Source organism: Trichoplusia ni, chromosome 17, assembly GCF_003590095.1.
Source record: "Trichoplusia ni isolate ovarian cell line Hi5 chromosome 17, tn1, whole genome shotgun sequence".
Taxonomy (NCBI): Eukaryota; Metazoa; Arthropoda; class Insecta; order Lepidoptera; family Noctuidae; genus Trichoplusia; species Trichoplusia ni.
Window position 1 is genome coordinate 3,062,255 of NC_039494.1, and position 144,179 is coordinate 3,206,433.

The 144,179-nt window shown below is 35.2% G+C and overlaps 10 protein-coding genes across 17 annotated transcripts in view; 3 read left to right on the forward strand and 7 right to left on the reverse strand.

Annotated features, from left to right (window-relative positions):
- The first annotated feature begins 3,358 nt into the window (after window positions 1–3,358).
- LOC113502343 (protein FAM13A) lies at window positions 3,359–10,846 on the forward strand. Of its 2 annotated transcripts, none has more exons than XM_026883881.1 (10): window positions 3,359–3,449; window positions 3,614–3,701; window positions 4,253–4,516; window positions 4,729–4,909; window positions 5,206–5,405; window positions 5,688–5,969; window positions 6,329–6,556; window positions 6,863–6,979; window positions 7,322–7,510; window positions 7,867–10,846. In XM_026883881.1, the coding sequence occupies exons 2-10, from the start codon at window positions 3,678–3,680 to the stop codon at window positions 8,044–8,046; spliced, it is 1,665 nt and encodes a 554-aa protein (XP_026739682.1). In that variant the 5' UTR covers window positions 3,359–3,449; window positions 3,614–3,677; the 3' UTR covers window positions 8,047–10,846. The 2 variants fall into 2 exon arrangements, with proteins under 2 accessions (XP_026739682.1, XP_026739683.1); XM_026883882.1 differs by having other exon boundaries at window positions 4,325–4,516.
- Window positions 10,847–17,801: 6,955 nt separating this feature from the next.
- Window positions 17,802–24,743, forward strand: LOC113502735 (27 kDa hemolymph protein-like). The gene is made up of 7 exons (XM_026884395.1): window positions 17,802–17,910; window positions 22,034–22,131; window positions 22,479–22,591; window positions 23,038–23,201; window positions 23,588–23,709; window positions 24,027–24,178; window positions 24,624–24,743. Exons 1-6 carry the CDS (start codon window positions 17,871–17,873, stop codon window positions 24,171–24,173), a joined length of 684 nt encoding a protein of 227 aa, XP_026740196.1. The 5' UTR covers window positions 17,802–17,870; the 3' UTR covers window positions 24,174–24,178; window positions 24,624–24,743.
- A 636-nt stretch (window positions 24,744–25,379) lies between these two features.
- Window positions 25,380–45,792, reverse strand: LOC113502732 (27 kDa glycoprotein-like). 2 transcript variants are annotated; one of them, XM_026884392.1, is made up of 8 exons: window positions 45,624–45,791; window positions 44,641–44,819; window positions 30,837–30,949; window positions 29,800–29,963; window positions 29,032–29,177; window positions 28,651–28,794; window positions 28,102–28,134; window positions 25,380–27,404 (listed from the first exon to the last, which is right to left on the reverse strand). In XM_026884392.1, the coding sequence occupies exons 1-8, from the start codon at window positions 45,658–45,660 to the stop codon at window positions 27,312–27,314; spliced, it is 909 nt and encodes a 302-aa protein (XP_026740193.1). In that variant the 5' UTR covers window positions 45,661–45,791; the 3' UTR covers window positions 25,380–27,311. The 2 variants fall into 2 exon arrangements, with proteins under 2 accessions (XP_026740193.1, XP_026740194.1); XM_026884393.1 differs by lacking the exon at window positions 28,102–28,134 and having other exon boundaries at window positions 45,624–45,792.
- Window positions 45,793–46,082: 290 nt separating this feature from the next.
- Window positions 46,083–52,312, reverse strand: LOC113502734. The gene is made up of 7 exons (XM_026884394.1): window positions 52,133–52,312; window positions 50,028–50,131; window positions 49,400–49,473; window positions 48,747–48,892; window positions 47,869–48,017; window positions 47,271–47,405; window positions 46,083–46,679 (listed from the first exon to the last, which is right to left on the reverse strand). Exons 1-7 carry the CDS (start codon window positions 52,179–52,181, stop codon window positions 46,551–46,553), a joined length of 786 nt encoding a protein of 261 aa, XP_026740195.1. The 5' UTR covers window positions 52,182–52,312; the 3' UTR covers window positions 46,083–46,550.
- A 5,558-nt stretch (window positions 52,313–57,870) lies between these two features.
- On the reverse strand, window positions 57,871–64,495 carry LOC113502693. Its single transcript, XM_026884345.1, has 3 exons — window positions 64,294–64,495; window positions 58,997–64,068; window positions 57,871–57,963 (listed from the first exon to the last, which is right to left on the reverse strand). Exons 2-3 carry the CDS (start codon window positions 63,851–63,853, stop codon window positions 57,871–57,873), a joined length of 4,950 nt encoding a protein of 1,649 aa, XP_026740146.1. The 5' UTR covers window positions 63,854–64,068; window positions 64,294–64,495.
- Window positions 64,496–65,329: 834 nt separating this feature from the next.
- On the reverse strand, window positions 65,330–103,792 carry LOC113502397. The gene is made up of 93 exons (XM_026883953.1): window positions 103,212–103,792; window positions 103,011–103,133; window positions 101,573–102,907; window positions 101,302–101,496; window positions 101,014–101,223; window positions 100,727–100,936; window positions 100,446–100,643; window positions 100,001–100,363; window positions 99,729–99,914; window positions 99,430–99,543; window positions 98,973–99,167; window positions 98,723–98,896; window positions 98,447–98,632; window positions 97,998–98,216; window positions 97,763–97,930; window positions 97,545–97,691; window positions 97,279–97,446; window positions 96,845–97,030; window positions 96,567–96,656; window positions 96,256–96,414; window positions 95,469–95,636; window positions 95,118–95,288; window positions 94,272–94,397; window positions 93,897–94,031; window positions 93,653–93,796; window positions 93,388–93,531; window positions 92,963–93,106; window positions 92,450–92,641; window positions 92,049–92,195; window positions 91,661–91,813; window positions 91,211–91,351; window positions 90,885–90,980; window positions 90,196–90,297; window positions 89,847–89,948; window positions 89,236–89,340; window positions 88,811–88,903; window positions 88,618–88,719; window positions 88,216–88,314; window positions 87,549–87,650; window positions 87,255–87,356; window positions 86,872–86,973; window positions 86,561–86,659; window positions 86,190–86,291; window positions 85,952–86,053; window positions 85,752–85,853; window positions 85,515–85,667; window positions 85,340–85,441; window positions 84,996–85,097; window positions 84,823–84,924; window positions 84,399–84,500; window positions 84,047–84,148; window positions 83,605–83,706; window positions 83,282–83,383; window positions 82,977–83,081; window positions 82,729–82,830; window positions 82,547–82,648; window positions 81,236–81,337; window positions 80,749–80,853; window positions 80,239–80,340; window positions 79,692–79,793; window positions 79,372–79,473; window positions 79,196–79,297; window positions 79,019–79,120; window positions 78,830–78,931; window positions 78,041–78,499; window positions 77,612–77,713; window positions 76,983–77,084; window positions 76,650–76,751; window positions 76,163–76,264; window positions 75,570–75,671; window positions 75,089–75,190; window positions 74,685–74,786; window positions 74,176–74,277; window positions 73,993–74,094; window positions 73,576–73,677; window positions 73,332–73,421; window positions 73,149–73,250; window positions 72,870–72,971; window positions 72,436–72,537; window positions 72,153–72,254; window positions 71,970–72,071; window positions 71,748–71,849; window positions 71,221–71,322; window positions 70,964–71,065; window positions 70,667–70,768; window positions 70,401–70,502; window positions 70,197–70,298; window positions 69,608–69,706; window positions 69,195–69,296; window positions 68,344–68,490; window positions 67,582–67,683; window positions 67,180–67,299; window positions 65,330–67,025 (listed from the first exon to the last, which is right to left on the reverse strand). The coding sequence occupies exons 3-93, from the start codon at window positions 102,696–102,698 to the stop codon at window positions 65,359–65,361; spliced, it is 14,292 nt and encodes a 4,763-aa protein (XP_026739754.1). The 5' UTR covers window positions 102,699–102,907; window positions 103,011–103,133; window positions 103,212–103,792; the 3' UTR covers window positions 65,330–65,358.
- A 411-nt stretch (window positions 103,793–104,203) lies between these two features.
- LOC113502398 lies at window positions 104,204–115,106 on the reverse strand. Its single transcript, XM_026883955.1, has 4 exons — window positions 114,924–115,106; window positions 108,333–114,533; window positions 105,875–108,253; window positions 104,204–105,577 (listed from the first exon to the last, which is right to left on the reverse strand). The coding sequence occupies exons 2-4, from the start codon at window positions 114,382–114,384 to the stop codon at window positions 104,316–104,318; spliced, it is 9,693 nt and encodes a 3,230-aa protein (XP_026739756.1). The 5' UTR covers window positions 114,385–114,533; window positions 114,924–115,106; the 3' UTR covers window positions 104,204–104,315.
- A 4,115-nt stretch (window positions 115,107–119,221) lies between these two features.
- On the reverse strand, window positions 119,222–120,852 carry LOC113502477. 2 transcript variants are annotated; one of them, XM_026884060.1, is made up of 3 exons: window positions 120,408–120,851; window positions 119,802–120,195; window positions 119,222–119,416 (listed from the first exon to the last, which is right to left on the reverse strand). In XM_026884060.1, the coding sequence occupies exons 2-3, from the start codon at window positions 120,179–120,181 to the stop codon at window positions 119,404–119,406; spliced, it is 393 nt and encodes a 130-aa protein (XP_026739861.1). In that variant the 5' UTR covers window positions 120,182–120,195; window positions 120,408–120,851; the 3' UTR covers window positions 119,222–119,403. The 2 variants fall into 2 exon arrangements, with proteins under 2 accessions (XP_026739861.1, XP_026739860.1); XM_026884059.1 differs by lacking the exon at window positions 119,222–119,416 and having other exon boundaries at window positions 119,565–120,195; window positions 120,408–120,852.
- A 2,413-nt stretch (window positions 120,853–123,265) lies between these two features.
- The window catches only part of LOC113502330 (calcyphosin-like protein), a 59,017-nt gene continuing 38,103 nt past the window's right edge, over window positions 123,266–144,179 (reverse strand). The window contains exons 1-8 of one of the 5 annotated variants that reach the window (XM_026883864.1): window positions 143,140–143,259; window positions 137,057–137,119; window positions 126,701–126,854; window positions 126,081–126,177; window positions 125,742–125,822; window positions 124,839–124,963; window positions 124,472–124,556; window positions 123,266–124,056 (exon numbers count right to left, since the gene is read on the reverse strand). In XM_026883864.1, the coding sequence (XP_026739665.1) occupies window positions 123,955–124,056; window positions 124,472–124,556; window positions 124,839–124,963; window positions 125,742–125,822; window positions 126,081–126,177; window positions 126,701–126,854; window positions 137,057–137,119; window positions 143,140–143,161 (729 nt within the window). In that variant the 5' untranslated portion in view covers window positions 143,162–143,259 and the 3' untranslated portion in view covers window positions 123,266–123,954. Of the gene's footprint in view, window positions 124,057–124,471; window positions 124,557–124,838; window positions 124,964–125,741; window positions 125,823–126,080; window positions 126,178–126,700; window positions 126,855–130,555; window positions 130,756–137,056; window positions 137,120–137,605; window positions 137,766–140,214; window positions 140,299–143,139; window positions 143,260–144,179 lie in introns of those variants that run through there. The other 4 variants (XM_026883867.1, XM_026883866.1, XM_026883863.1 and 1 more) reach the window with 4 other exon arrangements.
- Window positions 143,687–144,179, forward strand: part of LOC113502331 (ribosome biogenesis protein TSR3 homolog) — a 1,030-nt gene continuing 537 nt past the window's right edge. Inside the window, exons 1-2 of the mRNA XM_026883868.1 lie at window positions 143,687–143,757; window positions 143,878–144,179. The exon at window positions 143,878–144,179 is cut by the window's right edge and continues 537 nt beyond it. Coding sequence (XP_026739669.1) covers window positions 143,885–144,179 — 295 coding nt within the window. The 5' untranslated portion in view covers window positions 143,687–143,757; window positions 143,878–143,884. The remainder of the gene's footprint in view (window positions 143,758–143,877) is intronic.

The window sequence follows — 144,179 nt, forward strand, 5'->3', positions numbered from 1 at the left end:
GCTCTATGTTATGTCATAACATTCAATTCTGTCAAAATACCCATTGAACCAAAATCAAGTTGCAAGATTGGGTTACCGATAGACAACGGAACAGAAGAAACTAAATAAAAGCTTGTTAGATACAATTTCTAGTAAAATCCAAGTAACCTAAGACGAAGAAGTCTTTTCTAATATTTAAGTAGACTATCGTATATTTAGACTAAATCAATACAGTTATTGGCTACGCAAAACATCCCGCTCAGGGTCGCAAACACTACGAAATGGGTCAACGATGCGAACAAATACTTCGTCGAAAACAAAAGATTTTTTATCCATCGCGTGTTTACAAAGGACTCTTTTTAAATACCGCTGCTGTTAGCCCAGTAATGTACGTGTAATAGGTCAAAGCGTTGTTGACATTATCTGCTATTGTCTTCGGGATTCCAAGCTTGCCTTTTGTAGTGAAGTATGCAGATATTCAATTGTTTTTTTTTTGTAAGTATATCCATTGTTTTGAAGTCAAAGGTACTTTTTATATGCAAAGTATAAAAAATACTGTTTGGTACGAGTAGATGCCATGTTATATGGGATTTTTTTATATCGAAAGTAATATTACAACAAAAAAAACACAGTTAGATAGCCTTGCTTTAGAAATCGATTCTTTTAAATCATTATGATCGCAATCTATGAAAATGATAAGGGATCTATACGTTTAACATTTTATCAGTAACATAAGTAAAGACTTCCCAATAATAAACTTGAACAACGTAATGTTGCAGCCCAAATCCAATATTATTCGGTACCAAAAATACACTAAATTTGTGGCCACTCAAGCCTTCATAAATTGTCTCTTGGTCCCTCATCGTAACCACTACGCAGTGGTACTACGCTACGGCGTAGTTCCCAACCCCTACGGGCTACGGCGTAGCTCCCAACCCTACGGCGTTACGCAACCTTTGTTATACCTACGTAGCATTTATCTTAAAATGGTTTTCATTCGTGCAATTCTTTCGTGACTGAATATTAATGTCGGAGACAGTACTTGTATCTTATTTGAATTCTGTGCAATAGTAATTTTATATTCAAGTTTAGTATTTTCAGGTTTAGGCAATTGTTATTATTGCATATAACTTTATGTCTTATAAATGCCAAAACCTCATATTATTATATATGTATAAAACTGGAAAAAAATTATACCGTAGTGATTACCAAGTTTTAGAAAGTAAAATACAGTTTTGCTTAGACGTAGTCAAAGCGACATACCGAAAGAAACATTCCATTTTATATAAAAACAAATGACGCATTTTAACAGAATATTCATAAGTCAACGCGATGACCAACGAATGAACTTCAATATTTATGTAAAAAAAAACACCTATTCTATTGAAAACATCTAATAATACTTCTTTAACAAAAGGCTGGTGTAGACAGTAATCTAGGCTAATTAGATTAAACAGAACAACTGAATTATGAATGCGAATGGTTCGACGAGTCTGGAATTAGTTAGTACTTCGTTAAAGTCTGTTTAAGCATTCACACATTCATTTGTATGGCTTGCTTTAAAATAAGATTACTTTATTTTTGTTTAGTGTGTGTAGTTTGGTTTTATTCCATAAGTAAAAGTGAATAAATTGTATATCTGTACCGTAATGATGATGAATTTCGTCAATGGCTAATTTTTGACCTTGAATTGTTCAAGGACAGCTCAAGGCTTCTTCTGCATCATTCAGTCTGATATTATACACTTTATTGATATCTAGGAGGTTTACACTCTCATTTTTATTTATAAAAATCGTCTACCATATAAGGAAATTAATCCTTGTCTCGCGTGGGGTTACACAATCATTCAAGTCACATGCACAAAAACACTTCTTCTTTTGGTTTGAGTGAGGAACGTAAATAGCTTGAGACAATCCAAAACGTGCATTCTTAATTAAGATTCAAAACATATAATGTGAATTACATAGGTAATGTTGTATTTCTACTTCTCTCCCTATCTCTATCTACTGTTAATAGAAGAAGAAAGAGACTAGACAGAGTGGAAAGTTTAAAGTAAGCCTTTGCTCTACAGCGGGACAACAACGGCTAAACAAAAGAAAACTGTTCCTACATCAAAAATAAAGCTTAGTCAAGCCGTAATGGTGTTCAACTTTCGAACACAAATACCAAACCAACGCGTCGTGTAAATAAAGTGTAAAAGTCAATTAATTTGTAATTACCGCTGGGATCACGCGCGACTAACAATATTGTGTTAGCTCCGACTGAATGCCAACACACCACAGTAAATAGCAATTAGCTGATGGCATTCTGAATAACTTTACTTTCATTGAAAGCCTCTGCATTCAAAGGCTCTTAAACTAGATATACTCTTAAATGTAATATTTTACTTTTGTCTATAATCTTTTAGAATTTCAACAGTTTCAATATATGAGTAAATGAACAATTTGTATTTAAAATGGGCGAAAATAATGATAAGAAATAGAAAATGAATCATATATTTACCCACATATTCATCTAGTCTTAGTACTTTAATAAATTAAACATGAAGCTCCATTTTAATTTATTAGACCGCCATTATTTCAAGTGTAGGTAATTACGTGAATAATTAAATAGGTTTAAGCAATTACACTGTATTTAACAAATGCCAACGTTATTAGCATGTGAGAATACGCCTTACAATTAAATTGTTTAGAATTTATTCGTGTGCCTATTCCAAACATAATTACATTTTCACCACAACTTTTGTAGTTGTACTTGTTCAGCTGTTTCCCAATTCCCTGGCACATTTCCAGCTCATTTAACATTTGTATTTCCCGTTTCAGATACGAACTGCATTGAGCTGACTCGCCGAATACATCCCAACTCTAAAATTAATCAAGTGAAGTGTTCGAAAATGGACTTCAAGATGATAGAAGATAATTGACGTCACACCGTCAGGTCACAGTGAAAGTTCACACAATCTCGATCACGTCAATCAAATCGATTACGATGAAGACGTGTCATTAACAGCGACTCGAGCTAAACAGCTCTCCGAACCTCATTCGGACCTTCAATGCTAAATTACAGACTGGTCTCAACGCATTTCTTGAAGCAACCGTAAATTGTTGAAAGCCCTCCTCCTGCTGATCGCTTGTGCCGTATCAGTATGTGCCGGGAATGGGACATGTCGGTGCAGAGGAATGACATAATTAAATAAAGTATAAACGCACGAAAAGACAATTGTGTCTCTAGTCTAGTGTCTAGCATCCCGTCAAAACGGCGCGCGCCTCCGCTCCGCCGTTTCGTTTTGTTTCTTTCAATTTGTTTTACATCAAAGGATAAGCAATAGCCCGGTTGTTAAGTGTTTGGTTGTGGTTTACTGGAGGGGGTTGTGCCCAAGAGCGGGCCCCAGTGCGACCCTGGCCAGCCGCACCCGAGAAAATATATCCAGGATATTGGATTCCATAGTTGGTGCTGCTCGATATTGCATTGTAAGTATTAACATTATTACCTAAATAATTACTCTAATCTAAAGATAAAAGAACAGGGACCTGGTAGGCCGCATCTATAAAGGTTTTATTTGAGCCATAGACAATGAAGCTTTTTATTTTAGATGCGTTCAGTTGCATTAGTCCAAAACATGATTTAATTTCAGAATCGTCCCATTAACGGCCGAAAACTTTTGGAAATTGGGTGATTTATTTTCCGAGTTAGCGAAAATGGTACAATTGGAAATTTTACAGGTATTTCGAAAAAATTAGATAAAGGGGCTTCACATTCATTTTAGTGTCTAACAATTTAATAGTTTCTCGTTTTATAAATATGAAAATTATAGCTTAAAACTATACATATATGCTTTGCAATATATACGTAAATACATGAGTATACTGAACCTTTGTATACTTACCTGATAATGCCTTTTAAGGTTTAGATGACCAACAAGTAGTAGTTGCCTACAGTTGAGTTGCTTTCCCAACTTGTACATTGTGTAGGAGACAGAGCCGTGTCGTAGCTAACCAACGCTTCACTAACCCGTGTCCCTCGATAGACTTAGCGATACTTATAGCTTAAGCAAATTATATCCTACCTTATCTACATATGTACCTACGTATATATCTATACAATTAAATACTCTGTATCATACATGATCAACACTGACCATTCTCCTCACTATTCGATACGATTCACAAATATCAGCTTAACCCACCCACTGGAATTTCAACTTTATTTCTTAACACTGAATATTGACTTTATGTCCGCACATTACACTGACATTGACTCATCCATACGTTAGGGCTACGGACAGGAAAGTGAGCGCTCGAGCGAGCATCGGGTAGTAATATCTGGGCTCGGGTGGCGTGCGCAGTGCTCCGAGCGGGAGCGCGGAAAGGAGCCAGAAGATATGGCGGCGCCCGAGTGCGAGCGAGAGGCGAGGAAGAGGCGCGAGCGCCGCGACTCGGGCAGCGCGCACGAGCGCAAGGAGCGGCGCCCGCACAGCGAGGAGCGCCCGCCCCCGCCCCCGCCGCCACCGCCGCTACACGACCATAACCGACTTGAGGTGAGACCATGACTCGCGTCACAATCTTGGCTCAGTTTGTCATTTGTGTCCCGTATCCAGTCTACATCAAAATCAAAAGTCATTTATTCAATTTAGGCTACTACGTAGTAAATAAATAGCGGGAAATGTCGTTGTAGCTACATTTTGTTGCAGTTCTATTTTGACTCCTTTAGTAAGAAATTAACTAATCGTACCGCAATTTCAATTTCCAGTCGGAACGTCGTGCTGAGCGCCTGTCCCGTGCCCGGCGCCCTCAGTTCGGCGGCAAGCGTCGCCGTCCCCCACCCCGGGCACCGAAGCACCCAAAGGAGAACGAGTGCTTCACAACATCCGAAGATATCAGATGCAGCACCCCGCCACATTTCGACTATGTCGTCGTACAAAAACCACATTGTGAGTTGTTTACGAAAATTCTACCGCTCTCGTAGTTAGCTCAATGCTCCCCGGTTCGGTAACCAAAAGACCTAAATAAAAAATTACACAATTATACGCACAGATTATATAGAAATGTAGGAAATTAACCCATAATTATTTTCTAGGACCGGCCGATGGTAGGAAGCAAATATTAATAGAGATCTAAAATTTTCCAGACATGTTCAATTCTACAATCCAATTCCATTTCTACATGTTTCCCAGATTTTCTTTCCAAAACGACACAACAACTCAACTTACGAACATTTGATTCTCAGTATGCGAGGAACCGGAGACGTTGGACGCGGGCGCCCTGCACCGCGTGGCGGCCCGCGTGGGCAGCGCCAGCGACGAGGCGGCCGCCATCTGCGCCGAGGCGGAGCGCGCGCGGTGCGACGAGCGCAGTGCTGCCCCGCTCAACGTCGCCCGGAGGGACCAGCCAGTGCCCGACCGAAGGCTTGAGAAGATCAATAAGAAGGTAATAGCATCAGCCTGTAAACATCTTACAGCCGGGCAAAGACCTATGTCCACATACCTACGAGTATATGAGAATTAAGTATTGCTTGCCCAATGCTGGCAATACCAGGTTCCTATTTGGGCTAAGAAAAAGTAAAAATGAAACTCGCTCTATAGAAAAAATATTTAGATTATTATTACCGTAAGACTCTTTATAGAACTTTGAAAATGTACATGCTGTTACGATCTATGAATCCATATTGCAAAAGCAAAATAATAACTTAATGAAATGCAATATTTTCAGATCAACGTACTCAAAAAGAGTATCACAAAATACGAAAACGACTTCGAAGCCAAGAATGGTCATCCACTAACGCAAAGCGACAGAATAACTGACGTAGCACTGACTCGCATGAATGACACGTTACGACGACTTCAAGCAGAGAAACGCCTCATCAAAGCCGACCCTCTAGAATACGCCCTCAAAGTACAAGCAGCCAAGCAACAGAAAGAAAGAGATGATAAACTTGAAGCAGCGCTGAAGAGCGAGAAACCTATGACTGAAATTGTTAAGGATATTGAAGAAGTAAGTTTGGATTTGTTATACACAAAACGTCTGCTGAATGGCAGTTAGGTTATTTTCTTACTCTGTTAGCTCAGCAACCCAAATTTTGTCATGGCCTCTGTAACGAGAGAGTGCCACTTCACCCGATCCTTCGCCACTTCTCGCCAGTCGTCGGCAGTTAGGTTAATTTCAGAAATCAGGATGATTCAGTTTTTAAACCACTTCCATTCAACTACTTCAAAAGGCATCATCTTCATCAGCCCATATTCTTTCAGTGTTGGGCTTAGCACATCAAAGAACGGCCCTAAAATTGTCGTCTAAGACATCTTCATCGTGGAAAATGACTCATGCACCTACTATAACTTGACTATTGCCTACAGTGGCTCGAAGGCTGTCGCGCGGTGGGTGGGCGCGCGGCGGTAGCGGCCAGCGGCTGGACGGCGGCGCAGCTCGCGGCCGAGAAGCTGTGCGTGCAGCGCGTGCTGCTGCGGCTGGAGGCGGCGCGCGGCCGACCGCCCGTCAACTCCGCCGACAGGGGCGCCGCCAGGCACCTCTACGAGACTTACAGAGCTGTCAAGCGAGTGCTGGCGACCGCCAGACCTGATGCTGTAAGTCCATTACATTACAGTGGTGTTGTACTGTACTTATACCAGGCTTATATTTAGTCAACGACTGAATATAAGCCTGGTGTAAACGCCATATTACCATACAACATGCTTTTTCGATTTCACCTAAACTGCAATACCCTACGCAAAACGGCAAGCTAAATAACTTTCAGCCTACTCACACTTGCCTACTCAAACTATGTTGAAGAGTGTGAAACGTTCTCAGAAGGATTGCATAAAAGCAAAAAAAATCTGACAAGGCTCAGTTGAAATCAAATTGTACCTAACTGATTCTGTTTTCGCCACCAGGTCATCGGAAACACAAATGGTGAGCTAGCAACGATACACGAACACGAGACGATGCTGTTCAACACGAGCATCGACAGCTCGAGCGACTCTCAGGAGAAACCCTCTGACTCCTCACAGGTAACTATATTCTACAGGACTTCATCTGTTACTACTATTTAAAGAGTCAGAATATTTTCCTAATTTCAGAGAAATGGTCTTCAAAAGACTTAATAGAATATTAATAGAAATGTAATAATATCCCCATAAAAGTCTCACAGCTAGAGCTGTCGTGATGGTTTCCTGATTCCAATAAACAGTAATCGTTTGTCAGTATTGTCTGAGTCTTCATTCCGAAACCACATATAATTAAAAAAAAATAGTTTTGTCAATGTCTGCATTGGTTAAGAACCTGTAATCTGAAAAGGAGGACATACCAACAATATGTGTATAATAGTCACAACCTCTTTCCTCTTTTCATAGGATTCAAAGGACACTCCTCTCCAATCCCCTCCGACCTGCGAGGGTGCTGTTGTGGTAGAGGAGGTGCCTTCCTCATCATCAGCCCAGTCCGGCGCCAGCGACGAGGCCACGCCTTCCAACGAGGGCCTCCACTTCCTCAGCCTTGAAGAACTGAACAAAGCGCTTGTTGAAGCTAAGCTGCAGAAATCCGTGAGTATCTGTATCAGTCTTTATTTTTGGACTATTTGAGTTCTCTACCTCCTTTTTTCGTTTTCACTCATTGAGGATCAGTGGAAAATGTATATATTTTCAATTCTACTCACAATTCATTTAGATTTCCTTGAATTTATTTTCTTTTACCAAGTCTACTCATTCTTTCACATAGTCCAAATATGACACGCTTGAAAGGCACTTTGACTGTCAAAGTAGTTCATCGTTGTCATTGGTAAATGGTCCCTTATTATTTTGTCTGTCCCTTATTAAAACTGATGTGGAGAAAAAAGACTAAATATTACTACTTATACTAAATTTATTTATTAATACTAATACTAAATTTCATTTTCCAGGTCTTGCGGCGCACAATCAAAGAGTACGAGGTTAGCTTCGAGCGTCAGAACAGCAGGAAAGTACAGAGGGATGACAAAATCAGTCACGAGGACGAATACCTCAGATACAAAGCGGTCAAGGCTCGCACCAAACTCATCAACGCTCTGATCAATAAACAGAAATCCATGAACAATAATTAAATCACCCACCAAATATACAATAGATTTTCTTATAGCCATAAATGTTGTAAACTTAGGGCTGTGTCAGGATGTTTGGTGTTTTTTTAATAGTTCATATTCTGTACAGCCTTTAAAGACTATTTAAGACTCGAATATTATAATTTTAGATATCCCACATAGAAGTGTACGTTTTTATAAACGGATATAACAGGCTTAACAACCTCCTTCCTTCTCGATACTAACTCTATTATTAGCTGGCAACCCTATTAGGGCTGTGACAGACTGTTTATGTTCTTCATTTTCATTATATTCACGCTTTTTTTCTGTTATACTCAAGTTATGTTTAAATGTTAGTTTTTATGGTCTAGGAGGTCATTATATTCTTCTATTAGTTGACTATGATCAGAAATGACGTCATAAAATCTAGTGCTTCCGAAATTCTTAATATTATTCATATGTAAAATGAATTGAAATATTTCTGTGAAATTGCCCCAATGTCTTTACAAGATTGGAAGGGTCGTTTGTATATTTTACATTATATCCGTATTTCTTCTCATTTCGAATTGTATAGTGCCAAATATTGTCATTCTATACAATTGTATATTGTACATAAATTCAGCTTGGCGAGTTGTAATAAGTTAAACCCTAATTAAATTACTGGCAACTAATTAACAACCTGTTGTAAATATTTCGCTATGATTGGTATTTTGTGACACAATAGTATTAAATTACGAAAAAAATATAATTAAACTGAGTAGAACCACACTACAGTTAATTCTTAATCTCATATATGACATAATAATAAGCTTGGGTTTCTGTATTCAAGAACACTTAAAAACACTGGCTGACACATTCGTCATTGCTACCTTAAAAAAATAAGATTATTAAAAAAAAAAACATCTGTTTCATCGACAACTCACTGCCTGAGATTTGACTTTTGACTCGGAAACAAAACAATGTAAACAAAACTGATTTTCAATCATAACGGTACAATCGGGTTCTAAAGCAAGTACAAGCAGTATAATAATTAAGTATTTGTAATATAAATACATGTATACATAACGCAATTTGATGTTGACTGTACTATATTAAGCGAATATACTTAAATCTATGTCAGCCTAGTACAATCAGTTGATGTTCGTAGCTACATTGTTAAATAAATATTAATATTATAACACTTTTGCAACTGATTGTACTTTTTCAAGGGAGTAGAGATGGGAATTGCTCGCTATTTTCTATCGAGAAAGATTTTCGTGAATAATGAATTTTGCGGAATTTGTAACTTAAATATCGAAGGGTAATTCGAGGTATGGCTATTGTAAATAATACTTAAGGACTTAGATAAATGTTAGGGGATTATTATTCGATCATATACGCCCTTATAACTCTATTAATGTTAAACCTACTTATCTATAGTTATATAACTGTATATGTTTATAACTACGCGACCTGAGGAAAGTAGATTAAAAATCTCGTTGTGGGTGACATTTTTGGAACTTGATTGGGAAGTGAAGTAAATGAGCTATCGAGATTATTTTACCGTCTCCTTGCGGTAAACTTATTACGTATTGTTTGTAGTATTATTTTCTTTTGTATGTCCTATTTATTTTATGTAATATATTCGATCTCAGTGTGTTAGCAACGTACAGGACCTTAGATTGGGACTGGATTTACGTTCTCTTAAAGAGGATTATAGCAGATAATCGTATTTAGTGATAAAGTACTTACCTGTGATTTTATTGTAACAAAAGAATAATCTTGTCTGACAAGAACTTGAATGTTTTAATGATCGTTGTCGTAGATGTTAGTTGACGATTTTATGTTGAACTAAATTGTTTTCTTTTTGTGTTTTTGTATTATTATTATTCATGTGTTGATTCGAACAATATTTTTGAAATGTATGAGACTTGAATAATGATTTATGCTAAACATAATGTCTATATAACGTTGTATATTACGAGATAATTATGATGTTTAGATACGAGTTGAAGTATCAAAGCATAGTATCGAAAGACCATAGGTACATGTACCACGAATTCTTAAACTAACGAAAATCTAGCAAGCGAGGGACAGCACTATACTATCCGTATTGGCGTCTCACTTTCACAACACCCTGATGTAAGAGCTAGCAGTATACCTTACCGTAATTTTTGGTATATCTAGTCACGAATTTATTAACTAACTAAAACGGTAACCAGAAAACATGTTCACAACGTTACGATGCTTTGATCTTCTCCTCGCCCTCGCTTGTCAAAAGACAAGCAATTTTAATACCTAATTATTGCTTTGCAATATATATTATAATAAGATGTTCAGCGTATACAATTGTATGACAAATCAAAATGGATATCATATCAATGTTGGATTGACAGTAAGAGTTTGTACCAATCTCGTTAAAATTTAGTGTTTATCAGTTATTCTTCTAACTTTACTTGTCAAGATATGTATGCACTAATACAGAGGAGGGGCTGCCGATAGGCCTTAACAAAATATTAATAAAGGTGTGGAAAAGAGACGGAGCTCTACGTCGTGTATAGCTCTGTCCCGCTCCCACGCCTTTAATAATATCACTTTAAGGTCTCATGGTAGGTATGTTTGTAATATTGAGCTGGATGTACAGTTTGGTTTGAATCTGTAATGGAAAGCATTGTAATTAATAATAATAATACTAATCAGTCAGTAGAGTTCCACCAATTGCCACTAATATTCATACTATAATGTTTAAAATAAAAATAGAGTCAAATCTTGTTTTGTTTTATTTATAGAGTGGTGACGAAATGTATTTTGAGGATTGCAGTGTCTTTAATCAAGTGAGGTTCTAAGGCACAAAACTGGCAAGGGATATTATCAAGATATCGCATTTTTTTATTTTTCTCTGATAAAGGCGCAGTTTTTAAACCTTCATGTCAGTCAACAAAAAACGTAATCAAATCGGTTCACCCATTCAGGAACTATGGTGCCATAAATAGATATAGATGACAACTCATGATTGTAGATAGAATTTAGAAATTACTCTTCAGATTTCAATCCCCTTGGGAAAAACCAGCACCTACAAACCTATTTCAAATAATTATAATATTTCCTTTACATAAACATTCGGTTTCCGATTAAATAGCACGTAAACATTGTTCTCATTTCCTTTCATTAGCATTGTTAATAGATAAATACCAGGAAAATAATTCATAAATAAGCTTCTAATTTGTTTTTATTTTTAATGACGCCAGCCTACCGCGCATGATCGTCATTGGTACTATTGTAAGCTAGGATCATGGATACAATGACTAATATGACTAAATAACTACTAATACAATGACTACCGAACTTAAACTTAACTTCGGATTTCTATAGATATTTAATTCAATTTAATTGCATTCCATTCTGTGGTACTTATAGGTAGATGGTGGATTTAAAATTAATTTTACAATTATGGACGATGTCGGGTACAGCATCATTAAGAAGACCATAATTGACTGTCTGTATGTCTGGAACCAGCAACGAGACGAACGAATTTTTATACATGACAGTTCAATCCCTAATGCAGGGGAATGGTGATTTGATGAGTTTCAAAGTTATATTGGCTATCTTAATTATTTTAAGAACCACTGACAATTGATGTAACAGAACCTGGCTTACAAACATTGTAATCTAATATCACCAATTTTTCGGGAAGAGGCCAGTTTCTAAAAGTTTTAAATTAATACGTTATTTTAACAGTAAATGTTCGATCTAAACAACAACATATTTATTTTAACATTTTTCCTTCTAATGTTTGTGGAACATTGTTTTGAAGTATAAAGTATATATGTGTAGTATCAGTCTGAGTCAGATGTCCGATAACCCCAAGTTATCATTCTGCATGAGTTAAGGTCATACAACTGAGTGAACTGTCGAACGATACGTGTTGTCTCATTATAATGGGTGTATGAGGTACCTGGATTCAGTTCATGCAAAATATTTAAACAATTCTTGGTCATATTATAAATAGGTTCTGGGGTAGGTCTAGGGTTGTCTGTCGTTCGATTATAGGACCAATGGCGGGGGACCACATTCCGTCCTATGGATGTGGTCCCAATATGAGGCCGACGCTCTTTACACTTCGGCCTCCTTACAACACGAGAAAGTGACCTTCTTAAAGAAATAAGCAGTCCTTTGTTCACCTCTTTTTGATTCTTGTGTTTCTGTAAATTGTTTCAGTACATAAATTGTGTAATAAATAAAACTTAGCAACTATCTGATCGAATTCAAAAACGTTTATTCTCCATATGGTTCCAAATACCTAGCCCTTTATGGAACTGACATTTGACATAGTTGGAGTGGATTATTATGGATTGCTTATTAAATAATCAATCAGGTAAAACACTTCCTCGACCTTATTTGAATATTTATTACGCTGCAGTTTGCGTAATACCGCCACAATGTCTAGCGTCCTTTGTTTCTCTAATACTTTGCATTTTTTTCCTTAAAAGTACTTTACCATAAGCGACGCGACGTTGATAGATCGAAGGTGTATCATTTAATAACATGCAAGAGTAGATTACTAGGATTCTGTTGGACATGTGTTTTAAACACTCGACTCAAAAATAGGGATGATTAGTTTGAGATGCCTGTCGATCTGTCTCTAGCATCATAGCTCCCGAACGGATTAAGGAATATAAATTTAGATTTCTGTATTAACGATTAATAATGTGCAAACTTACGAAGGTTTTATGTAAACGGGCACCATATGGCCGAATTCGCAGAACTCATCTAGTACCTACATATATATATTTTGACGACCTCCGTGGTCGAGTGGCGTACGCACCGGTTTCAAGGTGTCGCTAGCTCTGAGGTCCCGGGTTCGATCCCCGGTCGGTTCAACGTAAAAATTCTTATTTCTACATTGTCTCGGGTCTGGGTGTTTGCGGTACCTTTGTTTTATCTGAATTCCATTACACAAGTGCTTTAGCAACTTACTTTGGGTTCAGAACAATGTATGTGATGTTGTAAAAAAAAAAAATATAAGAGTAATGTCTACCACAAACTTTGCTGATGACTTGATAATCTTATTTGTAAAAAATCTACAAATATCAGATGATTGAGCGTTGTAAATACTTTATCATTATTGATTTAATTTGGTGCAAATAACGCACCTATTTCATATAAACAAATATCTACATTTCTGACAAATACATACTGAATTTGTTTATCATTTGAATGAATAGTATTTGAACAGTACATAGCACCATTACTCCAATATTTTTAAACCAAATAGTTTTTTATTAAGAATCCCACACTTAGGAATTTCATCAAGGGAGGTTTCGTAAACGTTCAAGTTCAGTCATAAAGGCACCCAGACTCAGGACCAGCATTCGTGGATTTCGTCAATTTTGTACAATTTTAATGACATTTGGTATAAGTTAGCTTATAATAGCCTCTCTATTATAAACTCAAATGGCATGCTGTAGAGGCCAGTAGAGACATGAAAAGATGAATATGATATGAATAAGAGATTCTTTGCATTAAAACGGATAAAATTTAGAAATAGCAAAAAAGAAAAGTTATGAATAATTGAAACGTTTTTTTCACAGTTCACTGGTATTTCAATTCAACATAGTATACTTTTTATCCGGGTACTTTTTACCCGGAGGAGAAAAATTGTTTACAAGCAAGCATCTACGCTGGCGAAGCGGGGAAATAAGTAAGTTTTCTATAAAGAGTGAAGTAATTAATGCTAATAAAACAATGCGAGAAAACCTATTTGACGTGTATCTAGATGTTACCATAAACATTCAAATAGTTAATGAATAATTTAGTATCTGCCTAGAGACTTCGTCCTCGAGGTTACAAGATCTTGAACATTTTTTGCAGCGCACGCCCTCAAAGATGAATAATTTTCCCTTTTTTTTTTTCCACATTTTCCATTGTATCTTCGCGCCTGTTAGTCGCACTGATGTTATACTAATGTTATATCACACAAAAATATTTTTTTTTCAATTTGAACCAGTAGTTCCTGAGATACGCGCGTTCAAACAAACAAAAAAACTCTTCAGCTTTATATATTATTAAAAATTAGTATAGATTACATGGATAAAATTAAAGCAGTTTCCGTAAGACAAATAGTTTTCGATTTTCTATTGTTTATTGGGTACTGGTGTATATCTTTTTAATTTCTTTACTGAACTAGGGGTACCTACTATAGGTGGGCATTCGTAGGAGTATCCTCTATCGATTTTGAATTGAATTGTATACTAGCTGTTGCTCGCGGCTGCGTCCGCTTGAGTAGGTTTTAACATTTATAGGTTTAGTTCTAACTAGAGCGATGATACCCGATTGAAAAAATCTTTTAATTTAGGTTTATCGGTTTGTTAGTTTCCCGTAACTTCCAGTACAGTATAGTAGGTACCTACAATCAGTTTCGTCAACTTATCTAATGTTTCTATGCGTATCACCTTTGACCGCCATCACGAGTTGTACAGGAAATGTTAATGACATCAGAGGCACAGCTGCACCGATAACGAAAGAATTGATACCAAATGATAGCTGTCTTCTTTTCGATGGGCATTGTTTATTCATCCTTTTTGAAGCGATTACACGAGTACTCACTTCCGTTAATTTTTTAGCAAGAAAAACCACTCCATGGTATCCGTTTGTTCATTTTAAGACGACAAATTTCTTTAAAAAAAAATCTAGGGTTACGAAATAATTTAGAATTCGATCAGCTTTTCTCAGTTTTTCGACAAATAGCAGAAATCCTATCCCATTCCACAGGAAAGAAAAAAAAGGGAGAAGATCAAATATGTGTAAACGAGATCTTACTACACGTCTCATGTCCACAGCTTAACATACCTCTTTAAAAGATGGTGAGACCTTCAGCTCTCGCGTAGAAATCACACTGTAAAATATATCAAACACTTTCGAATTACAGATAGGCAGTAAACCACTGAGCCGAACTTCATGAAATTTTATAGGACCATCGAAATAACAGCTATTTCATGTTCACAAATCCGGGAACTCCGTTCATCCAGTCTGAAGTATAGTCCATAGAAAAATACAGATGAATTGACAACCTTATTTTGAAGTTGGTGGAAAAGATGGTGAGTGCAAGAACCTTTAGTTAACGCGATTAAAATTTACTCTAAAAATATTTCAGTAAATTTCAAGAATAGGTATAACCGATCGCATAACCATTGATTGACAATTTGGTAATGCTTTATCATTACGACCAAAGTCAATGACCGCATTAGTCTTAAGTACAAGAATCCCCGACATTCAATTTAGAACTGTCAAGAAAAGAACCAATATAATTAACATTAAATATTAACAATTACAGTTATAAGTTTAATAACAGATAAGTGTAATCCGTTTGACCCACAATGACATTGTTTGAACTTCTTATCGCAGTAGTAATATTGTTTATTATACTGTCTTGTTTATGGGTATTTTTTCTAGGAAAATTATTCAATCACACACACACAACAGAGTTTAGAGACGGTATTAAAGAGATAGGCACCCCGTAAATGTTCATCTAGATCGCGATCCGTGATCGTAATCCATATTTAGTACGCTTACACGTACAGAAACGACTTGCGACTACCATAAGGTCGGGTTTGCCGGTGGCTGGGAGAGCACCCTGTCACCTAATCAGTCAACAGACTAAGAAAGACGTCCAGCGCGTCCGTTTTTATGAGAAACGAAGATTTAGGTACGTCTATCCTTCGAGAAGCCCAACAGAATAAAAGTCAGCCAGAGTCCTGCAGTGCACACGCGAGCGATCCTGTGGCTGTAGCTCAGGTAGTTGAAGGGAAGGAGGTAGGGATTTTAGTCGGAGGGAGTCCGCGGTACGCTGAGTCCTCGGCGAGGGTTGAAGGAATTAACCTTATATTTAACCCAAAACAAAATGTAAACGTACGGATAAAGTGTTGCCTGACGGTCAATCTATTCGTGTTGATGCACGATCATGGAATGTGATCGCGGATCACAATCAACATTAAGCGTGAACGAAACGCCTAAGAACTTTGAATGTTTAGCGACTATATTAGTTATATTCTGTATCGAAGTTCTTAGTTCAGGGGCGTATCACGGGCTTTTGAGAGGAAAACACTTTTGGTAGAGAAACGTCGAAATTTATTACGTAATGTGGCGTTTTGCTTTTAAACTGCAAGTTAGGCCCTAGGTTCTTTGGTCAATTAGCCATGCTAACTATGACGACATCCGTAAGTCATGATCAAACCTATCAAGAAGGCGTATTCTTGTAGATGAGATGTGCGGACAGCCAGCAATAGAAGTGCCAGTTATATTCATTGACGGGTAGAAATTGGTGATTCGTTTCTTTTAACTATTAAGCTATCAAACCTCTTTTGGTATTAAATAGCGGAATAGCAACAATGCATCACCATCCCACGTGTCTATGTAAGTATATATAGTAATACCCATTTGTCGTGTGTGTGACTGAAGTTATAAACCAGCAGTAAAAAAAATAATAATGAGTGTCAGAGTCTGGCCCATGAAAAGGTTTCATGATATGTTCAAAATAAAATGAATATAGAGTTGGTTCCAAAGTCAATAAATGTACAACATGCAGATAAAAATATAGGCGTAGGGGTTATATAACAGTTGATAACAAAAAGAAAGGAGTTAATGTCGAAATGGTGAACTACGGCTAAAATGCCTATATTAATTATTTTCCATCCTAATTGGACGATAAGAAGAAAAACACACATTTAGCTAACCTCAAATGACTAGGAAACTATAGATACAACAAAAACAATGTCCACACATACAAAGTACAGTACAGTTCAGTTTTAATTTAGCCCTAAATCGCACTTTTCGTCACATGTACATGTCCTCACAAGCAATAACAAGTACACAAGTCCCAGTTGTTTCCACACAGTGACCACGAGCGGTGTTCGACATAAAAACGTCTCTCTTAATACGAAAACGGCTATTGTCATGATAAGGACACCTGCAAACTGAGGCGTAACGGATGTTACAATGATTTCTATTTAAATACAAATATTTAGTTATTCATTAAAAGATAATTGCAATTTTAGAAAAGAGATTACTAGACTTAATATACTAAAAAGACACAACGGATTATTTAAGCGTTTTTGACTCAGACACAACACAGCTGAAGAAAAAACACAAATATTTCAACATAAATTCCATCCAGACAGGACTAGAAGTCACGGGTCTTATTCCAGCGTTTGTCTGATTCACGCATGCTTGTCCTGAGCCTAGGTGGCTCTATTTGATTTAAATGTTTGCAAAACACGTGGCGACACTTTTTTTAAAGTTAGTTACAACATTTTAGACTACTTGAACATTAAAATAAAAAAAATATATTACTTAAATGACCCAGGTGTGAATATCAAACTTCACAGCATAGCGGTGCTCATAAAATGCGTTCCTATCACAAAAAATAATTACAGAAAAAAAAGATAAACAACATTATATCTTGCATCAGCACACCCCCAAACATTAGGCGGCGGTCAGAGTTAATTAATCATCAAAATAAGTTAAATAAAACTCCAATAACTTTCTATTACAATAGGTTTCCAATAGTGATAACTTATGGCCCATTTAGACGATGCGAGAAATATCGTGCAAGTTGTAATACATTGCTGGCGACCATACACAGCGCTTGATACCCGAGCTACGCGACTGCGCAATGTATGGCAAATTCTATGGTATTCCTTGCATCGTCTAAATGGGCCCTAACTCGCAAGCGTCGATAACGTTCGTCCCGCACCAGTGTGCAGACGTCCTAACAGCGATCGTATAAAACGTGTCATAAGTTTTCCTGAGCTTCAGTTGACGCTTGAATTTGGTGCAGTAATCACCTCCATAGTATTACGCAGTGCTACAATATGTTGCTGAAAACTTTAGTTTTTTCTTTATTGGCTGTCGGTAAGTTGTAGTTTATGTTATTTTTATATTTAGTGAAAATTTATTAAATACTTTTTTATTGAAGGGGAGGGTTTTGAATAGTTATTTTTTATGGTAGGTACTAATTACCTATATTTAGAAAAAATATTTTATGTTTGAATTTGTTATATTTTTCTCTAAATAATAAGCTATCTTAATACATTGTAATACTCGTACTTAGGTGAAAAATTGCAAAATTCATATTAAACCTAACTTTATTTATCAAATATCTATAAAGGGAAGTTTAATAAAAAAATGCAACTTTCATTGGGTTTATATAGAATTTTATTTTTATTATTAGTGAAAAGCTTTGCCAGAACCCAAAGAATAAAATTAAAAAGTATCTATCACTTTTGCAATTAACGCTACTTTCGATTCTTCGAACGCTTTATCTAAAACTACGAGTTTGTTTGATAACCTCTGCAGCAGAATAATAAGATTATATTTGTCTTGAAAAAGTAGCTTTTAAACTTGCAAACATAAGTATATTATAACAATAGATTACATACTCGCAGCTTTGAAGGAGAACTCAATATAGTTGGGAAGGTTAGGCAAAAGAGGAATCGCAGTCAACACATTTAGGTAAACGGTTTTGTCGGGCAGATATATGATTTCTTGGGTATATTATGTTGCTAAGAAAGACTTTAGATTTGAAAAAAAAAAACATCTACATGCGTGAACGTTTATCGAACACTCCACAGCGGTTCATGTGCGGCTGTCTTACAAGACAGTATTCATAAACGTCACTTTCCTCTAAGTTTCCCCAAGTATAGTTTCTACTTGACAGTCCAGGTATATCAAATGTGGAATTTTGATAGGAATAATTAGATTGTAAAATAAGTAAAATGTTATATGTTTATACAGAGTATTTGTCGAAGATACTGCACCGAGTTTGTATCAAATCTCACAAGGGTGCAGCTTAAATTAATGAAAAGTATTGTGTTTTACAATCACGTTGACTAATCTTTAGAGCATTTCTTGTACAGTCTTCAATCAACTTAAAAAAGAAGCTTCTCAAGTCGCCCTGTTTTTGCAGTAAAACTTCACGTTTCTTAATTTCATTTTTCTATGAGTGAACTTATAGCTATGTTTATGTAACACTGATGTTCAGTGTTGATGTATCATATGATGTCAATAGTTACATTGCTTATGAAGGTGCACTGTTTATTTTGTTAAACCTTTGTTGATTGTTTGTCCGACAAATAGTTTTATAATTGCTCCGCGGGATGACACTCTATATCTTGGACAAATTTGTTTTTGATATTGAAATAGTTTGACGAGTAATTTATATTTATACCTGAAAATGTGCATAATATAAACATATGTTATACATATTCCACCATCTCATTAAGCAACACATATGTAGTTGTAAATCGATGTTCTAAATGTCATAAACTTCACTTTCCACATTGATCCAAACTCCTATTTATAGGCTGCTTTATCCCTCAAAAGGCGTTAAAAATAGCATAAATAACAATTGACGGTCAAGATATACTTATAGATAAGTATTGTTCAAACGAGGAAAGCATTTGAATATCAGAATCTGTAGACACAACTAATTAAAACATTGTAAGTTCCATGGCATCGGCTAATTACTGACAGTTACGTAAATAATTATATTACGCTCGAGGTCTGTTTTCTCGTATTTCTTTGTTGTCCGTATACAAAGGAAAACAGCGATCTTCTTTAGCGAACTACTTACTACGATAACATAGATTAGATTCCATGCCATAATGACAGTTGCGTTTTTGTAACAGTTTTGCTAAAGAATAGAACCTTATTTGTCAAAGAAGCTAATATAAAAAAATATTTATATAGAGTGTTTTCGCTTTGGAATGAAAATTCTTTAAAAAACAATTCAAACTTATCTAAACTCATTTTTTGGAAACTGATTAGGTTAGTCTAAGCCACCCAAAAGCGTAACATTTTTTTGCGTCTTTAATTTATTTTATATTGTTTTCGTAGTGTTGTCAATTATCACCTTAATTAAATCTGAGGAATTCTTCACCTCGTTATATTTAGTTAAACCAAAATTTTCAATTGAAATTAGTTTTAGTTTATTACGGTACAAACTTAGCCCATCCCAGTACACACGTACTTACACACCGGCAAAGAGAACTCTGTCATAATGTCTATATAAGTAGTTAATGTGGGTAAAGACACCGGCAGTAAACGTCGCTCGTTAAAAAATTAGCCCACTCAGTATCAACAAGTGCAATTCCCGGAAAGCGACAATAAATTTTACAATGGACGTCTTTACTGCTTGATTGGACGCCCTTCCGTCCTCTTATCTAATATAAGGCCTTTGAACTTTTACGATTGTATTTCTATACACATACTGTACATATATTAGACGTGGTATTCACAAACGTCAGTTTAGAAGTCGTACTTATATGGTATGCTGTCAGTAAAATGTAGAAAGAAAAATACACGTCTTAGAATGCCTTATATATATCCATTGAGCCTGTTGCCATTACATAGAGCCTTTCAAATGCGAGTCCGATTGAAGGTTTCGTACAAATAAGCTAAACAAAATATAGGTATCTGCAACAAAGCTGGTTCATCCATAAATTTTATGACCGAAAAACTGCTTGAAATTCATGCTATTTTTGTCTCTGAGAATATGGCAACTGTCTAGCAGAGAGACAGGCTGCTGAAGAACGGACGGAAAGACATCGGAGTACTTTTGCTATGGGACCCTAAAAACATCATAAGGAGTATCTAAATACGTTCAATACAAAATTCTAAACTGATCAAAATCAGTGATACCTAGCAGCGTAGGGCCCAAATTATAGCGAAAGAAGTTTTCTTAAGTTTTCTTAAATAAAGTTAAAAGGGTTATTTCCAATGCACGACGGTATTTAAAATTGATCGAACTTCACCTAAATTCGTGTATAAACAAGTTCTAATCACGCAAACTATTTAGGTAATGTACCTAATAATACAACGGTCATAACATAGTTTAACGCGAACAACAACAAATATTTTTGACGGTTCTCGGATTTTAATTATGTTATTACAATGTCAACTAGTAAACAACAATATTAATAAATGAATTGGCATTTTGTAAACACGTCTGATTGCCGGCTGTTTTAAACAAACATGTGACTATCAGTCAAGGGGAAAGGGTATCGAAATGCGGTAAGATTGTTTCAAACAAAACAATTGCTGTGTGCAGGTGATTAAGTTACTTTGTAGATATTATGTATTTTTAATTTGGGATATTATTATCGTTTTAAGTTAATAAGCTGCGTGAGTAGACTCATTTATGTTGGTATGAAATCATGTTTCAGATTGCGCTTTCTAGATACTACAACCTAATGTTGTTTAAAACTTAATAATTTATCACAAACACTTTTGACAGTTAAGTGTCGTAAGTAATTTCGAACTTTAATTTACCATGATCATATAAACCAAACAAGATTTACTGATATGCCTTTAAGAACATCATTCGTATGCTCGACTACATTACTAACTTTAAGAGTTGAAGAACTATAGCAGTAGTGTAAGGGAGAGGGCGCTACAGTGCACGTATCGGCGTCTCACTCCAACGTAATGGCCCCTGTTGTAAGAGCTGTCGTAGTAAGCGCACTGGGCACTCAACTCGCCGCCCCCTATTTCCTGCCAGTTCGCTCCGACTCATTTACCAATTTACTCGATCAAGACTATCCTTTGAACTCGGATCGCGACAGCTTGACCGCTCCGTAGTTCTAAATACGGAGACATTTTGCGATGCATTTCGAGCCCTGCCCCCTTACGCGTCAATTGAAAACAAATGTATGGAAATGACTGGTTTTTTTCGCGTTAATACAAATTGACATTGAATTAACAAATGTACCTCACCTGTCGTAAAAGGAATGTTATTCTTGTGTCGAACGTAACGAGTCCAAAACTCTAATAGCATGGGTGATGGGACATTTAGAGTTATCCAATCCTACAAGTTAAAATTATCTAGGCCATGAATTATCTACTATCTGCAATAGATAGTAACTTATTATATGAAATTTGGGGGAAAAAATGTATGGTGTTTCCGTATTTCAGTTATCTCAAGAAATTGAAAATGTGACATATAAGTAACTTATACTTACCTATGGTTTGTTTACAGCGGTCTTGGCCGATGACGACAAGCTTCAGATCCTGAGAAACTACGTCCGGACTCAGTGCGCGAATAACAACGCTGAGGACAAATATGAATCTATCGAGGCAAGTCAATTTGATTTGCACTTTTATTTAGGGCAGATTAATATACTGACTTGCCTGTCAGTTTCGCCTTCTTTGATGTCAGCTACGTCTATAACAAAGTTTAACATAATGTACAGTCAGGCTCTTACTGACTAAACCTGAACCGCCCGGGCAACGTCTCCCGTATTTGGTCAGTGCGTGGCGTCACGCATCGACCGCGGTGCAAAAACTTGCCTACGAATAGAGTAACGGCTTCCGGTTGCTTCGGTGCGACAGCTTACGACCCTATGTATCTATAGTTCCGGCAAGAGCTAACGCTAAAATTAAGACATAAAACATTGATATTGATATTATTTTTTACCTTCCAGGCTGCGGGAAAGACTTTTGTTGAATGTGTCAAGTCCATCATCGATATCCCCACCATACAACGAGAGATCGAGGAGGCGAAGCCGAATGGAGCTCTCGACGAAGTCTTCAAGAAGTAAGACCAATTACTTTATAAAGGATTTGAAAAAGGAGATTTCATTCCGCCAATGCTTTCCCTTTATAGTTTTCCTGCGTGAGGCAATTGAGGAAAAAAAACATACGAATCCGAACCTAAGGCAACTGGCTAAACGCACCAGTGGGTTCAAAAATGAAACTACAATGGTCGCTGAGCGGGAGTTTACATTTGTACATTTGTTGCCGAGTCCAACTATTTGTCACATCTTTTACGGCAACGTAAGCGAAAAGTCAAGGATTATATCATGATCAATTTCTGTAGCCTGATCAGACTGCAGTAAATTTTGCCGCCGACTTTAAAGTTTAGTTGAGACAACTGTAATAGTGGTCTATTATACTACTTTTAAGAAAAATATAGATTATCCAGTCGAAAGCATCAATCACTAAGTTTCATTTCTATTTGTTTAAAACATGTTATTTTTTCAGGTACTGCGCTAAATCTCCTCAGCTGAAGGGCTGTATTCACACACTCCTCACAGCCGTCCAGCCCTGTGTCGACAGCGCCGCGCAAAACCAGATGCTCTCCGCACAGAACAGCACTGACCAGCTCATCGACTTTGTCTGCTACAAGGACGGAGACAGAATCGCCCGTAAGTGTTAAAGACAACCAATATATAACCAGTCAAGTGGACAATCGGACTTGCGACACTCAGCATTCCGTATGAATGTGTTTAAAACAAAAGGGATTTTATTTTGTCCACCTTCAAAAAAATAACTATATAAAATCTATTTTTTCTATTACTTGGGCTGTTGTGGTTCTCAATTGTTGTATAAAGTTACTTAACATTGTTTACGAAATTTGTCAAAAAAAAAATGAAAGTACTTACACACTATACAAATAAATATATCCTACTACAAATATGACACCCATTGATATAAGTTTTTGGTCAAAATCATTGTTCACCATAGTACCTATTGATAAAGCGACAGTTTACTATGTATACCTACCACTTATCATTTTATTTCTGTTCTCTAGTATTCATTGCCGAGGAAGGACCTCAGTGTTTCCAGAGCAAGGCTGAAGAGATCAGGACTTGTCTCACCACAGCTAAGAGTTCATTCTCTGACTTGGAATCCGTCAAGAAACTCAGTTTAGCTGTAAGTACTTCATGATCATTTTAGACTGAACACAATTTTTGAACAGCGGACTTACCCCGCTAAACATTGAATTAATATAATAGCAATAATTGTGGAAGAGACGCCGATCTTTACCCACCTTCTTATATGCTGTCACACTTTCACAATTGCAATAAAGAAATATAATTTAAGACGTGGTTGTAGGTCCAACGAAATGCGTCTTTGTAATAAGACCATTATTCCTTTGATTCCTGACCCCAAAAGGAACATAAAGCAATTATATCAAGTATCCTTATACTATTTGACCACTGTTCTATGTACTCCATTCTTTTTTTCAGCAAAAATGCGCCAAATACGACGAGCTATCGTCTTGTATAGTCACTAAACTGGAAGGCTGTGACACCCCCACTCCCGGCAACATGGCAGAGTCCCTGTTCAGATACGTCCGTAAAGGATCATTCTGCAACGCTGACGCGAAAGCATAAAACTGGTTAGTAAATAGCAATTTCTTCGTATACAATTATCAACACTTATTATGGGACAGCTGTGACAACTTATTATGGGAGCGTAGACTGTTTCGTAACGTAACACGTTACGGCGCCACTTCATCTGGCATCCCTTTTTCTCTTTCACACGGCAGCAGTAAGCTCGTTTGAACAGACAGCGCTAGTCGTATTAAAGACATTTGTCTGTGCTTTTCCATTCAATTTGGATCAGCTGTTTAAGTGATCATTTCTGCCGAGCATCCCAATATGCACAGCTTTTATTAATTCTCATGCCAAGTCGTACCGGCTTATTACGTCATTAGGTTATTGGAATTTTAAATAATTAAAAACAACACATAAACTAACATGATCGTAATGTGCATAAATTATCCATTGTGTACTGAGAGATTTTATAGTTTTAAAACTAATCAAATGCCTGTTTTGTTACAGAACTGATTCAAGCCGCCGATAGTACGAACAATTGGATGTGATCATTTATGTGCCAATAATAATTAAATTATATAGAAACGTGCAAAAACTGTAACTTTAAATATACAAACATAAAACTTCTTTGTTTTTTACTTTGATAAAATCCTTATTATTAATATTACTCGATTCATAAATGCTAGCCTTTGTCAAGGATAGTCACACGATCCAACCCAGTTGACCTTTTGTCTAAATAATTGAGTTATTTTCGACGAATTGCTAGTCTGGCATTAAAAAATGCATGTAGTAGATGTGGGTTTAACTCGGTATAAAGAATAGGAAATTACATTAGCTTCCCTTTTTTAAATGTATTAAAAGTCAGAAATCAAATACTGTTCTTTTCTTTTAAAAACGACTACCGCAGTAAGTAATGTATTCCTTTCACAAACATTCAAGTCACAAGCACGAAGACACCCAGGTCCATGACAATCTGTATCACAAAAATGCTTGCCCCACTCGGAGATTGAACCTGCGACACGTCACGCTCAGTAGGTTTGGCATGCTGATCTATGCCAGTCAGCTATCCGTACGGTAAGATGTGATGACATAAAAGTTCTTTTTGCCGTAATTAACATTTCTTTTGAACAAGACAATGACTTTGTCAATTTTATTTAATACTACTCTATAAGTGACAAGCGTTTAGATTAATATAGCTAGACTGTGTCATTCAAGCAAGCGCAACTGTAAGCAAAGGTTGGTTTCAAATAAAAATCATCACAATAATCTTTCATGATTTATTTGCAAATATTGTAAAATGGTTATAAACCACATAGCAGCACATATAAATCACTATTCACTACCGGACATCGAAACTACGTAATTATATGGCATGGCGTTCTACAATACTATTGATATTTATACAAGCTCTTGTGTTTGTCTAGAGATTAACTCTTTATCTTCTATTAGTTTTAATAAATTATCATTAATGTCTCTTGCGTATTTGTCGTTAACTGTCCACAGTAATGAGTACACATATTTAGTGTTTGTTCCTTATTTCGTACACAGTAAGGTTAAATTTATGAAAGCAAAAAATCGAAGGTAGTTTTATAAATTAAAGCGAAAGTCGAAAGGCTCATATTCCCTTGATATAAGCGCGAAGTAGAGGGTGTTTTTCAATACTATCTTTTAGAACATCGCTTCAAAGCCCTTGAAAGAATTTGACCTTCATAGAAGAAAAACAAAAAGAAATCTTTTACAGTGAACAGTTAACAAAAAAGTAATGATATCTGAATTGTGTTTCTTCAAAACCATAGTGTGTTTAACACCAACCCCCACCGAACTCGACTTAAATCTAACAAATTACTACAATGGACAAAAGCTTATCTAGTTTTCAAGCAAGACTAAATCGTTCTCCTGCTATTATCGACTTTAAATCTAAGGACATAGAGTTCAAATTACAGTGTTGCCGGTACGGTATTCGTTTCGAGAATAAAATCACTTCCAGGACGGCTATAGAATGTAAGCAAAATCTCTTTTATGCACTAAATTGAAATTCGTTGCTCTCATATTGATATTTGATACCATTTTCGGATATGGCAACACTATTATTAAGCTAAGCATTCACATTTTAGAATTGGCCACACTTTTTTGGCAATTTATTATGAAATGTATAAGATATGTACTCTTTCGCGATATTTGTTCAAAATATATCACTATAAAATCTAAAATTAAGCCCTGGTTATATGATTTATACTTAAATATTGTATGAGTACAATAGTACCAAGTTTAAGCGACCACAATCTTTCCATTTATAAAAATAAATTTACTTAAAGGAACATAATATAATATACCTAAATAATGTAAATATAATTTTATAAAAATATTAAAAACGTTTTTCTTAACGACAATATAGGGAAAATTACTCAAAATGCTTTTTTAAATAAACATATGTTAGTTACATTATAGGCTTGTATTAAAAGGGGTTTTAAAACACTATTATACTATTTTTGATAAGACTAGGCTAAGAGGCCTTTGTCAAGTAATAATATTAGATGTTAAAGTCATCAGATTTTACTTTATTGAAACAAAAATTTTGGAATGTAGTTAATGATGACCAACACCTTTGACAACTCACTTTGATCGAATTTTTAATGTCATGTTGTGTTTCATATAAAAAGTTGTGTAACAAGATTTTGTGGTTTTATTGATCTGATATTTAGGCAGATTCAAAGTGTTTTTTTAACTTAGAAAATTGTATTGAAAGGTGCATTGACATATAGTGTCACTAATTTATTATATTTTATATTTCCATATTTTTTGATCTTTTAGTATGCTCGGAAAAACTAAATCCACATTTAATGTTTATTTACCCGTATGGGAAGACCTTTCAATATATAATAAAAGTTTTACAATAACAAGCAATAAACAGACGTATAAAATGTATAATAATTATCATATTTCAGCTAAGTCAATCTTACAACAAAATAGACAAATGAGCATAAAAATATATGACTTATAAGACATTAAAAATCAATAAAAATACCTCTTAATTTAGAAATATATATATAAAAACCTATTTTTTTAATCCTGGCAATGCATTAAATTTGTCATAGATGGCAGCACCAGTTATAGATTGCATTATACCTGTACTCTCATGTAATCTTTCGCGATGCGTTCATTAAAATTAAAACTGCGTTTACTTAATTAGGGTAATTAGGCGAGTATTGCAGCTAGGAAGGCTGTGATTAGTGTCGCCGATGTGATGGTCAGACCGTTAGCTGCACCCGTTGCTGGCTTTGCCTCCTCCTGTAAACACGAAATATCCTTTTAATTTTAGTCTTCCTGTACAAAGAAGTTGAGAATTTAGTTCTCGACATTTAAATAAATGATTCTTGTATAGATAGATGCTGCACGCTGCAAATATTGTGTACGATGTGTTCGGAGTTCGATTGTAAAGCGCTAAATACTTCTAAAAGCGGTGAGATGTTGCTTACACAGTACGTAATTATGACCGATTGTTGTATTTTTAGTACTAGTTCGTGAAACTGACAAAGATTTAGGCAATTATTAACTGCATCGCTCAAATATGAATTGAACAAAAGACAGTGAGAGTATTCTTCTGCATTATCCGTAAGCTTTTGCATCACGTTGACATTGTGAATTCGTTCGTGAATAACACCTTGTTGCACGGTAATAAAGTTGATATTCCGTACAATAGTAAAGCATCTAACTTTACTTATTAAATAGGCTGCATTTCCGTTTCTAAGCTTAATTTTTTTTTTGTAATCACTTAACGATTATTCATGTGTGTGTGTGAATTAAATTTTTTGAAGTGTTCTATTGGTTTCTAGAAAACAAAGCTTCCTACACATTTGTATGAAACACATCCTTAGGTTGTAAAACCTTTTTGAAGGTCAACTATGCATAAAAATACGACAAACACAAACATAAAAAGCTGAGGACGATACAAAGGCAAGACACTGAAGACTTATTTATAACTTACGGGATTCCGTCCACCTGCCTTCCCTGCATTCGGCTAATAAAACATGTTCAGTTTAGTAACAATTGTATAAATAATTATAATACATAAAAAATGGTATTTATTGAATATTGATATCGTTTAATTGAATCGTTAGATAAGAGGCATATTAATTATTAATATTTAAAGAGTAAATAAAATAAGCGATAATTGTTAATAAGAAAAAAAAACTGTTATTGATTCAGGACTCATAGTAACTGTAACTGTAACTGTTAGTCATAAATATTAGTTAGAGATTATAATTACAGGAAAAAGTAGTTTGAAATAATTTGTTTGGAACGCCGATTAACCGAAAGCCATATAACCTATGCGTAATATACTTAAAATCTATCGGAAGTAAACTACTTGAGTATTGTAGAACTGTTTTTGTTAAACTTAATAAAGTTTATTTTATGTGTAACAGTTCGTTTTTCTTTACTACCAAGTACCAGTCTATGTGCTATTATCCGGTACTAGCTGATTCGGATAATCGGCGTATATTTGAAAAATAATTGTTGACAAACTGAAGCTTACTTTAGCGAAGTTCTTGCATGGTGTTGCCTTTCTGATGAAGTTGAATAAGGACTCCACGATGTTGGCGGAGGTTGGCTTGACGCACTGCTCCAATACGCTGACCACGCATGATTGCAGGGTGCTCATCTGGTTGCACTGTTTCTCCTGAAAGTTAAAGGTTTAATTTATTATTGGGTGGTTTGTAGTGTTTAATCGAATTATTGAATTTGGGAAGTGTTAACGTGTATACTGAATCCTTTTAAAAGAATGGATGGAGTTTGTAATAATAACAGAAATAAAAATACAACTGTCTTCTTTCTTTCGAGACCATACCATTACCAAGTAATTATCACTATATTATAAACCGTTTGTCAATATCCCACAGTTAAACTACATACATACCTTGAACTCCAGTTCCATGAATCCCTCAACAGAGCTGATGTTTTGTAGGCTGCCCTGTGTCTCGGCGTCGAAGGTGCTGTTGAAGCAGCCCTGGATGCCTTCCTGCTGATCCTGGAAACACTCCTTGCCGCCTTCCGCTATGAACACTGGAAATGATAGGGAAAACATGCGTAAATATCGTCATTACGAGAATATGGACAAGTATACGAGTATATGTCCTGAGTGCTGCTCATATATCAATCAAACATAAATCAATAGTACATAGTCCACAAGCATGTGCGCTAACAATTCTGCAATCTCTGTTCCCTTGTTCTCATAGCCCGTTGACGATGCACGGCAATCGAGGGATTCAGATGGCGACTCTGAATCGGAATCCCCGTGACTTGACTATCAAGTCTGTGGTCAATGCGGTCGTAACACTGTCTGTAGTTGCATTGGCTGTAGTCTAGATTCTAATAATACATGAATAGCGTTTTGTCTGCTCTTAGCGATGTTTGAATCTGATGGATTATTTTACTTTCGGATGGATACCATATCACGTTACACTTTTTAAGGATAGTATCAAGAAATATCCAAGAAACGAACAAAAAGACATTAGTCAACATCCACAAACTTGATCTGCTATTATAACCCTAACCTCAAAATTTTCTTTGTGGAAGTATTTAGTTAAAAATGGAAATTACTCTCGCAGTAAGGAAGGTAATCTTTGAGTGTCGCGGAGGGTTTCACAATCATACAAATCACGTGCACAAAGACACCCAAACTTACAAGCGATCCTGTCGCCGTCCTTGTAACAGATGAAGTCAGCGAGCTGTTCGGTGACGTTGTATAGAGTCTTGAAGTTCTTTTGCTCGTCAGTCGAGAAGCAAGGCTTCACTGTCTCCGTCATGTTGCGGAAACAACCCTTGAACTGTGGTGATTTGTTGCAGTATCTGGAAATGAAAGTTTACATTGTCATTTTAGGTGGAAATCGCTCGCTGGTCGGACGAAGAAGTGTCTGAGATCAACAATAAGGATAATAAGAACATTTTTTTTATATGTTAAGTTTAGTGGTGTAATCGCAGTGAAAAGGTACGATAGGGTTGTCGTATCCATGTGGATAAAACTCCTATCAAATGTAAGAATAAAATAAATATATTTTCGTAACTTGACAATAGATAATTGAATAAAAAGGAAAATCAAGCACTAAATAATTACTAAAAATACTGCTAAACGGAAGGAAAAGATTCGCGCTACGTAAACAACTGTCTGGTAATTACCCCTGCGATCAAATCTCAGCGGATTAATTACTTAATTAGTAAAACAAGATGACCGTGGTAATCGCTTTTTAAATGACGTGTTTGCAACGTAAGTCCGAAGACAATGTTTCAAATGTGTATCATGTATGTAGATACAAGTGTACAAATTAAAGGAAGTCATAATTATAAATAGAACTGAAACGATAGGTAGTCGTAGTATTGTATGTTTATTGTTTACCTATACTTTTACAAATAATAAATTTTTCTTCCTTTTTGATATGCTTAAGGCAAAATACAAATGATAGTTAATACATAAAACGGTTTAAATGGTAGGTTTATTTTAATGCACAGATTCATACAGTTGCAGTTTGTAGTGCACAGATTCGTACATACTAGTCGCTGTAAAACACGTCAGTTAAATGTTGGTAACATGTTTAAATAATTTGAACATGTTGCTAGCTCTTTTGTTTTTGAAAAAAACATTTTGGAATAAAAGTAAATAAGTTCCTCTTTTCGTTCGACTGGCTAGACTATCAAGAATTTCAAAAATAATTAAACATAACATACTTCTTGAACACTTCGTCGACTTGTCCGTTAGGTTTTGCTTCTTCGATTTCGTTCTGCAGAACTTCCATGTTCACCAGGGAGTTGAAGCAGTTCATCAGTTCGACGACTGAAGTCTGAAATAAGACAATATATTATGGTTAATTTTACTGCAAAAATATCAAGAAATACAGTGAAATAAGAAAAGAATAAGAGGAGCTCGTAGCTAAGCTATAACCGCATAAGTGATTCAATCACAGGTTAGCTATGCTTGACGCGGTTGGTCCATAGATGGGTGGCCATCTTTGTCATAGCGAGTTCCTCCGTGTTTCGGAAGGCACGTTAAATTGTGGGTCCCGGCTGTTATTGCTACATCTTTGACAGTCGTTACAGGTAGTCAGAAGCTTGAAAAAGTCTGTCAGCCAGTCTAACCAAGGGTTGTCGTCTTGTGGCAGTCGCTCCTAGTAAAACACTGGTAATCAGCTGAAACCGGGTGGACTGGTAGCCGACCCCAACATAGGTGGGAAAAGGCTAGGCCGATGACAGTGTTTAGAGTGCCGGTAGTAACTATATCTCATGAAACGTGAAATTTTCACAGGTGATATTATATTATTTCAGTTGATTCTATAATAATAATTACTAAATATCGGCCATAGTGGAATATTTGTATTTTATGTATGTACTCGCGTATATATTATAATAAAACAAAACTAAAATGCTTAGTATAACTTCCAATATTCTATTATGAACATGTAGGTTTGGTTAAATATATAAGTTATAAAAATAAAGGTTTTGGTATTGTAAAGATTTATAGCATCATGTCAATTGGCTTCTCAGATTAATGAGTCTTTTTATGCGATGCGGTATTTGCTATATGGTATAAAAATATCAATGGTAACTAAATGGAGAATGACGAAATTTTCTCTATCAAATTATTCTTTGTTGGATTTTTACGATGTTTACCGGTTTGGTATAAGAATAAAGAAATATCTGTTACCTATCGTATTTTTTTAACTATGAATTAACTGTAAAATTAAATGTATTAGATAGTAACTTAAAAACAAACCAATTTTTAGATCTCATGTTAGAATTTAACTTTGTACAACGTATAAAAACACCAACACGAGTGACCCAAACCACCTCAACGTGTCTAGACTTAATATTTACTAATACGAACATTAGATCACATGCCATAGTCAAAGAGTTAGGGTTTTCTGATCACAGTAGTACAATTTTACACTTAGCTGTACCCCGGCAAACTAAACAGATAGTCTGGTGTGTGGAAAAGAGACTGTTCAATAGTAAAAACACAAAGCGATTCAAATCTAATTTAAAAGAAATAAAATGGCACGATATAATAAAACCCGGTAAGACCATAGATGAAAACTATGAATCATTTAATACTAAACTTACGGACATACTTAATAAATCCATGCCAAAAACAAAATTAAAGCTAAAGACAAACTATAAAAAACATTGGCTAACTAAAGGCATCAAAATTTCCTGTAAAAATAAAAGACTAGAAAAAATACTGTCCACAAAAACAAACAACCTCTTAATTAAACAACATTATAAAATATATGCAAAAATCCTAAAACAAATTGTAAATAAAGCTAAAAAACTACATTATATAAATAAATTAATGATATCGAATAATAAAGTGAAGACAATGTGGAAAATTATAAACGAACAAACGAATAAAAACATTAAAAAAGTAAAGAAAAACATAACACTTCACCTAAACGACAATGCTATCTCGGACCCAAAGCAAGCAGCAGACATATTTAATAACTTCTTTGCGTCTATCGGAGAAAATAATACCCAAAACCCTGCAAACAAACCTCGAACAACCCCTGTGATCCATCGCACAGAAAATACCATGTTCCTTAGTGCAGTAGGTCCCGATGAAATAAATTTAATATTAAAAAACCTTAAAAACAAAAACAGCTACGGAATAGATGAAATACCTCCAACTCTAGTCAAACAGTGTGCAGAAGAGCTTACCCTTCCATTCTACTTGCTAATCAATCAGTCATTTGAAGAAGGAAGGTTTCCGAACTACCTAAAAAAAGCCATTATAAAGCCAATCCACAAAAAAGACTCACAAACCGACCCCTCAAACTATCGCCCTATTGCCCTCTTACCCACAGCCTCAAAAGTATTCGAGAAAGTGATGTGTAATCGCGTTTATTCTTTTTGTGAAAAATATAAAATTTTTAATGAATCCCAAAATGGTTTCCGGAAAAATCACTCTACAGTTCTAGCAGTATATAATTTTATCCAGGAAGCTATTAACATAATCGATAGGAAACAATACGCTGTTGGTATGTTGCTAGACATGACAATAGCTTACGATAAAGTACAATTCGATATTCTACTTAATAAGCTACAAGGAATAGGTATCCGCGGAAAATCTTAACAATGGTTCAAATCATATTTGGAAAATAGAGAACACCAAGTCGAAATAGAATTTTACAACGAACATACAAAAGAAATACAACACGTTCGGTCGGATAGCAAGCAAATTAACGCCTCAATACCCCAAGGGAGTGTAATTGGATGCCTCTTATTTATTATCTATATAAATGACCTCCCTTCGATCATAAATGAGTCATGTGTTTTGTTTGCCGACGATATCTCAGTACTAACTTCTTGTCAAGACAATACTAACCTCACTAAAAAGCTTACAAGTATACTCGACAAAATAGTAACTTGGATGATAGAACACAACCTAGAGTTAAATTTTAATAAAACTAAAATTATGTCCTTCTATCCACATCAGAAAACTCCTTTAGAAATAAAATTTAATTACAATAATGCTGAAATAGAAACTGTTAAAGAATTCAACCTACTCGGCTTATCTATAGATACAAATATAAACTGGAAATCACATATTAAAAAGATCAGGTCAAAGTTATCAAAATTCGCCTATGCCCTCCGTGAAATTAAAAAAGCAACAAATCTCTCTACTGCTCTGGTTACGTATTATGCCTATGCAAACGCATGGTTAAACTACGGCGTTATACTATGGGGTAATAGTACAGACGCATCCACACTTGTCATACTACAAAAACGACTTATTAGAATATTAGCTAACATAGAAAACACAGACAGCTGCAAACCCTTTTTTAAAGAACATAAAATTCTAACCCTTCCCTCCATATATATCTTAGAAATATGCAAATTCGTTAGACATAATCAAAAACTCTTCACTACACGCGAACACATACAAACTAACTATACACTGCGACACAAAAACAGGCTAAACCTACCAGGGTCTAAGCTGACAATACACTCTACAAGTACTTTAGTAATGTCAGTCAAAATATACAATAAATTACCAGATAAAATTAAAAATGAACAAAAATGTAACATATTTATAAACAATTTAAAACAATTCCTCATCCAAAAATGTTATTATAGTATAAAAGAATATTTAAGTGATAAAGTAAATAATTAAAACAGAAATAAATAAATAGTGTTAATTTATATAGAATAATAATAAAATATATTTATAATTTAAATTCATAGAAATGTAGATATGAATACCAAAACCAAATGTAGATAAGAATTGTAGAAATACTTTACCTATATTATTATTAATTTGTAAAACTGAAAATGTTATTAATAGCCCTCCTCCAAATTCTTATTTTTGTTATGCCCGACAGGGCACAATGCTCCAAAACTAATGTATCTTGTGTACCTACCACCTAAGTTCACATTGTGGAATGCAATAAATGTATTGAGTATTGAGTATTGAGTAACAACTCCTTATAAGAAACACTGGGTACCTAATTGAAATCTAAATCTAACCTACGTCAAATCTTTATTTATTCAATATTTCTAATATTCCTTTGTCCTTTATAGAAATAGCATACGTAAACCGGTACCAACAAAAAATATAAAATTCTCGTACGTCGTGACGCGCATGATTTTTTTATTAGAACTTTTTGTATGAGCAAAGGTTATTGTACAAATTTATAAAATTATAAATACGAGAATTGTGGAAACATTTATCTTTAGAGTATTGTCAGGGTTAAAGAACTATCAATTTGCAGTGTTTATGTGAAATATATCGTATAGCAAAACAAAGGCGTATCACTGTCGGCTCGGCGAATAATATTATGACTACTTTATTAGTTGATAAAACAATATTGCCATAACTAGGACTTACATTTTATGGACATTTGTACTTTATGGTACATACATTACAAGTGCACGACAATAATACAAAACTGTTTTAAGAATAATTTTACATGTTCCTGAGTGTCTCTTGTTTTCCAAACGTTCTGTTTAATCATGCTAGGTACGTTCTTCATTCCGCAATCTCTCGTTGTAATCACAATGAACCTTTGCCGTAATGTAAACAAACCTTTTTAGCTTATTAACATTTTCAATAATCGTGCCCTGCGGCCAATATACCCTGATCATCACCCAAATAATAGTAATAAAAAACCATGCCGTATTTCAAAGTCAAGTATAGAATAGGAGAAGAAATTGGGACAACAAGGGTGTTTTTAATATCGTGCGGTTTGCATCACGCCTAACACATTAGACGGGGTACGCAGGCCCGCCTAATGTACGTACCCCGTCTAATGTCCTTTTCCAATAAATATAGTAAGATGTTAAAGAGCACCACTGCGGCAAAATAGAAAAAATAAAACGCACGTGTTTTCCGTCGACAAAAAAAAAACAAAGTATAGGAAGGAAGCATCTGCCTCATAACTACTCACAAAGTTGTTGGTCCTTCAAAATGGATGTCCCGTCAAGAATAATAAGAGCATTGTCTCCATTTTTGTATGAGGAAATACCCTGCTTTGTTCCTGTTCGGAATACCTATACCATCATTTGTTATTGGCATCGGGTCAACGTATATCGTTCATATCTATATATATTGGCCGTCGATCAATATCCACATAATTATATTCTTACTTGAATTGTATTAAGAGTTCGAAGTGTCAAAGTTCACTCTGCCATCTCATATCTAATCAGAGTCGGATGTAACTGTGAATAACTATTACTTATTTGTTTATACAGGATGGGAACATTCTGGGACATCTAGGTTTATTAATCATGAGTCATTTAAGGGTTAGATTATGTCATGGTACGACTGTTTAACATCGAAAATTCGGTGAAATTCGAAAAAAAAATAATGATTCGTCATATTGGGATACATAAAATCACTTGATTAATATCGAAAGCCTTCGTTCACCGTTTCGACTACCAATCCGTGTATCAATGGGCATAGTACATGTACGGGCTAATGTGGAGAAATAATAATCGCATTTTTATATTTTATTATGGCTATAATTGATAGTATTCGGGGCCGACCACGTCTAAAATACTGTTTTAATGTTGCAAATGTGAAAGAGAGGTCACTCTACATCGTATGTCACGCTGTCTTGCTCCATCAACTGCAACAGTGCAGCTTCAAGATGGCGGTAGATTTGTATTCCGTATGTGTTGTATATTTGAATAGATTCAAGTTTTTATTGTATAAGTAAAGTTTTAAATTTGTGTTATGCTGACAAACTGCCTTAACCTTCATTTTCGCAATAAAATAACGCGTAAAAATTCATACGGTGTGACAGATATAGTCATGAAGGAAAACAATTGTATTAGGTTTCAATATTGAACATGCGTTTTAATGGTACAAACATGAATCTCAAATAACATGATATGATTTCGTGTAAACATCTAAAAAGTGAACCGTATTATAGTTTAGTTGTTTAATAACGGAATTGGAGCTATGAAGTTCTAGCAGAGGTGTAAGTCAGTATAGTGTTTATTTATTGTTGGTTACATGAGGGAACCTGCATCGCAATCGCCGTGCCTACGTCACCCGCGTTTTAGTGCATGCACAGTCTTTTGCAGTTCATGCAAGGAGTCCGAATAGCCTAGTAAAAGTAATATCATAACTATTACTTTCTATAATAAGACCCTTCTCATTATTCTAAATGAAAACGACTTGGTCTGACTTTGTAACGCCCTACAAAACGTATAAAACTTCAGTTCAATGATTAAATAAATACAACATTTATTTTAACAGTAAATAAACAACATAAGTATAAACTGTTATCTAAATAATGTAAACACAGACAAACAAACACGCCCACAAACTTACATAGTAATGCAAGCTTGTTTGCATTGTTATTGACCGATATCTCTTAATACTGAAGAAATATTAACGTAATTTGGCGCTCTGTAAAGTCCCTGACCTCTTTAACTACAAACATATTATACTGGTACAAAGTCCGTATATTATAATTATAACAACGATAGTCAACGAAGCTAGTCTTAATATACTCGATGTAAAAGCTCCGCCTTACAATAAATATATTGCCGAAATAGGTCACTTTAATAATATTGGATGTATCGAATAACCACCAATATTGTCCAATTCTCGTAAGTGGTTGACGAAGCGAACAAGTACCGTTTACCCCGTTTACGACGTAGTTCTTAGGAGCTCAAACTTAGGTATTTGGGGAACATAATATTCGATTGAATTAGTCAACGTTTCTATGAAGCTATGTTCTTACTATGATTATTTAGTTCACTAATATGGTCTTGCTAAAGAATCTATACATGACATAAGTATTTACTGTGAATTGAAATGGAGCGATGTCGCAGACCTGAGAAATAATAAACAATAAGATGGCACAAAGTCCCCAGTAATGCTATCCTATTAATAAATATTTGAGCTGTTTATTGCTAAGAAATCCTATTTCGCTTATATGGGCAGGCAGTTTAAACCACTGTAAAGAGTCTGATAATGTATTTATCACAATCGATGTTATCAAGTACTTGTCAGAGTTGCATTTCAGTAGCAATGTAAATATATATACAAACAAAAAATTTAATCTGTAATCACCAAACCAGATTGAGATAGAGCGGTGATCAACGTTAAATCATTACCTATGTGGGAAAAGTATTTTGCTGGTATTATTAATAATATTATTTTATTATAATCGTGCTGTTAATTATCTTTTCGTAAACAACTGCATCCTGTATATCGATGATGGTTAATAAAATAGGCGCCTCGTGATCAGAAGCATAGGGTCAAATGTCAGACGGGCGTGCGTTGCTAGTACACCTAGCTATGCAGTAGTTGAGAACAGTTGACGTATCGCTAATTCATTACGGAAACTTACAATAATATGAACGTAGTAAGTTTTCACATTTTTGCTAGCTTATTAAAGAATATTAACGTGATTGTGACGCAGTTTGGAGGAGACCTATCTCCAGCTGTTGCTAGGGGTATTAAGGTGAATTGAAGATTGATTTTAAGTGTCGCCTACCCAAGCCGCCTCGATATTTTACTTAAAAAAACCTATCTCGAATCCTAAGTTTTTTTCCATGATATCCAGCAACCACGATGGATTAATTAAGAACAAGGAATGAGTGTATTCATCATAAAATCTAGACGGTAAATACTGCAAGACATGCAGCTGCATAAACACGAGTCTTGTATATCTATCCGGTGGAATGGAAGCGTGAAAGGTGTCTCTTAGTCCTAATACTTTGATGTCTAGCGACTATTATCGAATGACTACGTATTGATTTGCAACTGACAATCGTCTGGAAATTGTGTTACCCTCTTACCAATCAAAACCATGATTGCTGTAAAAATAATAATTACATAACGTGTCATTAAAATGTTCACTGTTAAATTGGCATGCACAAATTTATCCTGTCTGCAAAATATATACGGCTTAATTATTATTAAGCTAAGAGAAACAGAGTCATGTTAGAGTTTTTTATTTAGGCGTCTCTGAGAACTCCGTAAGCTAAAGAAGAACAAATCGGTGACAACTTTAACACTCAAAATTTGTCACCCATCAACTAGTTAATAGCCGTGATAACTTGAATAAACCTTGATCTCTATTTTTAATTGTTGTTATAGCGGAATCAGAAATACATCATCTGCAGAAATTCAGGACATGACAGACAGACAGCGGAACCTTAGTAATAGCTTTCCGTTTTCACCCTTTGGCTACGGAATCCTAATTATATATGAAGTACTGAACAACAGTACCCTACAATATCTTTCATGCTAAGTTTGTTTGTGAAAACCCAATGAGTCATGTCTTTGTTCCCCCAACAAAGACACCTAAGTTGGTCACTCGTCCACAGTATTCGCACATAGTACAGTCCATAGAACAAAAATACCGATGAATGGTATGACTAAGTGAATATATCACTATGAGACATGTATTAAAACAATAAAATACTGTACGATAATCATTATCAAAATATTGACGCTACCATTTATAAACTTATTTTTATATTTAACGTGCTTGTTAGATCCTTAGTTTTTTACTACTTTTCTTATTTATATTTGTGATAACCTGTTATTGGCTCCATGTTCTATATTACCAATGTGATCTATTCGTTATACCTGTTGGTTCTCATTAAATAAATAATGTGTCATCATATCATATGTACTTTTTTATATCATCACCACAGGTTATAAATAAAGAAGACGAAAAAGGTTATAAAAGAAAAAAATAAAAAAAAATAAGTTAGAATGAACGTGGCATCGTAGGAACACTTTGTCGAATGCAGAAATAAGAAAAAGACATGGTGGTAGCGAGAAACACTACTAAACGCCGTGAAGCTTACCTACAGTTTATAAAACTGCAATAAAAAAATATAGGAGTTGGGATCTCAGTAGAAACAAACACCTTTAGCTAATAAAGGTTCTGATGAAAGAATAGGAAAATATCCATACCATCAATAACGATCCAATGTTATAAAGACTGTTTGCTTAGTAATTAATCATTGTTATTACCTTAATGATCGATAATGGAGAGGTAGTCATTGATACTCAGCAGAAAGTGTTACAGACTTCAATTTACTTGATTCTTTGTTTAGCAATTAGCATTTAGTACCTTATTTTAAGCATTAGACGGTTTTATGCAGTATCTGATATAGTTTTGAATAAAAACACCAGTCTCATGACTCATGGTTTAACTCAAATAGTCGAAATCTAACGATTCAGCGAGTTATGATAAGCGCTATGATAAACTAATTTATGACAATTTTTAATCTAATGATACGTTTAGGCCGGTTAACCTAATTATATTTCTTCGACCCAAATACATAATTTTGTTAACTATATTTGCTACCAAAGTACACCATATGGAATACTTTGTACAAGTGGTAAATGTCCGATGAGTCATGTCTAAAATTAAGAAGAAAATATTTGTACCTTTTCGCTAGCGCATAGCAGATGTCAGTAAATATGTGCAAAGTAAAGGACCTTGAAGAAATGTGGGATGCATCTAATAGCGTGGTAAGGTCGGGTAATGAGGAGTTTGCTGCAATAAACTAGACAGCTAATTGATACGCAGACACACATTGTACGTAAAATCTCTTTAAATGCACATTGGACCCACACAACATGCAACGTGATTAAAACGACATTGTTATGTTGATACTGTAAATAAGGACTATTCTTAAGCATAAAACTGTTCTCTTATTTTTCAAAGTTTCTGAGTTTTTAAACCGATGCCGGTGGATATCATAGGCTTGAAAAAAAACTCTTGTGAAATTTTCAGTTGTCCTGATGATTTTGGGAAACCAGGCCGATAAAATGGTTGGTATTGGTAGTATAAATATTATCAGCTGACATAAATATGTACGGAATGGTATAACTTTTTAGCAGGGTTTATTGCTATCCTGAAGTAAGTTGATTATCATAAAGAAAAGCGGTATAAAAAGAGTAGACGCTTAAGAAATTGTATCATTTTATTATTATTATTATTTATTTAATAAAAAGGTACATCACTACTCCAGCTACATTTCTCTTATGCAAAAAAATAGCTAGATCTTTTTCTTTCATTCCATACTTTTGCGTTGGATTTAATATACAGTTCTTTTTACTTCCATTGTCAGTATTTTCTTACTTGACAAACCCTTTGAGCGTGCTTATTCAGCATTACGCTTTCAAATGCGATCGTTACTCTATTCATGTCTCGTGGCAAAATTTCTAGAAAAACTATGTAAACAGGTTGACAGAATAGGGTGTGGATGGATATTTGGTAGTATGACGTCATAATAACAAGCTTGAATTGCCCATTATAAGGGTGTGGGCTAAAAGGATGCTTCTATCATGTCTTTTATGTAGCATGGACAAAATTAAAATGTATGTTCCAAATAAGTATTACAGCCTGTGGAAAAAAAAAATCTAAGTTTTAATAAAGTAATTATAGTAATACCTACTCCTAATCAGTATTACGAAATATATAATTTTCGTTAAACCTGTAAGTACGGCTGGTGTGCAAAAATGTACTTTTTGGGCACGCAATATTGGTAGTAAACACGGTGTAAAATTACGGTAACCTGATCGCTGCCATCTGTTCATGAATTGTATAGATCAGTACACCACAAATTGTAGTAACAAATTTTACAAAAAAAACCATGTAGTAAAGTAAAATTTAATACAATGTAGTAAAGTTAATTTTCGTTAGTCATTACTACAACAACTTCCATCGTACAATTTCACATCAGTAATTATGCCAGAATTGCTCAAATAACCTTAATCGCAATACCCTAAATCAGTTTTTATCGACATTACAACAGAAACGGTATTACATGTCACATTTTATTGTTATCTAAAATGTTTATATCTATATCCTATACAAAAAATGCAATAATTTATTATATTACTGATAAATCAAGGTTATCTTGTAAAACGGTCAGAGATAAAAGTAGTTGCTGGGCTTTATCATCACTACCAATTAAGAAGGAAATAAGTAGCTTGCTTATAGTGTTTAACGGATAAACTGCTAAACAGAGTTTCGTGGAAAAAGGTTGTCTTAACAATAGAGAACAGAAATAGCTATAGGGAAAGCCTAAACTTAATAATTAAAAGTTTAGAAGGTAAAGAAGTCGGGTATAAGGAAGGAAAACATCGGGTGGAATTCTGGATAATTATAACAGTAATGGTATTTTAAAGGTCTTTTATGCGATTCTTCTTCGAGCCTGAATAAGACAAGGTCTTTACCGCAGATGGCGAGTTTTGTAATAATTATCTTCTACACAATCCTGTAAATACTCGCTCTATTAAACGCTGCAGATAATATCAGTTTTATCACGCTATTGTTAGACAAATAAGGACAAATCTGAAACAGGTTCTCCGGAAGAATGAGATGACTGATCGAGGACATACAATCCATTGTAGTCTTTTATTTTTACGACGGCAATTATAATATAACTGATGTTCAGTTAGGTTCATCATACATATACACAGCCGGATTGTCCGATGGGGTCACCGCGGCCCTTTACAAAAGGGAGCATTAGTGATAATAAGTGGATAGTATGCATGTCTGACTCTAACCAAGGGGTATCGTGTCGCCCAGGTAACTGGGTTGAGGAGGTCAGATAGGCAGTCGCTTCTTGTAAAACTCTGGTACTTAGCTGAAACTGGAAGCCGATCCCAACATAGTTGGGAAAAGGCTAGGCCGATGATGCATGTCCGACTCTCTCTTTTGCTCAACCCAAAGCGGGAGGACTGATAATGAAACGACTTGTATTTGTTTATGCTATGCTGTGAACGTGTGAACGAGATTCTGGGGTTAAAAATCGATAGCGTATTAGACATATTATAACACTATCAATCAAATTATTAATCGCCGTTTACGATACGCGTAACGTGGCCACAGACATTAATGAACAGTAAGTTTGGTGTGCTGTTCTGACCTATATAACTCGGCTATCCGTGTTACGTGTATAACAGGTTTACTATTAAAATTTTAATAATTGCTGCCTCAAGTATTTTTTTCTTAAATATGGAGCGGTGAGCTTCGTTTTAAACAAGATTACACTGACATTTCCCTCATTACAACCTCTGGCCGAAAGGCCGTAGTATCGTAAGTCACAGGTCAAGGTTTGTTTTAATACCTATCAATTAATTAATATTTGGGTTAAGTTATTTCCTTTGTGACCGAACAGGGAAAAGAAGAAAGGAAACATTTTGGCCTTTTGCTTATCAACACCAAATTAGTAATAAATGAATTGGTATAGGTACCTATAATAATTAACTACGATATACGATATTGTCATGTTTTTGCTTTAGAAACGAGATTTCAATACACGCAAATAACAGACAACACAGCTGCATATTAAGCAACTAAAACAATTATATTATCGTAAATAAATAATATAATTATACACTCCAAAAATTCCCTAATTACTGAAACAAATGATAGCATTTAAAATTACACTAATGAATGTGTGAAAATTGGTGCAATTGTCTATTTATTACGAACCAAAATTATCATGTACATATTTTCTTTGAAACTACGAGTAAATTACATTGTTTGTAATTAGAATGCTAAATCACCAGAATATATTTTTTATGCACCACAGAGGACTTATTCAACTTTTTTGCAGTACTTCGTTTAATATACATGTGACGTGTTTGCCAAGTACATTTCCTATCATATATAATCTGTATGTGAAGCAAATCTTTACCTGAACTTTGGAACTCCGACCTCAATGTCGTCAACAAGCGAAGGTCTCTCATTATAGAACCGGTCGCTTATAATTAACTTAAGTTGTTATATCCATTCATTTATGTTACATAATTGATTAATTTAAAACCCGCTCAATAAAACTTCCGCGAACAAATCTCATCTGTCACAAAACGGACGGAATAAATTCCTATTTTTATCCAAGGAGGTTGTATTAGCTGTTTACCGCGAAAGTATAATTCAAAAATAGAATTTAAAATTACAGATAGGGTTGCTAGTTATGGGTTTTTTTAGCAACATTTTATCCAATTTCTTGATATTTTATTTATATTTATTAATGTTTCCACGTTCTAAATAAACATCGAATGATTTAACAGATTCCGCTGGCACTCTGTTTGGCGTACATTTCGTCACTTTGTCTTTAAATGTCCGCGGGTTGAGTGCGGTCGTTAACCCTGGCTTTTGAGTAACGCTGTTTGTAAACTATTGTGGTAATGTACCGTTGTCTTACAGATCCCTTCTACATTATAGTCGTTTGCGATTTGTTTAAAATAGATACTTTCTTAATAATTTAATGTCACACTGTAGATACGCAATGAGAGAAAAAATCGTAAGGAACCAGGATTCGAAAAGTTGTAAAATAACATTGAGAATCAAAACAAAAGAGTTTAAATAGGGGTCTGTTTGTTTATCCTCTTTGTGCGAAAATAACTTTGGCCAACAGTGGACCATCTATCAGTCAGAGTATTTATAGAGTTGACACAAAAGTTGCTGGTGTGAAAAATGCTGGTACACCTTTCCAAAACTTTAAAATCCTGAAGGTCATAATTTTATTATTTTGATAATACTTTTAATAATTAATCCATTCTCCGTTATCCCACTTCACAAGGTGATAAGGTGATAGTGCTAACTCGGCCAGATAGATAAGTAATAGTCATGTATTATTAGCTTCTAATCTTACCAATTATTATTAGCCAATGTCCAAGTAATGAGTTTAGAAAGCAACATTCATGGTATTTAATTTAACATTTTTTATAAAGCAAATACTTTGCACAAATAAGTTTAAAGTCAAACAGTTTTAATGTATATTTGTTACTTATTCACAATAAAATCAGTGAACCAATTAAAAAAATATATGTTAAGATAGTTTACCCCTAATTAACAGATAGGCATTTTCCAGCCCTAAGCAAACTCCACATAGGTAAAGCCATGGTTAAAGCGTGTCCCAAATTTTCTATTTCTATTTTGTGTTAAATCAATAGAAAACTGGTGTAGCCCTTACAATGGATATGTTTGCACAAATTAGTAAGAAGTGCTTAAAATAAAGTTAAATATGTACTTCAACAGCTTACCTGAGCAGTTTCATACAATTCAGGGTGTCCATTCTGCTCACACTTTCTTTTGAACTCGTCCATGTATTTTGTCTTCAATTTTTCTACTTCTTCATTGCTGATTTTGTCTTGTAACTCGGGAGGTACACTGACGGGCTTATTGAATATGCCCTCATCAATGGTCTGACCGAGTGTGGCACCTACAAAAATATATAGCATCATTAAAACAGGGACTAAAAGACAACTTGCTTTTGGGAAAACAAAAATATCTAGTAGCTATACTGCAATCAATCTACATATGAGTCAGTTTCTGGTTTTCCTGGATCAATATAAAAGTCCCTATTGTAGTATTTACCTCTCCTACACCATCACCTACCTTTGTTTCAACAACCAATCAAAAAAGAGGTATGAAAAAAGGAGGCCCAGTCATTGTCCTTTAAGAAATTCATAACACAGAAATACTTAAATTTGAATAAACTAATGTTTTACACTACTGCCAATACCTCAATCAAAATAATTTGTTGTATTATATGCCTATTTTGTGGCAGTAAATGCGTAAGTTCTGAATTTAAAATAAACAGGCCGGTTAGGGCGTTGTACAGAAAATAAAAAGAACTTTACGCGGGAAATCAACATCAACAATAAGTAGGTTTCTATTGTAAGTCAATTGATAATGATAGTTGAGACAAAGACAGTAAAATAATGTCAACTCATTAAAATTTATCGTATGGTAATTAGAACTGTTGAATTCATGATCTCAACGATGAACAAAATATCAACTGTTTTTCTAACATGTAAATAAATTACAGTATTTCATAAACTTATGTTTAAAGAAGTACAATACAGCAGTCGATGGTATATAGTTATGTAAACTGAATTAACTATAATAATTTTAATAAAGAAATACACAAATAGAACAAGTTATTTTAACACTGATTAATTAATGGATGACTTAACATGTTGTTGATAATGCCGTTATATTGTATTAGATGATATATACTTACTTATAAACACTGCAAAAATGAGGAATAATGGAGCCATTTTAAGTTATTATTCTGTTTTTTGTTCACTATAGTTTTATTAACTGTAAGTTCACTACACTGTCACACACGCCGCGACTCACGATTAAATTCCGAAGACACTGAATGAATTGATTCTCTCAACAATCCGGAAATTCTAATTCCTGAGTATTCCGAACGAACTTCACATCAGTCGGTGAGTGACAGTGACGTCGAATGCAGTACTGTGTGACCAATACAAAAATATTTATCTACTAAAAAAGGCAATGAATTCGGTATTTTTGTTTTTTAATGCCTTACGTTTTGCAACGAACAGTCAATTGTTCGCAGAATCATAAATATTAAAAACTTATATCACACAGCAGCTGCAGTAACCGTAACTGTACTTAAGCACCTGCGTTGATTTTCGGTATCAGTTGTTGTTCTTTTTAAAAAATAAAGCAATTCTTTGTAGAACATTTATTTAATAAAATAACCTTGAGGATGGTCGTTACAGAGAGAAATAAAACACTCAGTTATACTCAGTCGACCGTAAGTATTATGATCTATATATAATTATCATATATATCATGCTATTATACCATTGCAATAACAACTAGAGTACTATGTTATAGAATCGCACCGAATTCTTCTTGCATTTATTATATGTATTTTTAATAGCCCTAATAAATAATATTACTAATTAAGTAGTTAGGTTGAACTATGGAGATAGTCAGCCAATTCGGCCGGTCATCGAATATTAATAAATAGAATAGAATGAAATAGATTATTTTATATATTATATTTGTAAAAACTATAAGATTAATAAAAAAAGGTGCCAAACCGTCTCGACTAGCATCCCCATACGTCTTTTTTTTTAACAAATGATTTTATAATAAATTATAATCAGATTTAAAATCTTTTTAATGTTTCTTATTTTGACCGCTTTATTTTAACAATGATTACCACAGCTACGAGTACAGCAATAAGCACGCCTGTTGTACTTCCTATAATTGCACTGATTGGCTTCTGATTATCAGAGTTTGTTGTTGCACTTGCTGACTGAAATTAAAAAACTGGTTTAGTAAACGCAAAAAAAGACATTATACACTAACATATAAAAATATGATAGCACTACGTAAAAAGTCGGGCTGGTCATTCATAATCTGATTTTAAAGTTTAGAATTCTTGCCTGACTTGAAAAATAAAAACCAGTCAGTTGTTTACTGGTTCTTATTTTTTAAGGCCAAAATGCTTTGGATGTTATCAATAGCGTTTTAATCAAATAGCTATTCATTCATCGGCCATTGTACTTAGCGGAATTGGGGTCCAGCAATTAGACGGCACCGTGCCTCAGACTGCAAACGCAGTTTATTGCTGATCTGCTCTTAATGACTATTATTTTGCCCGAATTTAAATAGGATCAAATCGCAAATACCGATTACCTATCTACACATTAAAAATACTTCTTAAGTGAAGATTGCATGAACTGTTTTTCTTTTTGTAAAAAAGGCTTCCTACCGCCTGAAAGCAATCCTTGCATCGCGGGGGTTTCATAAATATTCAAGTCACATGCAGAAACACACCCAGATTCAGAACAAACATTGGTGGATCACGCTAATGTTTGTCCTACGCGGGGATCGATTTACTTACTCCATTTAATTTGGGACACGAGCTCTTTGAGATGTTAAATAATGATTCCACGAACTGTCGAGTTGTAGGTTTGCATTCATTCAGGGTCCTAGCAACGCATGTTTTTATTTCATCGGCTTTATCACAGCTCCAATTCTGAAATTGAAAGTACGAGAACTTAGATTAGTGTCTGCGAAAATAACAGTGAAGTATAGGTCCATGGTTCATTTAGAAAAGGCGAGCATCAAAATTAATATATATAATATCACCGGCAAGGTAATTACTGATCGTATTTTTTAATGTATTTATAAATTAAGTGCATTTTGTTTGTCCGCGATAGACTTCTGAACTACCGATAACGTTCGACGAAGTAGGTAAGGACCATGTCAGCTGGCAAATTAAAGGAAAAATCTAGAATTACTCGTATCGTAAGATTGAATCATTATTAAATGATGCAATGGCTTGCGAATAGATTTCGAGAGCTCGCCACGTCAGCTCATGATTAAGGACTCCGGTTGGGTCCGAAACTAGTGGGGTAATCCTGATAAATACGCATGCGTATATCTACCGTTGCATCAGTTAATAGTTAACCAAGTAAGGTACAATAGCTGCTACTTACCGAGGGAAGTAATTGAGATTTATCAATCCAAGAAGAGTGCTTTTGGGTTTTATTTAAAGACGCAATCACTTTGGACCCAACTGTATCTTTTATGCACTTTGTTATGGCAGGTTTCCGATCGTCAATGCATTTGACATCGCTGTAGACCTCTGTAAAAAGAAGCATTTATATGACTATAGTATGACTTTTATGAGGGGAGTTTAAAACTATTCGATATTGGTTTACTTCATGGATCTGAAGCTAGGCCGGACTCGATATATACGAGTGAGTAAAACGTTATTATATTTGTTATGAGTTTAGTAGTTATTATGTCTTTGCTAAGTGAAATTTTCCAGGTGCAAAAAGAGTCCATATAACGTAGTTTCTCTTTGTCTAAGTACGCTGGAGGTTTAGTATTACCTGTCATTGTATATATATGTAATTTAGTATCATGATGTAGGAAAAATATGAACCATTTACAATTTAAAATCTACACACATCGCAAATAAACAGATCAGACCGGACATCGACCGAAATAAAACTACTACTATGATAAATTTAGAAGAAGAATTATCAAATAATAATTATTTTAATTTGACGACCTCCGTGGTCGAATGGCGTACGCACCGGTTTCAAGGTGTCGCTAGCTCTGAGGTCCCGGGTTCGATCCCCGGTCGGGTCAAAGTAAAAATTAACATTTGTACATTGTCTCGGGTCTGGGTGTTTGTGGTACCTTCGTTATATCTGAATTCCATAACACAAGTGCTTCAGCAACTTACTTTGGGTTCAGAACAATGTATGTGATGTTGTCCGCATTTATTTATAATTTCTAAAGGAGCCATTTAAAAATGCGAGGACGCTTTAAAAAAAACACTTTAAGTTATAACACTTGGCAATACCTTCAAATTTGTCGTCCTTGAAGCTTAATCTAAGAAGTTCCAAAATGATAGTTGGATTAGTCCTTAGCGCATGGTGGCATTTACTTTTCACGGTCTCTATATGTTTTTTTAGATTTATTTCCATGTCATTCACATCACTGCAGATTCTGAAAATGGAATAAAAATGTTTGGTACGGAATAATTTACCTGCAATTTGTTTCGTTGTTTTTTTTGGGTAGTCATTATTGTCCGACTGAATACACCCCCTTCAACTGTACCTATATATATGACCTTTACGTGATAACAAAATGGCCTTTTTTGCCATTAAGAAAGTAAAACACTTGAACTCAACCAGATGCTATGGTATTTTAGATAAAGCTAAGAAAGTCAAAATCAAGAATTTACCCAGATCATAAAATTATTTTTTAGTAATATCGTGCAGGTTGCCTATGGTAGCATTTAACACTAATATCTCATAACAGCTAAGTTAAAATTGAGTTCTGAAAGTTTATTGAAATTTCCCAAAAATCAGGGTAATATTTGTCGTTAACTCTGCGCTTAAGAAATATAATATTATGATATTATATGAGACACTAAGAGAAATGCACGGCAGTAAAAAAAAAAAAATATGTGTGTATTTCAACGTAACATAGTTTTGTAAGTAAATTACTTACTGAATTGGGTTAATCAATCTAAGATAATCGTAGACAATGCTTTTAAAACAATTCTGTGCAAGACTTCTGGTGCGCTGGAAAGTAAAAAAGAACTATTTTAGACACTTAATAAAGATACAAAAAAAAAGTGGAAAGTAGAATGTAGAATCTCCTTATCAAACACGCACACAAAACACTATCAGAGCATAGAAACGCATTTGATAACACGGAGACGAATGTCTCCGTTTTGAGAGCATGAGAATGAGCGAGCATTCCCATAGTAAGGTAATCCCCAATAGGGTATTTACAAAGAAACTGTTTGGTCTGTCGCACAAATTTCCAAAAAATATTGGATACGTATTTCTCTTTTATATCGTAAACAAAAACTAAAGGATATACAGTGATTTAAATCTCATGTGACGTCACTTACCAGCACGCTTTTTAGTAGAAAAAAGTAATGTGTTTAGTCCCCACTAATATACTTTTCAGCATCTTAAGTGTTTTTAATCTTCCTTACTGTTTAGCGGTGTGACAAAGACAATTTTAAAAATACGTGTTAAATATTTTTTAGAAATCTGTCAGACGGACTACACTGATGTTTATCATTATATTTATTCGAGTAAACACCTATTCATTTCAAAATCCTTACATTAACGTCCGGGTTTGTTTCCCTGCAATGCCCACTAGTTTCATTGTAGCTGGTGGAGTTTGAAGTAGCAGTTGGTGGGGTTGGAATTGGTGTGGTTGCAAACACTGTAAGCAGAAACAAATACATACGAAGTTTTCATTTAATGGTTACCTTTTTAATCATTCAATGATAAAACGGTTTACTAACGCGTATTTATGCGCGTTGCCCGACTAGTTCCGATCTTAACCGGAGTCCTTCATCATGACCTGACGCAGTGGGTCGAAAAGTTGCATCATTTAATGATCAATAATTCTCACGACAGTTACTAAAGAAATCTCTTTCCCGTACCCAAATGGTACAATTAGCTCCTGTTACAGTTTTGCTGTCCATCCGTCTGTATGTATGTCGGTCCGTCTGCCAACAGGCTTTATCTCGTGAACCGTGAATACCGTGATAGCTAGACAAAGGACAATGGGCATCCTGGCCCATTAGCGGACAATTATAAAACCAGTGTCATTTGAAAGGTAAATGCAATCAATAGTACAGATGTGGCCGCCGATGGGACAAGCTCCATACAATTTTCCCCATTGTCCTTTTCATAGATGATGATATATGATATAAACTATAGATGATATTTCTATTGCATCGAGATTATCTTATATTTTGCAAAAATAAAACCGTAAAAGTAAATACGATTTTGTATGTATCCTGTCGGTAGGAAAATGGCCCGTTTCGATTGAGTAATCCTATCTACTAATACTCGTATTATATATGTGAAAGTTTGGATGGATGTTTGTTACTCTTTCAGGCAAAAACCACTGGACGGATTAGGACGAAATTTGGTACACAGATAGTTTATGACCTGGACAGATTTTATCCCAATTTTTTGTTCGCTTGGTACCATTTTCAAACCGATGGCAACAGCTAGTATAAAATATACCTAAGTAACACTGGACTAAGTACATACGACCCTTGAATTCGATTACATGCATAGGGAAAGAATTTAGTAATTACATTAGCAGGAAGTTGATGCCATACATTTAAATGAGACATGCCAATAATCTGGTAAACCCATGGCAAAATGTTTTCTAAATATTTGTTTACATCACACAATTTAAGGAAAACCATACATATTCATTGTGCGTCATTGGAATTCTAATCTATACTAATATATAAAGTTGAAGAGTTTGTTTGTTTGAACGAGCTAATCTCAGGAACTACTGGTCTAAAAAACTATTTTTGTGTTGAATAGACCATTCATCGAGGAAGGCTTTAGGCTATAAACCATCACGCTGCGACTAATATGAGCGAAGATACAATGGAAAATGTGAAAAAAACAGGGCAGGTATAAAACTTAACTTATATCTTCTACCCACGGGGACGAAGTCGCGGGCAACAGCTAGTTGTTATATAATTACATAAGTTAATAAAAAATGGATTTAATTTGTTCTGTCCTGTTTTTTTATGAAAAAAAAATGTCGAGATGTGGAGTGCTTCAAACCTGCCAGTGTCCAAAATTTAAATAGAAATAAGCAAGTATTCAAATTAGGATACTAAATGGCATTTTGAAAAAGAACAAAATACAATTCTTTAAACCTCCACAGCTTTCTAAGTTTCTTTCCCTTCCTTCTGGGCTTTTCTACTTATGATACAAGCTTGAGTACAAAAAACAAAAAATAACGAGCATTGACTCTTAAGCCCGGTAATTGAACTACAGTGATATTTTAGAATGATGGAAAACATCTCATAAAACTATTTTTCTTAGGATAGCATTTAGAATGATTGAGAGGCGTTAAACTTCTAAATATCATCTAACATATTATACCTATTTCTGATAACAATACAACCAAATCTCGATGAGTACAAAAAACCTCGTCTATCGGAGTTCTTTACTGATATCTTTTCATTTTATCCATTATACATAGATAGCTAAGATGCAATACAGAACATCTGTGTCTGAACTAGATGATAACTATCTGTGTATTGCTGACTATCACTTCGAGTACTGAATTTGAGCTTTATTTCTTAAAAAAACATTTATGATTTCTTTATTTATGATCTTTAATTTGTACCTATTAGTATTTGTTGTTGACTGAATAAAAATAATCACAGTAAAATTTACTCACCACAGGAAAGAAAAGATAGAAGCACAACAATTAAAATTGATCGGTACATGTTTACAGCACTATAACACACTCGCTAATGGTCACAAAACACAAATTCCTGTTTGGAATATAGGACAGTGTATTATCCCCGTGACGAGTCTTTATCCTTGTAACTTCATTGCCTATAAACGGTAATACGTTACAAAATCACTGTTTACATGTATTGCCTCATTTGAAACACACTCAGCTTTCAATATTCTGAGCTTCTGAATCTGCGTTTCAGTCAAAATATTTTTCTTTTAACTGATAACGCAATGTGTTGCAAAGTTTGTCATGGTTCCTATAGTAAAATGTTTTCGTGGTTTTCAGGCTGATCTATTTAGACTTATTTTGCATAGAGCATTATCTGTAAATCACAAACGTTTTCAACCAATCACTTCTTATTAAACGCAATACTTGACTTATTAATTATCTGTAGTAATTCAAATAACATCTGTCACTAATCAAATATCTTACTAAGCGTCATGGATCATGACGATTTAAGTTAAGCAAAAAATCTTATTTTCAACGCAATGTAAAAACAACTCTTTCGATTTGAAACGAAATTTTAGTGCATTGGAATAAGTATGTAGATTTACGGTTATAAATTATTTCTGCTGGCTTGGGTGGGATAAATTAAATTATTGTAGTTCGTGAAATATGGGGCGTGGAAAACAAAAGTCTTTTAAGTTCTGTGTTGATGAATCAGGAATGCAAAATGCGGAAATAAAGGAGTTAAAAAAGTTGCATAAAGTGGTTCTTTGCAAAAATTCAGAGTGTCCACATAAGACTGGTTTGCCGGCAATAACACTACCGTTTGGAATAGAGGATCTCACCCATCCTGAAGGCAGGGTAGCTGTTAAGAAACGAAATTTTAAATCAATTGTTAATATGCAAGGCGATTCAAATTTACCGGATCAACGCAAGCTATTTAAAAAAAAGAAACGAAAAAAAGTTACTATTGTCGAACCACAATTGACGAAATATGTTTATAAAGGAGATTTATATGATTCACCTATAAGAAATGAAGTACCTTATGATGATAATTGGAGTTTGAAAAGCAAGCTTAGAAGAAATAAAACTTATCCCTATCCGAAATGTGCATGTGTTGGAAAAATTCTCTTCAATGATGAGAAAGCACAAACGGAAACAGTTTTAATAAAGAATAAGAAAATTGGAAAGAAACGGAAGCAAAAACAGCACAAAAAGGAAATTTACAGAAACTTAGATAGTCCTAAAACAGACATTAAACTTGTCATGAAACCAAAAAATATAGAGTTACAAAAACCTAAAGAAGTTAAAAAATCTCGAAAGGCTAAGAGTCCCTTAAAACAACCCCAACCAACTTTAATCGACAATATGAAAGTAACAGCATCTCCTAAAATAGGAAACATGAAAAATAAAATGGCAGGAATCTATAGTAAATATTCTAAAAATGTGTTATCTAATATAAAAATTAACCTTAAAAATGAAGAACCAACACCGCTTAACGATGCTGTTTGTGATGAGGGCATTTGTAAGTCTGCAGCGGCAAACAGAACAGAAAGCTTTTTCTGCCGATGCTTAAGGAAGACTATACGAGAGTGCACAGATCAAACTTGTAAAGAGAATGACAAAAAAAAATCCCCTGAATCTGGTGCACAAACTAGACTTTGTGAACCAAGTTGTCGAAGACCATGTTTCAAAAGTTCAGGTCAAGCTGGTCCTTCTAAAGCTCCGAAATCTTGTGAACCAACTTGTCGAAAACCATGTTTTAAAGAGATACTAAAAGGTAAATTTAGGTCAGGATCCGAACCCTTTGACGACAACTACAACAAATGTGATCAAACAGGGGAACCTTTCATGGAAATAAAGGTAGACTCTGTTAATATGAGTGTTTTAAATCCAAATGAAATAAAAGGCAAAGTGATCGACTTGAGTAAGATTTGCAAAGGAAACCCATCGTGCCGTTGTTCTTCACACATGAAGCGTCGGGGTCAAATGATTGATAAGGATTTATGTGAAGGTGGAATTTGTCACAAAACTTTTAAAAATAAAAAAACAAGCTTTAATTGCAAATGTCAGAAAACCGCTGAGTGTACAGATAATACATGTAATCCCGATTCACCATATCCATCGAATTTTAGACCGCTGCATGAGTGGCGAAGTGAATTAGGGAACCCTACATTTGAAGTAAAACTAGATTCCAAACGAATGCATGTTCTTAACTCAAATGAAATTCACCAAAAAATTAAGGACATTGAAACAGAATCTAAAGAAATGGCAAACACTATTTGCCCAGATGGTATGTGCGGAGCAGCAAAAGCTGGAAATCAGACTTATTTTAAGTGCAAATGTGTCGAAAGGAAACGCAAACCCGGAGATATAAGTGAATGTTCTGAAGCAACATGTGCAATAGAAGGCGCTCAATATCCCGAAACACGAAACAGTGAACTTGTGTGTTATTTACTATCTAAAATACACAGTTTAATTGGGAAAAAGAAACGCAATAGAATGACGCGAAGGTCCTTCAATCCTATTCAAATGGCAAAAATAAAATCAATATTTTCAATGTCATCGCGACCGAAAAAAAATCCGCGGAGGAGTGCTCCCAACCCTTACAGCATACAAAACATCCCAAATTCTTATGGAATGCATAAAAGAGAAGGTTTAAAATTAAATTTGGGTAAAACCCATTCAGAGAGCTGCACCTGTAACGTTTGCAACGCTAAAGTTCAAGCTAGTTTAGGAGCTAGATGTAAATCGATAATTATGGGTTCAATCAGTGGTTTATTTAATAGACAAAAATATACGGTTAATAACGCAAATTATCATCGAAGAGACAATGTATCAATACCAACACGCCATCAACTAACCGCTGACCAACCACTAAGGAAGCAAAAGCGCCAAACACAATATTCTCTACCATCCGGCAATTTTGCACAAGTTACAAACCCAGAAATCCAGCAGGCAGAAATTGAAAAAAAATATAACGATAACAACATTTGCGCATGCTCTAATATTTGTGAATGTGCAGATATAATGGACAAAAGGAAAAGAAAAAAGAAACAGAGTGAGCACGAATCTATTAAAAAACACAAACACGAAATAGAAAAAGACAAGGAATCCGAAATCGCAGACCAAAAACTTCGGAAGATTCAGGAAAAGAAAGATCATATCGAAGCTCAGAAACGAATAAAACAGTATAGACAGGAGCAAAAGGAAATGAAAGAGTTGGCTAAACAAGATGAAACATCCGAAACTAATTGCCTAGTTGACTTTATTTTGGGAGTTGTAAGGCTAGCATTTAATATGACAAAAGGCCTTCTTACCTTACTGTTCAAGGGAATTTTTAAACCAAAAAAGAGTTACAAGTATATGAGGCAACGCGTGAGAGACCCTAAAGGAACCTGGACTCGGTTCAATCTATGGGCGTCAGACAAGTGGTTGCACCAAAAATTCCGCATGGACAGAACAATAAAGGGTTCTCGGACAATGACTGTCCTAGCTGATGAAGTGAGGAATAGTGATTTATATCATGCATTTTCGTACAAAGGTAAAACTCCAGAAGAGAGGTCTTTTATAGCATCAGCCGAAAAAAAAAGGAGAAAGAGAATTGAAAACAGACAAAATGAAGCTATATACGGGTGTCGCCACATGCTGCTGGTTACAATGAGGAAAAGACCATGCTTATGGGTATATCATATTTGCCCCGCCTTTTACCCTCAATTTTTAAGTGCGAGAATGTTCGTACTAAACTTTTGTCAAATGTCCTTGTTTTGCTTGGCTGTGTTAGTTTGGACACCTTGTATCGCATGTTGTGAACTGTGTCGTGGATTACTGTGTTGTATGGTGTGTACGCGTTAGCGTTTGTTGGGTCTTTAATGAAAAACTTAAGAATTACAAGATCAATTTAATTTCAATGTTTTATTCGCTAGTTACGAACTTGTAAGTGTACCTCAATAGTAGAGATAAAATCTTTTACCACATATACACTTCAACGGGGTCCAAACTCTGTACAGAGGTTTAGCCGATCGAAAACAAAACGAACAAACATGCCTACTTAATTTCGAGGTAAAAAGAAATATCAAGGACTAACACACTCGCTGCATAATAATACGTATGTATTTAAAGCATTACAATTCTGGAGAGTTTGTTTTGTTCATTGTGTTTGACTAGCCCTCCGTGGTCGAGTGGCGTACGTACCGGTTTCAAGGTGTTGCTAGCTCTGAGGTCCCGGGTTCGATCCCAGGTCGGGTCAATGTAAAAATCCACATTTCTAATTGTCTCGGATCTGGGTGTTTGTGGTACCTTCGTTTTAGCTGAATTCCATAACACAAACGCTTTAAAATAGCAACTTACTTTAGGTTCAGAACAATGTATGTGATGTTGTCCGCATTTATTTATTGTTTCTTTATTTAAGTGATGTTACTGTGTGCTATATTTGCTAGCCCCATTACCATTCAGATCTCAGCTAAGAGATAAGAAATGCACAGTTTTAGATACTTATTATTTAGTAGAAACTTACAACTTAAAGTTAGGTACACTAGACATTCTGATAATCCCCTCGTCTAGCAGCTAGCACACGCCCATACGTCGGGGAAGGTGAGGATTGAGGGACCAGTTTTAATCATCGTCATCTTCAAAGTGCTTTGTTTCTTTTCTACAAATTGGTAGAAAAAGAACGGTTTTATTAATTGTATTAAGTTATATTTACCAAAATACTTTTCGTTCTAATGTGGACTGCGGGACCACAGTTGGGTCGTTTTTTTTTTTATCTTGAATCCCTTGTGGTCTACTATTTCGAAAATATCTTTACAAATTCTTTACAAAAAGTCTGAATACACAAATCCTTATTTTTCAAGACACTTTTTGAGATCTGACTGATCGTCTGTGAGAACTGAGGGACCATACTTTATGGGTCGTAGTTTTTAACATATTTGTTTACAAATTCCCAGGTTCGTTCTACAATTGTTTTAAATCTACTACTAAATCCTAGGATTATTATTTGGCGAATTCCCAGTGTGGTCCCTCAGTTCACACGCACATACATTTCATAATTTTAAATCCTTTTAAAATAAAAAATACTATATATTTGAAAGTAATGAATACTTTACTGTAAAATATATTTGAAAGTAAATATCTTAACCTCGGTAAAATTTAGCGTGAACATCATCATCATAGCCTTTACCACTATGTTGGGGTCAGATTCCAGTCTGGAATATCCAACTGGGAAGTATCAGTGTTTTTCAAGGAGCGCCTGCTTATCCATTCTCTTCCTTAGTACTACTTACTAGTCGTCATACTAACAGCTTGATAAACTGTATTCAGATGGCCTCGCCCTCTTTTTAAACTTTAAATTAAACCCTTTCGTAGTTTACGCAGACAAAAAGCCTAAAAACATATCGTGTTTTTTACAGTTTTTATACGTAAGCAATGAAATGAGATTCCGTAGAGACATTTTAAAAGCATATTTCTTTGACTGACGTGACAAGATCTAGGGTATCGTTATTTACCTATATGTTACGATTTAGAAGTGGTTCATAAGCCGATTGTGTACACTTCTCTCCCCCAAACATTTGAGGCGCTATCAATAATTTTTATCACTCAACTTTGTCAGAGATCAATCCAGGAAAACTGGTGCATGTGAAAACTTGTCTCCAACCAGGAGATTTATAAAAAATTTGGAACTTAACTAAGTTAGTAACTTTACTTGCATCGACTATATCAATCGAAACGAATCAATTCAGCGTATCGAGGTCCGTCGCTGGACATAGGCCTTTCCCAATTATATTGGGACTTAGCCCGCCACCAGGATCTAGGACCGCCAGGATCTACAATGAAACCAACGAAAACCATCGAGACACTTAAGTTCGGTGTGTTACAGGGGGAAACATTTAACTGCCTTGGAACCCACAACGAAATTAATCAGAAATAGTAAAAAGGAGGAGTTAGAAAAAATGTTCCACTTCCCTCCATTTTGCAAGCAGGAGAAGAAATGGCTAGTTGTAGCAAAGAAAAGAGATTGACGACTGAGTTATTTTCAGTTATCAGGCACCACGGATATAAATTTACAATTTAATGGGTCCTATACTTTAGGACACCTTCGTCCTGCCATAGACGACACACCCACAGAATATGATGTGCAGTTTGTTCATATTCACTGTTTGCTGTTCAACACTGACATAATGGTGAAACGACAAGTTTAAATGAAAATAATTTGCTTTTACAGTTACCAAGGCCTGTAAGGAACTGAGCTACACAATGAAGCCCGACTAGTTTCAGACCCAATCGGAATCCTCAGTCATGAGTTGGCGCGGCGCGGGGTCGCGAATTGAACGGAACCTCGGCAATCCCGATAAAGACGCGTTATTAAATCGTGGTATCGGTATCGGTATTTTAAGTATTATAGTAGTACTTGTTTTTTAATCGCATAAATAGAGTATGAGTTTGCAAGTATGTATATTTTTATTAACAATTACAAATGAGTAATTTAAGAGTGTACAAAAACATTATCCATGGAATCCAAGATATAAAAGCAATTGTAAATAAACTTACGCGAATCATATGCTTAACAGTCACCATAAAATTTAAAAGATGAGGGTAAGCATAAGGACACATTCTGTATACCATTATACATGGTGGTTTACGCAACGTGCGAATAAAAAGTCTGTCACAGTTAAGTTTTCGGCTAAACTTCGATAAGCGTTTTTTTGCGTTTTGAATTTGTAGAAATATGCCCTCTTTTTTCTTTTTTCTTGCCATTACAACATTTAGCTTCTTTTTCTTCCTTTTCTTTCTTGGCTTTTTTGATTTTTTTGATTTTTTTGCTTTCTTCTTTTGTTTTTTTTTCTTAGGTTTCTTCACTTTCTTGGGTTTTTTTTTCTTAGGCTCTTTCTTCTTCTTTGGTTTTGGCGGCTTCTTTTTTACCACTGGTTTTCTTTTAATCAATGCTTCGCGACATTTACATATACATTCTAGAGGTTGATCAAAACATTGACACACGTTCTTTAAGCTGCACACACATATATTGCCTGTATTTTTTTTTTCTACTTTCCCTGGTGTTGCCGCTGTTTGACTTATACATTCACATGTTTCAGGGTTTGGGCGCTTAGGGACAAGACAGGTGGTTGGCCGGTTACTTATATGTAGCCGTCCGGGTGGCCGTGGTCGTGGCGCTACAGGCGCCGGACATTCACAATCGTTGTGATTTGGAAAAAGGGCCCTCAAATTACAAAAAGTATCAGATAATTTACGTACAACAGCTTTTCTATGTTCACAGACGCATGGCAGACTTGCTCTCGTGTCCTTCTGTCTACTCCTATCCTTATCCTTAAGTTTATCCCTCATACTTGCATGTACATGTGATTTAGGACATTCAGGACGAATAAATTTGTCGACAGCTTTTGGTCCAGCAAGTTTTTTGTCTGAAGGCAAAGAACACGCACACGGATGGTCGCCTGCAGCTTTTGGCTTTTCGTCGTTTATAAAGTGTAACTCTTTTCGTTTGTTTTTAATTTGAACATGTACTTTATTAGGATTAATAGACTTTATCAAAGGTTCTATATTTTTTAATTTTGTTTCTGGACTTATACAAAATCGTTTAACGCTCGTATTTACATTTCTAATTTCAGAGATGATTTGATCAGGTGATAAACAATGCAGTTTCTCTGGTACGAACTTTTTAGACGAGCCTGTTGATTTATGTTCACTTCTAGTTTGCCTATCTAAGCGTGTTTGTATAGATCTAACTTCCACAGAATCTTTTCGTCTTTGTGGTAATCTTTTCTTAGTTTTATTTTCAGTCTTGTCCTTCCAGGGCAACACCGTATGAATCATATTTCCAAATTTTTGACCCCAATTCTTAAAATTATTTTCTTGTATTAATTCTGTTCTAAATTCATTGCGAATCAGAAAATCTTGAGTCTTCGATCTGGAAGTGGTTTCATTTGCTGCTAATGCTACAGTAGAACTGCGTTTTTGTTTACAGAGTTCATGTATACTTTTACATTGGCTCGGTTTTCTTTCAGTCGATTGACACTTTTCTAAATTATAATTTTCAAGATATTTAACTTTACGTCGATTCCTGTCCACTCGTTTGCGTTTCGTCACTAAAATGGACCAAATTTTTTCTAAAAATGTTGTTGGCTCATCTTGACTGCTTTTGTTCCTTTTTTTAATGTGCAGTCTATTTGTACCAGTTCTCTTATTCGATTTTTCCGTCTTTTCGTATGATTTACTGGATCTCAAACCGGTGTGTTCCATTCTGGGTTTTCTGTGATTACTTCTTTCTTTTTCAGATCGTGACTCGATATGATTTTTGGTGGACCAAGTCCGTGACTTACTTTCCGCCATATTAGTATTCTGCTGTGCTACTGCGTTTTGAATTTTAAGTTGATAATTGCTTCGAATTGGTTGCATTGCTGATGCAGCATCCCTAGAGTTTTTGTTTCTTTTTACCGGTCGTGTATTTTGTGTTTTTCTTTTGTCTAAGGAATCTATGGGTGTTTTACCATCGTATAACAACTTGAGATTTTTATTCTTAGTCGGAGGTAATTTCTCTGGTGGTCTTGGAGTTTCTAGGAATTTATACCATAACTTTTTAATGGTTGACTTATGCTTCATTTGACTTTCCCTTCTGAATTTTGGTTTAATCGGTGGAACCTTTATAGAAACTCCGGGTGCTTGAGTTTGTAACGATTTTTCTTCTGCATTATTTCTAGTTAAAGAATCCAATAATTCCAGGGATACTTCCTTTAAAGTCATATTTGATTCTTGTTCCATTATGTTTCTAATTTGTTGTGCGGAATTTGTCGCTGATAATACACTTATCGACGACTTAGCAAAGTCTCTGGAAGGTTGCATGTTCTTAGAGAACTTAGATTCACTCGATGGGTTTTTTATGGCTTTTGATTTTGATATATTAATTGGAGCATTAGTAGTTTTAACATTAATTACGTCATCATGCTGCTGGTCGGTGGTACTATACCTTTTTGTAGATTGTTGCTCTGTTATACTTCTTTCGCTGCTTTTATAATTGATTTTTCTTAATTCTTGGGACGAGTCCTCCCTTAAAGAGTAATTTTTTTCGTCATCATCAAAATTAGTAAGTTGAATTATGTTACCCTCTTGATTATAGTTTCCTCCTTTTTTATGACGGTTTTTTGAGCTGTAGGGTAATTCTCTAGAATCTTTCTTCGGTATTCTATCCATTGGGCCTTTTATAACTTGTATACTCCCATTCCCTTTTACTGTTTTATCTAAATATCGACTTTCATTCATATTAAAAGAATTGCTTGGCCCCAAATGGAACTTAGGATAACCTCCCTCCCCATGTTTGTCTAAATCGAAATAATTTTCTGGGAAATTAGTGCTATCAGAAAATTGTTTCGCTAAATTTGACACATTTCCCCGTTCTGTTGGTGCTGCACCAAATTTCGACGAATTATTTTGAGACTGGTGTTCACTTCCCAGAACATCAGGCCGAATTATTCTGTAATCCATTTTATCTGGGTTTAAACGGAGTTCTTTATTAGAAAATCTATTTCCTACACAATTAATATCGCCATGATCCATGATCCACCCGTTTTTATAATTGGAGTAATTTGGGCTTAAACAAATTTGAGACTTTTCGCATGAGCATGAATCCTTTCTTCGATGTCCAGATGATCCCATATTTCCTTTCTCATTTATTGGTCCTGTCTGTGTCCACTCAGCAGACTTGTTTGTAATAAACTCATTGTAGTGGTAACGGTTATCGATTGTATCGCTAGTTTGGCATTGACCGCTCTTTCTATACGCGAAATCTCTTCTGTTTGCTGGTCGTTCTCCTGGATTATTTGCATCATGTATATTACAGGCGCATTCTTTGTCTTCCTTTTTCATTTTACATCCCTTGTCATCAGTATTATAATCCTTGGACGTATGACATTCTTTGGATATGGTTGGAGACTGATTCTGTTTTAATAGTTTTGTCTGCAGTTTTATTTTGGGCATCGACTTGTTCTTCCTTATACTCATTTTACTAAAAATTCTTGATATTTTATCCGTTAGTTTACTTTGTATGGCTAATGTAGAGCGTGACCTACGCGAGGTTTTATGCGCTCCATTTTTAGAATTCTCAGCGCAACTGTCTGACCATTCTATTTTTTTCATTTTCTTTTGTATAGAATGTAAATTTTCTAATGTATCTTTAATTACCAATGCGTGTTCCTTCTGGCGAGGAAATTTCTGGAATGTATCGCCTTCTTGGTGTCGTGCTCTATTAGAAGAATTTAAAAGATCATCCCATAATTCTTTTTTTGTTGGCCGTAATATTGAACGAGACACCTTCTGGCTGGCATTAGGTTCGTGTTTAGGTTGAGCATATTTATTAGCTTCGTTAAAATGTATGGACCTCTTTCCTTTCTTTGGCATTTCCTTAAATATAAAACAGTCACTTTTACTGTGTTTATGTTTGGGATCACCACTAGTTAGCCTTATAAATGTTGATGAATAATCTGAAAACTTACGGTCAGGAAATTGTAATGAGTCTAAACTGATAACCTCGTTTTTGCGTAAGATTATGCTTGTTTTTTCTTTGTGTCCACAGAATGTTTGAACTTTTTTAATTTTACTTGGCTTATTGTGGTCGGAACCACGACTGGGAGGCGTTTGCTTTCGCCCAATTTGTAAAGATATAGGACGTCTTTTTGTATGGTTATTTTTCCACAACTTTAATTTTTTTCCAGTCACACAAATGTCTTGATAAAACACAGCAGATAAATTGTTTTTTGGGAAATTATGTTCTTTCTTTGTGACATGTTTAGCCAGCTCACGGGCAATCTTTACATTTTTATTTCCATGGTCGACATTACTCGAAACTCGGTGTATTTTTTTTGCTGGAGGCATGCCGAGTGATCTATCTAATCGTGTTTCGTGTTTTACTGGCAGCATTTGGTTCTTGAAGCTATAAAAAAGTGTGCGACTAGAAGTATTTTCAACATGTTTACCCGTGCCTTGATGAAATAGATGGGATTTTAAATTACTTTTATTCAACCGATTTTTAAACTTTTGGTACTTAGTAATCGACGAATAGCTATTATTGTGTTTTAATTTAAAAGATTCATGTTGATGGCTTAAACTGGTATCCGATAATTGCTTCGATTTTTCAATGATTAGGTTTTTCATAGTTCTTGCTAAATTTCTCTTTAGAGATGATGAGTTTATGTAAGATTTGTGCTCTGATTTTTCAGTCTGCTTTTTTTGTTTGACATCATTTTGCTTGCAGGGAATGTCGCCAGCCATACGCATTTTATTAAATTTTGTCTTTGTTTTTTGTTGAGATTTAGGTGAGCTCAAGTCAAGGGATTTCGTATTCTTCTTATTAAAGCTATGAGCCGACTTAGTCCGGGAAGGGTGGCCCAATTTGCCGTCTTTGTCTTTTTTTAAGTAAAATTTAACTTTCATCTTTATTTTGTCACATTGCCTCTGTGATGAGAGACATGATTTTAAACCGACTTGCGTCTGGTCTTCTGTGATGTTGTTGTGTAGGTACATCAACGATTTAAGGTCTTTTCGCCGTAGTGATGTTGGGGAGCGTTCCTTTGATTTTATACTTAAAATACTCGTAGATTTTCTTGCTAACGGTATCATCTGTTGTTTTTTCTTTTCTTTTGATTTATAGAAATTACTGGTTGGTTTAATATCGCTTCGTTCAGTGTGAAACCTTCGTTCTTTTGGCATCTTTCTTATTTCGCTATATCCTCGTAATCAAGATTGTCCTTATAATATGTAGTTTTGCTTCGCCGACCATCCGCTTTGTTAAAGTTGGTAATATTATAAAATTTATATTTGATTCTTCTGGCTATCAAATAAATTGTCTTCCCTCAGGTGACCATACCAATAACTGTGGTAGTCTTTTTAATTCTCCACATTTGACCATTAAGAAATATGTGAATCTGAAATAATAAAATTAATAAATTATTTTTTTCGTTTATGACAATAAACTTATTGATAAAAAAACACAATCCCTCGCAAAAGGGATAGGAACTGCCCCACTACTATAAAAGAGTGAAAATGTAGTTCCCACCAAAATGACTTAAATCTAACTACCACTAAAACCAAAATTTTCAAAGCGTACATGAGGATACTATGAAGGAAATAACTTGTTAATTTGTACTTACATATTAAACACTATGAAATATACAATTGTATTTTCGTTTCTATGTGATTCATGATGAATCCTAAATGACGGATTATTTATGCGTAGCCTATGAATAATTAAATACTAAGTGAATTTATCCACGCGATATCAGGATACATAATATTAATAATATTGTTCCCTTAAAATAATCCTTAACACATTACAACGAATGTCAAAAAATGTAAAATGTCATCATATTACTTCACTGACTATTGACTGACGTGGACATCACTTTAAGACATAAACAAATAAAGATTATCCAAAGAAATTAATGAAAGGAGGTTCTTATATGAGTACTTTGTTGGTACCGTTGGAGTTCTCATGCATAACAGCTCGTAGGAAGAAGAGGGTAGTGTCAGACTCTTACTGACTCAACCTGAACCGCTATGTGTGGCTAGGCGTAACAATGTATTATGTTTCCCCCACGGAGCATCGTCTTGCATCGGCCAATAGGGGCCGATGGCTTGTGCCAACGCGACTCTTCACTTTAAGACATAAAAAATATCCAAAGTGGTTTTTACATGACTATCCTTTTTAGATATCGCTAGAACAACTCCTCCTAGGAAAAAGCGGGTAGTGTCAGACTCTTACTGACTTATTCTGAAACGCCCCGATGCTAATAGAGACCGAAGGCTTGTGCGACGTAGCGACTAAACGTTCCAATGTTCACCTAGGCATATTCTTTATGTTACAGGAGGGAAATGTATGCAGTATCCCATATCCATTAATACCTTTCAGTATCTACGTTCATAAAAAATAATTTTGCTTTGGTTGTTATAGATTTTTTAAATTAAAATAAATTTGGGTTTGATAGTATTTTCACAAACGCACATGTCTTAATTAAAAAAGATTGTGGTGAGTTTTTGGTGTCAAGATACCTGACGAATGAATTAAAATATTATTTTCACTTAAATTGCTAGGTAGGTAGTACAAGTGACGGCAAAACCATTCAGCTAGTATATGTTAGAAACGCTTTAACACAATAAAACAACTTATTATGTCTTCATTTTTTTAAACAAAAATGAATGTTTTATATTATTTATGATCAATTAATTTTCATACAAAAAGGACAATAGATATACAGCATGATTCTGCAAATTTCCATACATAGTAAACATGGACTCCATACAATAAAAGCGCCTACAAAAAGAAGAATGTGACAGAACTGTTTCCATGTATTAAGTACAGTGATAAATGTCGGATACAACGCAGGACATGAATAATATAACCATAAGCATGGTCTTAAAGCCCGGGTTGACAAGTAGAGGTTTTTACTAAAATCGATCGGAGGTCTTACTCGTTTCTTAAATTTCCTCTTCTTAGGATCCTTCTCATTGCGGTGAAGTAAATAGTGCGTAGTTGGATATTCCTCCATCTTCTTAAGTATTGCTTTGGGAGTGGACATAAAACTGAATCTGTGTTTGACTCTTGCTGCCGGCACGTATATACTTTCATCTTCGAAAATTCTATTCACCTTACTCAAGCTACATGGGTCGTTGAAAGCCGCTTTAACATCATCGTAGGTGTGTTGCGGATGTCTAAATACGCCAAACAAGCCTTTTATAACTTTGAATGTGGTTGCGAATCCTATTTTCCCTACGTCTAGTAAGGATTCGGCTAGTAAAAGTTTGTCGCTAGCATCTTTACTCCCTGCAACCTCTTTTAAAGCGCGTCTATCCATCTTTTCTCGCCGTTTTTGATGTGGAATCTCATGCTCTGCACACATGTGACTTAACCTTAGCTTCTTTCTCTTACTGTCTTTTCTCTGTCGTAAACGTTTTTCGTATTGTCTCTTTTCAGCAAACTTCCTCTTGACCTTTATCTTTTTAATATTTTCTTCTTCGGCTTTTATCATCTTTACCTTCTTTGCTTTTTCAAGTGCTTTTATAATTTTATTTTTCTCTTCTTCACAGATGCCACTGCCACACACGCAGGCTACTAGTACTGCTTCGCTGTGAGTTAATTTCATGTCGGACAACTTCATTTTCTCAAGTTTTTTTCTACAAGTCAAACTTCCGCATCTGCATGGATGAATTTCTTTAGGTGGTGGTTCCTTTTTCCTCGTTTGTAATGTGAATACAGGTTTTGTATCATATTCAGGCATGCCATCTAATAACATTTTGTGTGGGTCTCGCCAAAACTCATTATAATGATTTCTAAGCGATGTTATTGCCTTTCGCCTTAGTCTTTGCAAACTGTTGTGCCCTTCTAAGTCAGTACTTGTATATCGTTCACTTCTCGTTTGTTTTAGTAATGGTTTTTCAGCTGCAGTGTGCCTTAAACTTTTGGATCGTACTATTTTTCTGGGATCTATGGCACGAACGACTTTGTCAGAAAATATAAGACCTGTGTTATCCCTGTCCACGAGTAATTTTATGACAGACGGTGTTATTTCACCTTTTCTGATGGCTGTGAAAAAATAAAATCGTATATTACTTACATTTCTGGTGGTCCTAGAACACACTTCTACTAACTGCACTTTAAATATAATGTTTGTTTTGTTACCTTTACGCACTCTTCTTACAGTTTGTTGATCAGTATCACTATCTGTTATATAAGCGTAAACGTCCGTTTGATCTAAAATTATTTGCATTTTGTTTTTCTTCTTCCTCATCCTTCTGATTACAGATTGCCTCATACCACCAAACCTTGAATTCCTTCTACTTCTTATCATTCTCATGACCGATTCTGTTATTTCACCATCATTTGCAGCTGAAATCAAGGATGATTTAAGGTCGTTGCTTAATTTTGGGGAGTGTTGTGTAATTTTCAACAGTGGTAGACGTTCATGGCTTTACATGATAGTGATACTGTTGCAAATAAAGTAGATATGTTAATACGTGACTAATTATGAAACATAGTATACCTTCATCAATCATTTTCATTTCACTCTGTGTCAATTTGGCTATTCTCTCATACCTTTCTTCTTCAGTCTGGCTCCTTACTATTTTCGCAATCTTAGGCAGTATAAGACGTTTCCTTACGGCTGAAATGCAAAAGTTTTTTTTTATTTAGAAGCATCATTTATGAAGAGCATTATTGCGACATTATTTGAACGGTAACCACATTAGTGTTCATTAACAAAACTGTAGTAAACGCCACGCATTTCCTGATGAGAATACTATCATTAAATTTTACGGTGAATATTTTAGAGAATGATAATTAGGCGGCTGATATCGAAGAGAGAGTGACATGTACGTTGTGTGGTGCCATTATAATGTTTTAAGCTCACGCAATTCTAAATAATATAGTTTTAAAAGTTTCTTACCCTTACGAATCTTCTTCATAACTATAACTTTGTTGTCTTTTCGTGTCACACTCTTGTTGACATCGTCTAAGACTGAGAGGGGCAGGCGGCCTTTCTCCACAGCTAAAATATATGATAACATCATTAGCCTTTTCAACCGACTTTAAAAAGTTCTACATAACTACTGTATCTTTTTTTTTTTCACCGATTTACTTCTAATTTATTTGCTATCTAATGATTCTTTGGCTACACTCAATAAAGTACCTGAAGTATAGTATGAACCCTTAAAGTGTATACCAACATCGATATTATGACAATGAATAATTTATGTACCTACTCCAAATACATTACTCATTATTATACCTACAAGCTTTAAAATACTACATGACTAATAACTAATTACATGTAATTTATTCCCCGTCACAAAATTGCACTGTCGAAACATTCCTACTACATTACAAACACAAAAGTTTGTAAGTAGGTATGTTTGTTAGTCTTTGACGGAAAAACCACTCAACGGATTCGGTCGAAATATTATTATCTTTTTTAACACAAAGGTAAGTTTTTATTTTGATTTTGTTCCCGTGGGATGATTTCTTATTCTTAGCGGGTTATGCCGCTGGCAAGCGCTAGTAATTTTTAAAGTAAGTTTATTAATGGTGTGATAAACTATTAACTCATTCGTTGATTTCTTGATGAGGGAAGAGCTATTCTTATTATATATGATACTGAGTTTCTGAATATTATTAAAAAGCCAATAACGATCAACATGTTTTTCGTCACCTTTCTTCATCTTTTTCATAATCACTGAAATCTGTTCGGTCCCTTCTAGCTCGTCGACTAAAGTGTTCATATCTCTTGCTTTCTTAGCTTCATCAACGTCTCTTATTATTTCTATAGTAGATGGCGTTAGTTTGCCCATTTCAACAGCTGGTAAAACCATTTTGAGAAAATAATTAGTATTGCTTGGTGGGACATAGAAGGAGGTTTTATATAAACGTTGATGGGTGATGACTCGATGAGCTACAGAAATACTGATTGAATTTCAGGACTTGTAGTATGACGTCATTAACTTTAGTAGAATAATATATTGTTTCTTTCCCAAAAATAATAATTTGGGAGATCATCAGGAAGTAGCAGACTCTTTTGTTAAGGTAAAATATCCCGATCTGCTCATGTTTGCATTATGTTTCACATTTATTTTTTCCTTCCTTTCTCATGTCATCCGATATAAAACGACACTGAGCTACTGGATAAGGAAATACAAATTTACAATTTTGCCTGAATGTTGATTTGGCCGATTATATGTAAATTACCTAATAAATGCCATTAGGTGATTTTCATCCATCGAAACGATAATTTGAGATTAGAACAGGCGGTACCAATGACATCATTATCAGATTGCCACGGATTTCACAAGTCACAGCTATGTATCCCACATATCTATTTACGTAAGTAACCGTCAAATCGAGTAATATTTTTACAAAAGTCAATAGAAAACAATAAGGTGTAGGAATATGACATCACGTGAGAAACTTATCATACTTTTGAGGAGTAGATTTTTTCTAATAAATAATGGCTATTTATAAATGATTTTTTATCTGTATAATCTGATATAATATTATGTAACCTACCTTTTCGGACCTTCATTATGATTTGAGATTTCTTATCAGTTGGACGTAGGTTGGCGGTTATGTCAGCCGCGACTGATGGCGAAAGGTTCCTTCTGACCGCGGCTAAAATTCACAAGAATAATACCTAATCTTAATAAGGGCAGAATAAATATAAATGAATTGCAAAATTGTATGAAATTAAAGTATTTGTTTTGATATAGTGGGGATACTGGACATCCAATCCCTCGGGGGAGAGAACAGATAATGTCAGACGCTTACTGCCTTCAGTAAACCGACGCCGGGTGACGTCAGCCATTAAGTAGAGCTGGCGGCTCAATTTTGCGCGTGTGTGTATGGAGGCATATAATTAATTCCTGCTTTTTTCAACCTCGTACGTAATACAACGTAAATATTTCAAGGATATAAATCTTCACCTTTTTGGAGTTTCTTTATAATTTGTGATGCTCTGCCGATACTACTAGGGGTTGCTACGTCATTCATTACTTCAGGCGGCAGTTTTCTTTTTTCCATTGCTGAAATATAAATCATATGAGTAATTCGTACCGGTGTTTGTATACTAGGATAATCAACCATTAAATTTGGTCTGCCAAAAATTCTGCGTTAAATTTCTTACAACTGACAATGTGATTATTATATAGTTAACGAAACCTCCTTTTCAAAGTGGAACCTCTTTCAAGATCCTTAGTGAAACCTTTTTCGAACCTGGGATTTGACAAGCAGTCCGCTATAAAAGACGGAGCGCCCTTAGCCACGCTCTCTCTCCGCTGTCAGCTGGCTTCGCTGGAACATCTTCGTGACCTTCGTTGTATTTATTCAGCATAGCAGCCATATTGTTATTTCGATAATTGCCATTCATATTCCTTTGCAGTAATTAGAGTTTGATGTATTAACTTTAAGTTATCTTTGTAATGATTTGGTTTTCGTATTGTTTGTGACGTAACCGTGCTTTCTTTTTAAAAACCTGCCCTCACTTCTGGTTTCTAAGAATAGTATAATTATTACCTTTACGAATTTTCTTCAAGACATCAGCCCTATTGTCACTTGAGGTAACATCGGCAAGTACTTCATCCAGTACAGCTTGTGGTAATTGGCCCTTATTCACCGCTGAAATTAAAAGAAGTTATATGAATTGTAATCCCGAGTAACATGTGTAACATTAGGTATCTCAAGGAAACGGATTCATTTCGAGTTCCTCTAGAAACACACCTTTTCGCAGTTTCTTGATCATATCTGGCTTTTTATCTTTAGGCTTCACACTAGCTAGTACGTCCTCCATCGTTGCTATAAATACGTGATTCTTAGCTATAGCTGAAATTAATAGTTTTTGTTAGATTATGAGTTTTATTAGTAGTTACTATTCTACTTGTACTTCTTGATAATTTGCCAATCCTATGCGGCCCAGCTTAGGTCACTTGCTTGTTTTAATATTTTTAAAAGTATACATGTTAAATTACTTTATTTTGATTACTAACCTTTGCGGACCTTCTTCATAATTTGTGACTTATTATCATTAGGACGCATAATGGCTACTAAATCGTCCATAACTTCTGGTGCAAGTTTTCCTTCGCCAATTGCTGAAAGTATACATTTCAGTTGAGTAAATTAATTTTCTAGTATTCGCTTCAGATCTATGCAAATTCAAACGCAAGTTTTGATGGTCTTACAGGTCTATAGTGAAAACATTCTTGTACCGTAAAAAAAAAATATTATAACTGAGACTCGTGTACTGAAGTATAGATAGATATATATAGATGATTAATTTAACGAACCTTTTTGAATATTATTCATTACTTCTTCCCTTTCAGGTTTTGGTTCTAGATCTGACACTACCCTATCCATGACTTGGGGTGGAACTTTTCTCTTTTCTATGGCTGAAATAAGGAAATAAGTAGTTTTATTATTTATGTTTGCATTAAAACCATTCAATACTTCATTCATTTTCATTAACTATCATACTCTCATATCGATGGACATGTCCTCAAGTCTTTTAGAATTTATTCTCCAACGAATTGCAATTCTAACTTACCTTTACGAACTTTCTTTATGACTTGAGCTTTGTCATCGCCGGGGCGTAGGTCAGCTAGGAAATCATCTACAACAGCTGGTGGGATCTGTCCCTTTTGCACGGCTGAAATTAGGGATCAAACGTACATTGCAGTATTATTCCTTAATCAAAATAAAGCATTTATTATAGGATCGGACTACTGATTGGAATTTTCAAAATGCTGCTATGTCGAGTCAACATACAAAATAACCAGTCAAGTAACTGTCATGCAGATTATTCGAAGTCCTTAACCGTGGGGTCGTGAGTCGAATACTTTCGACCCTGTCAAACTTTCGAAACTAGTCGGGCTATCCTGATAAATACACGTGAAATTGTTGTACTTATAAAGTATATGAATAATCTTCACGAAATTTCCTATAAAATAATTACTTTGATTCTATAACCTTAATTTCCAATGTTTTGTTAGCACAGTGTTCAGTAAAAGACTGTTTTTGGAGTCTTTACTCAACTTAGAGCTATTTTATGTATGATTTCAAATAATAACTTACCTTTGCGGACATTTTTAATAATGTCAGATCTTTTATCTGCTCGGGATACTTGCCCAACTACCAGATCTACGACTGATGGTGTCACGTATCTCTTTGTTATTGCTGAAATATTTACAAACACTTGATAAAGTAACAACTCAATTACTATTACCTTGTGATGTTCACTGCAGATAGTTATTATAGGAACGTTTAAAAAAATAACGGAATTCCCAAGATTTTTACCGTTACGGACTTTCTTCAAAATCTGAGATTTCTTGTCACTAAGACGAACGTGTGCCATGACGTCTTCCATAACTTCTTGGGATATTTGTCCCTTAGCCACCGCTGTAATGTATTAAACATTTTTAGTAATAGAAAGATCATTTACTTTTATTAATGTTTCTTAAAATATTGATCCGTTTTTACCGTCACGGAGGTTCTTTACAACTTCCGCTTTATTGTCAATTCGTTCGGCATTAGCGGCGATTTCATCCAAAACATTTGGTGATAGCTTCCTTTTTTCTATAGCTGCAAATAAAATTGATAATGTACCGTTATTGATAATCCAAACTAATTCCGATAAGTCACCAGAAATTATTGCTCTTACACACTTTTATCATCGAGACTGTACGATATTATCTTTCTTAAAATGGGACAATCCAAAAAATGTTGGATACGACATTCTGTTTCAAAAACTTTTAAGACTCACCATTTCGAACCTTAGTCATGACTGTAGCCTTCCTGTCCGTCGCTTTGACGTTTGCTAGTATGTCCTTTAATACTTCGTGTGGTAGTTCACCTCTATCGACCGCTTTATTATGGAAAGAAATCAAAAACATAGACTTTAGTTTCACACATAATATTGAACAAAGATGTTTCTTTATTATTATTATTTTAAATCAGTAGGAAATTTTATTCTCATGTCGAGGTTGTTTCACGAAAATTCAAATCACGTACACAAGGACACCCAGCCACGGAACATGCATTCATGGATCACACACATGTTCGTTCTACCCTGGGATTGAACCTCTGTCACGTTGCACAAATTGGGTTTCGCGTATTGACCTCAACCACTCGGCTATCCGTGCAATCTACTTTCCTATTTCCTAAACTATTATTTCAATATATGTTCAGCTCAGATACCTTTTTTTACATTCTTCATAACTGCAGACCTGTCTTTTCCGGCAATGACATTGGTGAGTAAATTTTCAACAATAGATTGCCTGACGTGCTTCTTGGCAATCGCTGGAATAAAAGTTTTATGAATAACATTAGTTTTTTTTTTCTATCTAGCTGCCTAAATAAGCCACCTATTTACGTTATCTTTTCGATCACATTCAGTCATAAAGCTAACGCATAACGTATAATCATTAGCAATAAAAATTCACAGAACTTAGATAACGGAAATTTTACTCAACTTACCCTGCCGCACTTTCTTCATAATTTGAGATTTGTTGTCACCAGGTCGAACTGTAGCAACTATTTCGTCTACAACAGCGGGAGATAATTCTCCCTTTTCCACCGCTAACGAACAAAGAGTATTGTTGTGAATACAATTTTAGCTTCACTAATATTTTTCAACATTGTATGAATAAAAATTCTTACCTTTACGAACTGTCTTCAAAACTTCTTCTTTATTATCTTTAGCTCCTATTTCGTTCAAAATTTGCGGAGATACTTGCCTATCTTCGAGCGCTGAAATGTTAGCAAGATTTTTTTTAATAGAATATTATGAATTTACCTTCTAGATGTATGATTCGTTTCCTTTGATGTTTTCTTTGTATCTATTAGAGAATCTTATCCTTTTTTTTTTTCAATCTAAAGAAGAAGTTTAAGATTTTATAAATACCTTCTCGGATCTTCTTCACAACATCGTCCTTAGTGTCAGTAGGACGCATATTGGTGAGTAAGTCATCCATCACCATAGACGGTACGCGACCTTTCTTCACAGCTACAATTTAAATAAATCAAATTTATCCTCTGTACCTTCATCCTAATCTAAAATTGTCTTTCGATACAGCATTTTTTCCTTTACACCTCAATACTCAATACTCAATTATTTATTGCGTTCCATAATGTACATTAAGGTCTTAAAATCTAATAATACAAAACCATTATGGACCCTGTCGGGCACAGCAATATCTTAGGAGAGAGGAAGCAGTAACAAATAGCCTTATATACATACATGGTACATATGTCTATCTTAAATTTTATTTTATCTTTTTATGTATTACTCATTATAGTTTATTCGCATTTTCTAATTTACCTCTTCTAATGTGTTTGACGATATCCGATTTATTATCAGCAGCGGCTGCATCGGCAAGTACCATATCCATCACGGAAGGTGACACGTGTCTTTTTGCTACAGCTGCAATATCCACAAGAAAATTAAAAACTAGTGAGAATTACTCATATGACTAATGATTTCTCTAATTGGTTAAAACTCTACCTTTTTTAACTTTCTTCATGATTTGCGACTGTTTATCACCTGGACGAACAGTAGCCATTATCTCTTCCAATACTGCAGGCGATAGTTCCTTCCTTTCGACAGCTGAAATGTTTATAAAAATAACCGGAAAATAATCATTAGATACACTATATAACTGTAGCACCAATGGAAAATCACCAATCGACTGGCCTGTTGGTCTAGTAGTTTGTGGCACTGACTGCTATACCGGATGTCTTTTTCGGACTTTGATGTTTGTGTGATCAGCATGATATTTTTTTCCGTGTCTGTGTGTTATTTATATGTATTATTTATGTATTTAGATATATTTAATTATGTTTATCAGGTATGTACCTAGTACTCATAATATAGTCTGCTTATTTTGAGACTAGATGGCGTTTTGAGAAAGTTGTGGAATATTATTATATTATCTAATGCTTTTAATGTAAGTTTTCATTTCATAGTTTATTACTGAGTCATGTTCGTCATTCAGCAAAGTAAGAGTAATTTACCTTTACGGATATTTTTTATGACTTCAGCTTCGTTTTCAAATGCATTTAATTTCGTCGTTACCTCCTTCATAACCTTTGGGGGCACCTGGTTTTTCTCTATAGCTGTAAATCATGGAAATGCTTATGTAATATTAATATAATAAAGCTTAAGAGTTTGCTCATTTGTTTAAACGCATTAATCTCTGAAATTACTGTTAGACTTGAAAAATCTTTCAGTGTTTCATATTCCATTTATTGATTTAATATTTGAAGGCACATACCATAAGTAGTGCAAATTAAAAATGTTACAACAGGGGACAAAATGTGTGCACTCTAAAACTTACAAAATTCGATAAAAATCCTAACTTTTAACTTCCTCACCAAGCGGACGAAGAAGCTTAGATATTGTGTGCTGTCTTAGTTACCTGCGCGAACCTTCTTAATAGCTTGTTCCTTGTCATCACCAGGGCGAACATCGGCTTGTATTTGATCGAATACAGGTAGTGGTATCTGTCCTTTCTTTACGGCTAATAATCGGAAAATAAAGTTTTTTTTTAAATCTAACTCATAAAAGATAAAGAAACATTTTTTCGTAAATATGGGGTAGGTACATGTATGTATGTACATAGTACATAGTAAGATGACATGAAGTGGTAAATGATCAGTTTAACCATATTTAGCCATAAGGCATGCAAAAGTGTTTGTTTCCACAGAGATATAGATACATTAATACTTATCTGAAAACGGTGACAAAAAATTAAAATAAAGTATCTAATAAAAAAACGAATCTTTCAATGGTTCATCTTTTATAATATCAGGCATTTGTTATAGATAACAGGTGCCATGACTGTTCTACGACATTAACTATTTCGTCAAGTTACAACATTAGAAATGCATTGTACCAACCTTTTTCAACATTTTTCATGACTTGTGACGTCCTTCCACTGGCGATGACATCGTTCATTACATCAATAGCAACATCAGAAGACACATGATGCTTCTCTATCGCTGTTATACAAAATTAAATTCTGTTATAATCTAATTAGAGTTCTTTTTCGGTCGATTAGCTAAGCTTTTACCTGCTTTAGCTAGCATTCGAGGACTTATGTCCTAAATAAACAAACGGGTGTCTCTGACACGCAGATTCATTGTAAAACTAATCTGCTATCACTTGTATTGCTAGTACATGTACTACACTTGAATAGGTATAGTAGTTACTTACATAGTAGATTTTTAATTTGAAGTGACTAATATTTTTATAAATTATGCAATTATTTAACGCCCACGCATTTATCGGGATTTCCCGACTTGCGAGTCGCGAGTCGAACTCAACCACGCCGCTTATGATTTAGAACTTCGGTTGGAAACGAAATTAGTCGGAGAATCGCAACAAATAAACTTGAGTAAACCGTTCCATTATTTCATAATGAATCCCTTATAAATTTTAATTTCTCAGAAGTAATCACACATTTTAGGTTTATTCTTTTTGATACGATTACCTGTTTGAACTTTCTTCATAATAACTGTGGGCGTATCATCGGGTTTAACACTGGCATCCAAATCTTCAAACACCGCAGGTGATAACTGTCCTTTTCCTACAGCTAAAACAATTCAGTTTTATAAACATGTTTAAATACGACAAATACAATTAGAAAGTGTCCTTTAAAAATGATTTTCAGGATTCCGTACCCAAAGAGTAAAAAGCCTATTACCGAGGCTCAGCTGCCAGTCCGTGTGTCCGTCTGTCTGTTACTACACTGTATGTCAAGAACCATGATAGGTAGGGTTAAAATTTTCACAGATGTTGCATTACTGTTGCCGCTATAACAAAAACTAATAAAAATAAACTTAAAGAAGCGAAAGCGAAAGAACCGTCATATAACTGTGATGAGTAATTCTGTTGCTACGTTCGTGACGTTTCTGATGTCGCGAGCTTGTGGTATGTTATTATACAGCCTATATCTGCAACATAAATTGTCGAATTACCTTTACTGATATTCCTTAAGAAATCTGCTTTATTGCTACTAGCCCTTATGTTTGCATCAATATCGTCCAGGACATAAGGAGAAATCTGTCTTTTTTCCACGGCTGAAATCATATCATTTATAACATTAAACCTGAGATTCACATTACAACAGATATTTTTTACTCTAAGACGACGCCTAGCTTCTACCCATGTTTAAATCTCTTACCAGACACAAAATATAGCAAGCACTCTGTACATTTACTGGGAAGATCTGTATTTTATGTCTACCTACGTTTTTTTTAATTATAAATGATTCTGATTCAGATTAATGTAGAGCTTATTGAATTTTTTACCTTTCCGAACTTTATCAATGACAACTTCTTTATTGTCTCTCCCCTTTACTTTAGCAAGCACTTCTTCGAGCACCACAGGTGGCAGTTCACCCTTCTCCACCGCTGCAATTTTAAGGTAACTGGTGTCAGTATAATAGTAATGATGTTTTAGTTTGTTTCAATGTATTTTACTTATTAGTCGGTCATGCGTCTCTCGAACATAAATAAATTGAACTTTCGCATGACGACACATTTGTGTGTCTTAAGCGCTCTCTTTTGAACTTAGTAGTTTATCTTCTTAATTTTTTCATTTTTGGTCAAGTTTAATATTTTAATTGTCAATCTGACGGACTTTTTTCAAGCCATAATCCCTATTGTAATTACCACACTTCCACCATTTACTTCTTCTTCTAATACCTAATCCTTTCTCAAACAGTGTTTTCTGTGAATTCCAGCGGACACAGAGCTATACGAATACATTGCATGGTTATTATCTAATGTACGTTTTATACATCGCGGCAACAACAAAATTAAGGCTATAATAAAATCGTAGCAGAGCAATTTGTCCCTTAAACTTAATGTCCATAGAGTATATTTTCCTTTTATTCCATCCAATAATGATAACTTTCGGTATTATCTGTGTACCGTACCTTTTCTAACTTTCTTCATCACTTGTTTCTTAGTGTCACAATCTTTTAAATTTCCTAGAACTTTATGCAATACGGCCGGTGGTACATGTCGCTTGGCCACGGCTGAAAGGCGAAGAACTTATAGATAAATACATATTTTTTTTAATGTTTTATGTTTAAAACCATTTTCATTATAGGTAACTTTAAACAGGAGAAATATAATAAATCATCAAAATACGACGAAACTGATAAGGAAAGTATGTATCAATTAGTAATGTGTGGAATTGTCATCAATATTGGGAAATTTTATTGATACGGTAAATTAAAATATATTCCATATTAAATCACGTATATTATCAGTCGCTTTAGCAAATAGAGTTTCATAAGTTCCAAATTACATTGGTGTGAGTTTAACAGTAATATTGTTTCCTACGTTTATTTCATACATACCTTTATGGACTTTTTTCATAACGTGAGATTTGTTATCTTCGGGGTCCAAGTCAGCGAGTATGTCTTCCAACACATCAGGCGACAATTGACCCTTTTCTACGGCTGTAATTAATTCAAAATCGATGTATTGTAAAACCACCTTAAATATAGTAGCAGTAAGATCGAGATTGCTATGCTTACCTTTACGAACAGTTTTGAGAACTTCTGCTTTATTTTCAGTTGAGTGGAGATTAGTTAGAGCGTCGTCCAATACAAATGGAGATACTTTATTCTTTTCCAAAACTAAAACGTTATTAAGGATTGTAGCATTTACTTTGTATTTCGTAAATTCATCATAAAATATTAAAACACTTTTACCTTTCCGAACCTTCTCTGCAGCTTCTTCTTTATTGTCACTGGGTGATAAATTCAAAAGTATGTCGTCCATAACTGGTTTAGGCAATTTGCCTTTGTCAACCGCTGAAATAGTAATTTCAGTTTTGATTTTAGGTAATAGAATTGTATTATGATCCAGCGCTTTTCTTCTTTCAAATGAATTTCTACAACTACAGTATTGTGTGCGTTGAGTGTTTATAGTAAGTATAAGTGTAATACTATACTGTTTGAATAAAGACTGACCAAGTAAGAGACTTTCAAATAGGATGTTACATTTTTGTTTGACTTGCAATTCCACTCCTGCTTAACCAACCAACTCATGATTTAAGCTTCGGTTAATTCAGAAACTAGTAGGGCGATCCCGATAAAAGAGCATAAGTATAACGATTGACAATTATTTGTATGTTAATTTACCTTTACGGAGGTTCTTCAAGATTGCAGACTTATTATCACTTTCGCGCACATTCGCATATAATTCGTCCACAACCGAAGGTGACACGTGTTTTTTTGCTATAGCTGAAATTTAAATATTGTGTTTTAAATTCGAAGTACTCTTAAGAGTAAGAATTGAGGCTCTTAGATAATGTAATAAAGACCACATACCTTTTTGAACCTTTCTCATAACCACGGATTTATTATCACTGGGGCGAATATTAGCTTCTAAATCATTTAAGACTCCTGGCGCTATCTGGCCTTTCTCGACCGCTAAATGTTTAATATTTTTTTTGATTAAATATTCGATATTAATTATTTATTTTATTTTAATGAAAGTATAGTTACCCGCACGAATATTCTTAATAGCGTCTTCTTTATGATCACGAGGTTTCAAATTTGAAACAATTTCATCCATTACCTTTGGAGACATTTTCCACTTTTGTAGCGCTGTAATGATAACCCTTTGATTATATCTATTTCTATACAATACTAGGGTTCTTATAACAGTGTCTGGTTCTCACCTTTCCGTACTTTGTTCAAAGCTTGAGCTTTGGTGTCTGAAGACCGAATCTCGTAGAGAAAGTCATGCAATACTTCTGGAGGTAGTCGACCTCTGTCGACAGCTGAATTAATAAAATTAGTTAGCAATAAAAAAATAACGAAGAAACAGTTCTAACTACGAAATTTAAATTACCAGTAAGATTATTTGTAGAAAATGACGAATAAAAAAAAAACATAAGAATATGTAGCATTTCCACGTAAATGTGGACATAATATCTAAATGATATCTATCACTTTAAGTTATAGTATAGTATAGTATTTGTATTTTCACAATATATACCTTTACGAACGCTCTTCACTACGGCAGACGCAGTTTTACTAGATTCAACATCAGATAGGAACTTCTTCACAACGGAAGGAGTTATTTGTTTTTTTGCAACAGCTGCAATTGAAAGCAAATGAAAAATTAGATCAAACATAACTTACAAATATTTATACTAAGCGAATCTAATCTTGAACTTTTGAAGACTACTTTAGACCAGATAAATACCAACATTTATATCAGTATTCTGGGCACAAACCTAATAGTATAGAGGGTAATCCTAATAGTATAGAATAGTATAGGGTTTGAGCAACGATCACTATGGTTGCTTACTGCGGATTGGCAGATTTGGTTACTAGCATCATCAGTATTTATCTGACAGTGGAGTCTCAGAAAAAATAAGAAACTGCATAAAACTGACATGAGTACTTTGCCTGCTTTAGGTAAAACCCTGCACCACGTTTATACTAATCCATACATATCTAGATCTTTCATAAAAGCTATTTATTGCTGATACTCTAGCTACCGTTTTGTCTTTTTTTTAATATTGTCAATACAATGGTACCTTTACGAATCATCCTTGATATTGCTGATTTGGTGTCACTTGATCTTACATTAGCCAGTATATTTTTAACAACATCGGATGCCAGTTGTCCTCTAACTGCCGCTGTTAATTTGAATTGAGTATTACTCTTTTGCGAATATATTTAAGATATCTCTAGGTGGAGTTGTTTCGTGATTATATTAGCAGTAAACAGTGTGAAACCTAATAAAGCTATTAATAAACGACAAAATTAACCTAAGTATAAATATAAATACTAAAAGATAAGGAGAGGAAGTAGAAGGAATTCTTTTTTAGGAAGTCTAGAAAGGCTCTTTTCATAATTTTTTTTTCTTTGAATATATTCTTTAAAGAAAAACAGCCTTTAAGAACCAGTAAGACAGGTTGACTCTCTTTTAGATTCTGATTACCCGTAACTACTTACTGTCAAGGATGTGTAAATGACACTCACAATTTCAACCGTCTTCCGAAACACGGAGGAACTCATTATGACGTATGTAGATGATCACTTACCATGTCGTACGTTTCTGACAACTTGAGAACCGCTATGGTCCGAAGGTTGAAGTGTAGCGACTATATTGTCGACGACGTATGGGGATACTTTCCTCTTGCTCAGTGCTGTAATATCAGTTCAATCTATCATTAGATCTTGTGTTAACCCCAGGTTCATTGTGTTTGATTATTTGAATTACATTAATAAAGTCTAATATTCTGTGTTTCAAATAAATATGTTGGATTAGGTTCAAATCTCGGTATCGCGAATATGATTTGACACACCTCCGAAACGGCTGGACCGATTTGAATGTGTTTATTATTCGTTTGGGTGGCACCCTTCATGGATTAAATACTCAAAGGTTTTTGTCGTTTGTCTTCCACCTCATCATTTTTTTTATCAATCCCTTGAAAATCATGTAGGACAACGGCTGTAGAGTCTACACGAGTACTAGTTAATCTTATATTTGTAGTAAAGCTTATATTTGTATTGCTTGTATTTTGTTACCTTTGTGCACTTTATCTACGGCCGCAGCTTTGTTATCGCCAGGTCGTATACTGGCCAATACATCATCTAAAACATCTGGAGGCAGTTGTCCTTTCTTCGCCGCTGAAAAAATTTTAAAATGAATAACTTTGTAATTATCTAATATATTATGATAAAATTAAACATTAAAAAGCACACCCCCAACAACTTTTATATGGGTTATCCAATTTTTATCTCACAAGTACACTGTCACACATAATTCAACTCACCTTTTATACAAAACAAACTTTAATTAAATCCGTTCAATCCGATCTGGACATAGCTCCAGATGGGCTGAACGAATTTGATTGAAACAAATTTAAAACACCTCTTTTTGCAACGGAGGTTAAAAATGGTTTTCGACAAAACACACCACAGAGGCACATCTTTTTTTTTTGGTTTAAAATCATTTATTCCCAAAAAAGACAATAAAGCCACTTACATGAGAATACAAAATAACATTTAGTTTATCTAATTAACCGCCACCGATAAATAAGTAAAAAAGTGTTAACTTAGAGACTAATAACAATAAGTAATATCATTAGCCAGAAGGATAGTTTAAAACAATAAAAGCGACAAAATGGGTAATGTTAAATAGCTAGGAGTACAATTGTAGGTACACGCGCAACGTTTTATTTTGTTCTTTTTTATATTACTTGATTGGATTAATGTGACTTTGGATAAGAAAAGTTTTCTGTTATATATTTCGAGAGTTGAGATTTAAAAACGTTGAACGAGCTTACATTTTTAATGTTCGACGGTAAGTTATTATAAATATCTGCTCCTTCATAGGTGATGTTTCTTTTGGAGTAATTTGTACGAGGTCTTGGTAATACAAGTAAACTAGGGCGACGTCTACTACGTGTAGACACTTCCGAAATTTTGGTAAATGATAAATTGGTATTAATTTTTTTGTCTAAGATTTTTCTTATCAGAATACAAGTGGTATACATATAAAGTTGCTTAATATCCATCAATTTTGTATCTTCAAAAATTTTATAAGTAGGTGTCAAATATGGATAGCGAAACAATATTTTAATAATCTTGTTTTGTACTCTTTGCAATTCTCGCAATTTTGTTTTACCCGAGTTGCCCCAGATTTCTATTAGGTATAGTAAATGTGATTTAACAAGAGAGTTATATATAGTAAGACGAATATTTTTAGGTATACAATTGCTTATATTGTAGAGAGAGCCAGTGAGTGACGAGAGTTTGTCTTTAATATGATCTATTTGATTCAAACACATCTCAAATCAAAATTAAAATTTATATGATAACGTTTTAAATTTATACCTTTCTGGACCTGTTCAATTACTTGTGATTTTTTGTCAGTGGCACGTGCATCAGATAGAACTGCTTCCATAACTGATGGTGACACGTGCTGCTTTGCTACGGCTGAAATTATCATTAATATATTTTGAGATATACTTAATTCTTTTTTAACAGAATTTTAGATAATTTGGATAAATTGTCACCTTTCCGGACCTTCTTCAACACTTGAGACTTATTGTCTGTGTTGCGAACATTTTGAAGTATGTCATCCATGACACCCGGGGCTATCTGTCCATGATCTACCGCTGTACGAAATTGTATTGCTTTTAATTATTTGTGTTCATATACAATAAGAAAAGAAAAGTACAATAGACATCATTCAAATTTAAAACTACAGAGCAAATCTTGATAAGATTTGTATGCGACTAAATATTGCAGACTGTTAGCTAACCTTGCCGAATTCTTTTTACCACTTCAGATTTATTATCACTCTTAGCCTTTAAATTAGCAACGATCTCATCCATGACTTGTGGCGCGACTTGCTTTCTTTCAAGTGCTGTAATATCGACATTAATTTGTAGTGAACGTACAACAATAATCAGAGCAGCAAATACATATTAGCTTTAATGCAATTTAGTCTTATACGTGACCATTTCCATGTTCCAATTTAGTGACCCTGTCTTCAGGAAATATTTCTGTTCTTTTCACAAAACTTATTAATCTCCACTTATAAAAAAATGATCGGTCATCACTTACCAAAACTGACTTTCTTTATAATTTCAGATTTGCTATCATTGGGTCTTATATTAGCGATAATGTCTTTCATTACATCTGGTGGTAGACGACCTTTTTCTACCGCTGAAATAATTAATATTCAATTAATTTTATCCACTTAATTTTGTCCACAATTATCCACTTTAGTGAATCACAAAAAGGTTGTCCTACGTGGGGATCGAACTATACGTACAGTAGGCTTGCAGTTTTAACTTCTACTACTCGACAATCCGAGCTGTCTACTATCATAATCGTTTTTCGATAAGAGATTTTCGTTAAAATCGTTTTCAAAACTCTTTCAATACCTTTGCGTACACTTCTTATAACTTTGGATTTATCGCCACCAGCACGTGCATCAGCGAGTAATTCCTCTTTTACGGAAGGCGACACATGCCTTTTTCCAATCGCTGAAAGCATTAATATAATACTTTGCAGTTCTCACACAACGCCATCAATTTTCAGACTATGGAAAACTTGTATTACGTACTAGACAACTAGATAATAAACTCTCTTATACATTTCTAAATGCATCCACATCCAGACACAGAACAAATGATCTCGCTTATCACAAAAACATTTGTCTTAGGTGGGAATCGAACCCACAACCTCCAGTATAGTCAGGGCTACTACACCAACAGGCCAGTTTATAACCATGTATCAAATAAACAGTACGAATTCATCGCTTGATAGCAGTTAGGACTATTGTTTCCTATTTAAAACGAAGCTAAAATCCTTTTTTCCATTTACCTTTTCGAACCTTCTTCATGACTTGTGACGCATTATCAGTAGGTCGCACATTAGCTAGTATATCATCCATAACAGCTGGTGACAGTTGTCTTCTGTCCACAGCTGCAAATCAAAACACTTCTTAGTTATATTTCTGCCCTACCGGTGCAACGTTGTCCTTAAGGATTACCGTCTCCCCGGTACACGAAGGGCAAAGAAAGAAACTGGGTAAAAAACAGTTGTTTCTTCTGTCAATAGAATTCTTCTGTCTTACACTCAAAGCGGCAGGAGTCATTTGATGAGAAAAAAAGTTATTTTTCTGCAGTTACATGAACTTTTCATTTTATTATATATACATATTTTGTGATCTTACCTCTACGGACATTCTTTATAACTTCAGATTTGTTATCATGAGGTCTTAATTTTTTAAGCATATCATCCAAGACATATGGTGACACTTGTCTCTTCTCCAAAGCTAAAAATAAATAGAGTTACTTCTACATTAAATAGACTAAAAGCAGTTTAATCGATCTTTTAGTTCCATACTGATATTGTGATAATCGAAAGTACGTTGCTTTCCATTACACAAAACATTTCTTAGCGATATTTCTGGCCTACGGGTGCAACGTTGTCCGTAAGGATTACCGTCTCCCCGGTACACGAAGGGCAAAGAAAGAAACTGGGTAAAACCCAGTTGTTTCTTCTACTCTTTCATGCACTCCATTTATAAAAATCAAATTTTAAAACAGAAATCGTTTTCCTCTTGCAGCAATTGCAAAAATTTAATGGTGGCATACCTTGACGAAGTTTCTTAACAGCTTGTAATTTATCATCAGTAGGTTTAAGATTAAGTAGTACTTCTCTTAAAATTTCTGGTGGAAGTTGCCCTTCGTTGACGGCTAAAATAAAATTACATTTAATATAAACACTGGCGACAATGAATATAAAGTTCATTTAGATTATGATATACCTTTTCGAACTTTCTTCACAACATCAGATTTGTTCTCACTGGTGTCTACACTAGCTAAGATGTCATCCTTAGCAGAAGCCGACACGTGTCTTTTATCAACAGCTGTAAATGTTAATTTTAGATGAGATTTATTATTCTTAACTGTAAGTTAAACTTTAGTAAGACTTTCCTTCTAGCCTATAGTGTTTCCTCCTTATCCTCATCCAAATTTTTCCCGGACTCTAATTAAGTGTTTCAGACCTGGTGGTGGTTCGGTTCAACACGCTGTTATTTCTTCGACAAGCTTTGACGGCAATGTTAAACTATGCTTTGAACTTCAGGTAATGTAAAAATAAACAACTTACCGTTGTGAATTTTCTTTATGATAACAGATTTCTTGTCAGTGGGACGAATACTCGCCATAACATCATCGAGAACTTCAGGCGCCAGTTGACCCCGACTTATAGCTGCAACATCATTAAAACAGAACATCAAATTCATTTTTTTTTTCTTTTTAAGCAGTTTTCGAACTTTGCTTACCTTGACGGATGTTTTTAAATACTTCCGACTTAGATTCAGATATTTTTGATGTAATACTTTTACTCTTCGACAGAAATCCTTTTTCGCTTTTAAGATCTAAGTTTTGATCAATACCGAGTAATACTTTTGATGTCAATTTCTTCTTGTCTACCACTAAGTGGAAAAGAAGATCGTTAGTATTCGCAAAATCAACAGTAGGTTTTATATTTCCGTCACAATTAAGAGTTACTTTCTTACCTTGACGTACTTTCTTTACAATATCGGATTTATCGTCATCAGGCAGTACATGGGCATATATACTGTCCATTACAGCGGCTGGTATTTCACCCTTATTAACAGCTGTGAAACAGTATATATTTCGTCAAATAAATTATCTTCTAATCGTCATGTACATTTACCAGTAAGTAGTACATTTTCTCAACTAGATGTTAACTCACCACTACGTAGGTTTTTCATAATAGCTGATGAGTCATCACTGTCTTGGACTTTTTGGATCAATCTAGCAGCGGCAAAAGGCGAAACGTGTCTCTTGACGATGGCTAAAACAAATATTAACGGTAGCTCAAATAATTGCTAAAATAAATAGAATATAATTTAAAAAAATACGGAGGAAAAATACAGCTTGTTCGGGGTGACGATGATGTAGCTATAAATTACAAAAATTAAATGACTCACCTTTACGGATTTTCTTAACAACTTCAGATTTAGTGTCGGTTGAACTAGCTTCAGCTTGCACGTCATCGTAGACATTCGGAGATAATAAACCACTTTTTATAGCTGAAATTTTAAGTAGGTTGAAAATATGTCATGACAAATTGCTACACATTGCCATACAATGACCAAATTGCGGGAGACGTGGCAGGGTGGTCCAAGTTAAGTCAGTAAGAGTCTGGCTGTTCATAAGGATTCCCCCTCAAACGCAAAAAAAAGATGGAGGAATAACAATATGTATATTGTTGTTCTAACTCTTGGACCCAACCTAAGTTCTTGAACTAGGCTTTTCTATTTGTATTCCCAGTGAAATATATGGTGTATTATTTTCTTACCTTTACGGATATTTTCCATAACTTCAGCTGTATCACCCACAAACTGTTGGGGAAGTATTCCATCAATAATACGTGTTGGTAATTTCTTCTGCTGCATGACTGGAATTGTTTTCACGTATTTAAGTATCAAACACACTGACCAGCTACTTGAGTCAAGCGACATTTCTACAATCTCTAATTTCAATAGAAAACGTTCGAGTGCTTTCTCGTGACCTTTCGAAACGTTATTAATGTTGTAGTAACGTCATTTGGCGAGAAGGGTCTAAATCTAAAGATTATCGCAACTTCCGAACTTTTCATCAGTAAATTACCTTTTCGAACTTTCTTTATAGTTTCTTGTTTTGTATCAGTGGGACGAACAGATGCTCGTATTTCATCTACAACAGGTTGTGGCAGTTGACCCTTTTCTGCCGCTGAAAAATCAATGAATTGTGTAAAAAATCTTTTTTTGACGGTTGATAAACAACCTCGGTCAGAGTTTAAACCGCCTGTTAGCCTTTGACGTGGCTTTATACACAGTTGAAATTGACAGGTGTGCCAGTTTCTTCAAAAGAGTTTCCTTCACCGATTTAGCAAGCTGAACCTACAACCTTTCACTTGCCGTTCAACGGTTATACCACTGGGCGTGCACTACTTTCTATACTTTATCTGTAACCTAAATCTACATTAATTTCTTAATATTTGGGTTCCTTACCTTTAGTAAGATTATTCATAATTGCAACCTTGTCATCACTGGATTTCACTTTTGTGAATACTTCTTCAATGACGGAAGGAGAAACGTGTCTTTTTGCTATCTCTGAAAAAAACATCATTAAGCTTCTAGAAAGAAATTGGCTATTCTTTACGACTAGAATATACTATCAAGGAAATAAATAATTGTTCTCGAATCCTAGTTATCAGTGAGGAAAAAAAACTATGATTGTGGTACCCATTATTTAGAGAAAAAATCATTTGCCATTTTCCGTTACAATAAAAAATATTCATTTACCTTTTCGAGCTTTCAAAATAACTTTTGACTTCGTGTCATTAGGCTTAACTTGGGCAAGAATGGCGCCATAAGCTGCTGGTGCGATCTTACCCTTTTCGACCGCTGAAACACATAAAAATATTTTTAACACGGTTTTTTTATTGGGACTTGCCCGCCACACATGCTCGTCATTGCAACTCCAGTAAGTCAGGATCTACAATAAAAACCAACTCAGACCACCAAAACACTTAAGCTCGGTGTGTATCCCAGGGGAAACGATTAACATTGTAAAATTAATTGCAGTTCTTTAGTCTCGCTATAACTCGAGAACGGCTGAACCGATCAGGCTTATTTTAACTCTTGAAATATTCGTAGCAGTCCAGAAGGTGTAAACGGTGAGAAAAGTGGACAAAATTCCGTAAAAGACAAAAAAATACGATGAGGTTACCACTAGTTTGGGTATTACTCGGGTGGAACCGCGAGAAACAGCTAGTCAGAAATAGCAAAAGGAGGAGAAAGTTGTCTATTCCCTTTACCTTATTTTGGGATAAAATGAACTCAATTTAAACTCAATCAACTCAACTTACCACATTGTAATAACTCATGTTCTTGCAAATAAATGTTTATTATTATTATTATTATTAAAATATACCTGTTAAGTTTTTCAAGTAACAGTAAAATCTCACACCTTTGCGAAGTTTTTCCAAAACTTCGGCCTTTTCGCCGACAAATTGACTGGGTACCATGGCGTCAATTACATGTGCTGGTACTTTTTTCTTCATCATAGCTAAAATGTGCAAACAATAGGGATGACCTCTGGGTATTAAACAGTTAAAATCTATAGCTACTAGATAATTAAAAAATATCAGGCACATATTTTTGCCTTTACCACCTGACTCATGATATACAGAATGGCTACAGTCCTTGATTTAAACAATTAACATTTTATAGAATGTCTCTAAATTGAATGAGTAAATAATTTTCTTGCCAATCGATGTGCCTAAAGCCTATTTGTACGGAGCCCTCTGTGTTTCAAAAACGAACTTAATCCGATACGGATTTCAATTGAAAAAAAACAAATATTGAATACCTTTGCGAATCTTTTTCTCAGTTTGTTTTTTGGTATCTGAAGGCCGGACCTTTGCTCGTACGTCGTTAAGAACCGATTCCGGTATATGGCCACTACTCACAGCTGAAATTATAATTATTAGCCAAGTCACAAACACAACAAGTCATGTTTCTCATTTCAGCATTTGAAAAAAAGATAAATTTGATTTTCCAACCTTTACTTATTTTCTTCATAACTCTGACCTTTGGTTTGGGCAATTTTTTGGGCACTGCGTCAATAACTTTTAACGTTTTCTTCTTCTGCGCGGCTAAAATTTCAGAAAGAATGTTAAAATGTTCTACAATATTAATAGCCAGCTCAAATCTTTTATAAAAAGATGTATTTAGATAACAGGGATGGTGTGTCCATCAGCTAGATAATTAGAAAGTACTAGTCAGGTATTTTTGTCTTTATTTGAACAATAAAAATTCCCAAAAATAAACTGCTTTAAAGTTGAGGAGAGGTGGGAGGCTTGTGAGTTGTGACGCAACGATTGAGCAAAATTTGAACAAAATTTGAAGAAAAAATGTCGTCAGCCCTATTAAACTTCTAGTTTCTTCAGCCAGTTTAGCTACGTAAATAAGGTGTAACATTTCATACCCTTATGAACTTTTTCTTTAGTTATCTTTTTAGTGACACTAGGACGAGTACTGGTTCGTAGATCATCTAAACTAGATAGAACGAGTTGCTTGCCTCTTTTCACCGCTGCAATCACAATTTATTCACACAAAACTATATAAATTGTTGCTAATTTTACAACGGTTTGCTAACGCGTAATGACATGATACCTATTGATTTTCGAAGTCTCAGCTCATGATTAAGGACTCCAGTTGGAGTCAACTAGTCGAGCTATCAAGATACATAGGCGGGAGTAAATCATTTTTAAATAATAATTATGAATCTTCCTCTAATTCTACAGTACCTGCATGTGCAAGCCACTGAACTTCTACTAAATGGCTAAACCGATGTGAATGTTTTTTTTTTATATGCTTTTGGGTATCGCATGGATGGTTGAGATTAAAAATAAAGCATTGTAATTTTCTCTTTCAACTCAATTTTATTTCATTTCATACATACATACATTGTATACAGTCTAAAAACAGCCTTATCGCTTGAAATATCATGCTGGTCAAAGTCTGTCGGGACCTTTACTAATAATATAGACATTGTTCACAACAATAGCAACTTCTTTCTAATTACAGTATATTTACCTTCGGTGACTTTGCCCATTATTTTAAACTTTTCGTCGCTGACAGATTTCTTTTTCGGTTTTTTCACAACGGCGGCAGGAGACACTTGTCTTTTACCTATCTCTGAAATATGGATTTGGTGGTCAAATACTTAGACAGTAAAATGGAACCTTTATGATCTTAGGTAAATAGTAGCATACGATAACTATAGTTGAATAGAGTGAAAGAAAAGTCATAAGGTCCTTGTTTAATCGACGGAAAAAAGAATAAAGTCTAATTAACGACTTAGTTATCGCTCCGATTTCAAAGACAGTTCCTTAGTTACATAAAATGTTAAGAATTCTTAGTATTTATACGTTATTTTATTCACCTTTTTTAATCTTTTTAATAACTTGTGATTTCGTGTCATGAGGACGTATATTGGCGAGGATGGCGCCGTAAACAGTAGATGAGATATGACCCTTTGCTGCCGCTGAAAATTAAAAGATAACCGAGAGACGACTTAACATTGCGTTTTAGCTGAAAACCACACATGCATGCTTTTTCACGCGTTACACAGCGCACTTTTTCTTTATAATTTCGTTTGGTAAATGCAGAACTGGTGTCAAAGTTTTAAAAAGACCGTCTCTAACGAGGTTGTAAAAATATTGTTGCAAAACTCCCTGATGATCTGGATTCCGTTACGAACCATTTTTACCAAGTGAAAATTAGTTAGTGCAACTCACCTACATTCGAAAAGGAGGGCGGAGATTTCCAGCCAAACAGAAATACAAAGACCAACACTGCTTTTTCTTCACAGAGTGTCTAAACAGCAGTTAACAACGTGCAAGCCACGGTCTCGTCACCGTTGGAACAAGTGAGGATTGGGCATGCTAACATATCAAGCAACTTTCAAAACAATAAGCCAAGCCTTGAAGTTTGCTAGTTTCCATTTTACCAAGTACACCTATTGTATAACTGTAAAGCTGGCATGCGGTAACATTTGTCAGAGATGTCGAAGTATATGCATATATATGTGGTAGGTACATTAGATCCATTAAAAAAAAACTCTCTATTTACCTTTCCGAACTTTTTTCAGAACTTCAGATTTGGTATCAGTAGAAGTGCTCTCGTCTTTTAATAATGTCTTAAATACCTTTTCGGAAGATGGTGCTACTGCAAATGTTTAAATTGTTAATTGTCTTCAAAGTTATTTTCTTCAAGGGGGCTTCAAATTCTGTTTAGTAAGACGATATGGGCCAATCACAATAAATGTTACATGGAAAGTATACCGGATCAATGAAAGGCATACATATGCACATACATACTTTGTTTTAAATATATAGACAATGGTTACAGTACTTTCTAAAAGAATATTCAAAAGTTTGAAAAATTGTTGTATTTACCTTTGCGGACTGTTTTCATGGCAGGTTTCAATTTCTCTTTACTTTTGGGCAAAGTGGTCCGACTTGACATGCTATCATGCGATCCACTAGAGTATTTGTTTTTCGGAGTAGTTTGGGAGGATGATGAAGATTTCCCTTTTGCTTATAGAAAAAAGAGGCGTTTATTATGATAAGAAGGGATTAAAAACAGCTTCTATTATAAACAGTGATTTAATAGGTATCTAGCAACCTCACAACTACACAAAAAAAAAATATAACAAAATTGAGTATTTCATAATTGTAATGCTAATTAAAAAAATAATAATCTTTCTGCGTCTTTTTACATATTTATGGCCAAGGTATTTTGTAATTCAGCCCAACTTATATGATAATTGCCCTTCCGTTTTTATTTCTCATACATTTTATGTGATAAATCATTGTTTCAAAAAAAAGAAAAAATGTATTACGAACCTCTTTTAAGTTTTTTTATGAAATCAATTTTCCGAATCGCATTTCTTTCTTTTTTTCCAAAAACATCCACACTTGATTTCACAGTTGATGCAGAAACGTGCGCTTTATGTTTTTTCTTGTGCAATACTGGGGAGGACTTACTTCTTGACGCCTCTAAAATGTTATATAATAACAAAAATTTTTAAACTATAAGAAGTATAATAAATGTCTATACTTGTTTCTACGCCTTATCATATGTAATTTTCCTGTTCCAGGTTATAGACTATCAGTGTACCAAATTTCGTCCAAATTTGTCTATAGGTTTTTGCGTGAAAAAGTAACAAACATCCAGACATCCAAAAATTTACGTGTTTAATAATATAAGCAGAATTTGGAACTGGTATATTACCTTTTTGCAATCGTTTCATGACTGCAGAAATACTCCTTTCTGCACCAACACTGGACTGCTTAGGGCTAAGACGTATTCCTCTGGCTTTTTTTGCTCCAATATTAATCAATTTCCTTGGCAGCGGGCTAACTAATTTAGTATGCATAGCTGTAATTTAAAATGACGTATTTCTTCACAAAATTTATCCAACTCTAAATCCAAACAATTTCAATATTATTAGCTGTCCCAGCAAACGTTCTTTTGCCAATCAAATTAGTTTCAGGGAATAAAAAAGGGTGATATGAAAAATAGACTGTCTAATTTTCATACCTACCCAATACTTGATAAGAATCGGTCGAGCAGTTTCGAAGTTCAATTTCGTACACCGCGATTCGAGAATTTTAGATATTATATTTTATTACCTTTTTGTAATCTCTTATTTTGTGCTGTATCTCCACTTGAAAAAGAAGGCTTAGAGCTATCCAGCATGTATGCAGAAATACTCGTCCCTGCGCGTGCGCTGGAGGCCTTAGCGCCAACACCTCTTACTTTTAACTTTACTTTCCTTTCTTTATCTCTACGAATTTTCTTGGGTTTAGTTTCTTTTTGAATAGCTGCAATGGGAAATTGGGATTAATTTTTAATTAAATCTTTTTTTTTATTTCAGCCTATTGTCTGTCACTAATTCTTGACCTATTCAAACCACTTCCCAATTTTCAAAAATCACATGCATTACTGCAATGAAATGTGGCCGATCTGATTCTTCAGGTGGCAGGTTGCCATACCAGTCTGCTAAAAAACGAAACCATTCCGGAGTTAATAAACATGTTTCGAAATATATTTCGTTATCTTTGTTAAATTAATTAACATTATTCATATGCGTTATTAAAGAAATCACTAAATCAAGGAGTATGAATATGCACAAATTTCGTTACCTCTTTGTAATTTACTTATAACTCTAGAAATACTATCTCCACTTGAAACCGAGACCTTGGAGCTTATTTGTTTTATCAGCCCTTTCTTCATTTTATTTTTAATCATTTTCTTTAATGACGGAGTCACTGATTTAGTTTTAGTAGCTGCAATGGACAATGTTTGCTTTCAGTTAATCTAATCTACAATGGCTACGCCACAAAATCAAAAGAGTACCTATTTATGTTCAAGTTTTTCTGCTCTATCTAGCCCACTGTTCCCAAATACTGGGCAAAGGCTTCTTCCAAAGCCATGATATCTTCCTGGGCCACTTGAAATCAGCCGACACTGTAAGGTTTTAAATCGTCCATCCACTGCTTCCTACTTGTATTTATAAGGGTTTTTTTTAATACCTAAAGCTCGTCGATTAACTGTCAAAATACGTTACCTTTTTTCAACTTCTTTATTACCCTAGTGATACTGGCTCTGCTTATAATAGATGCTTTAGAGCGAATACGTTTCAGCTTCCCTTTTTTTAAACTATTCTTAATCATTTTCACAAGTGATGGAGTCCCTTTTTTGGGCCGTACTACTGCAATTTAAAATTGTGTGTTTTATCATATTTTTATTATTTCATTCGCTTATAAACTCCTTATAGTGACAATGGGGTTATTTATATATTAATTTTAAGTTCAAAGTCCAGTAAATATTACCTTTTTTTAATTTCTTCATTACTGAAGCAAGGCTATGCTTACTCTTAATTGATGATTTAGGGCTAACGCGTCTCTTCTTGCTCTTTTTCATTTTATTTTGAATCATTTTCAATAGTGATGGGGTCATTTTCTTAGTGTGTACTGCTGCAATATTAAATTACCTGTTATAATTTATCCATAGCATAGACGCAACTCAAAATAGATGTCGACAGCCTTTTTACATCGGTATCAACACATATGTTACCTTTATCTAATTTCTTGGTGACTGACGTCATACTGCCTACACTTGAACTGGATGCCTTAGAGAGTAAACGTTTCTTCTTGTCCTTTTTCGCTTTTCTTTTAATTACTGAACTAGTTGCTTCCATTGATCGATCAGCTAAAAAAAAATCGTTCTGATTATATTCGCGCTTATCTGTAACTTTTATGTAAATTATGGAGTAACTGACACGGATAGCCGATTGGTTGTGGTTACCACGCCAAATCCACTAAGCGCGACTGCTGTTTAGATGCTTGTCCTGAGTCTAGGTCTTTTTGTGCATATGAGCTAAATGATTGTGGAACCCGCCGCGACATAAGGATTAAACTTCATAAGGCGGGAGTCGATTAAAACAAATACCTTGTCGCTTTCTTCGTTGATCTTTAAAATCAATCTCGGATCTACTATGTTCATCCACCTGCACAGCTGAATCCGTGTTCATAATTCTTTGAATAGTCGTTGGTGACACCAGACCAGATTGGATGGCTGAAAATGAAGAAGAAAATATTTATTATTTATTTGGTAAATTTTAACTACTTACTTTTAAGCATTTTGATAACTAATGATCATCAGTAGAGGACGTAGGCTAGCCCTAAAGAGCACCTATCTATTTGCAGCTTATACATATGTGCAGATAAAAAGAAGCAAAACATTATCTACTTAGCTCATAATTATAGTTTAACTTTTTTGTATGGTTAATGAACCATCCGCGGTCCGCGACCGACTGAATTGACTTTAAGCCTCTGAGTTAAACGGTAATAACTTTTTTAACTTTTGACGGAAGTTATCGCTCAATCCCGTCATGCACCATATTTATATACACATCTATTATTTATATATAATTATTATTTATTTTATTTTATTTCTTGTGTTCAAGATTTTAAAGTTATATTTCATTTTGTTTTGTTTAACTATAGAGCTAGTTGTTTAACTTGTTTTATGACCCCTAGTTTTAGTATTTTTTTTATTTGTATAAGTAAATTTTAATTTAATATAAACTCATGTAAGAAAAACCTTAGTACACCTATAATATAAATGCTGTGTGTACCTATAATAGGCATGCATACGAGACACTATGTTACTTAATTTCTAATTTGTTAAATATGTATGTTATGCTGTTGGTATACCTAATAAATAAATCTACATCTACACTTATTATTAGTAATATATACATGTATACTTTAATTTAAATAATCATCAACTTACCTTTGTCCACTCGAGACAAAATTTCAGATTTACCTCTTCTGGTCCCTAATTTTGCGAGTATTTCACACGTGTTTAATGGTTTCTCATCATCCCCACACGGTTGCATATGTTTTTTATCTTTACCTAACATCTTTTGTAATAGTGATGGCGGTACATGACCCTTTTTAAGTGCTGAAATAAAGTAAGCGCGGTAAGCGAAATTCGAGATAGTTCTTTCGAATTCTATCTTCTGAGGTTCATCATTCTTCCTGTGAAATCTTGTTACAACATAAGATATTTACGTCAATAAGTGCAAAATAACTTTTATTCATTTAATCATAATATTCTACCTATTTATTAGTCCGTTCATACCTTGCTCAAGCTCATTTATGACTATTAATTGTCCTTCGTCAGTACTAAGCATTCCCTTAATTTGCTTTTTATCAAGTTCCCCAAAACAGCTTTTGTATCCTTCCATTGTTTTATCTTTATTAACAATCGATTTAACCATAGACGGTGATACTTTTCCTTTCTTGATAGCTGAAATTTTATAAACATTTGCAATCGTTATTAGCTTTGTCTGCTTTGTTTGTCTTGCTATTTTTTTTTTATTATTTATAATATATCAATTTATTTCCTGATGCTATTTACGGTTCTGTACCTCATCATCGGCCTAGCCTTTTCCCAACTATGTTGGGGTCGACTTCCGGTTCCGTACTTAAATTGTTTAAATGAATCCCTATCACTGTGGCTTCACTGTCTGTCCGTCTGCCCGCCTGTCTATGCGTTTATATATTACATGAACCGTGATAGCTATACAACGGGTCGGTAAGGCATTCAGAGCTGCGAATCGTATTCAAGGAGAAGTGCAGTCCAGTTCCTCAAGATTCCATCGTTGGACTAGACGAGGACATTGTTAATTCTACCACAGGGACTGCTACAGCAAAATATATATTTCTTTTCATTTTATGGTTACACGACTATAAAAAGACTCTTTTTTGTAAAATTGTTTATTAACACTTAATTTAGTTATTAAATTAAGAGGTAGAACTTCTTTAATTGTAACTTTTACACTTAGTAACCCGGTTTATTTGCCGGTCAGTAAATATTACCAAAATTGTTTGTTAAATTATTAGGGATATTTAATTATTTTACATACCTTTTGAAACTCTACTGATAATTTCTTCTTTACCATCTGTGTCATCTAATTGTTCTGCAATTTCATATTTTTTTCGTGCCGTACCTTTTCCCTTATGCGCACTCTTTCTATTTACAATCATATCAATTAGGGATGGTGTCACTTCATGATTTCTTATAGCTGCAAAACCATACTGAATTATTATAGCAACTTACATAGCGTCAATAAGTCTAGTTTTTTTATTTAGGTATGTCATAAAAGGAATAGAATTAAAATCCAATACCTGTTCATGTTATAGTGAAAAATTATGGAAACAAAAACATGTCTGTTACCTTCAGCTACTTTCATTAAGATTTGCCTTTCTCCCTCAGACGAGGCTAATTTTAAAACTACTTCAGATAAGTCCATTTTGCTGTCTTGTTCTACAAATAAATTAATGTTATTAATTTAATGTTATAAATAAATTTTACAGGTAACATCTAGGACCGTTTGGATAAAAAAGGATCTTCGAAGGCTGGACTTGTAAATGGTATGGTTAGCAAAAAAACAAAGACTTAAGGCATAACTGCAACAGCTTTAAAATCATAACCGGACTCTGGTTCTTACTAACCCGAAATAGGGCTAATCTTTTTGGTCCTTTTCCCAACAATAGCAGAACTTGGTGTAGAAAGCGGAACAGGTTTAGCAGTGGGAGGTTTTAGTTCTTCTTCACTCTCTAATCCCTTAAGCTGTGACGGTCTTGTGCCGTTAATCATCATATCTATAATTGAACCCGACACCTCTCCTTTTGTTATAGCTAGAAATAATAAATTCGTAACAATTAGGAGAGACGTTGAGGGATGGATAGGCTCCAGCCCGCCGAAATGATGACCTGAATATGGTAGCTGAATTGAACCGGACGGTAGAGAATCAAGTGTTGTGGTGCGACTTGGTGGTGGCCTATGTCCACCAGGGGGCCGCGATAGCTGATGATTTTCTTTAGACAATAATATTAAAATCAACTAATAAATACTGTTACCTACCATACATTCTTTCTAATCTTACCTTCCCCGACAAGCTCCAAGATTTCAGTTTTTCCCTCTTTTGTCCCCATTTTAGTTATTATTTCACTTTCTTTCAATGGTCTACAAAACAATTTCTGTACGCGACCTTTACTTTTATTGCTAATTGCCTTTCGTATAAGCACCGGAGGAACTTTGCCCCTTTTTATTGCTGAAACAAATATTATCAAAAAAGGTGGATAGGTTTATAAAAATTGTACAGAATTCCAAGATTACAATTGGATTAGATATTTTATTTTTTAGTTGTACCTTTGCGAACTTCCTTCACAATTTCATAGTTCCCTTCTTTGGAGCCTAACTTAGAGAGTATTTCATACTTGTTCATCGGGAATGACCTTTCTGCGTTATTAATGACCATATCTACGAGTGATGCCGAGACCTTATTTTTCTTTATAACTGAAATTTCGTTAATAGTTATTAAGTGTTTATGTATTTTTGTACTACATTTATGTTTGTTTTGTACTCACCTTTAGTGATTTCCTTAATGATTTGGTCTTTACCCTGAGGTGTCCTAAGTTTCGTGAGTATTTCTTCCCTTTTCATTGGTTTATTGCCTCTCTTTTTAAATAATGGCACATCAGGATTATTTGCTATCATCTCAAGAAGTGACGATGTTACTGTTCCTTGTTGTATTGCTAGAATTTTAAAAATATAGTAATATCGAATTCACGGACTTACGTGAGTAAATTGAAGCTTACTAACCTTTGCGAACATCTTTAATTATATCTGCTTTCCCCTCCTTGGTTGTCAGTTTCTCAAATATTGATTCTTTATCCATTGGATAGTTATGCGTACTCTTTGTTTTACGTAACTCCGGTTTACACGGAGGTAGTTCCTGACCCTCCTCGCCTTTTTTTGTTTCTTTCCCTTCCGTAAGCATCTTCTTTATAAGTGGCTTCGATAAATCTCCTGCTTTCATAACTGGAAACGAGAAATGGATTTTTACTTTAGTAAAATACTATTAACACTCAATTTGAGTTTCAAGTGTTATTTATTCATTTGAATCCATATGCATCACATTTAAAATTTAATAAGATAAAGGAGAAGTTTTAAATGCTCATTAAATCATTGTAATCAAGCGCCTGAAATATGGTTTTCTATACTGTCATTGTACAACAATTCTGATACTGTAAGTAAATCTAAAGTATTACCTTTAAGGACTCTCCTGGAAATCTCTTTTTTACCTCGATTTGTTTTTAATTTATCCATTATTTCCTGTTTGGTTAAGTATTTTCTCTCGCATACCTTTCTTCCTAGTCTCATCTTAGGCATTGCACATATCTCCCGGTTAATTGCTTGGTCTATAAGTGATGGTGACACTTTGCCATCTTCAATAGCTGTCACAAAAACGACGACAGTCAGAAATGCAATTTACGGCGGGGTTTGAGATTTTACCAAGTGTTTTATTATAGTTTATGTAGTCGTACCTTTCTGGAGTTGAACCATAATTTCTGCTTTACCAACACATGTCGCTAGCCTATCATATATTTCATCGCCTGTTTTGGGATCAACACAACATGTATTTTTGCTTGAAGATATTTTTTTTTCATTTTTGTTTAGTATTTTTTCTAGTTTCGGTGATACACATCCCTTCCTTACGGCTGTAAAAAAATGTGTTCAGTTAGAAGAGGAAGGTGGATTTTTAAGGAGTAAGTAATTTATTTTGACTGAACTTACCTGCTTTGACTTTCTTCATAATTTGTGCATTTCGTGTAGCGCACGCACCAAGTTTTTCAATTATCTCATTCTTATCAAGCTGAGTGACTAACACAGGCTTACAATCACAAGGTTTTTTACTTCTCGTATTTGGACATTTTGAGTGAGTGACCATTTTCTGTATTATGGACGGAGATACTTGATTCTTATTAATAGCTGAAAGATGAATACTTCTAGTGCCACTTGCAAGTTGCCAGTACAGCATAGGTAATTGTAATACTAAGACTTATAATGCATACAAGAAAGATGATGGCCTCGTTTTACGATTGATTTATGCTCGACAATATTTAATCTTCGAAAATGTTACCTATTGTCATGAGTCTTTTCGAATCCAGAAATGAAGATAGTGGCCTCCTTTTATGTTACAATTAAAGTTTTCGATTTAATATAGCTGTAATTACTATATGTGTAATCTAACCTTTTCGGACCGTTTTAAGGATTTCTGCCATTCCTTTTTTACTGCCTAGTTTGGTAATTATTTCACTCTTGCGAAAAAACTTTTTGGTCTTTAGTCCTTTACACTTTGGAGCAGCTGCAATCAATTATTAAGTATTGAGGTGAAATATTATTTTTATTGAGTTAATAAAGAATATCTACGGTATCTACTTTTAAGTGTCTACTTGGGTCACAATAACTCATTCAGATCACTGATAGACCAAAATGCAAACGAATGAACTAAATACAAATATGTAGTACATTTTATTTGTACTACAGTACCTCGCGGTAAGTCCACCATGCAGCTTGCAGGTTTAAGGGATTTTGCTACAGGCCTAGCCGCTTTTGGTGTCTTTCTTCCAGCCCCAGAGATTATGTTACGAATGATTTCATCCGAAGTTAAAAGGCCAGCATTGTTGTCAATTAAGATTCTTATTAAAGACGGCTTTACGTTTCCTTTTATTATAGCTGTAATTAATACATAAGTTTCACTTCAAAAAAAGTCATATTCGGAATTAGGCTTGTCTGTAGAAGATTTTTGATTGTCCACTTACCGCTTAGGAAATCTTTTATGACAGTGGACTTACTGTCACTATAATCAACCTTTTTGAAATAGCAGCTACTTTTTATCTTTGAAAATTTATCAACAGCCCAATTCATTTTGCCGTCTGAAAAGTTTAGTGCACTGCCCATTGTGGTAGAACTTGGACCAGTAATTTGCCCTTCAACTTTTGGTTTCTGTTTGCTAGTCCCAGGGCGACATATTTCACTATTCCCGGTAGGACAAGGACACGGTTCTTGTTTCTTACCGCATATTATTATTTTATTAGCTTCTGACTTTATTTTTTGACGTGTGCAACATGTTTTTTTGGGCGTATGTGATGTGGCACCGGTGTGACTTTGTTTAATATCTTCCTCTGTAATCAAAGGAACAGTTTGTTTTTTTTTTTATTTAGGAAATAGGTAGACTTAATGTGTTAGTGGCCAACAAAACTTTACCTGCTTGTTGGTCTGAACTAATAATTGGTTTCTGTGTGCTAGTCCCAGGTTGAACGACTTCACTACTGTCGATAGGACGAGGAAACAGTTTTTGTTTCTTAACGTCTTTTAACATTAATTTATCAGTTTCTGACTTCATTTTTGGACGTCTGCAACATGTGCGTTTGGTCTCGGTGTGACTTTGTGTAATATCTTCCTCTGTAATCAAAGGAACAGTTTTTTTTTTTTTATTATTTAGGAAATAGGCAGACTTAATGTGTTACTAGCCAACATAACTTTACCTGCTTGTTTGTCTGAACTAATAATTGGTCTCTGTGTGCTAGTCCCAGGTTGAACTATTTCACTACTGTCTATAGGACGAGGACACAGTTTTTGTTTCTTAACATCTCTTTTTAATTTGTTAGCTTCTGGCTTCATTTTTGGACGTCTGCAACATGTTCTTTTGGGCATATGTGACGTGGTACCGGTGTGACTTTGTTTAATAACTTCCTCTATAAATTAAAGAAACATGTTTTTTATTTTTAGAAAATAGGCAGACTTAATGTGTTACCGGCCAACATAACATTACCTGCTTTTTTCTCTGAACTAATAATTGGTTTCTGTGTGCTAGTCCCAGGTTGACCTATTCCACTACTTTCGGTCGGGCAAGGATACGGTTTCTGTTTTTTAACGTCTTTTGGTATATTGACAGTTTCTGGCTTTGTTTGTGGACGTCTGCAACATGTGCGTTTGGGCTTATGTGTCGTGGTACCGGTGTGACTTTGTCTAACATCTTCCTCTATAATTAAAAAAACATTTTTTTTTATTATGTAGGAAATAGGTAAATTTAATGTTTTACCGGCCAACAAAACTTTACCTGCTTGTTTGTCTGAACTAATAATTGGCTTCTGTGAGCTAGTCCCAGGTTGACATATTTCTCTACTCTCGATAGGACAAGGACACGGTTTTTGTTTCTTAAACTCTTTTGTTAATTTATCAGTTTCTGGCTTCATTTTTGGACGTCTGCAACATGTGCGTTTGGTCTCGGTGTGACTTTGTGTAATATCTTCTTCTATAATCAAAAGAATAATTAGTTTTTCATTTATTAAGGAAATAATATAATGTATTACTGGCCAATAAAACTTTACCTTGTTCATCAGAACTATTGTTTTCGTCAGAATTTTGCGATGTAGTTTCTGATGGACTCAATTTGTTTGATAATTTGATCCCTAAAGTGTATGACCTATTCAATGAATCAATCGCAACGTTTTTCTTGAGCTTTTTAGAAAGAAGCTTCGCATTTAGACCTTTTCTCAATTCAAACTTTAAGCTTGGTTTCATTGGTGTGGTGTCTTCAAGTTTATCGTAATCTGTTCCAACATCTTGTTGTACTTCTTCCTTTTTCTTCGGCATCTTCTTTCTCTTCTCATATGATGTAAAGATTTTTTTTATGAAAGGCACTATCTCTTTCATTTGTTGGTTTAATGAACTTCGTTTTACGTTTTCTCTGACTTTTAATTTAACGTCTGCACATTTTCGTTTAGTTTGTCTAGTATCCACCGTTATTTCAATATTATCCATAGCTTTCTCCAGTTCTAATAGTTGCTGCTTTTTAAGAAGTTCCAAAGTACTTTTTAGTAGTTTCTCAAGATCTTCATCTACATTTCCTGGCGGCCGTTTAACCAAATTAGCGCCTTTGCCGTCGCCAATATCATACCTTCTTATAGGTTCAGAGGGACCAACAGATTTTGTGTTTCGCACATATTGTTTTCGCTTCTTCCTTAATTCAGAACGTGTCTCTTTAGATTTTATCGTACTCATTGATTTTGATTTCAGATCGCTACTCACTGTAGATACTGAAGTATGTTTAACTTTCTTCGTAGCATTTGCACCGACATCTTCTTTCAACGTTTTGAATTCTTCAGAAAATATTTGCCTAATGCATTCCTCTGGAGCACATGTGCCAGGCTTACAGCTGCAAATCTTATATTTGAATGTTTTCGGGTCTGGTTTTCGCTTTATAAAAGCAAATTTCTTTTTGGGTAGAAATGACATTCTGGATTTACTGGTGACGGTGCTACATGTGGTTGGGTCACAATTGTTGCGAATACACTTTTCTGATGTACATTCGTAGGGTGAAAACGTATGTTTAGATCTGGAGACAACTACGTTCATCACAACAGATTTACTAGGACCGAACAAAAGTGGTTTTTCTCTACTCAATCTTGGAGTTCTTAAGCGTCGCTTTTTGACTCGTTTGTTGTGCTCACCCATGTTGCTAACTAGTGCTCTATCTCTACTGATAAGTTTAGATTCAATATATCATATACTACAGCGCATTTACTATAATGGCTTGATAATCGACCATTTAAATCCTCATATAAAAAGTAGCTACACTACTTATAGATTTTAAAACCGAAGCTATTGTCATCTCTTCAGTTTTATTGTGAAATATTTATGACAAGTAATCATTACAGCGATTCCTGAAAGAGTAATTTATATGAAAATTGATTTTTATAGAAAATTATCGTTGTGTCGTTCGCATAACACTTAAAACATTTAAAACATATTAATTAATGTACTTACTCGAATGTTATCGCATAATTTCGATCTTATGATACTTAAACTATTAATTTTGCGATTAATATGATAACACTTTTATCATCATCTATCTTCAAACATTTGGAATAAAAAAATATACATTAAAATCTGAAAGAAAAGATACATTCTCAAAATAAAATAACCACTAATATTGTAACATTTATCGCAAAACTATTTTTAACTTACTTTAATTTTTTGTGGATGCTTAAAAAACGCATGGCTGTACTTAAAACGCAGGCGTATAAATTACACGCGAGCTAAATTGATACATACGACCATAAAATCCCAAAACACCATCAAGATGCATAATATTAATTACAAACATTAAAAATCTACCGCGCTTTACTACTAACACAATAGAATATAGATTACAGCAAATGTCAAAGAATATGACAACATCGCGATTGAAACCTCCTTAGCATAAGTTGCCAGCCATCATTATAGAACTCTTTTCGTCAGTAATACGTAATACCAAGAGGACAGGATTTAGAAGGGCTTTATTTTAAATACTAGCTGTTGCAAGCGACTCCGTCCGCGTGTACTTCAGTTTACAGTGCGCGGTGGTTCCCTTTCCGAGGGAATGCTGGTATAAAATGTAGCTATAATCACTGCCCCTCCAAATCAAAATACCCGAAAACCGCTTTCGACATATGTATTTCAAATTTCAAAGCCATAGTCCATTCTGAAAAGTTTTAAATACTTGATCCCCTATTACCATCCTCCCCTTTACAATCCTTTTTTCCAGTTAAAAAGTAGCCTATGTCCTTTCTTAGGCTCTAGACTATCTGTGTGCTACATTTAATTATAATCGGTTCCGTAGTTTTGGCGCGGCGAACAGTCGACTCTTGTAATAAGATTTTTTGTCCGTGGCATATTCATTGCCGAAATCTATTTTTATAAATAGTCCCATGTTTTGAAATAAGACGGCATTTGTTTCTGTACTTAAAGCTATCTTAGTGTACTTTTTTAATAATATTATTTAACAACAAAATATACAACTGGCTTCAAATAAAAACTACTAATCCTAACTAGATTATTTTTTATGCTCAAAACTACTGCAAAACCACAATAAAGGTAACAAAATACATATACTAATCGTTCAATTGTTTAACGTGTGTTTGTTTAAAAGGCACACCAAGATTGTTTGCCTTTTTTAAGTACCCAACAGATTGTTTGTTTTTGAAATTACATTGGAAACTTAAATAATAATGTATTCAACAAATGTAAGATAAAACAACTTTATCCTGCTTTAAGATTCTTTAATAAATGCAATAAAAACAGTGCGACACGTTATCCTGTACATAAACAGCAACACACCATCGCTCTGCAAATTTCCATTAACAGTATGCACGGGCACCATACTCCGACAGCTAATATGAATAGTATTATATCACTGAATTGTTTCCAAACTGCAAGTATGCTCAAACAGTGAGGATAAAACCAGGGACACATGCTGTAGACTCGCAAACACGGTCTCTTCCTCAAAGATGACATGAACAGACTACATTCAAAATCTATCTGTTTTCCTCGAAGGTGTTTCTTTTGCATTCGCTTCTTTGGGTCCTTATCGGCAAGGTGAAGGGCGAAATTTGTAGCAGCGTTGGATTCCAGTTGAGTTACCAAATCTTTAGTTGTTTGCATCTTTGAAAATCTCTTCTTTAGCCTAGACAAGAGTGCGAAAAAACCTGTGTGTTCACAAGTATCTTTTAATTCTTTTGCAGCATGCATTGGATCTTTAATTGCCATTTTCACACTTTCTATGCCATCTCGTGGGTGTATGAGTAGTCTTCCAGTTCCTCTCAAGAGATCGCTTAAGGCCCTGCCACTAACCTTGCAGAGATCTGTCAAAGACTCAGTCACGGCTAAGCAATCTGGCACATGTTCAAGTTCTTTTACATAATGCATCTGCTTCTTATCTTCTTTCTGCCTATGGTGCCATCGCTTTAAGTCTTCAGATGCATGTAACTTTTTACGCTTCAGTCTTTCTTTCTGATACTTTTTCTCATTTGCATCTCTTTTACGTTTCTTAGCTCTCTCTTTTCGAATTTTATCTTTGTTCTTTACAAATGAATCAGATAATTTTCTAGATTCTTCAAGACAAATAGGAGTCCCACAAACACAAGGTTTTACTTTCAATACTTCCTGATGTAATTCTCTTTTTAATTTTTCCCACTTTTTCTTACACACTGCACTGCCGCATACGCAAGGTTTAAGTTTTTTATGATGTTTTTCATCAGGCTCGTTGATGCCGTCACCAGTGGCACCTTTCGAGCCTTCATCAAAATGATCGGGTTTCATAAGTATAGGCAAACGACCTTGTTTTCGGCACTTGCAACATAAATTACAGTTGGGATCGATCCGCTCACTTTTAGTCTGTTTAATGGATGTTTTATATGCTCCAACTGCCTTCGCACTTTTCGCTTTCTTTTTTTTATATTTACCTTTTTCGGGAAGCATTTTACTAATGATTTCTTCAGAATTAATAATAGTGCCGCTATCATTGTCAATTAATACTTCCATGAGCGGCTGTCCAACTCTTCCCTGCTTTACAGCTTAAAATAATAACGCATTATTTAGTAAAGAAAATAATGAAGCCCAACATAAATATCCCTAAAACATAAAGAAACAGTGTAAAAAGAAATCAATGGCACGGAAAAGGCGGGAGTGGGAGTGTTCAGTAGAAGTTGCGAGGGTCACTGACTGACCATTGAGCATTACTTACCCACAAAACCTCCCCATCCGGGCTCGAACCCGGGTCGTTGTGGATAGTAGTCGCGATTGAGACTACTGACTACTCCTCAAGGATAGTATTAAAAAATTATATAAATTATTGAATTCCAAATATTTACCCATTTTAGCTTCTTTCATTAATTGGGTTTCTTTGCCGCTAGTCCCTAGATTGGCAAGAACTTCCTTTCTGTTAATAATATTCATACCACGTTTATCGACCATCATTTCAAAAAGTGGCTGGTCATATGGTGCATGTTCGTCTTCATCACCATCGTGAGCTTCTGGAACACCATTCTTTTTATGTATCGTCAGCCGCTTTATTAAGCTTTTTCTCTTTTTCTTAGTGTGCGGGACTTTTTCAGCCTTTGCGTCATGAGTTTTCGGTACTTTTTCAGCCTTTGCGTTATGAGTATGCGGATCTTTAGCCTTTGTTTCATGTATCGTTTCATTCGGTGTCTGTTTTTGAGTTTGATAACATACTGTATTACAACAAGTACATACGCCGAATTTCTTTTCAATATCCACATTTACTTTACCTTTTAATAGCGCAAGCTCGTGAGCTTGACAAATAGGACATGAATGGATCAGACCGTCTTTTGCTGCCTTATTTTTCTTTCTTATGTCGGCATTTAGAGGTGCAATCCCACGGATTAGACAATGTTGACATAAAGCAGAAGTCTCTTGATTTTGCACAGGAAGCTGCTTTTTACTCTTGCTTGCTTTTGTTTTTTTCTTACCTGCATCAACGATTGGTTTTCCTATATCAGAGATACCACTGATTTGAGATTGGCAATGTGGACATAAACCAACCGAGTTGCTTCCACGAGCTTGACAACGTGGGCATAATTTTGATGTGTTTTCGCCAACTTTCTTATCGACTTTCTTTACTTTTTTTCCTTTCTTTTTTTCTGAATTAAATTTGGCATTTTCACGAGCTTGGCACCTTGGGCATAGGTCTAAATGTACGGCTTCCTTATCACTTTTTTGTTTGTCATCTGTTTTAGAACTAGCACTATCACGGCATTCAGAATTAGGACATTCGCTTTTTCCCGATTTCTTTTTCTTGTTCTTCGTAGTACCATAACATATAGGGCATTGACTAGACACTGCCGAACAGGTGCATGAAGGGGCATCCGTATCTATTTTCCCTCCTTTTCCTTTACCAATTTTCTTTTTTTTTTCTTTTGGACACGTACATGGATATTGACTATAGGTATTTGTAGCAACTTGGGCAATTTTCGCTTGACTCTCATGTTTTTTAAACTTTTTCTTAGAGTATGGCATTAACGTCTCCATTTCTTTTTCTGTTGTAATTGGCGGTTTTGATTTATCTTTTACCTTCTTTTCTAATTTCAGAGCCGGCTTGTTTTCTTTTACTATCTTTTCTTTGCTTGGTTTTCGAGCTAAATTTTTTTTTCCTTCCTTATCCTTATCCTTCTTGGTTTTTAAATACAAATGACAGAGACATTTAACAACAAATTTGTTAAAACTAGTTTTCTTTTTCGTGTCTGCTTTACCCTTAGGTTTTGCATCTGGTTTAACTTTAGCCTTAGGTTTAGGTTTTACTTCAGGTTTAGCCTTGGGTTTAGGTTTTACTTCAGGTTTAGCCTTGGGTTTAGGTTTAGCCTTGGGCTTAGGTTTAGCCTTAGGCTTAGGTTTAGCTTTAGGCTTAGGTTTAACTGCGGGTTTAGCCTTAGGTTTATGTTTAGCTTCAGGTTTATGTTTAGCTTCAGGTTTATGTTTAACTTCGGGTTTATGTTTAGCTTCAGGTTTATGTTTAACTTCGGGCTTATGTTTAACTTCGGGTGTAGGCTTAACTTCGGGTTTATCTTTAGGTTTAGCCTCGGCTTTAGGCTTTTGTTTAAACTTCGGTTCATGTTCCGCTTTTGGCGCAGGTTTATGTTTGGCTGTCTTCGATTTCATCAAAGTTAATACACATAGACATTTTTTTAAAAACGTTTTTTTCTCTTTATCCGTATTAACTGCCTTTGTTTTTAAATTAGGCACTGACTTTTTCTGCGCAAGTTTCCCTATGTTTGGGATAGTAAGCCCTTGTGCTTTCATTCGTTTCAAGCAATCATAGGGATCACATTCATCTGGTGTACAAACATATGGTTCACATTCAAAACTTTTTGATATTTCTTTCCCTCTTGTGCCTGAACCTTTGTCCAAGACAGCTGACTTAACTACTTTAGCTTGAGTTTCTCTTGCAACCTTCGTACTTTTAGATCGCAGGCGCCGCTTTTTTATCACTAACTCACATTTTCGTGGATCGCATCTGCCGGGAAGGCATGTACCTGGTTCACATTCATAAGGATCTAATTGTCTATTAGAATCCGTTTCCATACTTGATAGCTTTTCGGATGAATGTTCAGCTTTATGATTTTTTGCTTTCACATCGGTTTTATTCAAATGTTTCGCCAGTTTTGATGTACAAAAACATCTATTTAGAACTCTACCAATATTAATTCCCGCATCCTTAGTTTGAATATGTTCGCCTAAAAAAATATATATTAATGTAACAATACAGTTCACAATCGCTTTAAAAATTACAACTTAAAAATATGTTAAATATACCTGATTTTTGATTTCTAGTTCTCTTTGTGGTATCTCCAGAACCAGGGAAATGGGAATTTTTCGTGTCTGAAGAAGTCGACGCTGGGAAATCTGAAGAATTTGGTTGGGAATCATTTTTGAAAAATTCCACATTGACACTCATATTAGAGCCAAATCTTACATTATGTCTTTTTGGTTGCTTCAATATAGATGTTCTCGCATAGTAAGCTTGCACATTGTTTATTGAAAACGTCAATCTCTTTTTAGGCTGAGGTGGAAGCAAATAATTTTGTCCAGATAAAACCATTTTGGTTTCAAAGTTTTTCCTTTTCTTCAAAATACTTGAAGCAGATTTATGTTTCAGATAGTGAGTATTGGTTGTGTGGTGTTCAACGTTTTGATTAATACCCTCCTTTTCATATCGGCTATAGCCGAAATCATTGTCCATATTTTTGTTTACATGTTTGCCTGCCTTAGATTGTTTCCTATAATGTTTTTCCTCCTGAACTATTTTTGCAGATTTAGTGGTAATTTTCGACTCCTTTTTCCTTTTTATCAGATCGTCACTTTTACTTTTTACCTTTATAGCACAAGAGCATTCTGTGGCTTCACTATATTTTATTGAACTAATTTTCGAATTAGTTAATCGAAGGCCTTGAGTATGTTTAGAGTTGATATTCTTGAGTCTAGATAGTTTCTTAATTTCCTTTTGTTGTAGATCTGAGATCTTTTTAACACTTGGAACAGACTTTGTTTTAGGTTGATCGTTCGTACTTATCTTTGAACGCTCCCTACGACTTCTCATGACATCCAAACATTGCAGTGGGTCACATTCATAAGGTATGCAAACACCAGTTTTATACCTCTCATCTTTGAGGCGATGAATGTTTTTAAATTGAGACACTTGTAAATTTAAAGCATAAAATGATTGGTAAAACGGATTATTCTTCCGATACTTATCATTAGGGACATATCCAAGGCGGTATTTACCATATTTGCTATAATAGGTATTGTTTGTCGTTGTTCCGATGGTTGAACTGTCATATTTATGCGACTTAAAATCAGATTGAGATTTATATCGGACACTTGCAGAAGTACTGCTTGTTTGTCCTGACGAAATCGTCTTCTCATTCATATAATTGGCCGCCTCTAATAATTGAAAATATTTCTTGTTCCATAAATTCTTGTTCATAGCATTCTGCATTCTTACCTCTCTGGCAGTCTTTTCCATTCCTAATTTATTTTTAATTTTAAATTGATTACCGTGTACGCATTGAGCAAATTGCGTAATTATTGGCCGTTTTTCTGAGCTCGCATTTTTTTTTTGTAGACCAAGTTTGCCAAAGCATTTTTTGAGTATGAAGCTAGATTCTTTCCTTTCCTTCTTAAAACAATCACATACTACGCATTTGTTTTTAACTTTTTTACACATTAAGGCATCACTGCTTGTGTCACAATCGTCTTTATAAAATTCTATATTAAAGCTGAAATTAGATCCTATTCGAACAGTATTTCGGCAAGGCACACAAGGATCTATAACTGGTTTACATTCTTTTTGCTTTTTAGGAGTACGATCTGGCTTCGATACTTGTTTAACCACTTTCTGTTGAGTAGTTTTTGGACTGATCTGTGTTTTCATACTATTGTCTGATTTCTTTTTACTCCTACTCTTGGCAATTAGGCGGCACACACCGCACGATTTGTCACATTTTTGTGATGTACAAAAATTTTCCTCATTTTTAATTGCTTGTTTAATTCTTCTTGTACTAGTACTTTTGCACAGGCAAATACGAGGTTTTGCCACTTTAGGTGAAGTTTTTGTACTCTTACATATACAAAGTATTGGTTCTGGTTTATGTGCAACTTTTGTACTTTTACACACACAAACTACAGAAGGCGCTGGTGGATGTGAAACTTTTGTACTTTTACATAAACAAATGACAGGAGCCTCTGGGGGATGGTTAACTTTTGTACTTTTACAAACACAAATTACTGGAGCCTCTGGTGGATGGTTAACTTTAGTACTCTTACACACACAAATTACAGGAGATTCTGGTGGATGGGCAACTTTTGTACTCTTACACACACAAATGACTGGCGCTTCTGGTGGATGAGAAACTTTTGTACTCTTACACACACATGTCACAGAAGGACTTGGTTTTTGTGAAACTTTTGTACTTTTACAAAGACACATTACGGGCGAAGCTTTATGTGAAACTTTGGTACTCTTACATGCACAAGTTGCAGGCTCGAGCTTACGTGGAACGATTGTACTCGTACTCTTCTTAACCTTCACTTTTTCCGGTTTCTTTTTTTGTAATTTCAAACTACACAAACATCTATCTATCGACAGTTTTTCTTTACTTTTCGATTTGGTGACGGGTAACTGGACAGAGGGTTGCAAACCTATTGTTTTAACTTTAGAGCGCTTTTTCTTTGTTTTTTCACATTTCGGAATACATTCAACGATCGGTGGACATTCTTTGTAAAATTCAACATTAAAACTAAAACTAGATCCTATTCGTATAGCTTGTCTGTCGCAAACGACTGGCGTACAATGCTTGGGATGCATTTGTCTACTAGACCTTTTACAGTGTTTTTTACTGTCTCTGCTATACTGAGACCCGAATGGAGACATTGTCCTTGGTGATCCCCCGAATGTACGTGAAGTCGACTCGGTAGCTTGACGGGAAGATTTCATCCGTCGCATCATATCCTTGTACTCATTACATTGACATGAATGAATATAACGCTTATAGTCCGATTTTTTAGTTGCAATGGCTTTATTTTCCATGGTTCTTGATGATGAAGCAACGTTTTTTTTCGTATTTTTGTTGAGTAACTTTTGAAAAAAGGGTGATGTACTGGATTTTTTATGGTCCGTTAAAACAGTACAAATGCATGGTTTGTGAACCTTGATACCTCTATATTTGAGTGATTGATTTTCGTGTCTTATATTTCCTTTGGAAAATTCAACATCAAAGCTAAAAGTAGACCCAACGCGAACGGCTTGTCTATGTGATGAATCTGATGAACAAAATACGACTTCTCTTTTCGGCGAGGGCTCGCGCTTCAATTTATTTTCTGCGTATCTCTCTCTGCACGTCGATTCGCATAAATCCTGTGAAGTTGAAGTAGGTGTTGACTTTTGCTTAGTGCTTTCAGTATTTGTCTCTGCACATTCACAAGGATTATACTTTTCTGTAGTGGAAACACATTTACATTCATGTAAAATCCGCGGTTGCTTTGATGGTTTTGTTTGTGTTTTTTTAATTTTTTCATACTTTATATTTTCTTTCTCTTTAAAGGATGCCATAGTTTTTCTCGATATTCCATGGCTTTTCTTTTGTAACAATTTAAGAGTGCAAAAACATCGTTTCAGTCTGTGTCCAGCTTGAATAGTCTTATGCGATTGTGATGATCTGGACTGCGACGATGTGTGATTCATAATATGTTTCATAGGCGCGTGGCTCCTATCCTTAGTCTTTCTCTGATATTCCTTTTTGTCATGCTTTTCATAAGCTTTCTTATTAGGTGTCGCATCTTTATAAAATTCTATGTTGAAACTAAAATTAGAGCTTAGCCTGACGGCTTGCTTATGCGGCTGGGAACTAATTACGTGCATTTCTTTTTCTATTACAGGCCGCTTCGGTGCTTTTCTTCGTTTGTGTACGAAACTCTCTGATTGTATGTATCTAGACTTTGAACTTCTTCGAGTGGAAGTAGTAGCACTACCTACCGACTTACGCCGTAAACGACCGGTGCTGGCAAATACAGATCGACTTCTATTTTTTAAGGATTTAAAGGGGTAATAATCACAACTTTTGTTGGGACATTCAAAAGCTATACATATTGATGATTCACATTGCCTAGGCACCACCAATTTACGCTTATATCTAGATGCCTGACTTGCGGAATTTTTCAAAAACTGTCTCTCATCTATACTCGAATTAAACTCGCTTCCCTTTTCCTTGGAAACGATTGTGAACGCTTGCCTGCTCTTACGGTCGTGCTGAATATTTTTATTTCTTTTTCCGTGTACCGTCTGTACCATCTGTCGCCTTTTCCTATTCATTTTAACATGTTCGACAAGTTGGCTATCGGTAAGCCCTGGGTGTCTTATTTTAGAGAATTCTATTTCAAATTTGAATGATGAAGTTATTTTGACAGCCTGTTTTCCGGATTCTCCTTTACCCTTATCTTTCCTTCCTTTTTTTAATGTACGCTCAGAAATATTTGATGGTATTGATTGCAGAGAACTTGTGCAGTCACAAATCCTGTCTTGCAGCTTAGATTTCGCTGTAGACTTCACTATTTTTGGTGGAGGAATTTTCTCTGGTTTTGGTTTTCTTATGACAGGCTTTGGTTCTTCGATAGAAGTCATTACCGACTTTGATTCTTTCAGAGATCTGCATTCACAAATCATGTCACGGATCTTTTTCGTAGCTGAAGATTTTACTACTCTTGCTTGAGCAACCGTCTTGGTAATCGTCTTTTTTAATACAATCTCGGCATTCTTAACAGACTTCGCTGACATTGTTGTTTCTTTAGTAGTTTTCACTTCTTTAGCTTGGTAGCCCTTGTCTGCTTTTGTCTCTCTTATTACCTGAGCATGATCAGTCTCCTGAACAGAAGCCATTACTGGCGTTGATTTTTTGTGGGGTCTACATTCGCAAATAATGTTACGTAATTTGGTTTTAACTGAGGGTTTCACCACTACCCGGTGAGAATCTTTTTCTGATCTTTGTTTAGATGTTTTGGGCCGTTGTTTTTTTGTTTCCTGGTTAATATTTTCTCTTGACACGGGAGGTGAGGTTATTGAGGAAGTAGTTTTATTTACTAATTTGGATTTAGAACCAGTGGTTTTAGTCTTCTGCTGATGAGTTTTATTTTTGTGATGATGTCTGTGTCCTTTTCTTTCTTGAAATTCCGACATAGATTTTGAAGATTTAGTCTTTGCTAAAGATGTCATAGAAGAAGCAGATTTAGACAATGGCTTGCACTCACAGACTACTGGTCCCAGTTCACCGTCTGGTGAGGCTTGTGTCTGGGAGTCCGTCATTTTCACTCTTTTAGCTCGAGTGCTGGTCGTGATGAGACCACGACCTTCGTCGGTTCCAGAAATTCTGTGTCGTCTTTTTTTGCGCTTCGCTTCGCGGGCTTTCCTTGCTTCGATTTCTTCCAAACATTCTTCTGGTATACACTCCTCAGCAGTGCAGGTGCCTGGTTCGCACTCCCAATCTTTCAAATGTCTCTTTTTGTGTAGTTTTTCTTTATACAACATTATTGAATCCTTTTTAATCTTAAAAGCATTTTCGGTTCCTACATCTGTTTCACTACTTTTGGTGGTGTTTCTCCGCATACTCTTAATTTTATTTATAGACTTCATACGTAACTTAGCAAATTTACATGAACAATCACATATTCTTCGTCTTAAAGCCCGTTTATCTATAGTAACGACTTTTTCTGGTCCTGTACTAGATCGACTAGTTTTCTCCTTAAAGCGTACGGACCGTACTTTGGAACTTATTTTTGTACTTAATCTATTACGTCGCTTTCTGCCTCTTTCCTCAGCTTCAGCACAATACTTAGCTATTTCTTCATACGGTATGTGGTGCTTGAATTTGCGGGGAGGATGCTTCTCCATATGTTTTTTTATTTTTCTAAGAGAGCTACAAGAACAGCAGCTGCAACAGCTACTTAATTTACTTGTTTTGGATGCATTTCGCGATCCTATTTCTCCTTTATCCACTAGGTCGACAATTTTTAAGACTGCGCTGCTTCTTTCAGAAGCGTCATCATCTCGTCGTTTAATTTTAAGTTCTGACCTCGAATGATCACTACTCCCACTGGTGGACAATAGTTGTGTTCGTACGTCATCGTATACTCCACGAGTTCTGATCAATTTCTCTAATAATTTCCTTTCTCTTAACGGTAAATATTTACCGTAGAAAAGTTTGTCTACTTTCGAACCTTCCCTTATAAGTTTTTGTATAGAATCTCGTTTAGAACTACTCCGATATACACAGCTAGTACAGGAACAACTTCCAGAGTGTATGATGTGTCGCGTCATTGTATATTACTGTAGACACATGTATTTACAGACAAAATTACACACCCACAAAACAGGGAGCCGGTTTACTAACAAATACATTCCAAAATAAACGTCGACAAACAATAACAGTTTGCTGGGGACGTCACTTCTTTTTGAATGTACATAACCTGCAAAAAACAAATCTATGTAACATTCTACTAATATTGTGAAAGCGAAAGTTGGTGGTATGGCTATTTGCAAAACGCACGCAAAAACTACTAATTTTGATGATAGCTAAGGATACTTTATAGGTCGTAGTGGACTTTTTATTTGACTTAAAAAAACAATATCATGATTAACAACATCCACGCGGGCGAAGTCGTGGGCTTCTACTAGTGATCTCTATGTGTGACCAAGCATCTGCTTAAAAATACCCATACCTAACATCTTTATTATTTTTAGTACCTACTATTGGCAGGAAGTAAAATTAACGGGACTTGCTAAAATTAAATCTACAAATAAGCCTGTGCAATGTGCATTAGGCTGAGAACATTAAAGACATAAAAAAGAATACTCACGTTCACTTAACAAACATTTACTTCAAATATTGGAGTATAAGCTCCATAGTTACTTATCGTATAAACGAACATTTTGAATCCTTCTCAAAAAAAGGAATCAACTAAACATCTAGTATATATATATTTACATCACTACACGATTTGGATTAAATTAAAAATCTACATAAATTTATGTCATCTCATTCTGCAGAATACTGCTTAGTGACTAAACAATGTCAATTGCAATCTTTGTCAAATATTTATAGTATTTCAAATAGTGGCCAGCATTTGCTGTTGACAACAACCTAAAAGTTCGAATGAAAAAAAAAAACAGTGCCAGCGGGGGACGAAGAGGCGACTGCTAAAGGCCGCCGTATTCAGAAGCCGCTAAGACCTGGAGTACTCAACTTCCAATAGAGCATACTCTTGTTAGCGTTTACATGATATTATATTTAAAATAACGTTTTAAAACGATGACGCCTCAGTTGGCGCCATGATTTATTTATTGTATACAATAATAGTTCATTTCCTGTTCTCATTTATTTCAAATTATCTTTCATAATCCATTGTAATAAAATAATGTAATGTAATCAAATAATCTTATTCTAATTTATTTACAAATAAATAAATATAAAAGTAAAATTAAGTTGTGAAACGACAACGCTCGGTCGGCACCATTGTGGTTGCGTCACACTATATAAAGTCAAGAGCGCACCGACCGAGCGTCATTCGTTCAGTGATAACCGGACTGTGCACTTCGTGGCAAGATTATTTGGTAAGTTATTGTTTGTATTGATTTGTACTGATTAAGTTGTTTTACCTTTTCGAATGAATGTTTAAAATAAATCAAATAATAAACATAGCTGTTGTTTCTTTACGTGTACGATTAATACCCCTTTAACACTCTCTATACTATATAGTTATGTGAGCAAAAAGATATCACTCGATTTCCTTCATGGGCCGCCACCATATTATTTCAAGGATGACTTGAAGGCAGAATAAAGTATATTATGAAACGAACTACCTGGTTCCAGGGTCGAATCAAACATATTATGTATTATTATATAGTATGCACTAAAAAAACCTATTGGATCAATGAAGAGTTGTAGTGTAGAGTAAAATTATTCAATACTTTGGATTTTCCTTGAAAAAAAAAACAATTTTTTTAATATTATCGAACAGATCACCTACGGCAGCACTGAAAACTAATAACTCATGACATCTACTATAAACCTATATGTCGTATTATAAACTACTTTACTGATCTTCATGAAACTAAGCACACATATACTTGGAGGGAGAGAGATGAGCTATAAGGTAAGATAAGGTTTGTATAAGTTATTCTATCTTCACAGTTGTTTCGGAGTCCATCGCGGACAAACAACGTGAAGCGTGCACTATTCCCGACTATGTTTTCTAGTTATTTTATAGCAACTTAATAAACACAAAAATTATAAATAAATACGTTTATTTTTAATTAAACGACGTATCCAAAGTAATTCTTCATTGGATTATTAGTAGTTATTACAATGTCTTCCAATATTTTTAGCATACCCTTTGTTTTACTTGTTACTTCAAAAAAGCTTACATAATCTTCTTCTAGAATACCTTCCATTACTGTTGTATCCAGAGGTCCAATTGTACTCGTATCCTTAAGCATTCGATCTTCCCTTTTATTCTCTTCTTCATATTTTTCTTTCTTAAATTTATCAACATACATGTCATCTAAGTAATTTCTTATTTCAAGTTTTTCATTCTTTACAATTTTTTCAAAATATTTTCTGAGTTGATTCGGCTGTTTGCTAGTAGATTGAGACGATTGAGACTGGTTTGTGGCTGTGTATAACTGAGTAGTAAAATTTGTTGTTGGATTTTCGGTCTTCAGGGCTTCTTCATTTGGAATATCGTCTTTATTTTTAGGGATATCTTGGTCTTTTTTCAAAAAACAAGGTAACTCGATATCGAACTTCTCAAAAAGATCTTCAATCCAGGTGGTGTAGTAATAGATGACTAGTATGAAGACTAAGACCATAATTGTAAACAAAACGCAGCCGCAGTTGGTGTGTCTGATGTAGCAGGGTGGTGAACACGCTGCTGTGGTGTAGCAGTGCTTCGAGCAGCAGTAAGCGCAGCACAGGGGTATCATGGTGATAGCATGAATACTGGTCAACACCCAGTTGCTCACAGCAAGAATTGTCGTACGGATTATGTTTTCAATTGCAAGCAGCACGGTCATCAAAATACGTACAACTGTCTGCAAAGCGCAGAATATCGGCAAGAAAATCAACGCGTAGCACATGATTTTGGACGACAGAAGACCCACAACAAAAATGTATACACCTCAACTTTTTACTTATGTAGATTTCTTTCAATATTTTAAGTAGCATAATGAAATGCCTGGTACTTTTTTTTCACATTTTATTTTTATTACAATTGAGATTTCTACCGCCAATTTATATACTGACTGAATTTGTCATTTTGACAAAACACACAGATGTTACTAAATAAATCAATGGATAAATCAGAGCAGATTGTCATGAAAAAGAAACGAAAGAGTTTTTATGCTAAAAAGGGAAGCCGACCATCACAAAAGAGACTCATGATAGTCGACAATAATTAAGAACCTCGTTATTATTTAGTGTAGTCAAATATGGTACAAGTACACATAGAAAGTTTGTCTGTCGCGTTGATCACGAATCAATCTTGGATTACTGCAGAGGGCGTTCGTCTCTCGGCTGTAGGAGAATGGGAATCGGGCCTCTGGTTATAGACATTACCTTCAGCCAACATAGGTACGATGTTGGATAACAATACTCTCCGGCTCGCCATTGGTTTGCGTTTGGGTGTACAATGTGTCGCATCTCATCTTTGCCAATGCGGTGAAAGAGTCTATTGCCTTGATCATCATGGCCTGTCCTGCAGCAGGAGCGCGGGGCGTATACCGCGTCATGCAAATATTAATGACATCATTCGTCGTGCTCTTGTCACTGCTGGTGTACCTGCCGTTTTAGAACCCAATGGTTTGGTGCGCAACGATGGTAAGAGACCTGACGGAATACGGAATATGTGGAAATTGGGTCAGCCTTTGGTGTGGGACGCGACATGCGTCGACACCCTCGCCGTTCCATCCCAAGTTCTAAGATCAGCGGTCTCGCCGGGCGCTGCTGGTGGAGCCGCGGAAGCGCTAAAACGGCGGAAATATATTACCTTATTGGTAATTATATTTTTGACCCGTTTGGGGTCGAAACGTTCGGGACATGGGGACCAGGTGCACGAGTTCTTTATACAGAACTCGCAAAGCGTTTGGTGGACTCTACCCATGATCAGGAGGCTGGTCTATATTTTGCTCAAAGAATTAGCATTGCCATACAACGTGGCAATGCAGCCAGCCTTCTAGGCACGTTTCCCGACTTTGACAGGGATGCAGATGTTTTTTTTGACGCTTTGTAAATAATGTATATTTTTCTTTTTATATTGATATAGTTTTGAAAAATGTAAATATTAGTTTATTTTAATTTATTGTAAAAATAGACAGTAACAAAAGTCCATATCTATTACGAACATTTGTCTTGGATTTAGAAGTTAAACCGTATGAGTGCAATATGGACGGCCTTAAGAATGTAGTGGTCTTACTGGTAGGATGTGAATTGAATTGAACTGAAATTGAAATACTCTGACTTGGCAATCGGACTTCCATATCCCATTTTCTTGCCACCGTTCTCCTTAACAGACAAAGCTAAAAAGTCTCCTGACTATGTCATAAACATTGTACCTGTGTATTTTTTTTTTTACAAGAGTTCGCTAGGGAACATTTTGTCCCGCAACATGATGCGCAGCACGAAATATACGTGACGCTGCAACGTTGCATAGTGTCCCGCAACATGGTAAGTGACGCATGTGCATGTTGCTTGGTCCCGCCTCGAGAGTGGGCGCACGTGTCCCGTCAGTCAGTGTTGTGCCATTTGTCATTTGCCATTTGCCACACTGAGAAGCTAATGGTCGACAAAATGTTCCGCGACACCTGTCTCGGCATATTCCACGTAGTTGAAGAACATGTTGCTCCAGTTGTCCCCTATTGTTTCCGTGGCTTTAGATTCATTGTATAGAATACAGATTTCCCTACGAAATAATATACCTACCATAGTATGACACTTCGAGAGTTGGATGGCGATGCTTTGGTTGCGATTTCAGGCGGCGATAGCAGCAGAGGCAGAGATGAGTCAAATTTCAATTCTTCTACCTCCCCACAATTCAGCAAATTTATTTAACTATGTAAGCATGATAAGGATTAGGGATCCATATAGACAAAAGGCGGTAAATGGGGAGAATTTAGCAATTTACTTTTACAAAAATACCGAAAATATTCGGATACATTTTACAAGTGTTAGCCAAAACAATTCGCCTAGTCCGTCTGGCCGGCTGGTCGCCGCCGTGGCGAGGCGCAGGCACGAGCATGTCGGGCCCGCGCCGCTGTCTGCCTCGCTGCCACCGCTGCCACCACTCAGTTTGCAACTCTGTTGAAACAAAGCAAGTCAAAGTGTTGGTTCCAGATTGTACCATAAACCAAAAAAAACCCTGTTCAAAACGGTAACAAATTAAACACATCCGCTTACAAAACAACAACATGAATCATTAGGTAAAACTAGAAATAATGCAAAGAAACATTTTGGATACATTTAATTTCAAACGACATAATAAAATATGGTTGTCGTAGTGTTATTTCTATAAGGCGAATCTTTTGTAGAGAGGTCCTGATTATAAAAATACTCTTGTAATTTATACATGTCGGTAGTGCTGGACGAGTCGGAATCCATCATCGCCAAAGTAGTTTCGAAAGAACTGGACTCGGTGGAATCGTTCCTAGAGCACTCAGTAATGTCGCCAGGTGTGGGCACGAACCTCGTGTGGGCTAAGGGTTTAGCTTTAGCGTATCCCAAGCTGTAGAATATTTTGTCAAGAACTCCAGTCGCTCTGAATATGAAGAAGATGATGACGATGGCGATGAAGGACATGAGGCAGTCGCAGGTGCCGCCCCTGTTGACGGGGCAGGGCCCGCCGCCGCCGCACATGAAGCACTTGAGCCGCGCCGTCAGGAGGAACACTATGCAGATTGGTATCAGCGATATCATTTGCAACAAAAACGATATGAAGTTGTAAAACGTTTGCAGGACCATCCTAATGACGTTCTCTATCATAAGGATGACGGTCATAAAGACCCTCACTAACATCTGTATACCACATATCCCGGTTTGTAACAGCGCGTGCGCAGTGCGACACATGGCTGGGCGTGTATCTGAAATGAAAAATTGATTGATAAAATGATCAAGTCCAAAATTGAGGTATATATTTATACTTTGAGCTCTTTGGGGATTAGACAGGTACCTACTAATAATAATCAGCCCGTTTTACCAGAATACAAACCAAACAGGAATGTTTATAGCAAGAATTTAAACAAATCTTTCAATTACATTCTAATTTACTGGAATATAATATTTACTTTATTACCTTATCACTTTGCCACGAAAAACTATTTTTCCAATTCGTTTCATCGGTTTAATGTAGCTGTAAAATAATGTAAACAAAAAGTGTAAAAAAAATTACATAAAAAAATAAAATATAAAAAACACGTCGGGATAGCAAAAAATCCTCGGCTAAATATTTGTCACATTCGTCATGTCATAAATTTACTTTTAAAATCTTCTTTTTTAGAAGTTTTACTGATTTTAAGCCAGTGTTTCATTTGCAAACTATTTGGAATTCCTTACACTTAGACTGACTGAGTAGCCGAGTGTTATAGGGTTATAGGTCACCACCTACTTCTGAGCCCGGCTTAAAGGCATGTCATGAGTTTTATTTCCGGGCAGGACAAGAATTTGTGTGATCCACAAACATTTGTTCCTTCTATAGAGATACTCGTTATGGCATAGATGCTCACCCATTCACGGACCGACCGTATCAAGTGTAGCTTAACATGTGATCGATCAACTTGTGCAGTTGTACTTTAGCCATGAGCTCAGTCATTTGTTCGTCATGTGTTAAAGCTATGTTATAGGTACATCCAATAAAAACACTATTAAAAAATTAAATAATATTGTATTAAAATTATTGTAAACTGTACTTAACAAATGGTTAAATATTATATCTAAAACAATACAGACACAAAGTATATAATATTAATAATTAAATAGGTAAAATGTGCACATGACTTATTTATTTCTTGTTGTTGGCTTTATCTAAAGTTATTTTCATTTTTCAGTCAACAGGACTGTAAACGAAAGGGTACTATTATTATCGTAGGTCTAATATTACTGCTGTCGAAGCGGGACAGCGCACAACTCGACGTAGAACAGCGGTTCTCTTCGATCTGATTTATTAAATAACCGGCAAATAATTGCTTATACCCAAGATCCGTAGACCACTCATGGTAGGTAGAAACATCCACTAATCCGGAGGTCTCTGTGGGATAAATAACAACAACTTACTCTACCACTCTCGCACTAAAGAACTAATTCCTTGTGTCGCGGGGTTTACGTACACAACCAGACTATGACAAGCATTCGTGGATCACGCTTGTACTACGCCGGGATTGAACCCGCACACGAATCGCAGTGGGTTTAGCTTGGTGATCTTCACCAATCGGCTCTCCGTGAAGTCAATGATTATGCTGACTGCGTTGATTTGCTTAATATTTCCTCATCATATTCTCTCACTAATATTTAGGACCACCAATATTGTTAAAGTATGCTGTGTATCAAATATTTTGGCGCCATGATAAAACACTTAACATGTTAGTGAGGCGACGACGGTAAATCCCTTTGTTCAATGTAACTTACTAAATTCATTCCTTATTTTTTGGCTCAATTCAGCCTAAAAGGTTTCCTAACCAATAAAACTATAATGAAAATAATACCTGTAAACCTTCAATTCGTCTTCGTTTTTGAATATCCTAAATTAGTGAACAGGTTGTCGAGCATGCCGTTCGCTTTCATTACGTAGTATAATATTATTAGTACTAGTAATGTCATGACGCAATCAGTGCCCGCGGTTCTTTGGGCGGCGTTGCAGCCCCCTCCCCCACCGCCGCCGCCGCATATCAAGCACTTTAGCTTCGAAGTTAGGACGAAGACAAGACACACTGGTAGGATAGATATTATCTGTAGAACGATCGAACAGATGTTGTAGAATGATTGCAGGAACAACTTGAGCAGATTCTCTACCATCATGAGAACTATCATGACAATCCTCACTATCATTTGAGCCCCGCATACGCAGGTTTGTACTAAAGCTTCCGCTGTGCGACACATGGTTTAGTTTATCTGAAATATTAGTCGATTGTTAATGTGAATAAAATCACATACGTCTACATATGTATCTACACTTAAAATAAGTACTAAAAAACAAAAATAATAATTAAAATAATGCATCAAAAAAGTCAGCGGCATCACTGCAAGCTGAGAGTGTGCCCAAAAGGCTGGCAGCATTGCTACGTTGAATGGCAATGCTAATCCTCTGAGCGAGGTAAAAGCCATAAATAAATTATTAGTTTTCTGCACCGTTCACACGTTGGACTGGACCCAAAAAAAGTAACTTTATTCAAAGTAATATGCTTTATTACGGTTGTGGACGAGAGACGCTATCACGCTTTCACGAACATAATAATATTACTTTCTTAAAGTCACACACTCTGTTCGGCCTTCAAACCAGTCCAGTTGCAAACGGTGGCTGTGTTCATTTAATAGCGAGAGGAAATTTCTATAGCTGGGTGCGTAATTCTTATTTTCCATTCGATTAATTCTAAGGGAGATATGTAAATAGATACCTTTTACGCCACCAAATAAAAACTGTATCTCACTATCTAACTTTACATCCGTCCATAATCAAAACATATAGAAAAGCATTATTTATATAGAAATATTCGATAAGGTTATGTTGCTGTTATTGCTATCAAAACAATAAGTAAGTTTTTTATACAACTGACGTTTATCAATCGAGGAGTTATTATGTTGAGGATGAATATCAGAGTTCAGCTGTCTTTAGCTGGTCATAAATTACAATGTATCCACATCTTGCTGCTCATATGTATAAACCTAAGGTCAGGTTTAGCTTTATCTAATAAGGCCCTCAGATTGATTATAAACAAAATATAAGCAATTTAAAATCGTTGAAAATACTACCAACAAGTGACGTGATATGAGGTCACCACGCCAAACCCACTAAGCGCAACGTGTCACGGGTTCGATCCCCTTTGGACAAGCGTGTGTATGTCTGAGAATGAGACTGGCAGACCTTAACTGATTTTATTTCCAAATCTGACTAGTAGTTGACTGGGTATATTTTGTATCAACAGAATAATAAAACACAACTAAATGAAAATTGTAATTTATTGGAATCAACATAAATATCATACCGCACGATAATAATTTCCGAAACAAAAATATAATACTATATTAAATTAACGTTAGGAATACAAGTGCACATGAGAACGCCATCTTTAGAAAATAGCGGCCTCAGAGTTGGTGCTAAGTTAAAAGCAACGCAAGAACCATTGAAAGTACGAAACACTAAGTAAAAATAATACAAAAATATCGAAAATATGAATAGAAAGAGAATTCAGCGTGAAAAGACATCAAAAACAAAGAATATTTGCTTTTATTGTACTGGTCACACATTCCAAATGGACGGATAAGCTATTACTTCTATAGAAACAGAGAAGATGGTTCTAACGATGAGCTAAACTCTTCAAATTGAGAAAGTTGATTAAAAAAAATACTATTTCTTGAAATATTTAATTATATACTGGCAACATTACAATTTTAAGTCAAAATAACAAATTTGTGCAAACATTTGCAAAAAAAACTACGTATTATGTAGCGCCGAGATTTAACAACCATATTCCTAAACGACATTTTTACTGACATATTTGTCTCTTTCCACTTAACAGTGACAGAGACAGGCCACTAAAGGGGGACGTTTATGAATACGGAGATTGTGCAGGCTCTGATACAATGTTCGTACTTTCATGAAGGCGGGTTGAATACGGTAATGTAAACGTTTAGAGCTTGTAACTCTGTCGCATCATCAGATCGAAGTAGCAGTCGTTGTCGATCGACACGCTGATGCCGCTGTAGTAGTTCATGAACTCCTCCAGAGTTACCTGGGAACATTGTTTTTAATTAGTATTAGACTGTCATGACACCTCTATCTTGATAATATCTGGGGGAGGGGATGAGGGCGTAAACAGTTTTGATTGCCAATTCGTTGAGGTTCTTTTGCTACTCATGTACATTTACACAGATGTTACAAAATGGGCTCTTACCCATTGTGGACCCTCTAGGGCGCAGCAAATACAATATAATTTAAACAATATATATAAATAGGTTTCTTACTAAAATTAACAGGAATTTTATGATGTTAAATCATGGCAATCTGTTGATGACAGCAATAAAGATGAAATAAGAAAACGCGTGCACGTAACAGGTTCTATCGGCTTGAAATATATTTCTACCTCGATGTTAAAATCAATTCATACTCTTTGCAGGTGTTAGTTTAACATCAACAAGTCTACTTACTTTGCCGTCCACAGATCCTTCAGACTCGAAGTTAGACAGGAACTTGTTCAGGATGAGATCGGCGGTTTCTTCACCGCTCATGTACCTAAAAACCGGATTTAATAAATAAAAACCATATCCCTTTCGATTCACTCACAAATTGATTACACACTGATACTTATAGACCAAAGGGCACGTGGAAACCCAAGAGACGTAAAGAGGCATCTACGTTCGTCACCAATTAATAAGCCAATGCAATTATTAAATCAAAGGTGCATGAATGAAATCTCGCAAATACAAGTTATCGACTTAGTTTGGGGACCACTGTATGTCGCTTAATGTTATAAAAGTAACTTATGAAACAATAAATAACTGTTATTCTTCTTACCTAGGGTGCGCAGTCACCGAGTACATGCCCCGGATGTCCTCCACCGTGATGACGCCGTCCCCGGTCTTGTCGAGCTTCCGGAACGCCTGCTCCACTATAGCGCGCCGCGAGTCTGACATGGGCGGCTGGGGACATAATGCATGACATACTATATAGCGAAACACGTTAACATAATAATGATACTCAACAATATTCACACAACGCCATCTAGGCTGAAACTAAAAAGACTTATAAATAATATAGATAAATTACATCCAGAGTAATCCAGGCAGAAAAAACGATCGTAATCATCAAACAAACATTCAAGGCGGGGGAGTCCTCATGGACACCCGCCCTCCCGGGAGGGAGGACGGGTAGTGTCAGTCAGACTCTTACTGACTAAACCTAACCGCCGGATGACGTCAGCCGCGTTTGACGCCGGCACGTGGAGCTGCTTTGCATTACTACACAGTGCCGGCCGCGGGGATCCGCCGGCCGTTGAGTAGGGCCGGCGGCTCGCTTTCGCGTTTGTTTGTGGAGACCGATGTGTAAAGAGCGTCGGCCTCCTTGCCTCATACTGGGGTTGCACCTGTCACACCGAAATGCGACCCCCCGTCGCAAACATTCCCCTGGGTGTTAGTCAAGTATAGCAGTCCGGGCACCCAACACTAGACCAACAAGTCAGTGGTGTCTGAATAATCCGAATTAGGCATTGATTACCACTTAATAATTTACGTGTCAGGCGATAGGGACAAAATTGTTTTTTTTTAAATGTTACTCTAAGTCATAACATTAAAATCGTGATTTGGTAAAAACTCCATTACTTTTTCCAACAAGAAGTCAGAAATGGCCAAGTAAATCGTCTGTTGATCAAACTTTCTTAAATATCTAACTCTATCTTTTAATGTAGTTGTTAGTACTCACCCGAATGTGTACGAGGAACTCGTCGAGACTGATGGAGCCGCTCTTATCGGAGTCGAACCTTTCGAACAGCTCCATTGCATCCTGGAAATATTAACATACAGGTTTAGTAAAAATTTGAGTCAAGAAATAAGATAAGTAGAATTATAACAAAATGATACAGGATACGAAGAACAAGATTTATAATTTTTATTAACAATATTATCGTGTCTTAAGGAAATCTATGCTCGAGAAATTCTAAACGTTTGTCGTTTATTGTACGAAATATACATTTACATGTTTACTATAACTAGCCAGATCAAAGCGTAGGTGATATAAAATTAAAAGGTAAAACTCAATCACCTCATGACTAAGTTCTAGTCCAGTCTCCTTAATGCCATTGAAGAACTCTTCCTGATTCAGCTGCTTGCTGCCGTCGTCATCCATTCTACGGAAGATCCTGAAATTATAGATTTAAATAAAAATAAGTGTTAAGAAGTATCAAACTATTACATAACCTGGGTTTAAACCATGATCAACAATTTTTGTTTCAAAGAGAAGCCCATGACCGTTATTGATTCGCGCGAATGGAACCTGACCCGACCCGACCGGGCAAAACTAATCACCCAATGAACTTCGGGGGGGAACATTGTAGTCGTGGGCATCCCCAAAGAAGGTTATGTGTCTAACTTTTTTACTTTCTCTCTACTTTTTTAGATCCCCGCACTAAGGATTTAAATCCTTGTGTCGTGGGGTCACCCAGACTCAAATGAAAATAAGCATTCGCGGATCACAAAAATGCTCGTCCTACGCAGGGATCGAATCGTAGGAGTTCACCTTTGGGATCTTACGCTGGTAACGCTAACACCAACATAACCACCGAGACACTAAAACTCGGTGAGTCCCAGAACAGATCAATTGTCTTGAAACTGGCAAGAAAAATAGTAAAACCATAAGCATGTGCATATTTTTTCTAAACCCACCTTCCAAGGCCAAGTATTCCAGAGGCTCCTCGGGACAGGCACAGCAGGCGCAGCTTCTCGAGCGGGTCGGTGGCGGCGGTGAGCGCGCGCGCAGACTTCTGCATCAGCTCCTCCTCCTGCCGCGACGTCGCCGACATCGGTCTGTGCCATGCTACTGCAAGTTATAAAAGGATTTTGTTAGCTTCGATACGGAATAATTTCTATTATAGCAAGTGACGGATTTTGTCAGTCCATGATAGATATTACTAGTCGAGTCACACGAAACGGTCGTTGTTTACGTAAACTTTTGGAACCAAGTTCATGGAAACTACACAGTCGCAATGGCTATACAGAAGGGTCGTTAGGAGGTTGGCAGGAAATTTATCAAATTGCAAGTTGATATTTTTTCGACAGTATATCGAATCGTAATCAGAATCTACATAGCATAAAAAAATAGAAAAAAAATGCTGTAAGGCCGATTTAGTCGAGTACATGATAGCAGAAGCTACCATTTTATATGCAGTCTATGTATATAGACTACGGAGACGTAAATAGGAGACATAAAAAATTAAAGCCCCAATACACTAGAGAGTGATGACTATGAATATGACACGAAAGGGCGGCACACCCAATGACACAAATTCCCACGCATTTTACTAGCCTCTTTACAAAATTAAATGAGCTACACCTACGTATATTGTGACACTTAACTTACAACGATCATACGGCAAAAATACGTCATTGTATTCGTTATTAATCTATACATTCTATACTTCTATACTAATATATAAAGCTGAAGAGTTTGTTTGTTTGTTTGAACTCACTAATCTCAGGAAAAAATATTTTTGTGTTAAATAGACCATTCATCGAGGAAGGCTTTAGGCTATAAACTATCACGCTGCGACTAATAGGAGCGAAGATACAATGGAAAATGTGAAAAAAAGGTAACTTATATCTTCTAACCACGGAGACGAAGTCGCGGGCAACAGCTAGTAGTCTAATATTGTTGCAGTAGAGCAGATGGTTCCATTTTATTTTTAATGTTTATTATAATATTATATGTGCAAAATACACTTAAGTACCCTATGTGTCTTACATGTCATCGTGCAACTATAGATGAGTATCTATATGAGACTATCCGATGAAACTGCCCATGCGTGCATGGTATTTTCTATTTTATAAATACGCGTCAACGTTGCGTCAACAATACACTCTGATCGCCCTAAGAAGAGACTTTCAACGTAATCGTATCAGTAACGTATTGTTGTTCATTTTTTCGTAAACTTTCCAGCATCTCAAAAGGTTATTCTTAAAACGGACAGAGAAAATAATATTATACCGTATACCCGCCGCGAGTACAAGCTTTAAAACATATGATCCAGTCACCGTGTTACGCGTTTGTAATCTAGACGCAAAAGGAATGTAATCTAATTCTGTGAGAGCTGCGAAAAATCAGGAATTGCGGTGCAAAGTGAGAGACAACAATATGTAGTTGTTTCGTTTGCTTGCCCCTGCGAGGCGTTGGCGGGTAGCGAACGCAGTTACAACCATGAGGTCAGTTACCTACCTCGGTAACCACACTATAAGAATATAATAATAATATTATTTATTTAATTATTTTTTTAGTTCCTATATTATCTTTTCTTGTCGGATAGACGCGCTAAACTAAAAATCATAAAAATCTCAGAAGTTGTGAAGCAAAGAAGGGACTTCGTTTGCCCAGCTGGTTTTATTCTCATAATATTCGCCGCGGTTTCAAAGTTCCACTTCCACAAACAAACAATAATTCCATTATTGTTGCGCAGTATTGCATTATAAGAAGGCGTTTAAGAATATATCAATGAAAGCTCAATCGCCGGTACCAGTTGAGTGAAACAAAGTTATCCAATTTCCGAAAAGGGTAAACTATCATGCTATCAGCATCACGCGATAAACCCTCAAAACTGTTTCTTGACCCAGATTAATATCGAATTAATCCATTAACTGATTTATTGGTAAACAATTGAAGTTATTGATCGTTATCATATATATTCAATTTGTTTAGCTAACAATCTTGGTGCGTCTTTTTTATGCAAACACAAATTAAATACGCTGTGTGCATTTGTGAAATAAATAAACGTCAAATATTTTCAGTTTTGTTGTACGTTTGATTTGGTATAAATTGTCTGTATATTTTTGTTTTAAAAAGTCGCATTTAAACAGTTTTTCGACAATAAGACACAGATATTGTTAACTATTTTTAAGTCCTAAACAAATGGAGTATAGTTCTAAATTATTTGAATAGCTAATAATTTTTGGGCGTCGTTAACAAACAATAAAATACCCTAAGGGCTTACAAAAACCACACGGTACCGTAGTTTTCTAAGAATTAGGGGTGGTGTGGTTATAAAAAGGTCCAGGTAACATTGTGTCACTTGGGTAGGTACATTTTGCGAGTCCCACTTACTCCTAACTTTTACCAGTTCTTATACTAAATTATCAGCACAGTAATATTATCTTACATATTTTACTGTGCTATTGGTATCCATGATATAATTCTTTCAATCAATTACGAAAACAGGAAATACCTACGCCGTATCTATCAACATAACTAATTTCGGATATTTATGGAAATACGTATGTTTAGTTACATTTTACATAATCTACTATCATACCTACCTTCCTTTTTTGGATTGGCGGTATTTATTAACATAGGCCATTCATGATCATGCTACATAATACCGGACTTTCATAGAATGATTTTATTTATTTGTTATTATTATTTCGAATTAAGATCGCTCCTTGATATGTAAAACTATATACTTAAACAATTAATTAGGTACAAATAAATTTTCTTTATCTTTACATTTTACTTCAACCGAAATATTGTCATTCCAGATACTTATTTAAAAAATACCCCATTATTTACGTAAGCAGGTGGGACGGTAGAAACGTAGGTACTAGGGTGGGTGAGCCCCTATTTAGGTAAACAGATAGGTAGTTAACAGGCAGATTAGTACACTAACCACTTTATTCAAAAACGTGACTCAAATAAGTCACCCTAAATGTCACCCTGTCTTTGTGACTGTTAAATGGAATGAAAGGAGACGAACAGATATTTTAAGAACGATTTGAGTTAATGAATACGTCTATAAATACACTTGACTTGCAAATCTAGAAAAGGATTTACAATAACATAATAGTTAGGTATCAGATGTAAGTCATAGCAATTAGCAGTAAAGTTTAATTTCATATTTCGTCATTACCATTAAGTAGAACTCGTAATTACTTACGCCAGTAACGGTTGCTATTATAAAAAGTTTAACCTACAATTTCCTGACGCGCTTATTCCCGCATGACACATTATGTTTATTATTTTGTGTCATACGGGTTGCCAAGCAAACCCACCGGGCCGGCCCCGTCGAAATCGAGTCAATCGATAAGCCGACAATGTTTGATTAATAATTAAAGTAACCTAACAAACATAATTATAGAAAGTAGGAAGACAACACCTGTCGAACTTCATGTGAAAACATAATATTCTTACCTCGCGAGTTATTTTAGTATGACGCTTGTTGTTGTTACATTTTTTATGCGCCATTATTTAACCTAAAAATGTCAGCTTTGCGGTTTGTAAGTGCATTCGCCGTTTATCGCTAGTTCATTATAACTGTTATCTTAAAAATATCAGCTGATCTACGTAAACGTTACTATTATGACCAAACGCTATCGTTTAATTATATGTAAATTGTCGGATATTTTGATATTATTTAAACGAAGATTGAAAACAAGCCGACATGTTTAAATAAAATAGAGGGAAACATATGAAATGTCAATAATTTCAGTGTAACATATTACATAGCTCAAAACACCGGTAAATATATTAAATTATCTTACTGTTTGATGAAGTTTTAAGTTTTCCTAAATACATTTTGTTTAAGCTAAACAATTAGTCACAGTTCACGACACACAACACTGACACTCGATTAGATTCTTTCACTCAACATTTTTTTTAAGCAACGACAATGCGTCTTGAAGCCTTCGGGTATTTGTTCCGACTGCCGCCAACGGCGCCAACTGCTGAGCGCCGCGTCGCAACCGCGCGAGTGTGCGCTCACTACCGGCCTCAAGCCTGCCCCCGACCGGGAGCCGAGATCGAAACAGTCTAGAAGGAAATTAGGGTGGCCACCAAAAAGTTTTTAGTACACTATTATTAAATATTTCCTTTTACATTTATTTAATAATAATAGTTAGTAGTAAGTTGCTATTATGTTGTTACCTACTAAGTTAACTACTTAGTTGATCAAAGTGAAGTGAATAGGAAAAAAACGCAAGGTAGGGTAATGGTGGTTGGTTACTGAACCGAAAGTCGAAACAGAAGATGAGATGCTAACTAATAAACCCCGAAATTCGTCATTGTATAATGCTACGACGAATAGGGATGATGACTCGGTATAAAAAGTATCTAAAAATATTTTTAATAAGTACCTCAGTTAGATAACTAAAAAATATTTGATATAAAAAAAATAAAGATAACAGATCAACAAAGATTAAACTGCTTAAAACTTTAGTAGAGAGGGCTTGTTATTGTATCGTAACGTTGCTGCAAAATTTATACACAATCGTGACGTCACGAATACATTTTTCAGTAACTTAATCAGTTCATGTTTGTTCATGGTTGGCGCTCTTTGGGGGAGGCCTACGTTCAGCAGTGGACGGCGATAGGCTGAGATGAAATCAGTTCATGTTTGTGACCCAAAATAAAAAAATACGTTTTCATTATTATGCATTAAACTACAAGCCGAACACTGAAAACAAATTATCAACATCCTTATTATAAGCATTTTGATAAGGCGTTTTATTCAGCTTTTCACAAAGAGTGCCATGCTCGCAAGCCTGCAATACACAGAATAAGGTCTTTATTTGCATAAATTACATCCACGTTGAGGGGAGGTTCATAAGAAAACGGCATTACAGTTTACAATTCACGTTTGCGTGTGATAAAAGTGTTTTACTTCACAATCATACAGTCAAACTTAAATACATAGTACGGAGAGAACGAATTACCCTGCATTATGTAAACGACTTTCGTATCGTGTGTGTGAGTCAGAAAAGGATAGGCATAACATTACGTTTTTCTTGCCTTTACCTAACGAGAATCCTTTCCTTTTAGGATTTTTAACAATAGAAGAGGAGTATAGTTTCTTTAGCGTAGGTAATATAAGTACTATTTATTTTCTGTGATTTTATTAATTAACCACAATATAACGTAAATATATAAACATGGTACAACTATCCCTCGTATTAGTGATGTCACTAAATAGGTAGACAATGAGTATCACCAAATCAGTAATTAATAACATATATTCCATACAATGTTCGTGTATTAGATATTTCACAGTATTACTTTATCTCGAAAAAATCCTAGTCTGAAGGATTGAAATTCTAAATCCGAATCCGAAACGAATGCGGTGCAATGTAATTTTCACGTGGTCAGGTCCTGCATTTAGCCGACGCGATTCAATTCTTTTATCGTTCACGAGTTCATTCTATTGTAGGCTTGTACGAATTACAATAACTATGTGCATTCGTGCATGACGAATGATCGGCATTAATTATCCCAGTTCCATAATACGCAATGCAGATGTTATGCAGAATACTCAGTGTCAGCGCGTTTAGCGAATGATACGGCTTCAGCTTCGGAATTAAATTATTAAATATGTAGGGGCGGGAGACTGGAAAGGCATTTAGATATAATTGTAATTATCTAAACCCAGTAACATTAAAAATAAGCACTAAGTATTTGTTTCTAATAAGTTTTGTGATAAAAATCTTACCTAAAAATATTGACTGGCCGAAATTTGCAATTCTAATCTATTGGTATAGGAAAAATCATTGAATGTTGACACTGTACTGTATAAAGGAAGTACGCCAATAAAGAAGACATCAAATACCGGGATGGATCAAAACAATAGGATAAAATCATACCGTAGCGCCGGTTGCAATAATTGGACCACGACCAAAAATGTAGGTAGGTCTAGAAACACAATGTACAAACGAAATTCCTTTACATAAGCTAATGAAGCAGATAATTACGTTTGAGGCTTAGCTTTAGTCTACGTCCAATAGGTGCTTAACTTGGAGTTAAAAGAAAAGACTTCTAATGCAACAATGTTTAATAAAAGATAGGGTTTCCTTCAATGCAATTCCCTTAACAATCTATTTGATTGAAAGAAGGAAGCCACGTCAATTGTCTATTAGACTAAGTTAAGGGACGTACATAATGCAAGAACTTGATAGAAAAACGACTAACACCACTTGGCATGTTTTTGGAAGCCAAGCTTGTGATTCCGTGAACGAAAGAAGAAAACAAAGCTTAAAATTGTAATGACTCGCAACACCCAAATTAAAAGGTACCAAGGAGTTTACGCGTATCAAGTATAATATGGCAGTATAACTAATTTCAGAAATTCACACTGCGACTTAGCAGATGGCGAGGTGTGCGTTTAATGCAGATATTACGCCCTTGGCAACAGAACAGTTTGGTCGATCCACCCGACTCCCGGCGTGAGCTAAAAATGCGTAAAAATCCTCTATCTTACTCTTTTTGCGAAGTATCGAACAAAACAGTTGTCAGCCTATTAATTTATTGAAAGGAAGCTATTAAAGTTAGTACACCGTAAAATTAAGGTGAACAACGACAAACACGACCCCAGCAGAGTGAATTAATTGTTATCGTACAGTTCAAGGCGAACCTTTAGGGTTGGTCCTACAATGAGATCTTCGGAAACGGGGTCGATTCCTAAGCATTGTCTGGACAACTGCGGCAAATAGATACGGTTCGGACAAAATCTGACAGCTGTTACTCACTTGCTATATTTGATTTTGTTTTTAGTAATGTTATGAATAAAACAGTCTATATACATAATAATGAAGTATAAATACAGAAAAAATAAAAATATATCTTAATATATATAAATCTCGTGTCACAATGTTTGTCCCCAATGGACTCCTAAACCACTTAACCGATTATAATAAAATTCGCACACCATGTGCAGTTCGATCCAACTTGAGAGATAGGATAGTTTAAATCTCAAATTATAGTAGCAATTTCTTCTAACCACGCGGACGAAGTCGCGGGCAACAGCTAGTTTATTTTAAATAATTAATTAACCTATTTTTTGTATACATTATGGTACGCAATAAAGCATTGAGAATTGAAGTTAATCATTCTAGAAAATTTCCGTGATACTATGTCTTTTTTGTTTGACACCCAAAACCATAAAATAGAAGTAACAACCCTGCTTTTTTGTATTTTGATTAATTGACTTAGAAAGTTTTTAAAAGAGCTTGATGAATAATACCAGAATTACACTATAGGTAGTATTGCCTTGAAAACTGAAAAACAGTGAACATTGTATTACTCTTTCAACTAAATTTTCTAGAAATTGGTAACGCGAAACCTCTATTTTAAACACTTTATATTCATAGATTTTATTACTTCGTGTAAGTATTTAAGTCTGGGTATAATTTATTTTGTTCGTGATGGTAAATTGTTATAATGTATTTTCTTTAGCAACCTATGCTAAATAAACTACCTACTAAGCCAGGATTATCAAAAGAGATAATTAATCCAACTAATATTATAAGCGTGAAAGTATATATAGGTATGTATGGGTGTTTGTTCCTCTTTCACGCAAACACTATTGACCGTATTTCGTCAAAGCTTGGTATATAGATAGTTTATAACTAGGATTAACACATAGGATTACATAGACACGGATTTTATGCTCCTGTGGGATCATTTTCGGGTTAGACAAGCGGGCAACAGCTAGCTGTATATTACTTACACATTTCTTATAAAGAGATCTGAGGTTCTAACAGTTAAGAAAACCGAGACCTCGCTCTACGTATTGTAGCGCCCTCTCTCGCTTCCACGACTGTGAGAGTCTTTTTATAAGACTTGATGGTAGGCCTGCTGTACTAACTAAAAGGTCGCTGCCCCAGGTTTAAATAACAAACGTAACTACCTATGTATAACCCTCGTTCGCGTGACACCACCCTTAACACGTCATCAAGGTACAAACAATTGCTGTAACGTATTTAAAATTAATTCCGTTCCAGTTAATTAAGTACTGAAAGTATAGTTTAATAAGGGTAAAATGGGGTATACAAATTTGATTAGTTTTCGACCATAAAACCCTTAAACTAGTAGTGTTCCAACAGTTTAATAGTATTATATTAGTATTTTATAAAGAGGTTCTTAAGAACTCTGAAACACGGTTTTGATAGGAGTCCTGGATACTCATTAAACATAATTTGACATGTTTTCAGATTCTCGGTGTTTATGTTTACCCTACGTGGAATACGAGTTCTACCGAAAAAAACAACGGAACGTTTTTCTATTACAGATTAAGACGATCTAAGTAGTACATTTATATATTTATATCAAAACTTGGATATTAATTTACATACACATAGGTTCCTGCATCGTTCTAGACCAACGGAAGACCCCAAAGTTTACAAGTTTACAAGGACATTATCAAAGTTCTGAGCGTTTTTCGTCAATTAAAGAGTAAGACAAATAGCACCAACCGACTGCATGGATAGCCGAGTGGTTGAGGTCACCAAACGCGCTTGGCGCTACGTGTCGCGGGTTCGATCCCCGCGTAGGACAAGCATTTGTGTGATCCACGATGCTTGATCTAAGTCTGGGTGTTTTCGTGCATGTTATTTTTTAGGGTTCCGTACCTCAAAAGTAAAAAACGGAACCCTTATAGGATCACTTTGTTGTCCGTCTGTCCGTCCGTCCGTCTGTCCGTCCGTCCGTCCGTCTGTCAAGACCCTTTTTCTCGGGAACGCGTGGAGGTATGAAGCTGAAATTTATATCAATTACTCAGGTCTACTGTCCCTTGAAGCTGTGAAAAAATCAAACTTCTAAGCCAACGCAGTCAAAAGATACAGCCGTTTATGCCGCAAATTTTCGACACTTGCAAGGGAATCAAAACCTACAGGGTGCTTCCAGTGAACTCAGAATCTTGAAATTTGGTACGAAGCAACGTCTTATAGCATAGATAAAGGAAAAATTACGAAAACCATAAATTTTTAGTTACATTTCAAAATATATATTTATATGACTCGATTGTCGTAATGAACGAACTTTGTAAACCTTGCAGGTTTGTACGGAACCCTCGGTGCGCGAGTCCGACTCGCACTTGGCCGGGTTTTTTTTAAGTTTGTAAAACCCCCGCGACACATAGATTACATTCCTTACTGCGGGAGTCGTTTTTTTTTAAGTTTAAAATTATTAATTTTGATCATAGATATGGGACAACCTAGTTGGAAAAAAACTGCAATGGTTGTCCTGTCCAGTAATCTGTTTTGCTTCTTGTGTCAATAAGTCATGCCTTTATCACGATAATTTATATGAGTGTAGATGGTAGTAAAGTAAAAGAATACAAACATTAATATTGTTGTTTGTTTATGTCAAACGATTGTTGCTCAAACGATAATGTTTGCATTTCTTGTTGACAATGAAACTAACGGTAGCGGGCGTAGAATAATATGTTTCTTACGAACTATTTCTGAGTAGTATTTCATTTCACAATTGTATGAGTATGAAGTTGCTATGGCAGATATTATTATGGAAGATGATAATATACAAAAGTATTGTAGTGGTATCGTTAGGATCTTACTAAACTATTATTATTTTCGTAGTAATTACTAAGATTGTTTTTCAATATCCGTCTATGAAGGTTTTCAACCATAGCTTCTCGTTTTTTTATTATTTATTTTATACAATTTTTCTTACTATTCTAACTCGTTGTTGCAGTTGTAAGAGCTAAGAGCTAGAAGTACAGCGATATGTCATATCACAATTACAGAAGAGATAGTAGAAGGCTACAAGCCATATGCATGGTTTATGCAAAAAGGTATAGGTTTTTAGACACAAAACGCCAAGTAAAACTTTATGTACTGTTTTAACGGCCCGCATTACCCACCCCTATTATTTAAGTATCGTTACCAACACGTAAGTTATCTACCACGTAACTGTTTTTATTTGTCCCGTTAATGTACTGTATAAGGCTGTCTTCTCACTGCGACTGAGTATCGTATCAAAAGATGTTATGCCATTTGTTTTTTAGATCCAGTGGAATGATTTCATCTGATCGTTAGAAGTCTGTCTCGATTGTCAATCTAGGTGAATAAAGCTATTTCTTAAACGTATATGCCTCGCAGCTCGCTACAATGGCTGTAGATAGTACATGTAAAAAGCGGCCATAGGCTATGTTATTATGGACGTAATACTCAAACAATCTTGACAAATGATTTCTTTACAAATGATCTAAACCGTTTAGGTGGTAATTTATTGACGAGAGTATTAATAATTCTACTTACCGCTGTCCATAACGTCGTTCTTATCGCCTTTCCCTTTGGACACGTTGTCGTAGTTGAAGCAGGCTGTTAACAAAATGTTTTTATTAATAACATATTATGAAGAAAACTCAGCGATTAATATCTAGGAAGTAAAATGAAGGGATGTTATGTTTTTAACGAGCTTTTTCGACTAGGCTTAGCCTTTTAACCGGCCTCAGCGCTCCTAACATTCATCTTTCACTAGATATAATTTATTTGTCAAAAGATAAGGCAGTCATCGTAAGCTACAAGTTACAACCTCCTTGAAACAACAAAAGAAAACAAAATACTCTAAAACATATTTAAGTAACTCGTAGCCTAATATAGTGTTATTTCGTCGAACGTTTTAATAAAATCAAACAATGTGAAGAAAATTGAGGGGCAATTCTTGGAAACCAATACCCATACTTATATCATGATACACAACCTTGACGAATATCGATTTTGATGATAAGTACCGCTTTCTACGATGTTATTTATTCACTTCTAATAGATACGATACGAACAATACGAATGATAGACAAGCCTTACAATTTACATCCTTAGACAAATGTCTCTCTTGGAGACATTCTCTACCATGAGTGTTGAGTTCTGTAAGAGTTCCTCTCTCTGGGGATATAAAAATTCTGTACTGAAAACTGCAATTTATCACATTATTTTTATTGTTTACTAGCTGTTGCCCGCGACTTCGTTCCCGTGGGTAGAAGATATAAGTTATGATTTATACCTGCCCTGTTTTTTTCACATTTTCCATTGTACCTATCTTCGCTCCTATTAGTCGCAGCGTGATGGTTTATAGCCTAAAGCCTTCCTCGATGAATGGTCTATTCAACACAAAATTATTTTTTCAATTTGGACCAGTAGTTCCTGAGATTAGCGCGTTCAAACAAACAAACTCTTCAGCTTTATATATTAGTATAGAGTATAGATTGTTAAAGTATAACTTTTAGGAATACCTTTCAAATCTATCTGTTACGCTAAAGCTAAGAACTTTCTTTTGAAGAGAACCCGGTAGGCTTGAACTCTAAGAAGAAGTACAGGCTGTTTTGCTTTAAGTCATCATCAAGTGGAACCGCGGTTAAAGACTAGCATGAGAATTAATCGTCAATTAAATAACCTACATTAAAATTAAAATAATGACCTTATAACATTAGCGTGAAAACGTGACAGACAAACTAATTGCCTAACGTGACAACCAAACGGTCCAATATCAATAGACACACAATTTTCGATAAAAATCTAACACATACATGTCTAACAAAGAAAATCGATACATACAATTTCATGCTGGTAATTACCATTAATGAGTCACTATTGTCTGGCACACATCATAATCATTACTTTACTAAAAGGACCAACAAAAGAACTTGAAAAAGCTAAATGACACTAATATTATTAAATACAAACATGTTGCGTGTGTTTGTATGTGTATATTTGTTACCTCTTCTCGCTCAAACGGCTGAACCGATTTCGATGATATTTGGTGTGGAGGGAGGTGACACCTTGGATTAGCATATTATAGGGTTGATTTTATCCGACTGTGATAAAGAAGGATAATTTTTATGGCACTCTCTTCACAACCCATTTGCGTCAATTTTACTTCATTGCGGAAAAGGAATTTTCTTTGGCTTATGTAAGGTTACGTAATGTCTTAAAAATTCTGAAATGGTGCCAAGTTTAAATAGGCCAAGGTTTAGCACGTAAGCCTCGGGCCCAAACAGTTGGGACGTGGTCCAGGCAACAGCGACGCGGAATTAACTGCAATACGGACGTTTTGGGATTTCTTATTAATATAAATTATAGGCGTAACGTGATTATAACACGAAGATCATATTTTAACATCCAACTAACTTGGGCATGAAGTTTTACGTTTTTATCAAGACGACCATTCATTCACCAGCCGCGGAAACAAACACAAATGGCACTCTTTATCTATACTAATATTATAAAGAGGAAATATTTGATTGTTTGTTTGACACGAATGGGCTTCTAAACTACTGGTCCAATTTTAAAATTCTTTCACTGTTGAGAAGCTACATTATCCCCGCTGAACATAGGCTATAATTTATTTCAAAAATATTAGGGTTCCGTAAGAAAATTGCGATATTGTAGCCCAAGGTGTCATAACTTACATCTTCCAACCACGCGAACGAAGTCGCGGGCAACTGCTGGTATCCTTATAAAGCTATTAGATAACAGTAAACCATAGCAGTAAAACACTTTAGATACAGTAATAATAGTATCATACTATAGCTTTAGATAAGGAAAATCACCTAAAACAGATGATTTGACGTCACACTAGTCATGCTAGACACGGTTTTATTAGTAAACAAGAAAATGAGTCATGACATACCAACCTACGGTTTTCATTGACTAACTTTAAAAGCGCGTCATAGCCGGCGAACATTCTAGAAAATGAATAATTTTGAATGATCTAGAATCTACATCTTTCTCAATGTGATTGTCCTTCGTACGTGGGTTCGCGAAATGTTTAATCGTTTATCTAAATTTCTTACTCATTGTTTATTTATCGAATTGTGTTTAGTGCCAGTTTTAACCAGAGTGGCAAGAAATTGGCGGGCGAATTAGAAGAACCTTGAAATTCTACTTAATTGGCAAGTTAGCTTTCTCCGGTTTCCGTTTGCTTGCAGAGTGATTTCCATAATATTTAGATTAATAATGGGTGTGTTTGTTACTTTTTGTTTAAATTAAAATACTTTGACTTGAATTCATGGTTTTATGTGGCAGCCTCACTTATTTGGCACCTGCATAAAACGCTGATGAATACTATTCTCATTTATTATTAGACGGGCAGAAATTGATAAAACCTTCAGCAGACGACACATGTATCATTTTATCATAACCGATTCACATGTTGCTAGGGTAGAAAGCCACAAAAATATATCCACTCAAGTTCTTGACTGTATAAACTGTAGTTTAACCCCATATTTTTAATGGAGTGAAAGGCATATCCTTTATTCACAAAATATCTTAAATATTTAAAACGGTAACGACAAAATATGCCTGATGAATGAAGAAAAATAATTTCGTGCCTTTTTACAAAAGTACCGGCAATCTGATCATTCAAGGCAACTGCCGAAAAAAAGAAACAGTATTAAAAAAAAAACTTTGGTACTCACGTCAACAGCACTGTCTGCTATTCTTAGATAGATAGACAATCAGGCAAAGACACAAGATTATTCAGCCGTGACTCTACAATGCTTGTGCCGTTACTGACAAATGACAATGCTTGTCACACATCAGCTACAGAAATCGATCAACAATCGAATTGACGTTAATTATTTATACATTACTAGACCGACACGGTGTTGTTTTTAATTTGATATTTATTTTATTAATTGGTTAAGTAGTGATTTATCTATATTAGAGATATGAACATGGTAACTCGCGCGGAGATGTAAAGATAGAATGACGCAGTCAAGTGAAGTATCGTCCTTGTTCCTGATTTGGTAAATAAAGACTGCAGCCTAGTTGCGTGGTAGAAATAATAATTCGTGTGAGCAGGAAAAATCAAATTAGCTATTGTTAAATGAGTATTTCGTTTAAGTATTATTAATATTTTTTTGTAAAATCTACAAAGAATTACCTAAGCGGTCAAAAAATTACGACGTAATCTTGCACATAATTTTTAATATCGTGTTAATTAATTTGAAATATAAAAACACACCCTGTTTAATTAAGTATAGCATACCGTGTCCATAATCATTATAATACGATATCGATTTAAGGGAAGGACGTTCAGAAGGACATTGCAATTAATGCAAACCACGGGTATTATATAAATGAGCAATAATACTTTGACTACTTTGAGCAACTAATAAATTACAGATTCCTCTCCTGCAGTAAATATATGAAACCACTTAATTCCAATAAACAATCAATCAATCCCCTATCTAGATAAATACAATGTGTGGGCCAACATCACCATTACAATAGCACCAACTAGATAGATAGGTAATTATCGTGCCACGGTTTCATATTTATTCTATCGATCGATAGTGCGTCTGGTGTAGGCCAATACACATGTTTTCAAGGGCATTAGAACCCCCATGAATAAATTATAGGCATTTTGCAGGGGGGCTATAACTAGCACTTAAAGGAATTTGTTGCAGTTTTGAGGGTGATGTAGTCCAATAGACGAGGTCATTTTAAATTAAGAGATAGGGTAGATTCTCTATACTTCTTTGGAAAATTGAAGATAGACACCAGTCTATCTTCAATTTGCCGAAGAAGTGAAGGGAGTGAAAGGATTCCGTGATTAGTTATGAGCGTACATTTGACATGGCAAGACACCTCTAACGTTAATCCTCAAGTGACTACTGCTGTCTTAAAAAGAAGGTTTGCTCTAAGACATAATGTTAATGATTAGTCGTCAGGTATTTGGGCTGACATTAGTTTCATTTTCAGGATTTGTACGATACATTATTCATCTTTTTTAGCGAGCCTAGGGTCGGCCCTATAACCGGTATCTATATCTAAGGATAGGAGGACTCAAGGACGCCCAACCTCACGAAAGAGTAAGCCAGATGGGTGGTATCAGATTCTTAAAAAAATATATATTTTCTTGCTCGTAGATATTCATAAAACTTACACATTTTATTGTGTACATCATTTTATTTTTATTTTAACGCATAAAATAAAAGGTTTATTTTCAGTCCCGCTATCTGAGTTTATCACTACACTATATTCCTCAGCCTGAAGTCAAAGAAATGCATGCGTGCATAGCATTATGTAAATGAGAAGATCTGGGTCAAACGGTAGTGTCTACTACGGCCTTGCGGAAACGGAAGACAGGAAACATAAGGCCACATACACATTGACCAAAATGGCCTTGGATGCAGAGACCTAGATCTGGAAAAACGCCAAACGTGAAGCACTACAGACATTGAGCACCTACCATCACTCTTTAAGTAAGACTAATGCCATCGTGGAAGGGAGACAGCACTACACAGCATAGAGCAGTGCGACTCTTCCACAATTGCAACATTCTTATTTTAGAACTTTGTGGTAGGCTCTGCTTGTGTTACGTACCTAATGCGACCTATTTGTTTCAAGTATCCTTCAGTGGGGAGTTGGAGAGCCTGCAATGAATCTGTATTTAAGTTGCCAAGAAAGTGTCTTTGAAAATATGGTACAGTGCACTTGAGATTGGCAGGAAAACACCAAAATTAATTACAGTACTTTCACACTACATAGTAGAGGCACTAGGTACAGTTGGTAACAAGTGTATGTTTCATACTTCTTCACGATTAAAACAATTGGGCCAGTATTGTTAAAATGTTGTTTGCAAGTAGTTGATACTAAATTTTCTTTTCGCAGCTATAAAGCGCGGGTGACGCGTGATTTTCTCAATCTTTTAGATAGCTGATGTACAATTCACAAAAGAAGATTACCTATCCCTTACAGTAAGACCAAGTGCCTTGTGGGTGTTTTTAACTAACGAGTAGGTATCAAATTATCTAGTTACAACCTATTTAGCTAATAACAGACATAAACTACGCGCTGTAACTCGGTCGGCTGTTAAATAAACCTCTTAAGAAAGACAAAGAACTTCCGAGGCTAATGAGGTAGCTAATTTTATGATACACTCAAAAGGCCAAATTTTAATTTTTCAAATGCTTCAAAAATATTTAAATTCAGTATTCGAGTTCCTAAAAACAGTAAAAACGGTTCTAGTGTGACTGTCTCTTTGTTACGTTTTTTATTCTAAATCTGTACTTCAAATCGGCTTTAAAATAGCTCTGTTATGTCGTTTTAATAGATTGATAAAAACCCCGCCTACGACACGACTGTTTTAAAAAGCAACTACTATTTTGCAATAATGTGGTTATTGTGGTACATTACTTTATACAAATAAATATTATGTTTTTCGTAATAAAATATCCTCTTTTTGTCTGAAAATTCATTATTCCACACAGATACACAAAACTCTAGTTCCACAGTAGGTACAGTATTTTTGACATAAGACGAACCAATTAAATTTATTCAAATTATTAAGCGGATAATAAAATAAATTATAGAAAAACAGCTCTACTTAAACATACCCGCCATGGAGGCACTGCTCATCCTGCCGCGTGTAAAATCAATCTTGATAAATTATTAAAACTCAATCACAATAAAATCTAGGTATGATACCTAACCTATTATTTTGATTATTAAGTGATTGACAAACATTTTTTTTATAAATACGTATGTCAGGCTTCATTATTAAATTACGCTGCCAATAGTTTTACAAGTGACAAATAAGTATGCACCTCATTTTAAGATTTCTGGTTTCCCCAACGTCTATGATAATTTGCGTTCTTAAAAATCATAGATATATATTATCTATATAGTCAAGCCAAAATCAAAGCTAAATACAATCATAACGTTAAACATATGTTCAAGAGCGAAGAATGCAAGTAGTAGTAGTAGAAAACCTACCTATACTTGAAACTTAATACTTCATTTACACAGGCTATGTATTTACTCTTTACAGTTCTGTAATGACATGTTTATTGTATTAAAACTCTGAAATTATTGTAACGTACGATCCTATTTACTGAAAATATGTGCGTATGTGTTGCGCCTGTTTACTACTGGTCATTTATTTATTAACGGGTAATATTGCTGAACGAAAATCTCTGTTGTCATGTCACTGTCATCAAGGACATTTTTTTAAGGTTATGTTTTGCTTTCATCCAATGTTTATTGTTTGTTCAACGAACTAAGTTTAATGTTTAACGTACACATTCGTTATATTACTTAAATACATAGTTTCAAAAGTACTTGTACTGTTATAGATTAATAATGGCTCCAGGAAAAAAAGGCAGCGTACATGGAAAACGTTCGAACCATCATGTTAAACGTGACTATGCGGAGAGATTGAACGATTTAAGTATTCAGTCCTCAGAAGAGACTGATTCTGATGAAAGTGGATCCAATGATGAAGGTGTGGAGGCTGATTTCCCTGTCAGCATGTGGGACTTAAACCATTGTGATCCTAAAAAATGTTCCGGCAGAAAACTGTTGCGACATAACCTCATAAAGAATTTAAAACTTGGTCAGAGATTCCAGGGCCTTGTTCTATCACCAGTTGGTACCC

What these genes read in the sequence shown, in the direction of transcription:
- LOC113502343 (XM_026883881.1), top strand. Translation starts at nt 3,678, where the DNA reads ATGGTACAATTGGAAATTTTACAG. An exon ending in ACGACCATAACCGACTTGAG is followed by an intron (nt 4,517 to 4,728) that starts GTGAGACCATGA and finishes TTCAATTTCCAG; the next exon opens with TCGGAACGTCGTGCTGAGCG. An exon ending in TTGAGAAGATCAATAAGAAG is followed by an intron (nt 5,406 to 5,687) that starts GTAATAGCATCA and finishes CAATATTTTCAG; the next exon opens with ATCAACGTACTCAAAAAGAG.
- LOC113502735 (XM_026884395.1), top strand. Translation starts at nt 17,871, where the DNA reads ATGTTGCTGAAAACTTTAGTTTTTTCTTTATTGGCTGTCG. An exon ending in TTTTTCTTTATTGGCTGTCG is followed by an intron (nt 17,911 to 22,033) that starts GTAAGTTGTAGT and finishes GTTTGTTTACAG; the next exon opens with CGGTCTTGGCCGATGACGAC. An exon ending in ACAAATATGAATCTATCGAG is followed by an intron (nt 22,132 to 22,478) that starts GCAAGTCAATTT and finishes TTTACCTTCCAG; the next exon opens with GCTGCGGGAAAGACTTTTGT.
- LOC113502732 (XM_026884392.1), bottom strand. Translation starts at nt 45,660, where the DNA reads ATGGCTCCATTATTCCTCATTTTTGCAGTGTTTATAA. An exon ending in GTCGACGAAGTGTTCAAGAA is followed by an intron (nt 29,964 to 30,836) that starts GTATGTTATGTT and finishes TTTCATTTCCAG; the next exon opens with ATACTGCAACAAATCACCAC. An exon ending in TCATGGAACTGGAGTTCAAG is followed by an intron (nt 28,795 to 29,031) that starts GTATGTATGTAG and finishes TTTAACTTTCAG; the next exon opens with GAGAAACAGTGCAACCAGAT.
- LOC113502734 (XM_026884394.1), bottom strand. Translation starts at nt 52,181, where the DNA reads ATGTACCGATCAATTTTAATTGTTGTGCTTCTATCTTTTCTTTCCTGT. An exon ending in CAAGGACGACAAATTTGAAG is followed by an intron (nt 48,018 to 48,746) that starts GTATTGCCAAGT and finishes TTCTTTTTACAG; the next exon opens with AGGTCTACAGCGATGTCAAA. An exon ending in AATCTCAATTACTTCCCTCG is followed by an intron (nt 47,406 to 47,868) that starts GTAAGTAGCAGC and finishes TTTCAATTTCAG; the next exon opens with AATTGGAGCTGTGATAAAGC.
- LOC113502693 (XM_026884345.1), bottom strand. Translation starts at nt 63,853, where the DNA reads ATGCCAAAAGAACGAAGGTTTCACACTGAACGAAGCGATATTAAACCA. An exon ending in AGAAAAAAAAACCCAAGAAA is followed by an intron (nt 57,964 to 58,996) that starts GTGAAGAAACCT and finishes GTTTCATTGTAG; the next exon opens with ATCCTGGCGGTCCTAGATCC.
- LOC113502397 (XM_026883953.1), bottom strand. Translation starts at nt 102,698, where the DNA reads ATGGGTGAGCACAACAAACGAGTCAAAAAGCGACGCTTAAGAACTCCA. An exon ending in TGTGAAGAAGATCCGAGAAG is followed by an intron (nt 73,422 to 73,575) that starts GTATTTATAAAA and finishes CTAACATTTCAG; the next exon opens with CGCTCGAAGATAGGCAAGTA. An exon ending in TATTAAAAATGTCCGCAAAG is followed by an intron (nt 71,323 to 71,747) that starts GTAAGTTATTAT and finishes CCCTAATTTCAG; the next exon opens with CCGTGCAAAAGGGACAGATC.
- LOC113502398 (XM_026883955.1), bottom strand. Translation starts at nt 114,384, where the DNA reads ATGACGCGACACATCATACACTCTGGAAGTTGTTCCTGTACTAGCTGT. An exon ending in AACTAGAAATCAAAAATCAG is followed by an intron (nt 108,254 to 108,332) that starts GTATATTTAACA and finishes ATATTTTTTTAG; the next exon opens with GCGAACATATTCAAACTAAG. An exon ending in AATGAAAGAAGCTAAAATGG is followed by an intron (nt 105,578 to 105,874) that starts GTAAATATTTGG and finishes TATTATTTTAAG; the next exon opens with CTGTAAAGCAGGGAAGAGTT.
- LOC113502477 (XM_026884059.1), bottom strand. Translation starts at nt 120,181, where the DNA reads ATGTGTCGCACTGCGCACGCGCTGTTACAAACCGGGATATGTGGTATA.